This window comes from Jaculus jaculus, chromosome 19 (assembly GCF_020740685.1).
Source record: "Jaculus jaculus isolate mJacJac1 chromosome 19, mJacJac1.mat.Y.cur, whole genome shotgun sequence".
Classification (NCBI taxonomy): Eukaryota; Metazoa; Chordata; class Mammalia; order Rodentia; family Dipodidae; genus Jaculus; species Jaculus jaculus.
Genome location: NC_059120.1, coordinates 54895809 through 55016584, shown reverse-complemented (window position 1 = coordinate 55016584; position 120776 = coordinate 54895809). Strand labels below are relative to the sequence as shown.

At 46.3% G+C, this 120776-nt stretch overlaps 7 protein-coding genes and 1 non-coding gene across 10 annotated transcripts in view; 3 read left to right on the top strand and 5 right to left on the bottom strand.

Annotated features, from left to right (window-relative positions):
• The first annotated feature begins 2927 nt into the window (after window positions 1-2927).
• LOC123456191 lies at window positions 2928-3147 on the top strand. The gene has a single exon (XR_006634396.1). It is a non-coding gene; the product is annotated as a small nucleolar RNA U3 (small nucleolar RNA).
• Window positions 3148-17904: 14757 nt separating this feature from the next.
• Window positions 17905-48987, bottom strand: Gabpb2 (GA binding protein transcription factor subunit beta 2). The gene is given in 9 exon segments (XM_045138309.1): window positions 17905-18537; window positions 18540-18747; window positions 18865-18986; window positions 21993-22169; window positions 28161-28311; window positions 31196-31390; window positions 32309-32476; window positions 39046-39185; window positions 48607-48987. Coding segments are annotated over 8 exon segments (1224 nt in total). The 5' UTR covers window positions 39154-39185; window positions 48607-48987; the 3' UTR covers window positions 17905-18442.
• Window positions 48988-52355: 3368 nt separating this feature from the next.
• Window positions 52356-61099, bottom strand: Mllt11 (MLLT11 transcription factor 7 cofactor). Its single transcript, XM_045138318.1, has 2 exons — window positions 60958-61099; window positions 52356-53605 (listed from the first exon to the last, which is right to left on the bottom strand). Exon 2 carries the CDS (start codon window positions 53597-53599, stop codon window positions 53327-53329), a length of 273 nt encoding a protein of 90 aa, XP_044994253.1. The 5' UTR covers window positions 53600-53605; window positions 60958-61099; the 3' UTR covers window positions 52356-53326.
• A 256-nt stretch (window positions 61100-61355) lies between these two features.
• On the top strand, window positions 61356-73959 carry Cdc42se1 (CDC42 small effector 1). 2 transcript variants are annotated; one of them, XM_045138320.1, is made up of 5 exons: window positions 61356-61641; window positions 66081-66373; window positions 67060-67170; window positions 69905-69993; window positions 73073-73959. In XM_045138320.1, the coding sequence occupies exons 2-4, from the start codon at window positions 66320-66322 to the stop codon at window positions 69977-69979; spliced, it is 240 nt and encodes a 79-aa protein (XP_044994255.1). In that variant the 5' UTR covers window positions 61356-61641; window positions 66081-66319; the 3' UTR covers window positions 69980-69993; window positions 73073-73959. The 2 variants fall into 2 exon arrangements, with proteins under 2 accessions (XP_044994255.1, XP_044994254.1); XM_045138319.1 differs by lacking the exon at window positions 61356-61641 and adding an exon at window positions 62053-62162.
• A 2315-nt stretch (window positions 73960-76274) lies between these two features.
• Window positions 76275-82963, bottom strand: C19H1orf56 (chromosome 19 C1orf56 homolog). Its single transcript, XM_045138849.1, has 2 exons — window positions 81938-82963; window positions 76275-76401 (listed from the first exon to the last, which is right to left on the bottom strand). The coding sequence occupies exons 1-2, from the start codon at window positions 82961-82963 to the stop codon at window positions 76381-76383; spliced, it is 1047 nt and encodes a 348-aa protein (XP_044994784.1). The 3' UTR covers window positions 76275-76380.
• Window positions 82964-84440: 1477 nt separating this feature from the next.
• On the bottom strand, window positions 84441-98679 carry Bnipl (BCL2 interacting protein like). Of its 2 annotated transcripts, none has more exons than XM_045138513.1 (10): window positions 98501-98679; window positions 96857-96988; window positions 96284-96348; window positions 90214-90402; window positions 88281-88463; window positions 87255-87357; window positions 86995-87126; window positions 85815-85901; window positions 85542-85640; window positions 84441-84659 (listed from the first exon to the last, which is right to left on the bottom strand). In XM_045138513.1, exons 1-10 carry the CDS (start codon window positions 98542-98544, stop codon window positions 84623-84625), a joined length of 1071 nt encoding a protein of 356 aa, XP_044994448.1. In that variant the 5' UTR covers window positions 98545-98679; the 3' UTR covers window positions 84441-84622. The 2 variants fall into 2 exon arrangements, with proteins under 2 accessions (XP_044994448.1, XP_044994449.1); XM_045138514.1 differs by having other exon boundaries at window positions 96857-96952.
• LOC123456034 (6-pyruvoyl tetrahydrobiopterin synthase-like) lies at window positions 94037-94732 on the top strand. The gene has a single exon (XM_045138515.1). It carries the CDS (start codon window positions 94155-94157, stop codon window positions 94428-94430), a length of 276 nt encoding a protein of 91 aa, XP_044994450.1. The 5' UTR covers window positions 94037-94154; the 3' UTR covers window positions 94431-94732.
• A 2643-nt stretch (window positions 98680-101322) lies between the features above and the next one.
• Prune1 (prune exopolyphosphatase 1) overlaps window positions 101323-120776 on the bottom strand; it is a 25767-nt gene continuing 6313 nt past the window's right edge. Inside the window, exons 3-8 of the mRNA XM_045138817.1 lie at window positions 118145-118347; window positions 114352-114536; window positions 113203-113361; window positions 111249-111343; window positions 106919-107077; window positions 101323-103091 (exon numbers count right to left, since the gene is read on the bottom strand). Coding sequence (XP_044994752.1) covers window positions 102663-103091; window positions 106919-107077; window positions 111249-111343; window positions 113203-113361; window positions 114352-114536; window positions 118145-118347 — 1230 coding nt within the window. The 3' untranslated portion in view covers window positions 101323-102662. The remainder of the gene's footprint in view (window positions 103092-106918; window positions 107078-111248; window positions 111344-113202; window positions 113362-114351; window positions 114537-118144; window positions 118348-120776) is intronic.

The window sequence follows — 120776 nt, the reverse complement described above, 5'->3', positions numbered from 1 at the left end:
TTAATAAAAACCTGAGCTGGAGAGATGGCTTCGCAGTTAAGGACTAGCATACCCATTCTATTTGCCTCTTTCTCTTTGTAGCTAACAGATAAATAAAATATTAAAAAAACAAAACAAAACCTTGTAACTGCTGTGTTGCCACCTGCAAATGAGGCAGGAGGATTTTGAGTACTGGCTGGCTCTAGCTATGTAACTAGTCAAGAGATGGCAGTCAGCCGAGCGTGGTAGCGCATGCCTTTAATCCCAGCATTCGGGAGGCAGAGGTAGGAGGATCGCTGTGAGTTCAAGGCCACCCTGAGACTGCATAGTGAGTTCCAGTCAGCCTGGACTAGAGTGAGACCCTACCTGGAAAAATCAAAAAAAGATGGGAAGTCAGCTGTGCATGGTAGTGCACGTCTTTAATCCCAGCACTCAGGAGGCAGAGATAGGATCCTTGTGAGTTTGAAACCAGCCTGTAAATAGAGTGAGTTCAAGGTCAGCCTAGGCCAGAGTGAGGCCCCCCCCCCGAAAAAAATTCCAGCTTTGTAGCTCAAATGTGTAATTCTAGCAGTGGGAATGGAAAGATTAGAAGTTCAAGGTCATTCTCTACTACATAGAGTTGGAGGCCACAAAACAAAATCCCAAATACATGAATAAAGACTCAAGAGAAATACATGATGGGCATGGTGGTGCACGCCTTTAATCTCAGCACTTGGGAGGCAAAGGTAGAAGGACGGTTGAGAGTTCGAGACCACCCTGAAACTACATAGTGAATTCCAGGTCAGCCTGGGGTAGAGTGAGACCCTACCTTGGAAAAAAAAACAAATAACAACAACAAAGGTCATCGCCCTCCTGTGCTCATGTGGAGATTGCTAATACCAAAATATGTGGATTTTTAAGTCTCAACTGCATATAAAATGGCATAGTATTTGTAATTTATGCATATCATCCTCTGGTATGCTTGAAATCATGTCCAGATTACTTATACTGTTCAATACAATGTAACTGATATAGAAACAATTGTTTTGGTTTTGTTCTTTTTGTTTTTTGGCTTTTTAAGGTAGGGTCTCACTCAAGCCAAGGCTGACCTGGAATTCATTCTGTAGTCTCAGGGTGGCCTTGAACTCATGGTGATCCTACCTCTGCTTCCTGAGTGTTGAGATTAAAGGTGTGCACCACCATGCCCAGCTAGGTTGTTTTTATTTAATGAGAAAAAGCGAGGGGGCGGGGGGAGAGAATTGGCATGCCAGGGCCTCCAGCAATTGTAATGAACTCCAGACATGTGTGCCATCTTGTGTGCAACCTTATGCATGTGTCACCTTGTGCATTTGGTTTATGTGGGACCTGGGGAGTTGAGCATGGGTCCTTAGATTTTGCAGGCAAGCGCCTTAACCACTAAGCAATTTCTCTAGCCCACCTTCATTGGTCTTTTAGACTTTTTTTTTTTTTTTATCAAGGTAGGGTCTCACTCTAGCCCAGGCTGACCTGGAATTCACTATGGAGTCTCAGGGTGGCCTTGAACTCATGGCAATCCTCCTATCTCTGCCTCCCAAGTGCTGGGATTAAAGGCATGCGCCACCACGCCCAGCTTCAGACTAACTCTTAATGCTCAGGCTGGTTTTGAACTCCTCATCCTCCTGCTTCAACATTGTAAGTGACTGGAATTATAGGCTTGAACCACCACACTGTGGAAGTAACCGATTTTCTGTATTATTTAGGAAATGATAACATGAAAAAAGTTTGCACATAGTCTTCCACATATTTTCTTTATTATTTTTTTTTCAAGGTAGGGTCTTGCACAGCCCAGGCTGACCTGGAATTCACTATGTAGTCTCAGGCTGGCCTCAAACTCACAGTGAGCTACTTCTGCCTCCCAAGTGTTGGGATTAAAGGTGTCCAGCTCTTTAATTTTAAAATATATTTATTTATTTGACAGAAAGAGGGAGAGAGAATGGGCGCACCAGGGCCTCCAGCCACTGCAAATGAACTCTAGACGCATGCGGCCCCTTGTGCATCTGGCTTACATGGGTTCTGGGGAATCAAACCTGGATGCTTTGGCTTTGCAGGCAAATGCCTTAACCACTAAGCCATCCCTCCAGCCCTCTTTATTTTTAAAGATAGGGTCTCACGTTAGCCCAGGCTGACATGGAGCTCACTCTGTAGTCCCAGGCTGGCTTTGAACTCACAGCAATCATTTTACCTCTCCCTATTGAGTGCTGGGATTAAAGGTGTGCACCACCACGCCTGGCTATTCCACCCTCTGCATTTCCTAGTTGTGGCTAGGTGAGTCCGTGGATGTGGAACCCACAGGAGTATATGGAGGGACAACTGTATACATAATGGGATTTAATTTAGCAACCTTTGTCCTTTCAGTGTTGAGGATCAAACCTAGGGCCTTCACAGGCTGGGCAAGGGCTCTATCACTGAACTATATCTCAGACCCAATCTTGTAATTCTTAGCAAGAAATAGCAATTTACAGATTAAAGTCCTGATTGTAGTTTTATTGTAAAGCATGCTCAATCATTAGCACTTATGCGTGTATGGTGGGATGCTGGGCATAGTGGTGCACTCCTTTAATCCCAGCACCTGGGAATCAGAGGTAGGAGGATCACCATGAGTTCGAGGCCACCCTGAGACTACAGAGTGAATTCCAGGTCAGCATGGGCTAGAGCGAGACCCTACGTTGAAAACAACATACAAGAAAACAAAAACAAAACCAGGATGATGGGGCTGGAGTGACTGCCCAGTGGTTAAGTCACTTGTCTACAAAGTCTAAGGACCTAGGTTCGACTCCCCAGTACCCATGAAAAGCCAGATGCATATCTAACTACATAGTGAATTCCAGGTCAGCCTGGTTTAAAACTAGACCATACCTTGAAAAAACAAAACAAAACATACAACAACAAAAAATATATATACAGAATATTAAAAAAAAAAAAAGACTGGTAAGATTATATTTTCAGGATCCTTTCTATAGTTTGTCACTAGAGAAGCTTCTCTGACTGTGTGTAGTAGAGTACTGGAAACCATGAGGAGGCGGCGTGGCGCTCTCTCCTGAGCGTGAAGCCGGCTCTAGGTGTTGCTTTGCTCCAACTGCCACTCGCCATGGATGATCGTTCCTGCTGTCCTTCGGGGCAGCTGGAGGAAGAGGATGCAGTCTGAGTGGAAGGGAAAAAAAGGAATATGGTGATTTCTCTTGCCAAGGGTGCCCAGGCTGGCCTCTAAGAGCTAGTAGAAGCAATTCTGGTGTGCAGCAGCAGTCCTTGGATCCTTCCTCTTGTTTTATGAGAAATTTGCAGTTCAAGTAAAGTAAACTTTTCCAAGCCTCAATCTTCTTTCAAGGTAGGATCTCGCTGTAGCCCAGGCTGAGCTTTAATTCACTATGTAGTCTCAGGGTGGTCTGAAACTCAAGGCGATCCTCCCACCTCTGCCTCCCGAGTGCTGGGATTAAATGCGTACACCACCACAGTGGACTTCTACAATCTCTTTTGCAAGGAATGAAGAGAATATATGATAACAGGGATTTGTCAAACATAAATATACAAACTTAAATTAAGTATGTTAGCTAGATGTGTGGTAGTCCATTGCAATATGAGCTTACGGGGAGGCTGGGTCAGAAGCATGGTGGATTTGAGGCAAACTTGGGCAACATAGAAAAAAAGAGGCCGCACATGCTGGCGCATGCCTATAATCCCAGCACTCTGGAGGCAGAAGTAGGAGGATCACTATGAATTCGAGGCCACCCTGGAGTCTCAGGAAATAAATGTTTTGTGAGGCACAGCTTTTTGCCTAAAATAGATAACCACTGAGTATGCAATTCATTATTATTCATGAAGTGCCTCTTCCTGAGGGATTATAGTACTGAACAATAAATTAAGGAGATGGAGGGGTGAATGTGAAGAAATTATTGCTAACAGAGGGATAAACCTATCCTTCATTATGGAATCTGCTGTTTTATTTTTTATTTCTCCTGATCCTCCTGCCTCCACCTTCTAAGTGTGAGGATTACAGGTGTTCACCACCATTGCTAAGATTTTTTTTTTTTCCCCAAAGTCATGGTGGCACACACCTTTAATCTCAGCACTTAGGAGGCAAAGGTGGGTGGATTGTTGTGAGTTCAAGGCCACCCTGAGACTGAAAAGTGAATTTCAGGTCAGCCTAGGCTAGAAAGCAAGACCTTACCTCGAAAAACCAAAACCAACCAACCAACCAAACAAAAAACCCCTTCAAACTCTGTAATTGGAAAAAAACAAAAACAATCACCACACCACATAGACACACACAAACAGAGTAAAGCAATAGTTGTCATCCTTGGGGCTTTCTAAGCTGATTTCTCAGAGGCATCCCAGGAGAGTATAGGGAAACCAGGCTCCAGCAGGCTGAGTCCATCAGCTTGGGGAAGACTTTGGGGACCTGAAACATAGTCACAAAGTGTGAAAAGCTGTGAGGTATCTTGAGTTCTCTGGAGGCTAAGTCACAAGGGCCTGAGCTATTACTCAAATTCACTACTACTTTTTTTTTTTTTTTTTTTCCCCTCAGGTAGGGTCTTACTCTAGCCCAGGCTGACCTAGAATTCACTACGTAGTCTAAGGGTGGCCTTGAACCTCATGGCGATCCTCCTACCCCTGCCTCCCAAGTGCCACCATGCCTGGCTGGGGCAGAAATTTTATCCACTCTCTAATCATGTTCCTCCTTCCCTGTCTTTTCCATATGTAGCCAGGTAAGAAATGAAGTGAGACCAAAGAAGGTTTTATTGAGACAGGTTCTCATCCTGGCCCAGGTTAGCCTGGATTTCACTCTGTGACAAAGGCTGGTCTAGAGCTCACAGTGACCCTCTTACTTCAGGGCCTTCAGAGAGAGCTTGCTTGTATGTGTTTGAGCTTTTAAAAATATTCATTTGTAAGCAGACAGAGAGATAAAGAAGAGAGAAGAGAATGGATTTGTGCCAGGACCTCCAGCTGCTGCAAGCCAACTCCAGATGCATTTGCCACTTTGTGCATCTGGTTTTATATGGGAACTGGGGAATTAAATTTGGGTTGTTAGGCCGTGCAGGTAAGCACTTAAGCTGCTGAGCCATCTCTCCAGTGCCGGGCGTGGTGGTGCACACCTTTAATTCCAGCTCTCAGGGAGGCAGAGGTAAGAGGATCGCTGTGAGTTTGAGGCCACCCTGAGACTACATAGTGAATTCCAGGTCAGCCTGGGCTACAGGGAGACCCTATCTCAAAAAAAAAAGTAGAAAAGGGCTGTGGAGGCTGGGCGCATAGCCCAGTCGATAGGTTGTTCAGCATGTGCAAGGCCTTGGGTTCACTCCCCAGCAGCACACAAAGCTTAATGTGGTGGCACTGGTCTGTATTCACAGCATTTGGGAGTTGGGAGGTAGAGGCAAGAGGACCAGTAGTTCAAGGTCAGCCAGGGCTACTGAAAATTTGTCTCAAAAAATGAAATAGCTGGGCTTGGTGGCACATGCCTTCAATTCCAATACTCAGGAGGCAGAGGTAAGGAGGTCTGTTGTGAGTGTGAGGCTAGCCTGAGACTACCTAGTAAACTGCAAGTCGGCCTGGGCTACGCGAGACCCTACCTCATATAAAATTAGAATTAAAGAAAGCTGGCCATGATGGCACACACCTTTATTCCCAGTATTTGGGAGGGAAAAGTAGCAGGATTGCTGTGAATTTGAGGCCAGCCTGGGACTACAGAGTGAATTCCAGGTCAGCCTGGAATAGAGTGAGACTCTAACTCAAAAAAATCAAAACAGGGCACATGCCTTTAATGCTAGCACTCAGAAGAGGCAGTTAGGATTGTTGTGAGTTCAAGGCCAGCATGGGACTACAGAATGAGTTCCAAGTCACTCTGGGCTAGAATGAGACCCTACCTTGAAAAACAAAAACACATACACAAAAAAAGGAAAAAATAATTCAATTGCATCTTTATCTTAAACATCTTTATTTGAAATGTTAGTACAAAATTATATATATATATATATTATATATATATATCTTTACAGATATATACACACACATAAATGCATATACACACACAAACTGCTCATCAGAATCAAACTGTATTTTATCTTAAAGGATAAAAGGCAGAGAAGTGTATTTAAGTTTTCCTAAAGTTTTACTGCGTATAAAGCTACCAGATGACTGGAAAACCGGAGGACACGGAGGAGGGTGTGGGGCAGGAGAAAAGCCTACCGGAAGGAAAAGGGACAAGGACAAGAGCTGCTGCCTGAACCACTGACCCAGCAAGAGGCCTAAAGTGAATGAGGAAGCCCAGCTAGATAAAGGGTGTGACCCACATCAGCTCTCTGAAACAAATTCCTCAGAATGAACACAATTTGTGGTGGGGAGGGAGAGAAGAGAAACAAGAGAGAGAAGTCCCATGGACTAGAGATGACCTACTAATTAGGTTCTGGTGCCTGCGAAAGCAGCCACAGGATAACAGAAGTAGACATACTGGGGTGGGGGACAGGGAAGGAAAGGGGAGAGGGAGAGAGGAATTTACAATTTCCTGCTATTAGCAAGCCAAATTACTACTACAGAGTTCAGGAATGTCATCGTACTGCTTAATTTTATAGGAGGCTAAAAATTAAAAAAAAAAAAAGTACAGCAACAAAGGCTCAAAGCTATTTAATTCTAATTTACATCCTTCTTGGTCCTGGACTTTTGTTAAATAAACTGGCATAGGAAATAAAGTAATATTTCGGAAGGGGAGAAGAGGGTCAGAACAATTCATAGGGGAAAAAAAAAAAAAAAAAGCCAGGAGTGGTGGCGTAAGCCTCCTGTCCCAGCACTGAGTTCGAGGCCACCTTGAGGACTACACAGTGAACTCCAGGTCAGCCTGGGCTGAAGCAAGACCTACCTAAATGGCCCCACGCCCTGCAAAAAATGCATAGAGACAGCTGGTCATGGTGGTTCATATCCATAATCCTAGCACTTGAGAGGCTAAAACAGAACTGCTGCTGCGAGCTTTTTGGGCTACATAACATATTTGAACATCCACCAGCGTCCCCGTCCCCACAGCCCCAGGGGGTGTGAGTGCCTGAGTGCACGCAGGGCCTTGACCCGCTCCAAGCTCTGTGCATGAGGACAGCGCAGAGCAGCGAGCTGGTCTCCAGTACAGGACAAGCACTGACTTCTGCTCGCTGCTGACCTTTGGAGAAGAGCTCACTAGATCCCTCACATCTTGCTCTGGAGGTCCCTAATATTGGTAAGAAAAAGCTCAGGGCCGGAAATATGGTTAAGTGGTTAAGGGGCTTCTTTGCAAAGTCAAAAAGAACCCTGGTAAAATTAACCAGGACTCACATAAGCTAGATGCACAAGATGGCACGTGTGTCTGGAGTTTGTTTGCTGTGGCTGGAGCCCTGGTATGCCCACACTCACTCTCTCTCTGCCTGCCTCTTTCTTCCTCTTGCAAATAAATAAAAATAAAATATATTTTAGGGAGAGACGGCTTAGTGATTAAGGTGCTTGCCTGTAAACTGAGGTTCAATTTCCTAAAACCCAGGTAAGCCAGATGCACAAGGTAAGCCAGATGCACAAGGTGGCGCATGTGTCTGGAGTTCATTTGCTGTGGCTAGAGGCCCTGGCATGCCCAGAATCTTTCTGCATCTTTTGCTCTCTAATAAAGAAAAAAAAGTTGAAAAAAAGAAAAAGCCAAACAAACTTTCTCAAAATTAGTATCACTTTATATACATATGAACTCCAAGTGAATGAGCCACTTTGTATATGTGGCTTTATGTGGGTAGTGGGGAATCGAACCCGGCTTGTTAGGCTCTGCAGGCAAGTGCTTTAATTGCTGAGCCATGTCTCCAGCTGAAGTATCTTTTCTGAAAATGCTGAGGTTTGGAACTAGGAAAGTAGCTGTGTAGAAGGTTGGCTTCCATCTTGGCCCTTCACCTGGGATTCCTTTCCTGCTGAGAGGTGTAAGGCGTTTGTTCAGTGTCACAGCAGCTTTGAGAGGAGCCTGCCTGCAGAACAGCTCCGCTCCACACCTGACATGGTCTGACCCTCTGGGTACACGATGTCACTACCTGCTACACGGATCACAGTGAGCACGCCCTGCCCTCCCTGTGGCCCCAACCCTTGGGGTTCTCCTCCTCGTCTGCTATAGACTGATCACAATGTGCTTTTCCTTCCTTTGGGCTTAGTGAAGCCCTTTTTATGTGTTGAATGAAATAGAAAACAATTCCAGGTTATACCATGTAATTCAGAGCTAGACCTCAAACAAAGGAAAAACCCCTCTGTGTGTTTGAATGTATCCACTGACACACCCCAACCAACAAGCCTCAGAACCGCGTGCTGTACAGCCTGACTTCACCCAGCAGTGCTGGAAACAATCTCGTACACCTGTATGAAGAAGTCCCTTTGTAGGTCATAGCTTTCAGACATTACTGAGCAAACGTCTTAATAATGTTACAGTGAGGCTGAAGAACAAGTTTACAGGTGAGGAGGAGTTTTTGGGGCTCCATCCCCTCCTGCCTTCTCACAGGCAGAAAGGAGCTCTTCATACTGTCTCCTTCACTTACTGTAATAATTCTCTCTCTTTTTGGTTTCTTTGAGGTAGGTCTCACTCTCGCCCAAACTGACCTGGAATTCACTATGCAGTCTCAGGGTGGCCTTGAACTCACAGTGATCCTTCTACCTCTGCCTCCCCAGTGCTGGGAATAAAGGCACACACCACCATAACCAGCTTGTCATAAAGTCTTAAGTCTCTAAACTCAGAGAAAAAGAGGGAGGAGAGAGAATTTTTCTAAGGCACTGAGTTCAGAAGCGAAAAACCTGAAGTTCTCCCTCATTTCAATCAGGAAACCTCTGTCTGCAATGGCAGATCATGAGCCCAACGAGGAAGTGAAGGGAAAGAAATGAACATTTACATATTTATAACTAATCTCTCTGAAGTCGGACATAAGAACAGAAGTTTTAATTATTTTCCTTTTCAGGAAAGGCTGAAGACCACGACGTAAATATGGGGTTTAATCCCTGATAGGTAGCAGGCCAGGGCTGGCGCAGCTTCACTGTGAGGTGGCAGTCCCCGAGAGCACAGGTCTCCTTCAGGCCCCCACTGTGGATCATGTGGATCATGTTGAGAGTAATCTCAACAACCCAGCTCTGTTACCCGGCCACATGGAATCTCTCTCTTTCCCTCTGTTTTTTGTTTTTTTTTTTTTCAAGGTAGGGTCTCACTCTAGCCCAGGCTGACCAACAATTCACTCACTATGTAGTCTCAGGATGGCCTTGAACTCATGGGCGATCCTCCTACCTCTGCCTCCTGAGCGCTGGGAATAAAGGCGTAAGCCACCATGCCTGGCTTACATGGAATCTCTTTATCCACAAGATCTAAGCCACATTTTCCCAACCATCAAGAGGGACCTAAGGCCTGGAGAGGAGGCTCAGCAGTTAAGGCACCCACATAAGCCAGATGCACAAGAGGCTGCATGCATCTGATTTGCAGTGGCTGGAGACCCTGTTGAGCCCATTTGTCTCTCCATCTGCCTCTTTCTCCCTCAAGTGAATAAATTAAAAAAAAAATTTAATACTGACCTAGATAGGTGTGGTGGTGCATGCCTTTAATCCCAGTATTCCAGAGGCTGAAATAGGAGGCTCACCATCCATGAGTTCAAGGCGTGCCTGTGACTAATTCCAAGCCCAGCTTTTTTTTTTTTTTTTAAAACATATAGGTCTTTATTAGATGTGTAGAAAACTCAACTGTATAACACAAAAAAAACCAAAAATCAGCCATATATGAAAAGGGCTACAAAAACATTTTATTTATTTATTTATTTTTTGGTTTTTCGAAGTAGGGTCGCACTCTAGCCCAGGCTGACCTGGCATTCACTATGGAGTCTCAGGGTGGCCTTGAACTCTCACTGATCCTCCTACCTCTACCTCTGCCTCTTGAGTGCTGGGATTAAAGGCGTGCACCACCATGCCCTGCTCTAAAATGTTTTTCTAAGCTGGGCGTGGTGGCACATGCTTTTAATCCCAGCACTCGAGAGGTAGAGGTAGGAGGATCTCTGTGAGTTCAAGGCCACCCTAAGACTACATAGTGAATGCCAGGTCAGCCTGGACTATTGAGTCCCTCAAAAAACCAAAACAAACAAAAACAAACAAACAAAAAAACAACCCCACAAAACTTGACAGCAGGGTGTAGTGTGGTAGCACACACTTTTAATCTCAGCATTCGGGAGGATTGCCATGAGTTCCAGGTCACCCTGGGACTAAAGAGCAAATTCCAGGTCAACCTAGGCCACAGTGAGACACTGGCTTAAGAAATTGATTTATCGGATTTCTGGTTAAGATGGTGGCATAGGGGCTGGAGAGAAGGCTTAGTGGTTAAGTGCTTCCCTGTGAAGCCTAAGGACCCCGGTTTGAGGCTTGATTCCCCAGGACCCACGTTAGCCAGATGCACAAGGGGGCGCACGCGTCTAGAGTTTGTTTGCAGTGGCTGGAGGCCCTGGAGCGCCCATTCTCTCTCTCCCCCTCCCTCTTTCTCTCTGTCACTCTCAAATAAATAAATTAATTAATTAAAAAAAGAAGATGGTGGCATATGAACCACACCAAAGCAGCCTAGGGGAGAAAAAGAAAAAAAAAACAATAAAATACACTCTTCTACTAAAAAGTTAGGTATATACCAAATTACCAACTGCAGCAGAGAAGCAGGAGAGATCCAGAGCATTTAGAGCCCACAGAGGCAGGCAGAAGCGGCTCGGGCGGCGTCCACGGGGCTCCAAACATAGGGCTCGGCATGAGCCCCAGGAAAAGCCAGGTGAGGAGACTCTCCACTCACTGGAGCACCTCGCAAACTCAAGAAAGTGAAGGGAGGACGGAAGGGAAGAACAGAGGAGCGGCTCAGGAGTGAAATGACTGCGAGGACCAGTGGGAAAACATCAGCCACTATCCACAGCCTCCCTTCCCCCACTGCCAGTTCAAGCAAGCACCAGAGACCTGGGAAGGGAGTTACCTACACGGCACCCAACAGGCGAGCAGAGCAGCGATCCAGCGTCCCAGGGAGCCTACCTGAGCCCTCTGTGCAACAAAGAGGGACCCACGCAGGAGCGGAGCATAACTGAGACCAAAGTCATCCCTAAAGGTAACTGGGATTTCACCAGGGAAGGGTCTCACATGGTCACATCTGACTTGGAACCCTCAACAGACCAGAAATCTTAGCCTTCTAGTTGACAGGATTAAGGGTGTGGGGCAACACACATCCTAAGGGACAGTGACTTTGTTAGAGGATCTGGTTGTCATAATACCTAATCTTGCATAAATACTTTGTGCTGTTTTTCATTGAATGTGTACATTGTTTAATTAAATTTTAGAATCTGCCTATATTTTGTTCCATTCAGCCTACTTGAATACTTTCATATCAGGCAAACCCAACACCTAGGGTCACATTTGTAGTTACTCTGAGAGTCTTAAGAGCCACACCTACCACCTTAAGCTCCTACCCTGAAGATATATAACATCAGATTGAATGATACATCTAATACTACATCTAATTAGAAAATCCAAGCATTAAATTAATCCAAGATGCAAAAACATGTACATTATAACACAAGAAACACAAAAAATCAAGACAAAATAAATCCACCAAAAAGTATTAATGCATCAGAAATGACTTCCGGTGATATTGATTTAGAGGAAATGCCAAGAAAGATTTCAAAAGAATGATTATAAATATGTTCAAAGAAATCAGGGAAGAAATTAAAGGAATCAAAGAAGACATAGGAAACCAATTTATTGAAATGAGAAGGTCAATACAAAACATAAATAAGGAAATAGAAATAATAAAGAAAAACCAGTCAGAATTACTAGCAATGAAAAACACAGTCAATGAAATAAAAAACTCTGTAGAAAATCACACCAGTAGAATGGATGAAGGAGAGGACAGAATACCTAAACTAGAAGACCAGGTGGCAGATCTAATACAGTCCAACAAAGAGAAAGACAAACTAATAGGAAAGTATGAATGGGAATTTCAAGATATTCGGGACACTATGAAAAGATCAAACATAAGAATTCAGGGCAGAGTAGAAGGAAAGGCATAGTAAGTGTTTTCTACAGGATCATAGAAGAAAACTTCCCCCAAATTGGGAAAGAGGTGCCAATGGAGATACAGGAAGCCTTTAGGACACCAAACAGATAAAACCTGGAAAGAACCTCTCCTCACCACATTGTAATCAAACTACCATACACACAAACCAAAGAAAAAATATTGAAAACAGTCAGAGAAAAATCAAGTTAGCTACAAGGGCAAGCCCAACAGGATCACAGCAGATTACTCAACACAAACCTTCAAAGCCAGAAGGGTTTGGAGTGATATATTCCAAGTTCTGAAAGATAACAACTGTCAATCGAGGTTACTATATCCTGAAAAGCTATCCATTCAGATAGACGGAGAAATAAGGATATTCCACAACAAAAGCAGGTTAAAGGAATATTTGAGGACAAAATCAGCTCGACAAAAAATACTTGAAAGGATACACCATGCTGAAGAGAAAGAAAAATACACATATAAGGAACCTGGAAAAAAACAAACCATACTCAAATACTAGTTAATACAAGAAAGTAAAGGTAAAACCAGAAGAACAACAAAACAAGAAAAATGGCAAAAATAAATACACACCTTTCAATAATAACTCTTAATATCAACAGCCTCAATGCCCTAACCAAAAGACATAGGTTTGCAGACTGGGTTAAAAAGCAGGATCCTAGGCTGGAGAGATGGCTTAGCGGTTAAGCACTTGCTTGTGAAGCCTAAGGACCCTGGTTCGAGGCTCAGTTCCCCAGGTCCCACGTTAGCCAGATGCACAAGGGGGCACATGCGTCTGGAGTTCGTTTGCAGAGGCTGGAAACCCTGGCGCGCCCATTCTCTCTCTCTCTCCCTCTATCTGTCTTTCTGTGTCTGTCACTCTCAAATAAATAAATAAAAATTAAAAAGCAGGATCCTTCAATTTGTTGCCTCCCAGAAACTCACCTTTCTACAAAGGATGGGAACTATGTTAGGATGAAAGGTTGGAAGATAAGTGTTTTAAGCAAATAGGTCTAGAAAACAAGCAGGGGTTGCTATCGTAATATCTGACAAGGAGGACTTCAGTCCAACATTAGTTAGGAAAGATCAGTAAGGTCACTTTATATCGATTAAAGGCACACTCCAACAGGAGGACATTACAATCTTAAACATATATGCACCTAACATGGGGGCTCCCAACTTCAACAAACAAATGCTATTAGAACTAAGGTCACAGGTAACACCAAATACTTCAACACCCCACTCTCATCAGTTGACAGATGATCTGGCAAAAATTAAACAGAGATGTACCTGGACTAAATGAGATTATAGAACAAATGGACCTAACAGATATCTACAGGACATTTCATCCAAATGCTGCAGAATACACATTATTTTCAGCAGCACATGGAACATTCTGTAAAATAGACCGTATGTTAGGACACAAAACAAAACAAATACAGGAAAACTGACATAATTTCTTGCACTCTATCTGATCACAATGGGATCAAACTACAAATCAATAGTAAGAAAAGCTATAGAGCATACACAGAATCATGGAAACTAAACAATATACTACTAAATGATGAATGGGTCAATGAAGAAATCAAGAAGGAAATAAAAAAATTCTGAAGAGTCAAATGATAATGAGAACACAAAAACATTTTGGGATATAATGAAGTGCCTATATTAAGAAATTAGAAATGTCTTCAAAATAAAAGAGACTGATTGAGATGGGGAGGGGATATGATGGAGAATGGAATTTCAAAGGGAAAAGTGGGGGGGTATTACCATGGGATATTTTTTATAATCATGAAAAATATTAATAAAAATTGAGAAAAAAAAAAAAGGAAATTAGAAATGTTGGAAGTAAACAATTTAATGCTTCACCTTAATGCCTTGGAAAAAGAACAAGGCAAACTGAAAATCAGTAGATGGGAAAAAATAATGAAGATTAGGGTAGAAGTTAATAAAATAGGAACCAAAAAAATGAATTGATTCTTTGAAAGGCTAAACAAGATTGATAAACCTTTAGCAAATCTGACCAAAAGAACGAGAGACACAAATTGCTAAAATTAGAGATGAAAAAGTCACTATCACAACAAATACCAGAGAAATTAAAAAAAAAACATAGGAACGTATTATAAGAATATATACTAAGTTTGAAAATCTGAAGGAAATGGATGATTTCCTTGATCATATGACCTACCTAAATTAAATGAAAATGAGATTAACCACTTAAATAGACCTATAACAATTATAGAGATGAAACCAGTTATCCAAAATCTCCCAATTTTCCACAGATAAGTTGTCAGAGTTCTACAGGGCAAAGTCTGCTCTTCTGGCATTTTCCAGTGCAGAGCTCAAACCTCCCCAAAACCTTATGACTGTTGAGAATAATTATATTGATGAAATCATAATTCATGCTTGAGCTCCTGAAAAAGATATTCATTGTACATTAACTATTTAGACATCATTTAAATAATAAACTATTGTAAAGACCTGTACTCTTTTTTTTTTTTTTTTGGTTTTTCGAGGTAGGGTTTCATTCTAGCCCAGGCTGACCTGGCATTCCCTATGGAATCTCATGGCGATCCTCCTACCTCTGCTTCCCAAGTGCTGGAATTAAGCCATGTGCCACCATGCCCGGCACCCTGTACAATTTTAAAACAATAAAGATTTGAAAGTGTAAATGTGTATGCCTTTTAAAGAAGGTTACATTTTTAATATATTCGACTGATTTCTTGGAAGTGTGGAAAAATTGTTCTGTATTAAAGAGAAACATGTTTATTACAAGTGTTCTTTATATATTATGCAACAGGGTAAAAGTGTTATATAGAATAGAAATATGTAAACCAGTAGAGAAGTCATTGAGTAAAGGTATTTAAATAAGTTAGTTGACTTGGAAGAGAAATTTTCAGGTTGTTGCTAGAGAGCAGTAACAAATGATTCTTTTTCAGAAAATATTTAATTTCTTCATAAAAATAAGTTGGATATTTTTATAAATATGTAATCTAATAATATACAATGGAATAAGCATAGTATATAGAATACTGAATTTGACAACAGATTAATGAATAAATGAACAAATGATTTAAAAAAAAAAAAATCTCCCAACTAAAAAAAGCCCAGGCCCAGATGGATTCACCAGTGAATTGTACCAGACCTTCATGGAAGAACTAAGAACTAAGACCAATGCTTTCACTCTAGTCCAGGCTGACCTGGAATTCACTAGGTAGTCTACAAGCTGGTCTCAAAATCAGTGATCCTCCTACCTGTGCCTGAGTGCTGGGACCAATCTCTCTCTCTGTATCCATCCATCCATCTATCATCTATCCATCCATCTATCCACTTTCTTACTTATGAGACAGAGAACAGGCCCTACTACCAGGGCCTAATGTGGCGCTGCTGTGTACGACATTTTGTGCGTCTGACTTTACATGGATAATGGTGAACGAAATCTGGGGTCCTAGACTTTGCAAGCCATTACCTTGAACCACTGAGCCTTATCTTCAGTCCCCTAATTTCTTTTTTATTTGCAAGCAGAGAGGAGACAGACACACAGAGAATGGGCGTGCCAGGGCCTCTAGCCGCTGCAAAAAAACTCCAGACACGTGCGTCCCTTCTGCATCTGGCTTACATGGGTCCTGGGGAATCGAACCTGGGTCCTTTGGCTTTGCAGGCAAGCACCTTAACCACTAAGCCATTTCTCCAGCATCCCCCCTTTAATATCTGTATTTTTTTTTTTTTTTTTGAGAGAGAGACAAGACACACATGCACAGGAGAGGAAGTGAGGGGCAGAGAGAGAGAAAAAGAATGTGCGCACCATGGCCTACTGCCATTGCACACAGACTCCTGACGCGTGTGTCATTTTGTGTACCTGGCTGTACATGGGTGTTGGGGAATTGAAACCAGGGTTTTAGGCTTTGCAGGCAAGCACCTTTAACTGCTGAGCAAACAGGTTCTTACTATATAGCTCAAGTTTCATGCCTCCCACATGCTTGGATTATAGGCAAGCACTACCAAAGCAGGCCTAAAATTTAAATTTTTTTTTTTGATTTTTCAAGGCAGGATCTTGCTCTAGCCCTGGCTGATCTAGAATGCACTATGTAGTCTCAGGCTGGCCTCAAACTCATGGCGATCCTCCTACCTCTGCTTTCCAAGTGCTGGGATTAAAGTCATGTGCCACCATGCCAGGCAATTTATTTCTTCTTGCTGGGGGTTCAACCAAGTACCTCAGACAGTTTAGCACTGAGTTATATATCCAGATCTAGTTCACCAATTTCTTTCTTTCTAATTTTTTGTTTTGTTTTTGAGATACGGTCTTGCTGTAGCTCAGGCTGACCTAGAATTCACTATGTAGTCTTAGGGTGTCCTTGAACTCACAGCAATCCTCCTACCTCTGGCTCCAGAGTGCTGGGATTAAAGGCGTGTGCCACCATGCCCAGCTCTTTTCTTCTTTTCTGAGGTAGGAGGATCTCTTCTCTAGCTCAGGAGGACCTGGAACTCATGTGTAGCTCCAAGCTAGCCTCTACTACCTCTGCCTCTCAAGAGCTGGGATTAAAGGTGTGTGCCACCATACCCAACACCAACACCATTTTTTTTGGTAGTTTTGTGAGGTAGGGTCTCACTCTGGTCCAGGCTGACCTGGAATTCACAATGTAGTCTCAGGGTGGCCTCAAACTCACAGTGATTCTCCTACCTCTATTTCTTGAGTGCTGGGCTTAAAGGCGTGCGCCACCACATGCGGCTCACAACACCATTTTTTCCCCCTAAGATAGGGTGTCATTTAGCCCACAGTAGCCTTAACCCACCACATAGCAGAGGATCACTGTGAACTTCTGATCTTCCTGCCTCCATCTCACACCTGGGATAACAGGTGTACACCACCTGGAATTAAACCTAAGACTTTATGAATGCTAGGCAGACACTCTATCAACTGAATTATCCCTAGTCTCCGTGTCAGGCTTTTTTTCCCCTTTTCTTTTTTAAGAGAGAGACAGGGGAGAGAGAAAAATCTGGTGCAACAGGGCCTCAGCCATTGCAATCCAATGCTAGACGCGCCACCTAGTGGGCATGTGCATCTGGCTTACATGGAGTCTGGAGAGTGAACAGGGGTCCTTTAGCTTTGCAGGCAAGTGCCTTAACTGCTAAGCCATCTCTCCAGCCTGGTTTTTGTTTTTTGAGAAAGGTCTCACTAGGTAGCCAAGGCTGGCTTCAAACTTGTGGTAATCCTCCTGTGGCAGTCTCTCAAGTTCTGGTATTAGAAGCATATACCACTGTGACTGGCTTTATTTTCGTTTTAAGCTGGTATCTGAGCTATGAACATTCAGTGCACACAAATTTGTCAGGCACTTCTAAGTTTCTCATTCCTTCCCAAGACAAGGTCTCACACACGATAGCCCAGGCTCACTCTGTATCCCAGGTTAGCCTCCAATTCTTGGCAATCCTACTGCCTCAGGCTCTCTAGTGCTGGTATTACATATGGGAACCACTGTGTCTGCTCCCTCTCCTCCTGCTCTCAAGTGTAGACTGGCTTCAAAGTCATTATCCTCCTGCCTCAGCATCCCAAGTGCTAGGCTTGTAAATATGTACTACCATGCCTGATTCACAGATTCAGTGAAGTTTATCAAGAACAGCAGAATGGTTTTTTTTGTTCTAGCCCAGGCTGTCCTGTAGTTTATTACATCGTCTCAGGCTGGCCTTGAACTCACGGCGATCCTCCACCTCTGTCTCCCGAGTGCTGGGGTAATGGCGTGCGCACCCCACCCGGCGGGAACTACATTCTTTTCTTTCTTCCAAAACTTGTTTCTTACCTTTGTCCTACTCAGTTTTATAAATCTAAGGCAAATGATCAGTTTTCACTTGAAAACTTCAGGTATAATTATTAAAGGCTCTTGGTATGTATATTATAAGTATTATCTTAAAATCTTTTAATATAAAGTCAGTTATTTAGAAAAATAATAAATTCACAACATTGAGTACTCTTACCACTATGCTTAACACAATAATGTGAACTAAGATATTTGGTCTTGTTCTTCTGGTTCCTCGGTTCTCCACATATGGCTTTGAATTTTCCAGTTGCATACAGTCTTTTTGGACCCAAGCATTGTATTGTACCCTGATACACATTTTTTTTTGGGGGGGGGTAGGATCTCACTCTAGCTTAGGCTGACCTGGATTCACTATGGAGTCTCAGGGTGGCCTCAAACTCATGGCAATCCTTTAACCTCTGCCTCCTGAGTGCTGGGATTAAAGGCGTGAGCCACCAACCCCAGCTGACAGTTTTCTTAAGGACATTTTTTTGAAGAATGACTTCATTCTAACCCAGACTGGCCTCAAACTCACAGAGAACCTCTTACCTCAGATTTTCAAGTGTCCTGGAATTAAAGGTTTGTGGCACCATGCTCAGCTCTTAATTTTTACATAATGTGGGCCCTATGTCTATTCTTAAATAAAACGAATAAAGTTGTGGCCCTTGCATGTTTCTATGATAACTCCCATATGGCACTCTCGGGCCCTTCCTGTCTTTCTTCTTTCTATCTCCCCTCTGGTATCACAATGGCATCCACCTCAGCTACCTCTTCAACTGTGGTGACATCAGCTCCATTGGCCTGTTGCCGTGCCATAGCCTCCAGCTTAAGTCGGTACTGTTCTGCCTCCTGCTCTTTCTTGAGGAGCTGGCATCGGTATTCCTGGGCTCTTCGACTGGCTTCCTGAAGTCGCTGCTGTAGTAGCTGTCTTTCAGTATCTGCCTGTAAAGTAAACACGTCACCAACTGTGACTTATCCAGAAGAGCAGCACTCAGGCTGTAACAGAGTTTGCGCGTCTTTCTCCTTGCTCTGTCACTGACGCAAAGGAAGGGACGTTACCTTGCCTTCTCCCACGTCATCTGCCATCTTCTCCCTCCCTGGCTTCTTTGGCAGTGGCAGTTTCTCTATTGCTCCTCCAATGGCAGTTTCCTGTGCAACCTGACCAGCAGGCACAGTGAGAACTACAAGGCAAGTGGGGGTCATGAATACACACTTTAGCCACGAAGGTTTGCTTGATTTTAGCTAGGAAACAAAGTAAAATGCATTCTCTGACATATTATTTTTTGGCAGTAAAAGAGGTTGAGCTCAGGCTCTCCTATGTATTGGGCAAGTCCTTGATAATTGTGTTTTTGCTGTTTTAAAAAAATATATTTATATTTATTTGCAAGAAGAGAATGTGCATGCTAGGGCTCTTGCAAATGAACTCCAGGTGCATGGCTTTAGGTGGTATTGGGGAATTGAAAAAGGGCTTGTGGGCTTTGCAAGCAAGTGCTTTTAACTGCTGAGCCACCTTCTCAGCCCGTCTTTGATTTCTTTAGATTTTAGAACCAAGAATTAAGGCATTGCTCTGCAGAGACAAACAGGAAGGAGAGATGGCTTTATGGTTAAAGTACTTGCCTGTGAAGCCTAAGGATGCAGGTTTGATTCCCCAGTACCCACATAAGCCAGATGCACATGGTGGCATATGCATCTGGAGTTTGTTTTCAATGGCCAGAGCCCCTGGCACATTCATATTCATTCTCTCTCTCAAATAAACTAACTAAAAGAATAAGTGGGGCATAGTGTTGCAGGCCTTTAATCCCAGCACTTCGGAGGCAGAGGTAGGAGGATAGTCATGAGTTTGAGGCCACCCTGAGACTCCATAGTGAAGTCCAGGTCAGCCTGAGCTACAGTGAGACCCTACCTTGAAAAACAAAACAATAAATAAATAACATTTGTGTGTGTGAGTGGTTTGTATGCATGTGCACACGTACGTACGTGTGTGTGTAGGCCAGGGGTAGACAGTGGGTATCTTCTTCAATTGCTCTTCACCTTGTTTAACTTATTTACTTATTTACTTATTCATTTGTTTGCAAGCAGGGAAAGAGAATGGGACTGCCAGGGCTGCCTCCTGCCACCATAAACTCCAGATGCATGCACTACTTTGAGCATCTGGCTTTTACATGGGTACTGTGCTGTTAGTCTTTGAAAGCAAACACCTTTTTTCTTGTTTGTTTTCTGAAGTAGGGTCTCACTCCAGATCCGGCTGTCCTGGAATTCACTGTATAGTCTCAGGGTGGCATTGAACTCACAGCAATCCTCCTACCTCTGCCTCCTGAGTGCTGGGATTAAAGGTGTGCAACACCATGCCTGACCAGCTCAGTTTTTAAAATTATTTATAGTCATTAAGCAGAGAGATACCAAGAGAGGGAGAGAGACAATGAATGAAGGTGTGCGCCAGGGCCTCCTGCTACTGCAAGCTCCAGACACATACATCTACTTTGTGTATCTGGCTTTACATGGGTATTGGAAATTTGAAACCAGGCCATCAGGTTTTACAAGCAAGCACTGTTAACTGCTGAGCCAGTGCTTTAGCCCACACACCCAGATTTTACTGGGGATCCAAACTCAGGTCCTCATGCTGGCCTGTATGGCAAGCACTTGATCCACTTACCCTCGCCCATCAAAAGGTTACAAGTAACGGTGGGCATGGTGGGGCACTCCTTTAATCCCAGTACTGGGGAGGCAGAGGCAGGAGGATTACTGTGAGTTCAAGGCCAGCCTAAGACAACATAGTGAATTCTAAGTCAGCCTGGGATAGAGTGAGACTCTAGCTAAAAATAAAGGATATAACTATTAGGATTCTATTTGCCAGTTGTGGTGGCGCACGGCTTTAATCCCAGCACTCAGGAGGCAGAGGTAGGAGGATCACTGTGAGTTTGAGGCCACCCTGGGCTAGCAAGATCTTATCTCAAAGGAAAAAAAAAAAAGAAAGTAAAAAGGAGGTAGTACCAGGTATTGAGAGGTCATGGATATTCAGGCCATTTTGTGTCTGGATGAGTGCATTGTAAGCAGTCCCACTCTTCCTTTGGCTCACAATAAGGCACTTGCCTATGAAGCCTAAGGACCCAGGTTCAATTTTCCAAGGCCCACATAATGCAGATACACATGGTGGTGCATGCATCTAGAGTTTGTTCGCAGCAGCTGGAGGGCCTGGCATGTGCATGCATGCGCTCTCACTCTCTCTCTCTGTCCTTCTATCTCCAATAAATAAAAAATTTGAGAGACAGAGAAAGAGGGAGAGAGGGAGAGAGAATGGGCACACCAGGACCCATTTTATATGTATATATGTAAGCACAGAGAGAGAGAAGACAGAGACAGACAGAGAGAATAGGCACAAATGAACTTCATCCAGATATGTGTTATTTATTATTTGTTTTTATTTTACATTGTTTTGGTTTTTCAAGGTAGGGTCTCACTCAAGTCCAGGCTGACCTGGAATTCACTATGTAATCAGGGTGGCCTTGAACTCCCGAGTGGTGGGATGCATGTACCACCATGCCCAGCTTTTTTTTTTTTTTTTTTTTAATTTGAGAGCAAGAGACACACAGACAGAAATGGCATGCCAGGGCCTCTAGATACTGCAATGAACTCCAGATGCATATGCCACCTTGTGCATCTGGCTTACATGGGTTCTGGGGAATTGAACTTGGTCCTTTGGCTTTGCAGGGAAATATCTTAATTGCTAAGCCAATTTTCCAGCACGCTTATGTTACTGTGTGTCTGACTTATGTGGAACCTGGAGAGTTGAACATGAATCCTTAGAATTCACAGGCAAGTACCTTAACCAGTAAACCATGTCTCCAGTCCTAAAAATATATTTCATTTAGGTTTTCCTTTGCAAGGTAGGGTCTTACTCTAGCCCAGACTGACCTGGAAGTCTCTATAGAGTCTCAGGGTGGCCTCGAACTCATGGAGATCTTCCTACCTTTGCCTCCCCAGTACATGTATGTGTATGGGTGCGTTAAGTGCCACTTGGCACTGCACAGGAACACCAGACACCCCTCTTTGCCTTTGGTGCTGGGGATTTGAAATTCAGTAGATAAGACTTGTGGAACATGTGTTTTCAACTACTGAGTCTCCCAGGAGGTGGACTCTCCCCAGTCCCTCAAATATCTTTAAACACTTGTCTACTGGGTATAACTCACCTTGCTGTCCATCTTGCATAGTTACAAAAAATGGCTGGACAAGGCTTCCAGTAGGGATTGCAGTCTGGATATTACCCAGAGAGACTACATCAGTCACTATGGTAACGACCCTCTGGCCTCCATTCCCCACCACTTGCCGGATTGATGAGTCAACACAATTTCCCTCTTCAATTTTCTCTGAATTAGAGAAAAGAAAAGTAAATTTAAAGTGTCAGCTTAAAAAAAAAGTTAAGAGTATAGTAATTTCATCTTTGAAACAGATACTATTCAGAGAAGAAATATTGAGAAAAATAAGTTAGATTCAACAGTTCTGGGTTTTGTTCATGTTTGCTCTTAAGACAAGGTCTCACTTTGTAGCCCAGGCTGGCCTCAAACTCACAGCAATCCTGAAACCTCAGTCTCCTTAGGGCTGGGATTAAAGTCATGTGCCACAATAGCTTTTGACAAGACAGCCTCTGAGCAGGTGTGACAACACACCCTGGTAAGCACAGGACAGCGTGACTGAGATAGAGGGGTCTCCAGGACTTGGTGGGCAGCCTGAGCTACAGTGGGTTCCAAATGAAACCCCAAACCAAATAACAACAAAAGAGGAAGTTCTATGCATAAATATCTTTTAGAAATCCTAGGTTAAGTATACTAAATTGGGGCTAGAGAGGTGGCTCATCAGTTAAGGCACTTGACTTCTAAGGCTAACGAGCAAAGTTTGATGTCCCAATAACCACATAAAGCAAGATACACAAAGTGGCGCATGCATCTACAGATCATCTGCAGTGGCTGGAGGCCTTGGTGTACCCATTCTCTTTGTCTCTCTTTTCTCTTTCTGCTTGCAAGTAGATAAAATTTTTAAAAAAAGATTAAATATATATACATATCTATATATTTATCAAGGGTTGGTGATATGGTTCAGTGGTTAAGGCACTTGCCTGCAATGCCTGACCTGGGTTCAATTCCCCAGAACCCACATAAAGCCAGATGCACTAAGTGGCACATACATCTGGAGTTTGTTTGCAGTGTGTAGAGGCCCTGGTATGCTTATTCTGCCCCACTCCCCTGCTTGCAAATAAATAAATTAAAAAGAAATTTTAGTCAAAAGGGTAATATATTTGAATTTTGGAACCTTTTTTCTTTTGGTGTTTGGAGGTAGGGTTTCATTCTAGCTCAGGCTGACCTGAAATTCATTATGTACTCTCAGGGTGGCCTTGAACTCATTGTGATCCTCCTTCCTCTGATGGGATTAAAGGCATGTGCCACTACACCAGGCTTGGAACTTCTTTTTAAGGCAGCATCTTGAAAGTAAATCCATGCAATTTACATAAATAACTGAATTGCAGTAGATAATTTCTGGAAGAATATGGGGACATTTAATAGGTATTAAGGAAAAAAGAAAAAAAAAAACAGCCAGGAGTGGTGGCACACTCCTTTAATTCCAGGAGTTAGGAGGAGATGATAGGAGCACCATGAATTTAAGACTGTGCAGTGCCTATTCTTTAAGAGAACCACCACCAGACAGTAGAGTGAGAATGGGCACACCAGAGCCTCTAGCCACTGCAAACAAGCTCCAGACACATGTGCCACCTGGTGCATCTGGCTTACATGGGTACTAGGTAATCAAACCTGGGTCCTTTTAGGCTTTGTAGGCAAGTGCCTTAACCATTAAAGCCATCTCTATAGCCCATAAATAATTTTTTAAAAAGTCACAGTAGTTGAGCATGGTGGCATGCCTTTAACCCCAGCACTCAGGAAGCAGAAGCAGAAGGATCATTGTGAATTCGAGGTCAGCCTAGGACTACAATAAAGGCCAGATTTGCCCCAACTAGAGTAAGAACCTACCTCAAAACAAAAAAAGAAAAAGCCAGGTGTGGTGGCGCATGCCTTTAATCACAGCACTCGGGAGGCAGAGGAAGGAGGATCGCCGTGAGTTTGAGGCCACACTGAGACTACATAGTGAAATCCAGGTCACCGTAGGCTAGATCAAGATTCTATTACAAAACAAAACTAGGGGACTGAATAGATGGCTTAGCAATTAAGGCACTTGCCTGCAAAGCCTAAGAATCCAGGTTTTACTACCCAGTACTCATAGTAAGCCAGACGCACAAGGTGGCGCATACATCTGGAGTTCATTTACAGTGGCTAACGGCCCTGGCATACCCATTCTCTCTCTTTCTGCATCTTTCATAAACAAACAAACAAACAAACAAACAAGATCATATATAAGTATTAAATGCTGTTATTCCTAGCTCTCAGGAGGCAGAGGTAGGAGGATCACTGTGAATTCAAGGACACCTGGAGACTACACAGTGAACTTCAGGTCAGCCTGGACTAGAGTGAGACCCAACCTTGAAAAATCAAAATAAATAATTTAATTAATAAATATAAAAACTTAGGGCTAAAGTAGCCAGGTGTGGTCACACATGCCTTTAATCCCAGCTCTCTCAGGAGGCAAAGGTAGGAGGATTGCTGTGAGTTCAAGGCCACTCTGAGACTACATAGTGTGTTTCAGGTCAGTCTGATCTACAGCAAGACCCTATCTCAAAAATCCAAAAATTTAGGGCTGAAAAGATGGCTTAGCAGTTAAGGCGATTATCTGTGAAGCCTAAGGACCCAAGTTCAATTTCCCAATACCCATGTAATACAGATGCACAAAGTGGTGCATATGTCTGGAGCTTGTTTGCAGTGGCTACAGGCCCTGGTGTGCCCATTCTTACTCTTTTTCTGCATCTCTCTCAAGTAAATAAAACAACAACAACAAAAAAATCCCACAAACAAAAAAGTCACAATAGAATTGTGCAATAAGTGGAGCTGGACAACTCAATGAAAATAAAGCATTCACATCTTTTAAAAACAAGAAGTGTTGCCCGGCATGGTGGCACAAACCTTTAATCCCAGCACTTGGGAGGCAGAGGTAGGAGGATTGCCTGAGTTTGAGGCCACCCTGAGACTACATAGTGAATTCAAGGTCAGCCTGGGCTAGAGTGAGACCCTACCTCGAAAAAAAAAAAAAAAAAAAAAACAAAAAAAGAAGTGGGCTGGGTGGTGCACGCCTTTAATCCCAGCACTCAGGAGGCAGAGTTCAAGGCCAGCCTGGGTAAGAGAGGCGGAGGGTGGGAGAGATCGCTCAGTGGAAGGCACTTGTCTACAAAAGTCAAGGACTTGAGTTTGATTCCCCAGGACCCATGTAAAACCAGATGCACAAAGTGCTGCATGTGTCTGGAGTTAATTTGCAGTGGCTAGAGGCCCTGGCACACCCATTCTCTACCCACCTCTTTCTCTCTTTTAAATAGAAAAATAAGGGGCTGGAGAGATGGTCTAGCAGTTAAGGCGCCTGCCTGTGAAGCCTAAGGACCCAGTTTCGATTCCCCAGTACCCACATAAGCCAGATGCAAATGGTGGGGCATGTGTCTGGAGTTCATTTGCAGTGGCCAGAGGCCCTGGCATGCTCTCTCTCTCTTTTTTTTTTTTTAGTTTTGCGAGGTAGGGTTTCACTCTAGTCTAGGATGACCTGGAATTCACTATGAAGTCTCAGACTGGCCTTGAACTCAAGGTGATCCTCCTACCTCTGCCTTCTGAGTGCTGGGATTAAAGGCGTACACCACCAGGCCCGGCTTTTCATTCCCCCCCCCCCCCGCCTGTCTCTAATAAATAAATAAAATATAAAAAAAAAATTAACTGGGCATGATGTGCCATGTCTGTAGGCAGGAGAATCAGGAGTTCAAACTCCTTTGCCCATTGGAAACTGAAGTCCTGCCAGAGGGACATGAGATCCTAATTCAAGAACAAATAATCCACTAAGCAAACCCCGCCTCCACAAATAATTAAATGTCACCACTGAAAGGGCTCTGTTAAACTGGGTGTGGTGGCACACGCCTTTAATCCCAGCACTTGGAAGGCAGAGGTAGGAGGATTGCTGTGAGTTCAAGGCCACCGTGAGAATCCAGAGTGAATTCCAGATCAGCCTGGGCTAGAGTGAGAACCTACATTGAAAAACCAAAAACCAAAAACCAAAAAAAAAAAAAAAACCCACCCAAAAAACAAACTCCAAAAAATATATAAAAAATGAACGGAATCTGTAGCAGTGCAAAAGAAACTAAAAGACCTAGAACAGTTAAGTGGTTTGTTGTAAGCCAAAGGTCACTCAGGGACTAGGGAGATGATTTAGGTAGGCTTTGCTTACAAGCCTGCCAGGCCAAGTTCAATTCCCCAGCATGTACATAAAGCTAGACACAAAATGGGACATGCATCTGTGGTCCCAATATACCTGTGTATGTCATTGGAAGGCAGAGCCAGGAAAATATGGAATGGACATACATATGTATACACAGAAATAAAAAGAATTGGTACCCACAAATAGAAATTAAAAGATAAAATAAATAACAAAAACAAACCAAGAGAATACCAAGGATAAGGTTTTTGTTGTTTTCCTTTGAAGTTGGGTCTTGGTCTAGCCCAGGTTGACCTAGAATTCTCTATGCAGTCTCAGTCTGGCTTCTACGTTTCCTATTTTTCTGGTGACAGGGTCTCAAGTACCCCCAGTCTAGCTTCAAATGCACGATGCAGCTGAGTGTGATCTTGAACTTCTGATCCTTTTACCTCCACCTCCTAAGTGCTGGGATTACAAGTGTGTGCCAACATGCCATGTTTAGGCATGGCAAGGAATGAACTGAACTCAGGGCTTTGTGAATGCTAGACAAGCAACATGCCACCTGGGCTCCATCTTTGGCCCTTGAAGAAGGTTCACAGACTGATTTTCTTTCTATATGCCTCCCACTCACACAGACCCGAGCATGAGTCTTTCTGGTTAGGGCTGTGGCTCTATGTGAGTAGTTGAAGAGTGATGCTGCTCAGTAAGGGCTGAAAAGGTGGCCAGCCCTGAGGTGGTGGGGTTAAAAACTGCACTGTTGAGGCATGGGGTCACCGATTCCAGTTAAAAGGCAAGGGAGGCCCAGTGGAAAGCAGAGAGGCAAAGTAAAAATGGCTCATTAGGACTGGAGAGATGGCTTAGCGGTTAAGCGCTTGCCTGTGAAGCCTATGGACCCTGGTTCGAGGCTCGATTCCCCAGGACCGTTAGCCAGATGCACAAGGGGGCGCACGCGTCTGGAGTTCGTTTGCAGTGGCTGGAGGCCCTGGCGCGCCCATTCTCTCTCTCTCTCTCTCTGCCTCTTTCTCTGTCTGTGGCTCTTGAATAAATAAATAAAAACAAACAAAAAAATTTAAAAAATTTTAAAAAATGGCTCATTAAGTCAAAGCCATCTTTGCATTCTAATGTTCATAATCTTACTCTATATCTAATCCAAACTGACAGAAACCAGTTATGGTCTTACAATTCTGTTAAGGGTTAGGGCTGAGGCTGGGGGATAGCCTAGTGGATCAAGCACATGATGCAGAAGTATGGAGGTCTGAGTTCAGACTGCCAAACTCATGTAAAAACCTGGCACTGTAGTGGGCATGTATAATCCTAGTGCCTCTATGGGATAAGAGAGGTGGGACAGAAGTGTCACGAGTCTGGAGTTCATGTGCAGAGGCAACAGGGCCTGGCACACCCATTTTCTATCTCTCCTTCTCTCTCAAATAAATATTTTACAAAACCATAAATGGCCAGGCATGGTGGTACTTTCCTTTAATCCCAGCATGGCAATATTAAAAAAAAAAAAAAAAAAAAAAAAGAGGTTGGGAGCTGGACAGATGGCGCAGGGGTAAGGCAATTGCCTGGTAAGCCTAAGGACCCAGGATTGATTCCTCAATACCCATGTAAGCCACATACACGAAGTGGCCCATGCATCTTAACTACTAAGCCATCAACTACAATTATTTGCAGTGGTTGGACGTCCTGGCACACCCATTCTCTCTGTCTCTGTTTGTCTCTCTCTCTCTCCAATAAATAAAATATTTGGAAAAAAATTAAATGAAAAGAGTAATAAAAGCTGGACCTGGTGGTACACACCTTTAATCCCAGCATTCAGAAAGCTAAGGTAGGAGGGATGGCTGTAAGATCAAGGCCAGCCTAGGGCTACAGAATGAGTTCCAGGTCAGAATGGGCTAGAGTGAGACTCTTCCTCAAAAAAAAAAAAAAAAAAAGAGTGGTCATTGGACAGTGAATCTATTCATCTCTAGAAAGTTAGTGCTTGACTCAATTTTAAGTTTAAAATAAGTGTCACATTATCAGCCTATTACCTGAGGTTGTCTTGGTGTTGGCTGTAGAAACAAGGCTAGCGAGGTTAACAACCTCTCCAGAGGTGAAGATGAATGGGGCAGCCACAGTCACAGGGTTGGTCATGGGGGTGGCTCTTCCAGGGTTAGCATTCACCTGATTCTGCATTGCTTCCTACCAAGCAAAGCAGGGTATTTCCATCAGAACACTCATTGGCTTTAGTCATACAGTTACTGAACAGCATAAACCCACCCCCAACAATGCTCTATCAAGCAGAACTACGGAGTCCCGGGGAGCTCACAGTTCTCATTAACACCACTGTTTTTTTTGTTTTTTTTTTTTAAACCACAGCAATAGAGATGTTAGGTCACTTTCCCAAACTTATTTCTACTTGAGAAAAATAAAGGTATGTTCTTCGTAAGACATCTACACAGCCACTTAACCTGTCTGGATCTACTTATTTTCAACTTGGAAAAAGTAGGAATTGGTTTGGATATTCTGAAAAGTGATTTACAATACTAACACTCAACCATCAATCATCTAAAGACAATGTGCCAGCAGGAGGTCCCTGAAGAGAAAAAGTCTCTAGAGCTGGTCCAACCACTTGCTCCATTCTGCCCCTAAGGAAGCTCCTAGGAGAATACATAACAAGCAAATAAATGAGTACCAGATTTTAGATCTAGTACCATGTGGTATACTTTTGCTTCCAAGAATCTCTGTTCGATTTAGTGAAAAGAAGATGCTTATCTTTTATTTTTACTTTCAAAAGTTTTCTACAAACATACTCATTACTAAAAAAGTCCAGTGATGAAAGGGCTCTGAACAATAACTGAAAGCTAAAGAGAATAACCAGTCTTTGGAAAACCATCTGTTATGAAAAACAAACAAAAAACTGTGCACAAGTGGCTATCTTTCATGTGTAATTATCCCCCTGACTAAGAATCTCAATTGAACAGATTATTCATTCTCTTGATACAGGGTTTTTGTTTATCCCCACTCGATACTGTTCAATTCATTCTTCAATTGGCCACTTTTTTTTTTTTTTTTTTTTGAGGTGGGGTCTCACTCTAGCCCAGGCTGACCTGGAATTCACTATGCAGTCTCAAGGTGGCCTTGAACTCATGGCGATTCTCCTACCTCTGCCTCCCAAGTGCTGGGATTAAAGATGTGTGCCACCATACCCTGCCCCCAATACTTTTTGTTTGTTTGTTTTACAAGGTAGCTGACCTGGAATTCACTATTGAGTCTCAGGATGGCCTCGAACTCACAGTGATCCTCCTCCTACCTACCTCTGTCTCTTGAGTGCTGGGATTAAAGAAAGGCGTGTGCCACCATGCCCAGCCTATGATTTTTTAAAAAAAATTATTTTATTTTTATTCATTTACTAGAGAGACAAGGACAGAGGGAGAAATGGGAGAATGGGCATGCCAGGGTCTCTAGCCACTGCAAACAAATTCCAAATGCATGTGCCACCTTGTGCATCTGGCTTATGTAGGTCCTGGGGAACTGAACCTGGGTTCTTTGGCATTGCAGGCAAGCACTTTAATTGCTAAGCCATCTCTCCTGCCCTTTACATGGGTACCATGATCCTTCTACTTCTGCCTCCTAAATGCTGGGATTAAAGGAGTGTGCCACCATACCCAGCATCCTTTTTTGTTTTTCTCAGCTGACCTAGAATTCATTATGTAATTGCAGAGTGGCCTCAAACTCATAGTGAAACCCCTACCTCTGCTTCCTGAGTACTGGGATTAAAGGTATGTAACAGGGCTGGAGAGATGGTTTAGCAGTTAAGCGCTTGCCTGTGAAGCCTAAGGACCCTGGTTCAAGGCTCGATTCCCCAGGACCCACATTAGCCAGATGCACAAGGGGGCGCAGGCATCTGGAGTTTGTTTGCAGTGGCTGGAGGCCCTGGTGCGCCCATTCTCTGCTCTGTCTCTGCCTGTCTCTCTATCTGTGCCCCCCCCCTCTCTGTCACTCTCAAATAATAAAATAAAAATGAACAAAAATATTAGATAAATAAATAATAAAGGGATGCACCAACACATGTGCCACCCCCCTTTTTCTGAGACAGGGTCTCACTGATCCTCCTATCTCTGCATGTACCACCATGCCTGGCTCCTCTATTTTGTTGTTGTTGTTGTTGTTTTTCCAAGGTAGAGTCTCACTCTAGCTCAGGCTGACCTGGAATTCACTATGTAGTCTCAGGGTGGCCTTGAACTCACATTGATCCTCCTACTCTGCCTCCTAAGCGCTGGGATTAAAGACGTGAGCCAACATGCCTGGCATCCTCTTCTTTTTTTTTTTTCCTCTTTTCTTTTTTTTTTTTTGTTTGTTTTTTTGAGGTAGGGTCTCACTCTAGCTCAGGTTGACCTGATTCACTATGTAGTCTCAGGGTGGCCTCGAACTCATGGTGATCCTCCTATCTCTGCCTTCCTAGTACAGTAAAGGTTGTACTTTTTCTTTGGGTAGGGTCTCACTCTAGCCCAGGCTGACCTGGAATTCACTATGGAGTCTCAGGGTGGCCTCGAACTCACAGCAATCCTCTTTCCTCTGCCTCCCAAGTGCTGGAATTAAAGGCATGCACTACCATACCCGCTCTCTTTTTTTTTTTTTTTTTAAGGAAAGTTTAAAGTCGAGTGTAGTAGTGGTGCATACCTTTACCACTCAGCACTCTGGAGGCAGAGGTAGGAAGAACGCCATGAGTTCAAGGTCACTTGAGACCATATACTGAATTCCAGGTCAGCCTGCGCTAGCTAGCGCTAGGCCCTGCCTAAGAAAACAAGAAGAAGAGCCTGGTGCGGTGGCACACGCCTTTAGTCCCAGCACTCTGGAGGCAGAGGTAGAAGGGTAACTGTGAGTTCAAGGCCACCCTGAGACTCCATAGAGAATTCCAGGTCAGCCTCTGCCAGAGTGAGACCCTACCTCAAAGAAAAAAAAACGATGTTATCAATGGTATGACTGAGACTTGCTGTAAGAGCTGCTTTGAGAAGATAGAAGTTTAAATTTAACTCCCTCCAATCTTGCTGAAGTGCTCTCTGATAGCATAATGGGACTATACCTGAAGGATGAGCAGAATTTCTGAGTTGTTCTTCTCCATGGCTATGTCAAAGGCCGACTTGTCAAATTTGCTGAAAGCATGCACGTCGGCTCCGCACCTGACGAGTAACTCGACGACGTCGCGGTGGCGGTGCTCCGCGGCCCAGTGCAAAGCTGTCATCTTCAGCATGTCCCTGGCATTCACATCGGCACCACTCTTTAAGAAAAACAAGTTTTTAAACCAAGAGTGACTAAAAACACAGGTGTAAAATCCCATCCCCAAATATAAAGGGCTTACACAGAGGTCACACATGTATTTAAATTTAGTACTTGTTGAAGGAATTTCAAAGGGAAACCCGTTTCTCAAACTCTCCTGAATGCTGAGCAACATGCTGCTTTCATTAGTGGGACTGCTAAGGACATCACTGAGAAACAGTGGCAGATGGGAGAGGAAGGGGAAAGAACAGTTTTGTTGCATTTATCAACAGAAGAAAGCTGAGCACTTGAAAGGATAGGCATAAGCACAGGAAGCACCTACAGAAAAGAAACAGAAAATCAGGCATGGTGGTGAATGCTTTCAATCCCAGCACTGAGGAGGTTGAGGTAAAAGAACCATCATGAGTTGGAAGGTAGCCCATGCCTCAAAATACACAAACCACCCCCCCAAAAAAACAAAACAAAGGCTGGGTGTGGTAGTACACGCCTTTAATCCCAGCACTCAGGAGGCAGAGGTAGGAGGATGGTTGTGAGTTCAAGGCCACCCTGAGACTACATAGTGAATTCCAGGTCAGCCTAAACTAGTGAGAGCCTACCTAGAAAAACAAAAACAAAAAAAAGCTGGTCATGGTGGCACACACCTTTAGTCACAGTACTCAGGAGGCAAGAGTAAGTCTGAAGCCACCCTGAGACTGAGACTACACAGTGAATTCCAGGTCAGCTTGGGTTAGAGCAAGATCCTACCTAGAAAAACCAAAATAAACAAACAAACACAAAAACCCCCCTCAGCCATGAAGACTCTTCAAGATGTTCTCATCAATAAATATGCAACTCAGTGATATAAACCATCTGCACTTATTAAAGAAAACAGGAAGTGGATGCCTTTCTTCAACACAGCCCCACACTATTCATGCCTCACCCTGACGAGCAGTTCCACGACGTGTGCATGTCCGTCAGCTGCAGCCATATGCAGAGGGGTCCTGTCCACTTTGGTCCGGGCATCCCTGCTAACACCTGCTCGGAGGAGCACTTCTGCTGTGGAGTAATGACCATACTGGGCTGCAAGGTGGAGGGGGGATGTCCCAAGCTGTGGGAAAAGAATGCTCACTGAACTGTCCTGTGCCTGCACAGAACTAGACCGCTGCTGGGTAGATGCACACAAGGACAAGATGAACCCTAGGTTTTCTGTCCTTGGAGAAAGCATCTGGCCAATAGGACTAAAGAAACAGTAGAATTTATACTAATAATCAGAGAAATACTTCACCCATTAAATAAGGGTGAAGGATAATAGCTTTAAGTCAGACAGATTTATGTGGCAAGAGTCATTAAAGGGCATGATTTAAAAAAAAAAAGGAGCCAGGCGTGGTGGCACATGCCTTTAATCCAAGCACTTAGGAGGCAGAGGTAGGAGGACTGGTGTGAGGACAGTCTGAGACAAAAGAGTTTGACTGAGGTCAGCCCAGGCAAGAGCAAGACCCTACCTAAAAAAAAAAGAAAGAAAAGAAAGAATTAAGTGTTCCAGAATACTCAGCAAGTCTGTGTGTCATCTCTATGTAATCTGGTGGGTCCCCTATCACTGGACAGAGAGAGATCTAGTCTTTTCTCTCTCTCTCTTTTTTTTTTTTTTTGGCTTTTTTGAGGTAGGGTCTCACTCTGGTCCAGGCTGACCTGGAATTCACTATGGAGTCTCAGAGTGGCCTTGAACTTACAACAATTCTCCTACCTCTGCCTCCCAAGTGCTGGGATTAAATACATGTGCCACCATGCCTAGTTTAGTCTTGTCTCTTCTCAAGGAAGGGTCTCTAGGTCACTCTGTTCCCAGGCCAATCTGTAACTCTGTAGTCCCAAAATGGCCTCAAACTCACAGTGATCCTTCTACCTCTGTCTCCCAAGTGCTGAGATTAAAGAAAGACACCACCATGCCTAGCGCTATCATTATTTTATGTTATGTTTACGTTATTTTATTTTATTTTATTGCAGTAAGCCCAACAGACTGCCTTTTTAAAAAACCTGATACCATTTACTTAGCATAAGGCTTTTCAAGGTTACATTTTTGTTGTAACATGTATCAATACATTTTTTTTTGGAGGGGAGGTTCAAGGTTCAAGGTAGGGTTTTACTGTAGCCCAGGCTGACCTGGAACTTACTATGTAGTCTCAGGGTGGCCTCGACTCATGGTGATCCTCCTACCTCTGCCTCTTGAGGACTGGGATTAAAAGCGTGCATCACCATGCCTGGTTTATATCAATACATTCTTAAGACCGCCTTATTTTATGCACATAAACGTGGAAGAGAGACAGAGAGAGAGAAGTGGTGGACCAGGGCCTCTAGCCACTGACATCAAACTACAGATGCATGCGGCCCCTTGTGCGCAGGCGTAGCCTCGCACGCTTGAGTCTCTGTGCATCTGGTTAGGTGGGACTTGGAGAGTCCAGCATGAGTCCTTAGGCAAGCACCTTAACCACTAAGCCATCTCTCCAGCCCTATTTATTATTTTTTGAGATAGGGTCTCAAGTGGTTCAGGCTCAGACTAGTCTCAAACAGGATTTGTGACAAAGAATGATCCTGCTGGGCATTGTGGCGCACGCCTTTACTCCCAACAGTTGGGAGGCAGACGTAGGAGGATCACCACAAGTTCGAAGCCACCCTGAGACTATATAGTGAAATTCAAGGTCAGCCTTAGCTAGAGTGAGACCTTACCTCGAAAAACCAAAAATAGAGAAAAAAATGCTCCTCCTGCTTCCACCTCCCTAGTGCTGGGATCACAAATGTGCATTACCACACCTGGTTCCTTCATTTCATTTCTTTTCTTTTTGTTTTTCAAGTTAGGGTCTCACCCAAGCCCATATGACCTAGCACTTGGCAGTTTAAAGCCTAAGACTACATAGATAGTTCCAAGTCAGTCTGGAGCTAGAGAGAGACTGGGGTGGGGGATGCTAATCTCCTGGACTTCCTTTTCTATCAACAGTCTGGGGCTAGAGAGAGACCTGTGGGGGGGGGGGGGACAGGGAGAAGAAATACTAATCTCCTGGACTTCCTTTTCTGTTAATAAACACAGCACCCAGTTTGGATTAGATTCTGACACCTTACCTTGTTTTTTTCACAAAGCACATTTTCCTAGAATGTTACAATGAAAGCAGGCAAATGACCACGGATGCACTGTCTTACTCAAAGAAAACTAACTGTGAAGAAACACAGTTGGGGCTGGAGGATGGCTTAGTGGTCAAAGGCACTCGTCAAAGTCTGCGAGGCTGGGTTCAGTTTCTAAGCTGCCCATGTAAGCTGTACACACAAGGTGGCACAAGCACTGGAGTTCGTCTGCAAATCATGAGGCCCTGGTACATGGGTGTGTGCACAAGTATGTGCAGATAAAATTTTACACAGGTTCAATTTCCCAGTGTCCAGATGGCACATGTGTCTGGAGTTCATTTGCAGTGGCTAGAGGCCCTGGCACACCCATTCTCACTGCTCTCTGCCTCCTTATATATATATATTATATATAAAGTCGGGCATGGTGGCACAAACATTTAATCCCAGCACTTGGAAGGCAGAGGTAGGCGGATTGCCATGAGTTCAAGAACACCCTGAGACTACACAGTGAATTCCAGGTCAGCCTGGGCTAGAGACCTTACACCTCAAAAAAGGGGGGGGGGCTGGAGAGATGGCTAAGTGGTTAAGATGCTTGCCTGTGAAGCCTAGGGACACAGGTTCAATTCCCCAGTATATACACTGGCCAGATGCACATGGTGGTGCATGCACCTGGAGTTTGTTTGCAGTGGCTAGAGGCCCTGGTGTGCCCGTTCTCTCTCGAATAAACAAACATAAATTTAAAAAACAAACAAAAATATTTATATAATTTTGGAGTTAGGGAGATGGTTCAGTGGTTAAAGATGCTTGCTTGTAAAGCTTGCTGATCCGGGATAATTCTGCAGTACCCATGTAAAGACAGGCAGCCTTTAGAGACCCTGGCATGACCATATATATACATTCACATGCATGCAAAAATTAAGATAAACTATATAAAACTCTATAAAATGTACTGAGGATATGTCATTCAATACACCATTACTGTGCTTATATTTAGTAAAGTGAGCAAGCTACCATGATATTTAAGGAACACAGGAAACAGGCTGACAAAGTTTACATAATTAAGGAAAAACTCATTCTGTTGAGACTGACAAAGTAGAGTTAGACGTGTGACACAAACAAGGGCTACTCTGCGGAAACAGGAAGCTCACTGCCACTGACTGAGGTGCCTGACAACTCCAGTCGGAAGGGAAATGCCAAGGCCACCAGCCCAGGAATACTCAATGTCCTCCTTTCTCCCGGGGCTGCACATAAAGCCTCTCCTTCCAACCTGTAACTGCATCGCGGGCACTACGGGACGGCCGTCCTGACCACACCTGCCCAGAAGCAGCCTTTGGGAATGAATGTGTTAGAAGCTTTAGTGCTTTTATACACAGAATTTATTTCATCACGTTGCATCTTATTTTCATACTTTGCGAGTGTGTTCAACTGTGCCACCTGCTCCAGTCTGGGAATCAGGGGTGGCATGTCATCAACTGGGTGTTTTGTTGTCTTGTTCCTTTCACAATCCTTTTTTTTTTTTCCAAGGTAGGAACTCTCAGCTCTAGACTGATAACTGGATCTTCAACACTGACTTCTTGGGTATATTCCTCTGCTGCATGAGCCTCTTTAATATTATTCCCATTGTGAACTTTTTTTGACTCTTCATTATTAGGATTATCTACAACTGTGTGTCGCATTTCTCAAACAGGTGGAGAATGGCCATTGCATGGATTGAAGTAATATTTTTTTAGTTGTTCTTTTTCAGGCAGGGTCTCCCTCCAGCTCAACGCAACATAGAACTCTCATTGTAGCTCAAGACTGGCCTTGAACTCACAACAATCCTTCCACCTTAGCCTCCCAAACTGTTGGGATTAAATGTGTACCCAACTAAGATAACATTTCAATTTCAATAGGACTTGTAATTATTTCAATACATGGCGATCTTACTACCTCTTGCCTCCTGAGTGCTGAGATTAAAGGTATAAACCACCACACCCAGGTTTTGTTTTGTTTTTTTAAACTTATTTACTAGAGGGAGGGAGGGAGAGAGGAAGAGGCAGATAGAGAGAGAATGGGCACGCCAGGGCCTCCAGCCACTTCAATGAACTCCAGACGCATGCACCACCTTCTGTATCTGGCTTATGTTGCTACTGGGGAACTGAACCTGGGTCCTTAGACTTAGCAGGCAAGCACCTTAATCACTAAGCTATAGCTCCAATCCTGAAATGGCACATGCATCTAGAGTATGTTTGCTGTGGATAGAGGCCTTGGCATGCTTGTCCTCTCTCTTTCAATTTAAAAAAAAAAAAAAAAAAGAGGGGCCAGACAGATGACTAACGGGTTAAGGAGCATGCCTGCAAAGACTAAGGACCCACGTTTAACTCTCCAGGACCCATGTAAGCCAGATGCACGCGGTGATGCAAGCACCCAAGGCTGCACATGCAATCAAAATGGGACATGTGTCTGGAGTTCAATTGCCGTGGCTGGAGGCCCTGGTATGTCAATTCTCATTCTTTCTCTCATCATTCTTTTTTTTTTTTTTTTTAATTCAAATGTAGTCTCAGGGTGGCCTCAAACACATGGCAATCCTCCTACCTCTGCCTCCCAAGTGCTGGGATTAAAGGCATGTGCCACCATTCCCAGCTATAAATTTTTTTTGCAAAAAAAAAAAAAAAAAAAAAGGCTGAAGAGGAAAAGATTATGACATCAAAATAAAAGAGAGACTGATTGAGATGGGGAGGGAATATGATGGAGAATGGAGTTTCAAAGGGGAAAGTGGGGGGTAGGAAGGGTATTACCATGGGATTTTTTATAATCATGGAAGTTGTTAATAAAAAAAAAAAACTGAGGGCTGGAGAGATGGCTTAGTGGTTAAGCGCTTGCCTATGAAGCCTAAGGACCCCGGTTCCAGGCTCGACTCTCCAGGACCAATGTAAGCCAGATGCACAAGGGGGTGCACGTGTCTGGAGTTCATTTCCAGTGGCTGGAGTCCCTGGCGCACCCATTCTCTCTATCTGCCTCTTTCTGTCTGTCACTCTCAAATAAATAAAAATAAACAAAAATAAATAAAAAGGCTGCAGAGATGGCTTAGCAGTTAAGGCATTTGCCTGCAAGGCCTAAGGACTCAGGTTCAATTCCCCAGTACCCACATGAGCCAGATGCAGAAGGGGGTGCATGCATCTGGAGTTCATTAGTAGTGGCTAAAGACCCTGGCTTGCCCATTCTCCTCCTCTCTCTAATAAATAAATAAATAAATAAATTATATTAAAAAAACAAGGGTGACTGGACAGATGGCTTAGTAATTAAGGTGCTTGCCTGTGAAGCTTAAGGACCCAAGTTCGATTCCCCAGTACCTACATAGGTCAGATGCACAAGATGGAACATGTGTCTAAAGTTCGTTTGCATTGGTTGAAGGGCCTGGTGTGTCCATTCTCTTTCTTTTAAAATCCTATATATATTTTAACATTTAAAAAATTTATTCATTTGACAGAAAGAGAGGGAGAGAGAATGTGTGTACCACCAACTGCAAACAAACTCCAGACGCAAGCAAAAGCTTGTGCAGCTAGCTTATGTGGGTCCTGGGGAATTGAACCAAGATCCTTTGGTTTTGCAGGCAAATACCTTAACCACTAAGCCATCTCTCCAGGCCCCATTCTCTTTCTATCTGCCTCTCTCTCAAATAAATAAATTAAATGTAAAAAAAAAAAATAAGAAAATTGTAAGTATTTGACAGTGCACAATTATTACCCATATATCCACAGGAAACTAAATTGGTTAAATGACCAAGGAAAACCACATACTCAAGTGAATTAAAGAAAATAAAACTCTTGGGCTGGAGAGATGGTTTAGTGGTTAAGGCACTTGCTTGCTGAGCCTAAGGACCCTGGTTCGATTCTCCAGGCCCCACAGTAGCCAGATGCACATTGTGGTGCATGCATCTGGAGTTTATTTGCAGTGGCTAAAGGCCCTGGTGTGCACATTCTCTCCCCCCCACCCCCCGTCTCTATTAAGTAAAGTAAAATAAAATAAAATAAAATAAAATAAGAAAACTCTTGCTGGGAGTGGTGACATATGCCTTTAATCCCAGTATCTGGGAGGCACAGGTAGGAGGATCGAAATGAGTTCAAGGCCAGCCTGAGACTAAAAGTGAGACCTAGGGCAGGAGAGATGGCTTAGCGGTTAAGGCGCTTGTCTGCAAAGCCAAAACACCTCGGTTTGATTCCCCAGAACCCATGTAGCCAGATGAACAAGGGGGCACATACATCTGGAGTTCGTTTACAGGGCTAGAGTCCCTGGCCCACCCATTCATACACTCATACACACACACTCTCTCTCTCTCTTTCTCTCTTACACACACACACAAATAAAAATAAAATATTTTAAAAGTGAGACCTAGGTCAGCTTGGGCTTGAGTGAGATCCTACCATGAAAAAACTAAGAAGTAAAAAGAACATAAAACTTTTGTAGGGAAAGGACACAGAAAGAGAAGGAAGAGAATGCCATGTGTGTTTAGCCTTTAAGAAAGTGCTGTTAAAGGCTGACTTTGGCAATGACTGAGAGGCCTCCCTCCCTCTTTGCTGAGCTCACCCAGTCTGTGGTGAATGGGGCTCCACTGGCCATCAGCGTTCTCACTTCATCATCGTGGCCTTTTCTTGCAGCTTCTAACAGCCTCTTTCCTAAGTCCACTAAAGACATCTTTATGCATAGGATCAAAAGTTCTCAGGTAGCTATAATTCAAACACAAGGAAAAACAGTCTATAAAATGGTTCAGCTTTTTTGGAAGAAGTTTTGTTTAACAAAGGGATTTGCCACGCAGCCCAGGCTGGCGTGGAGCTCGTCAGGTATCCCAAGAAGGCTTCAAACTCAAAATGCTCCTGACTCCACCTCCCGATGCTGCCATGAGCCACCACACTTGAAGTAAGTTTTTTTAATTTTTCTACTATTTATTTCTTTATTTGAAAGAGAAAGAGGCAGATAGACAGAGAGAAAATGGGTGCTCCAGAATCTCCAGCCACTGCAAATTCTAAATTCATGGGTCACCATGTACATCTGGCTAACATGGGTATTGGGAAATCAAACCTGGGTCCTTAGGCTTCGCAGGCAAGCGCCTTTACAGCTAATCCATGTCTCCAGCCCTATTGTGTGTATGTGTGTGTTTTGAGGTAGGGTCTCACTCTAGCTTAGGCTGGTCTCAAATGCACAGATACTCTCCTAACTCTGCCTCTCAAATGCTGGGATTCAAGGTGTGCACCACGCCCAGCTTGCAACTAACTTAAGAATTCACCACATATCTGGGGAGGGGGGGGATGTGGTAAAGTTGCCATCAGCCATCCTAGTGCGCTGAGGTAGAGTCCCAGAAAAAATAACACTTGTCACGTTTTGGAGCACCATCAAAGAATACCTACAACTGGGCTAGAGTTAAGGCATTTGCCTGCAAAGCCAGAGGACCCAGGTTTGACTCCCCAGGACCCACGTGAGCCAGATGCACAAGGGGGCAGATGTGTCTGGAGTTTGTTTGCAGTGGCTGGAAGCCCTATTGAGTCCATTCTCTCTCTTTCTGTCTCTCCTCCCTCCCTCTTTCTCTGTTGGATAAATAAAAATATTTTTTAAAAATGAATACCTACAATTATTTATAAAAGCCTTTAAAAAGCTAGGCATGGCGTCTGTCATGGTAGAAAACAACTGTTGTCTAATTGGAGTGGAGGCCCACTCCATGGGAGGGAATACATCCCTGACACTGAAAACCTACAACAGGGGTAATCATGAGCCCTAGGGGTGTAACGTCTGCTGTTGTCTAAAATGTATATACTATGCTCACCAAAGTGCCCAGTACGCACTTTTCTTCATGTTCATACCCTTATATTAATGCTATTCTCACTTTTTTTTGTTTTTTTTAAAATATTTTTATTTATTTATTTATTTGATACAGACAGACACAGAGAAAGAGGCAGACAGATAGAGAAAGAATGGGCGTGCCAGGGCCTCCAGCCACTGCAAACGAACTCCAGACGCGTGCGCCCCCTTGTGCATCTGGCTAACGTGGGTCCTGGGGAACCGAGCCTCGAACCGGGGACCTTAGGCTTCACAGGCAAGCGCTTCACCGCTAAGCCATCTCTCCAGCCCTATTCTCACTTTTGATAGAGAATCTTCTCTTTTAAGATGGCAGTGACCTTGGGATGACTCAGAAGGCATCATGGACTGGAAAGAAGTGACAGGAGTGCTCAGTACTGTAATATTTCTATCCCACCTTCCAAGGCTCAGGGTCTACTGCAGAAGAGGTGGGAGAAAGAATGTAAGATCCAAAGGAAGGGTAGGACTCCTTATAATGTGCTTCCCCCCCCAGACACAAAATGACCTGGATATCCATGACCTCAAAGTGCCTGACACTACCTATACAAGACCATCATAATTGGAGGAAAAGATCATGACATCAAAATAAAAGAGAGACTGATTAAGAGAGGGAGGGGATATGATGGAGAATGGAGTTTCAAAGGGGAAAATTGGGGGAGGGCATTGCCATGGGATATTGTTTACAATTATGGAAGTTGTTAATATCTGCTGATGTCTGGATAAATGTATATACTATGCTTATCAAACTACCCAATAAGTACTTCGCTTAATATTCATACCCTTATATTAATGCTACTCTCACTTTGGGTAGAGAATCTTCTCTTTTCAGATGGTAGTGACCTTGGGATGACTCAGAAGGTATGATAGTGCTGGGAAGAAGTGACTGGAGTACTGATTAACATCTCGATCACACCTTCCAAGACTCAGGGTCTAATGTGGAAGAGGTGGCAGAAAGAATGTAAGAGCCAAAGGAAGGGTAGGACTCCTTACAACGTGCTCCCTCCAGACATTAAAATGGCCTGGATATCCATGACCTCATAGTGCCTGACACCACCTGCCCAAGACCATCATAAGAGGGGGAAAAGATGATGACATCAAAATAAAAGAGACTGATTGAGGTGGGGAGGGGCTATGATGGAGAATGGAATTTCAAAGGGGAAAATGGGGGGGGGAGGGTATTACCATGAGATATTTTTCATAATCATGGAAAACGTTAATAAAAATTGAGAGAAAAAAAAGCTAGGTGTGGGGTCTGGCCATGGTGGCACAAACCTTTAATCCCGGCACTTGGGAGGCAGAGATAGGATTGCTGTTAGTTGGAAGCTACTCTGAGACTATATAGTTAATTCCAGATCAGCCTGGGCTAGAGCAAATCATTACCTCCAAAAGGAAAAAAAATCTAGGCGTGGCACATGAGTCTGGATTTTGTGTGCAGTGACTGGAGGCCCTGGCATGCCCATTCTCCCCCCCCCCCATCAATCAATAATAACAATAATAAAAGCTAGGTATGGAACTGGCCAGCCAAAGAAGAGCCCAGCATTGCAATAGTGGTATGCCTACTACAGGGGTAACTAGCTGCTTTGTAATTGGATTTGAGGCCCACTCCACAGGAACCACAGAATAATTTATGTCTGGTACTGAAAACCTAGTCAAAAGCCTATGGCTTGGAAGGTAACAGGACCCAGGGGAAAGCTACTACTGTTTTTTGGCTAAATGGATATGGTGTGCCCAAACTGTTCTTTAAATATTTATGTTTATGTCCATATGTCCATATATTCGTGTTTCACTTTTGGTCAGAGAAGTTTTTTTGTTTTGTTTTTGTTTTTTTTTGCAGTTGGTAGAATCAATTTGGGAGAGACAAAACTGTGTCAAAGTGCTGAGAAAAAGTGTCTTATTTAGGGCTGAGCACTCAACTGTCCTCTCTATCCACCTGCCAAGGCTCAGCAAACACTGCAGAAAAGGTGGCAGAAAGAACTAAGTGCATGGCTCAGTAGTTTAGGCATTTGCTCGCAAGTCTCACAGCCTAGGTTCAACTACCCCGTACCCATTATGGCCAGATGCACCAAGTGGAGCCTGTGTAAGGTTTGGGAGTGACCAAGACCATGCAGACTACTCTGCAGTGAAAGCTTTTATTCAGGAAAGGCACAACTTCCAGGGTTTGCTCACAAGAAAGGAAGGAACACAGCCAACCTGACTTTCCAGACAGTGGGCCATGCAGGGAAGGTGAGGAAGCCATTCACATAGCTAGGCTGTGAGACCAGAAGTGACCAGGTGACCTGAGAGATACTGGGCTGGAAATGACTTGGGGCACTGTTAGGCAAGGAAGGGATAATGGCTGGGCAGTTTCTTGAGGAATGTGGAGAATCCAGTGGATAATCTGTTGTCATCCTGCTGTCCTTGGTGACTCCATTTTGGCAGCACGGGTCTGCAGTTTGTTTGCAGTGGCAAGAGGCAATGTCATGACATATTTTCTCTCTCCCTCTGTCTCTCTTTGCAAATGAGTAAATAAAATTTATTTTTTAAAAAAAGGAGGGCTGGAGATTGCATTAAATGTGTATATTGCTTTTGGTAAGATTGCCATTTTCACAATATTGATTCTTCCGATCCAGGAATGGGGATGTTTTTCCATTTCCTAGTGTCTTTTGCAATTTCTCGCTTGAGTGTTTTAAAGTTTTCATTGTAGAGATCCTTCACTTCCTTGGTTAGGTTTATTCCAAGGTACTTTATTTATTTATTTATTTATTTTTTTGATGCAATTATGAATGGGAGTGATTCTCTGATTTAATCCTCTGAGGCTGATTGTGATGGGGAGAATGGAGTTTCAAAGGGGAAAGTGTGGGGGGGTGTATGACCATGGGATATATTTTTCTAATCATGGAAGTTGTTAATAAAAACTTTCAAAAAGAAAGAAAAAGGAGGACTGGGCCAGGCATGGTGGCTCACACACTTGGAAGGCAGGGGTAAGAGGATCCTTGTGAGTTCAAGGCCACCCTGAGACTACATAGTTAATTCCAGGTCCGCCTGAGCTAGAGTGAGACCACACTTCGGGGGGGGAGGGGAACATACACACATACATATATATGTATATGTATGTACGCATGTATGTGTTTGTGTGTGTGTGTATATATATATATTTTTGTTTGTTTGTTTGTTTTGTTTTTCAAGATAGGGTCTCGAGACTCAGTTAAGATGGCAGCGTAGGAACCACACCAAAGCAGACTACGGGAGAAAAAGCCAAAAATAAACCCAGCAAAATACACTCCTCTACTAAAAAGTGAGGAGTAGGCCAGGCGTGGTGGCGCGCACCTTTAATCCCAGCACTCGGGAGGCAGAGGTAGGAGGATTTCCTTGATTTCCAGGACACCCTGAGACTACAGAGTGAATTCCAGGTCAGCCTGGGCCAAAGTGAGATCCTACCTCAAAAAAAAAAAAAAAAAAAAAAAAAAAGTGAGGAGTATAAGAAATTATTAACTTCAGCAGAGAAGTAGAAAAGGTCTAAAGTCCACGGAAGCAGACAGAAGCTCCAGCAACGGCAGCACCAGGTCCGCAGGGCCACAGCTGCCAAGCTCGGCCTGAGCTACAGGAAAAGCCAGGTGAGGAGATTCACCACTCACACAGCCCTGCTTGCAAACTCAAGAAGACCCAGATTTGATTCCCCAGGACCCACGTTAGCCAGATGCACAAGGCGACACACCTGTCTGGGGTTCATCTGCAGTGGCTGGAGGCCTTGGCATGCCCATTCTCTGCTCCCCCCATCCCCTCTTTCTCTGTCAAATAAATAAATAAAAGAAAGAAGCATGATGGGAGGATGGCAGGGAAGAAGGGAAGAACAGCTCCTAAGCACGAGGACCAGCAGGAGAACTTCAGCCACCATCCACAGCCTCCCCTCCCCCACCACCAGTGCAAGCACTAGCAATCACCCAAGACCTGGGGAAGGGAGCTCACCTACACAGCACCTGGCACAGGTATCAGAGCAGCGATACAGACCCAGCCAGCCTACTCGAACCCACAGCGCAGCCAAGAGTGACCCAAGCAGGAGCGCAGCATAACTGAAACCAAACCCATCCCAAAAGGTAGCTGGGATTACAGCAGGCCAGTACCCGCCAGATACGCCTGGTGCAGAGGCCTGAACCGGAAGTGCTGATGCACCTTCCATGTCAGGATCAGTTACATGTTAGATCTGATGGCCGGATTTGCCATTCTTAAATAAGCTATATTTTGGGCTTGTCATTTGTTGCTTCCTGATTTATAGTGCCTTTCTTTCCTCTTCTGTCATTCATTAGGGAAGGGTCTCACTTGGTCACATCTGACTTGGAGCCCTTAACAGACCAAAACTCTTAGCCTCCTAGCTGATAGGATTAAAGGTGTGGGGCAACTCATATCCTAAGGGACGGTGACTTTGTTAGAGGATCTGGTTGTCATAATACCTACTCTTGCATAAATACTCTGTGCTGTTTTTCATTGAATGTGTACATTGTTTAGTTAAATTTTAGAATCTGCCTATATTTTGTTCCATTCAGCCTACTTGAATACTCTCATAGTAGGCAAACCAAACACCTAGGGTCACTTTTGTAGATACTCTGAGAGTCTTAACAGCCACACCTAGCACCTTAAGCTCCTACCCTAAAGATATATAACATCAGATTGATTGATGTATCTAATAATACTGCAGATAATTAGAAAATCCAAGCATTAAATTAATCCAAGATGCAAAAATATGTACAATATGACACAAGAAACACAAAAAAATCAAGACAAAATAAATCCACCAAAAAGTATTAACACATCAGAAATGACCTCCAGTGAGACTGATTTAGAGGAAATGCCTGAGAAAGATTTCAAAAGAATGATTATAAATATGTTCAAGGAGGGGAGAGAGGGAAGGTATTACCATGGGATACTTTTTATAATCATGGAAAATGTTAATAAAAATTGAGAAAAATAACTTTAAAAAATAAAAAAAAATATGTTCAAGGAAATCAAAGAAATGAAAGAAGACACAGGAAACCAACTTAATGAGATAAAGAGGTCAAAAGAGGTCAATAGAAGACATAAATAAGGAAATAGAAATAATAAAGAAAAACCAGGGCTGGAGAAATGCCTTAGCAGTTAAGCACTTGCTTGTGAAGCCTAAGGACCCCAGTTCAAGGCTCGATTCCCCAGGACCCACATAAGTCAGATGCACAAGGTGGTGCATGCATCTGGAGTTCATTCACAGCAGCTGGAGGCCCTGTTGTGTCCATTCTCTCCTTTCCTCCCTCTCCCTCTCTCTCTTGCTCTCTCTCTCAAAACAAACCAAAAAAAAAAAAAAAAAAAAAAAAACACAAAGAGCTGGGTGTGGTAGCCCACATCTTTAATCCCAGCACTTGGGAAGCAGAGGTAGGAGGATCACTGTGAGTTCAAGGCCAGCCTGGAACTACAGAGTAAGTTCCAAGTTAGCCTGGACTAGAGTGAGACCTTACCTCAAAAAAAGAAAAAAAAAAAAAAAAAGAAAGAAAAACCAGTCAGAATTACTAGCAATGAAGAACACAGTTAATGAAATAAAAAACTCTGTAAAAATCTCACCAGCAGAATGGATGAAGGAGACCAGGTGGCAGATCTAATACAGTCCAACAAAGAGAGACAAACTAATAGAAAAGTATGAGTGGGAATTTCAAGATATTTGGGACACTATGAAAAGATCAAACATAAGAATTCAGGGTATAGTATAAGGAGAATTCCACTCCAAAGACACAGTAGACGTTTTTCAACAAATCCATAGAAGAAAACCTCCCCCAAATTGGGCAAGAGATGCCAATGCAGATACAGCAAGCCTTTAGGACACCAACCAGACAAAAACTGGAAAGAACCTCTCCCCACCATATTATAATTCAACTACCAAACATACAAACCAAAGAAAATATATTGGAAGCAGTTAGACAGAAAAATCAAGTCACATACAAAGGCAAGCCCACCAGGATCACAGCAGATTACTCAACACAAACTTTCAAAGCCAGAAGGGCTTGGAATGATGTTTTCCAAGTTCTGAAAGATAACAATGGTCAACCAAGGTTACTTTATCCTGCAAAGCTATCCATTCAGATAGATGGAGAAATAAGTACATTCCACAACAAAAGCAGGCTAAACGAGTATTTGAAGATAAAACTAGCCCTACAGAAAATACCTGAAAGGATCTTCCATGTTGAAGAGAAAGAAAAACACATATAAGAACATGGAAAAAACAAACCATACTCAAGATAGGGTCTCACTCTAGCCCAGACTGACCTAGAATTCACTCTGTATTCTCAGGGTGGCCTCGAACTCACAGCAACCCTCCTATCTCTGCCTCCTGAGTACTGGGATTAAAGGCACTATACCTGGCTTCTTTTTTCTTTTTTAATTAGTTTATTTTATTTGAGAGAGAGAGAAAGAAAGAAACAGAGAATCTGTGTGCTGCAAATGAACTCCAGATATACGAACTTCCTTCTCTGCATCTGGGTTGCGTGGGTCCTCGGGAATGAACCTAGATCCTTTGGCTTCACAGGCAAGTGTCTTAATCGCTAAGCCATCTCTCCAACTCCCCTTTTCAAAAGTATTTTTATTTATATTTGTAAGTAGAGAAAGAGAGAGAGAATGAGATGCCAGGGCCTCCAGCCACTGCAAAGAACTCCAGATGCACATGCCACACTGTTTTTCTGGCTTTATGTGGGTAGTGGAGAACTGAAACTGGGTTTTTTTAGACTTTGCAGACAAGCCCCTATACCGCTGAACCACCTCTCCAGGCCTTCTTTTTTCTTAATTTATTAGTATGTGAGAGAGAGAGAGAGAATGTGAATGAGAGTGGGCACACCAGAGCCACTGCAAACAAGCTCCACATGCAGGCACCACTTTGGGCATCTGGCTTTAAGAGGGTACTGGGTAACTGAACCAGAACAGTCAGGTTTTGCAGGCAAATGCCTTAACTGCTGAACCATCTGTTCATCTCCAGCCCTCCCCTTTATTTCTTTCCTTCTTTTTTTGGTTTTTCAAAGTAGGGTTTCACCTCTAACCCAGGCTGACCAAGAATTCACTATGTAGACTCCAACTCACAACAATCCTCCTACTTCTGCCTCCCCAGTGCTGGGCTTAAAGACCTGGGTCACCTCTGTCAACTGAGCTCACTATTTTTACTGGAGCCAAAAGATTAGAGCCCTCATTTCCTCCCGTCTCATAAATCCTACAGGGGCTGGAGAGATGGCTTCGCTGTGAAGGAAGGCCCTTGCCGGCAAAGCCAAATGATCCAGGTTCAATTCCCCAATACCCACTTAAGACCAGAAGCACAAGGTGGCAGATGTATCTGTATCTGGAGTTCATTTGCAATGGCTGCTCATTCTCTTTCCCCCTCTTAATCTATCTTCCATTTTTATTTATTTATTTATTTGACAAAGAAAGGGGGGAGGAGAATAGGAGCACCAGGGCCTCCAGCCACTGCAAACAAACTCCAGACACATACGCCACCTTGTGCAACTGGCTAACATGGGTCCTGGGGAATTGAACCTGGGTCCTTTGGCATTGCAGGCAAATGCTTTAAGTGCTAAGCCATACCTCCAGTCCTTAATTAATATTTTAATAAAATATTAAAAAGAAATAAATCCTTGCCAGGCATGGTGGCACACACCTCTAATCTCAGCACTTAGGAGGCACAGGCATAAGGATCGCCATGAGTTCGAGGCCAGCCTGAGACTACATAGTGAATTTCAGGTCAGCTAGAGCAGAATCCTACCTCATAAAACCAAAAATAGGGCTGGAGAGATTAGCGGTTAAACGCTTGCCTGTGAAGTCTAAAGACCCTAGTTCGAGGCTCAATTCCTCAGGACCCACGTTAGCCAGATGCACAAGGTGGCACACGCATCTGGAGTTCATTTGCCAGTGGCTGGAAGCCCTGGTGCACCCATTCTCTCTCTCTGTCGCTCGGAAATAAATAAGAACAACCAAAAATGGATAAATAAATCCTCCAGTTCTTCCCCATATCCTCCATCTTCCCAGAAGAACCCCCCCCCCCACGCTTGCAGACGCCCGGGCTGCAGCTCCACACCGCCCCCTGGTGGGCACCTATGGGGCGGCCTTGGCATCACCGCGTCCAGCTCGCAGTCCCGGGTCCCACACACCCCCTTCTTCACCTCCTGCAGTCCCCTCCCCTTCCTCCCGGCAGCATCCCCTTCCTCTCCCGCTAAATCCCGCCGGGGCTCGGGACCGGCAGCCCGGGACGACCCTCGTCTCGGAGCCTTCCCTGCCCGGCCGGGACCCCCGCCGCCCGCCCGCCCGCCCGCCCGCACTCACCTCCTCGTCCGGAAGGCCGTCTTCTCCGCTTCCACCGAGCCAGCCAGCTTGGTCCCGTTTCTTTCCCCCTCCTGAACACTCCGGGTCACTGGCAGGAACTTTTGTGGTGCTTTTTTTTTTTTTTTTTTTTTGCCTCACCGAGGCATATTTAGGGGGCCTTCATTCCCCCCCCAACATGGAGGCGAGAAGATGGCGGACCCGGAAGTGAGTGCGCACGGCTCCCGGCTCCCGGCGGAGGAATCTACTGAGGAGGGAGATTCGTCAAAACAAATAAAAATCTACAGGTTTCCTTCGAAAAGAGAAGCAATGCACGACTGGAGGTGACTTCTTTCAGATGAAGGCTCCTGGAGCTGCAAAAGGCGTGTCCCGCAGAACACCGCGCTCCCCGGGGCGGGACTACTTAACGTCGCGTAGGAGCGTGGTCACGTGACAGCGTGCGGCTCTAGTCCCGGCCGGGACGCGTCGTGCTGATTGGTTTCCGCGCCAGAGCCTGCGAAGCCGCCGAGAAGTTCTTCGGGGTGTGCGATCTCGCCGGGTTCTCCGCGGGCTCGGCGTTCGCCTGGGCGGGGGTCGCCCTGCACATCCGGGACCGTGATGGAGACTCCGGGGTTTGCACTTGCGCGGGGCTATGCCGCCCGCTTCCCTGCTAGTCCGAATACGAATGCTAGCGACTGGACAAGGCATGCCCCCGCCCCCCTCACGAGCCAGTGGAGGAATCGGTAACTGGCTTTTCCTGTGGGAGAAGGACTTGGAAGAGGAAAGCGTCCGCGTTTCCAAATCCCTTTATTGCCTTCTTAAGTATGATTTGAGAGATTGACAGAGAGAATGGGCGCGCCGTGGGGCCTCTTGCAACTCCAAACGAACTCCAGATGCAAGCGCCACCTCGAGCATCTGGCCTTACGTGTGTACCTGGGTGGGGGGAATCGAACCCGGGCTATCAGGCTTTGCAAGCAAGCAACATAAACCACTGAGCTATCTACTCGTAAATCCATTTAATCACTTCATTTACCAAACAGTTAACCGTTTCCATGACTATAAGAGGGACTGCGGGGCTGGACACATGGCTTAGCGGTTAAAGCATTTGCCTGATACACAAGGTTGCGCATGCATCTGGAGTTCTTTTTTGCAGTGGCTGGAGGCCTTGGTGGGCCCATTCTATCTGCCTCTTCCTCTGTCTCTCTAATAAATTAATAAGTAAATGAATATTTTTTTTAAAAAAAAGGGACTGGGAAGCCGGGCGTTGTGGTGCACGCCTTTAATCCCAGCACTCGGGAGGCAGAGGTAGGAGGATTGCCATGAGTTCAAGGCCACCCTGAAATGGCAGAGTTAATTCCAGGTCAGCCTGGACCAGAGTGAGACCCTACCTCGAAAAAACCAAAAAAAAAAAAAAAAAAAAAAAAGGCCTGGGGGCCTAGAGAGATGGCTTAGTGGTTAAGGTGCTTTCCTGATTTCCTGAAAAGCCAAAGGACCTCGGTTCAATTCCCCAGGACCCACATAAGCCAGATGCACAAGGTGGCACATGCATCTGGAGTTCCTTTGCAGTGGCTGAAAGCACTGACACACCCATTCTCCCCCTACCCCCTTTCATGCTCTCAAATAAAACTTTAAAAAGACGAACTGCAAGAAATTCTTATGGGTAAGCAGACCACAAAGGCAAGGAAGAAGGGTCTTCAAAACTCAGTAACAAAGCCGGATGTGGTGGCACACACTTTTAATCCCAGCACCTATAGGCTGAAGTAGGAGCTACGTGAGTTTGAGGATAGAGTGCCTGGACCACAGAGTGAGTTCAGGTACACCTGGGCTAGAGTGAGATCCTGCTTCAAAAGAAAGCACACAAAATTAGTAACAAAGCCGAAGCCAGAAGCACATGCCTGTAATTCCAACACTCAGGAGCCTGAGGTAGAAGAATTTGCTGGAGTTCTAGGCCTGCCTAAGCTACAATTCAAAACCCATTATCAAAATAAATAAAAATTGGGGCTAGAAAGATGGTTTAGCAGTTAAGCGCTTCCCTGTGAAGCCTAAGGATCCCCGTGTGAGGTTCGATTCCCCAGGACCCACGTAAACCAGATGCACAAGGTGGCACACGTGTCTGGAGTTCATTTGCAGTGGCTGAAGGCCCTGGCAAGCCAATTCTCTCTCTCTGCCCCTTTCTTTCTCTAGCGCTCTCAAAAATAAAACAACAAAAAAAAGGCCTGAGCCGGTCGGGCGAGGTGGTGCAGGCCTTTAATCCCAGCAGTCAGGAGGCAGAGGTAGGTGGATCGCTGCGAGTTCGAGGCCACACTGGGTTTCAGAGAGTTCCAGGTTAGCCTGGGCTAGGCTGAGACCCAGCGTCTGTGATCCAAACTCAAGTCATCATGCTTGCACAGCAAGCACTTTTCCCCACTTAGCCATCTCCCCAGCCCCGGGTCATCTTTTTATGACACACAGTCTCTCATTGCCTGGAGCTGACCAATTAGTCTAGTCTGGCCGGCAACACCAACAGTTCTATCCGCCTGTTTCCTTCCCATCTCCCCGGTGCTGGAATTACCGCTGCTGCTGCCACACCAACCATTTTTTCCACGGATTATGGGGTTTGAACTCAGGTCCTCCTGGTTGTGAGTCCAGTGGGGTTTTGTTTGTTTGTTTTGTTTTTGGCTTTTCGAGGTAGGGTCTCACTGTAGCCCAGGCTGACCTGGAATTCCCTATGGAGTCTCAGGTTGGCCTCGAACACTTGGCGATCCTCCTACCTCTGCCTCCCGAGTGCTGGGATTCAAGGCCTGTGCCACCACGCCCGGCTGCTCTTCTTTTTCTTTCTTTTTTCTTTTTTTTTTTTTTTAAATTTTTATTTATTTATTTGAGAGCGATAGACACAGAGAGAAAGACAGAGAGAGGGAGAGAGAGAGAATGGGCGCGCCAGGGCTTCCAGCCTCTGCAAACGAACTCCAGACGCGTGCGCCCCCTTGTGCATCTGGCTAACATGGGACCTGGGGAACCGAGCCTCGAACCGGGGTCCTTAGGCTTCACAGGCAAGCGCTTAACCACTAAGCCATCTCTCCAGCCCATCTTTTTTTTTTTTAAATATTTTATTTGTGTGACAGAAAGAGGCAGCCACTTCGTTCATCTGGCTGACATGGGTCCTGGGGAATCAAACTGGAGTCCTTTGGCTTTGCAGGCAAGCGCCGTAACGTCTAAGCCATCCCTCCAGCCCCCCACTACCCTTTTTTGTGTCATCTTGTCTTCTCAACCTAAGCCCACCACTATTCAAATCTTTGTTTCTGTGCTGGGTCTGGAAACCCATGGATGAGCCTTGAAGATGCCAGGTAAGCATCTCCCACTGGACGACATCCCTGGCTCAACTCATTCTTCCACAAAGTTGAGTATTTGGAACATAAAATGTACAAGTGAGCCGGGCGTGGTGGCGCACGCCTTTAATCCCAGCACTTGGGAGGCAGAGGCAGGAGGATCGCCATGAGTTCGAGGCCACCCTGAGGTCAGCCTGGGCTAGAGTGAGACCCTACCTTGAAAACCAAAAAAAAAAAAAAAAAAAGTACAAGTGGGGCCAGGCATGGTGTTGCTCACCTTTGACTCCAGCACTGGGGCCAGGGGAAGAGGTAGGAGGATCACCATGAGTTCAAGGACACCCTGAGACAATATAGTGAATTCCAGGTCAGCTTTGGCTAGAGTGAGACCTTACCTCAAAATATATGTGTGTGTGTGTGTGTGTGTGTGAATGAGACATAAAAGTAAAGAGAGAAAGTTAGAGATCAGTCTTGGGATTTAACATCTTTATTAAACAAATGAGTAAATGACAGCGCAAATCAGTGGCAATAATTTTGGAACGGGTGGGGACAGAGAGGGGCTGAATATAATTGCACATGTCATGGTTTTTAGGTAGCTGAACATTGCCCATGTCCCACTGATCTATATCTTGTAAATGCAGGAAGGCAGGACAAAAATATTAAAGACCAAACCCTCTGGGTGCTATATGACAAAATCAAAATTTTAGAAATTATCCTAATAGCACAAATTTCTTCAAATTTGAAGTCTGATTTTCCAACCCACAATTGGAAGCAAAGTGAGCAGTGGGCTAAAGGAACACTCGAGAAAGAGCTGGATTCTTCCTGAAATGACTCCAAGCTCTCCCCTATCTTCATTCTCCATGATGTGCTGTTTCCCCTCTTTAACTACTCCCATGTGCTGGGGAAAAGAACATTTGACAAGAAGGAGTAGACCATGAACTTAGCCTTTTAGAAATCCTGTTTTGTAGCAAGTCATCTCAAACATCCAGGTTTTCACCAATTCTGGAAGAAATATTTGCTCACTGGCCTGGAGCAGGAAATTCAGAAGGTTGAAATAACCACTGAAGCTGTTTAAGGTGGAATTTAAACAATAAATCAATCTTCCATTCTGCACTACTGTACTACTTTTTGGTGTCCCCCATCCCCCCCCAAAAAAAGAACCATGTTCTGGGGTTAGTTAATCTCTTGGAACAGGAGATGAACAATTCCTATACTCCAATACTCCATTGCTTGAACCCTTTTAACTTTGTGGCTTGAGGGCTTTTGAAAGCAATTCAATAAATAAATACATAAATAAATAAATACATGAAATGCATACAACTGGCAGATTGATCAGCACCACCCACACAATCGAAAGAGGGAAAGATTAAAACAGGGAGGGGACAGAAGAGAAGGGGCTTGAAAGGGAAGACAGGGCAAGGTGGTGGGGCGAAGTCTTGGCCTCAGAGCAAGTCCGATTCAAAGGAGTGGATGCTGGCAATGGGAGCTCTCCAGAAGTTAAAGGTACTGTACTCCAGGAGGATGCCACCTTCAGCACCCTTCTCCTGCCCTGCTCCGGTTTCTTGCCCACTCATGTTGCCAACACTGCTCTCCTTGATCTTGTAGGTGGACGTATCGGACAGGCCCAGGCCTTCCAGCTCCGAGAGATCCAGTTCTGGGATGGGCATCCTCCAGAAAAGAAAGGAGTTGTACTGGCTGCTCACAGGGTCCCTCATCACTTCCTGGGGGGGAAAAAAGTCACAGTCATTCTTCATGGGGCAAGGAACTCTGCTTCCGGACTTACTTAAGCTCCACCTTAAGTTCCACCGTATTCCATTTGCCTCTGCAAATAGTCTTGAGTTTCCCAAGACAAGTATCAGGAACTCTTATGACTTTACATCATTTAACTTCTCAACGTGGAATGGTGCATGTATTATTTATTGCGTCAAGTTTATCAAGGGTCTGAATTTTTTTTTTTTTCAAGGTAGGGTCTTACACTAGCCCAGGCTGACCTGGAATTCACTATGTAGTCTCAGGGTGGCCTCAAACTCACAATGATCCTCCTACCTCTGCCATCCAAGTGCTGGGATCAAAGGCGTGCGCCACCACGCCCGGCAGAACCAGCAATCACTGTTCTCAGCAATAGTCTTGCCTCTGCTAATTTTAGTTCTGCCAGTCCTTCTTGTTTGATGCTTTCCACTGTCTACCTTAACATTCTTGTCAAGTTTCAAGAATTCAAACCAGGTGAGAAATCTTTCAATCTCAATTGCTTTATTTGCAAATAGTTTTTGTTTTTGGTGCTAGGAATCAAACCTGCCCCTCCCATTTCTGTGTGGAGGTCAGAGAAACACATCAGGTGACCTCTTTATTTAGTTAGTTTTTTCGCAGTAGGGTCTCACACTGGCCCAGGCTGACCTGGAATTAACTATGTAGTCTCAGGGTGACCTCGAACTCATGGAGATCCTTCTACCTCTCCCTCCGCACCTGCCTTCTTAAATCTTTTAATGTATTTTATTTATTTATTTGACAGAGAGAGAGAGAGAATGGGCACAACAGGGCCTCCAGCCACTGCAAACAGACTCCAGATGCATGCGCCCCCTTGTGCATCTGGCTTATGTGGGTCCTGGAGAATCGAACTGGGATCCTTTGGCTTTGCAGACAAATGCATTAGTGGCTAAGCCATCTCTCCAGCCCCTCTTTTTCTCTTCTTGCTTAGGTACCTGAGACAGAGCTGCTCACTGAGTCTGGACCTCCCTGCTTTGTGGTTAGACTGGCTGACCAGGGAGCCCCCATGACCCTCCTGTCTCCATCCTCCTCAGCCGCGGAGTTACGGCCATTTCACGCTGTGTGTGTCATGCGGTGCGGTGCGTGGATGTGCACCCCATGCACTCGCTTGTGGCGCTTGCCTGCAATGGCCGCATGGGGATGAGGGATATTCTTCTCTATTGCTCTTGCCATTTCTCCAGCCTCCACCCATTCTTTTTTTTTTTTTTTAATTTATTGGACAGAGAAAGGGGGAGATAGATAGAAAATGGGCGCGCCAGGGCCTGCAGAACTCCAGATGCATGTGCCCCCTTGTGCATCTGGCTACCATGTGTCCTGGGGGATTGAACTTGGGTCCTTTGGCTTTGCAGGCAAAGGGCTTACCCGCTAAGCAATCCCTCCAGCCCATCCACCCATTCTTCTTCTTCTTTTTTTTTTTTTTTTTTTTTTTTGGTGTTTCAAGGTAGGGTCTCACTCTAGCCCAGGCTGACCTGGAATGCACTATGTAGTCTCAGGGTGGCCTCAAACTCACAGCGATCCTCCTATCTCTGACTCCAAGTGCTGGGATTAAAGGCGTGTGCCAGTGCACCACCTTGCCCGGCTCCCGACCACTATTCTTATTTGAGCTGGAGTCTGCTGGTGATCCTGAAGCTTCACTCCCGTCTTCGCTGCCCGCAGGACTGAGTTACAGGCATGTGTGACCACACCTAGCTGTTCATGTGGGTTCATCTGGCCTCCTCAGGTCCTCTTTGAGTCTTGCACAGGAAGTGTTCTTACCTGCTGATCTAGCTCCTCAGCCTCTGTGTGTGTGTGTGTGTTATGCCTATTTGTGTGAGGGGATATGGGTGTGCATGTGGAGGGTCAGAGGTCACATAGGGGGGTCTTCCTCAATAATCTTCCACATTATTATTACTATTAAATGCTTTTACAAGGTAGGGTTTTCTCTGTCTGGCCCTCTGTCAAATAAAATGGACTGGAAATGCCAGATGAGGAAGTGGCATTTAGAGTGTAAGGAAAAGGTACTTTAACTGAATCAGCTCTTTTCTTTTTTTCTTTTTTTTTTTTTTGAGAAGAGTCTCACTCTAGCGCAGGCTCGTGGGAAACTCACTGGGTAGTCCTAGGTTGGCCTCCTACCTCGGCCTCCCAAGCACCGGGATTAAAGGCGCGCACCACTGCACCCGGTGATTTTCCCACGTCCTAAAGAACAGTTCCTGCACCCTTGCTTTTCCTTCTGCTCGCGCCCAGCCTGGTATTACTCCGCGGGTCTTGCTCTCTGGGGCCTCCACCCTGTTGCTTACTAGCCAGCGGCAGGGACAAGCAGTTGACTTGTTCCCAAAGGAGCAGAAAGAACATTCCACTGCCTCCGAAAATAGAAGCCCAGAAGCCCAGGCTTCAAAAGGCCTTTCTCTAGCATATTCCACTGGCTCTGACTAGGCCTACAACTCCTAAATAGTGGTCAACAGACTCTAAAAGTGTTCCCATCTAAGATGAAATATCTAAACCAAAGTAGAGGGGGGACGGCTGAGTGATTTAAAGATGCTTGCTTGCAAGGCCTGCCAGCCTGGGTTCAAATCCTATACTGACATAATGGCACATGCATCTGGAGTTTATCTGCAGTGGCAAGAGGTACTGGTGTGCTCATTCTATTAAAAATAGGCAAAGTAGCCGGGTGTGGTGGTGCACGCCTTTAATCCCAGCCCTGGAGAGGCAGAGCTAGGAGGATCGCCATGAGTTTGCCTCGAACTCACAGCAATCCTCCTACCTCTGCCTCCTGAATGCTGGGATTAAAAAGCATGGGCCACCACCACGCCCAGCACTCAGAATTTGCTTTTTAAAAAAATATTACCAAAAACAAATTTTCTTTTAATATTTTAGGCCTGGAGAAATGGCTTAGTGGTCAAGGTGCTTGCCTGCACAGCCAAAGGACCCAGGTTCACTTCCCCAGGACCCATGTAAGCCAGATGCACAAGGGGGCACATGCATCTGGAGTTGGTTTGCAGCAGCTGGATGCCCTGGTACATCCAATCTCTTACTCTCTCTCCCTGCCTATTTCTCTCTCTCTGAAATAAATAAAGAAAAATTAAATATTTTTTTAAAATATTATTTATTTATGAGAGTATGTGGCTACTGGGCTTTGCAAGCAAGTGCCTTTAACCATTGAGCCATCTCCAGCCCCACAATTCTGGTGGCTCAAGCCTTTAATCCCAGCACTTGAGAGGTAGAGGTAGGAATATCACCATGAGTTCGAGGCCACCCTGAGACTACATAGTGAATTCCAGGTCAGCCTGGACTAGAGGCAGAACCTACCTCAAAAACCAAGCCAGCAGTGATGGTGCATGCCTTTAATCCTAGCACTTGGGAGGCAGATGTAGGAGGACCACTGTGAGTTCAAGGCCACCCTGAAACTACATAGTGAATTCCAGGTCAGTTTGGGGCTAGAGTGAGACCCTGCCTTGAAAAACCAAAAAACAAGAGAGAGAAAGAGAGGTCCTACCTCAAAATAAATAAAGTCCTGGGGTTTTAAAAGGAAACTTTTGTCTCTCTCTCTTCCTCCTTCCCTATCAAATAAATAAAAATAAAATATTAAAGGGCTGGAGAGATGGCTTAGTGGTTAAGCACTTGCCTGTGAAGCCTAAGGCTCGATTCCCCAGAACCCATGTTAGCCAGATGCACAAGGGGGTGCACGCGTCTGGAGTTGGTTTGCAGTGGCTGGAGGCCCTGGCACGCCCATTTTCTCTCTCTCTCTCTCCCTCTTTCTCTCTCTGTCTGTCGCTCTCAAATAAATAACTAAATAAAAATAAACAAAAAAATAAAATATTAAAGAAAAATTGGGGCTTAGTGGTTAAGGCATTTGCTGTTTGCCTGCAAAGCCAAAGGACCCAGGTTTGATTCCCCAGGAGCCACGTTAGCCAGATGCACAAGGAGGCGCATGTATCTGGAGTTCCTTTGCAGTGGCTGGAGGCCCTGGCATGCCCATTCTCTCTCTCCCCCTCTCTTTCTCTGTGAAATAAATAAATAAAAATATTTAAACCGGGTGGGGTGGCGCATGCCTTTAATCCCAGCACTTGGGAGGCAGAGGTAGGAGGATCATGATGAGGTCAAGGCCACCCTGAAACTCCATAGTGAATTGCAGGTCAGCCTGGGTTAGAATGAAACCCTATCTTGAAAAACCAAAAAATTAAAATGAGAACTTTTTTTTTTCTTGTTTTTTTGAGGTAGGGTCTCACTCTAACTCAGGCTGACCTAGAATTCACTATGTAGTCTCAGGGTGGCCTTGAACTCATGGCAATGCTCCTACCTCTGCCTCCTGAGTGCTGGGACTGAGAAGGCGCATTTGTATTGGATGTCACTCAGGTGCCTGTGAAGTATTCTCGCCTGTCTTACACTCAAGTGTCATACTTCTAATCATTTTTGTGTTGTACATATAGTTGCTTATAAAACAAAGTTTAAAAGAAACAATTTAGTTTTGTTGTTGTTGCTATTCAAGGTAGGGTCTTCCTTTAGCTCAGCCTGACCTGGCACTTACTATGCAGTTTCAGGCTAGTCTCGAACTCCTGGTGATCCTTCTACCTCTGCCTTCCAAGTGCTGGGACTAAGGGTATGCGCCACCAGGACCTGCTTCAATGTATTTATTTATTTTTGAGACAAGGTTTAGTCAATTCTTCTTGGCCTAGCTTCTGAATGCTGGGATTATAGACATCCGAAAGAATTTAGTAATTCTGTGGTTTATCGTACTCTGTTGACTTTTTTTTTTTTGGTTTTTCGAGGTAGCCCAGGCTGACCTGGAATTCATTCACTATGGAGTCTCAGGGTGGCCTCGAACTCATGGTGCTTCTCCTACCTCTGCCTCCCCAGTGCTGGGATTAAAAGTGTGTGCCGCCATACTCGGCTCTGTTGATTGTTTCTGTGATTTTAGGCTGAATAATTAAAATTCAAAAACAGGAGAGTTGGGTATGGTACCATGAGCCTATAATCCTAGCACACACAGGAGGTGGGCGCAGGAGGGTCAGGAGTTCAAGGCTGGCCTGGGCTTTATGAGACCCTGTCTCAAAAAAGAAAAAGAGTCAGCAGAGATTAAGTTAGAAGATGAGTCACTTTAGTTCCCGGTGGCTGGCAGAGCTAGTTTGCAATTGAATGAGAGAAAGAGTCAGACATAGGGGTATACAACTGTAATCCCAGCACCCAGGAAGCTGAAGCAGATGGAATAAGAGTGTCAGGGGCTACAGAGAACTTGTCTCAAAAAACTAAAAGACAAGCCAGGCTAGAGTGAGACCCTACCTTGAAAAAAAAAAAAAAAAAAAAAAAAACCAGCCGGGCATGGTGGCGCACACCTTTAATCCCAGCACTCGGGAGGCAGAGGTAGGAGGATCACCGTGAGTTCAAGGCCACCCTGAGACTACATGGTAAATTCCAGATCAGCCTGGGCTAGAGCCAGACCCTACCTCAAAAAAAAATTTTTTAATGTAAATTTGTGAAATATTAACTTAACAGGCTTAAAATCTCTAGCTGTGCCATTGACTCAGTATCAAATGCATTCCAGAAAGACACATGTACAAGCATATATGGCATTCAAATAAAGAACACAAAGTCAAAGCAAAGTGCCAAAGGGTATTTATAAATATAGAAATATTGGCAGTGATTTTTTTTTTTCCTTCCCGAGGTAGTGTCTCACTCTAGCCCAGGCTGACCTGGAATTCACTATGTAGTCCGAGGGTGGACTCGAACTCACAGTGATCCTCCTACCTATGCCTCCCGGGAGCTGGGATTAAAGGCGTGCACCACCGCCTTGTTTGGTAGTGAATTTTTATTTAGGTTTTTTTTTTTTTTGGCACTGAAGCTGAGTTACATCTCTAACCCCTGACATTCTTAATTTCATACAGTATGGACTTAATTTCCAAGGCTTCCAAATTTTGTAATTTAATTACATTCCTCTTCTCTTCCCCAGATGCTCTTCACTCCCACATTATCTCACCCATGGCCTCTCCTGCTTTCCTATCTTAGAGGGTTTGGAAGGTGACTTGCACCATGATTGATACATGCTCAATAAACACTTCCCGGTGCCATCCATTTTAAACTATCCAGATATTGAAGGTAAGGGAATTTCGAAATATCACTGTATCCTTAGAGATTTGTGATGAATAATTATACAAACTAAAAAGACACCCTGCCTCTGAGCCACAAAGACACACCCAAAAAACCCCTATGTCCAGACCCTTTGTGAGCCTCGGAAGGCCTTTCTACTCATGGAATCTTGCTGTGTCATGATGCCACCCCAGACAGAGGGGGAAAAGAGGAGTGGTGGGGGGTGGGACTGGAAGCATTGCATTTCACGTGTGCCTCGCTCTGATCTTGGGTGTCTCTGTTAGCCACAATCTTCCCCCATTTATTTGACTAAGAGGCTAAAAGGAAAATAAGGATCTTTCCCTGCCAGTAGCTCCCGTGGGGTGCGCTGATTCCAATACGAGACTAGGCAGTTCCAAAGTGGCTCCACCTATCCCACCTCAAGCCTGTTTGAAGCAAAAATCTGAGACAGGGAGAAGACCGTTAATGGGTAGGATCTCTCTCAATATTACCCTGCATTTAAAAAAGACTAAGAGAGCCTGGGCGTGGTGCCGCACGCCTTTTATCCCAGCACTAAGGAGGCAGAGGTAGGAGGTCTGCCTTGAGTTGAAGGCCACCCTGAGACTACATAGTGAATTCCAGGTCAGCCTGGGTCAGAGTGAAAAATGGAAAAATAAAAATAAAAATTAATTAATTAATTAATTAAAAAGAGTAAGAAACCCCTTCATTGGATAATCCCACTCCCCAAAACTCCCTGCAGCACAAACAGAAGAACCACAGGCAGAAAACATTTAAAAAATTGAAAATACAAGCAAGGAGAGGGAAGAAGGATTATATTTTAAGAATATTCACCAAATAACTGGTAGGGAAAAAAAAAAATTACGGCTTGAAAAGCAAGATGTAGACAACCAAGACTGAAGACAGTAAGTACACGGGGCAAGAAAATTACAGGAAAATGGATACCTGAGATGAGGAGGTAAGCGCTGAGAAATAATTACGTGTAAATTGTCAGAAATTGATGCCTTAGGCAGATGATAACACGGCATGGCTGGCTACGTTAGCCGACTTAGAAATCTGGCAATAACCCCCCCCCATTGTTCATAGCTGTCCCCCTCCTCTCCTCTTGAACCGTTTCCCCCCCCCACACACACTTCAGTCTCATCAGTGGTGGTGGTGTTTAGTGGGGGGGCGGGGGACTTCAATCTTAAACCTTAAGAAGTGCCCCCGGGGTCTCCGCTGCCCCCTGCCCGTCTCCCTCGGGTTGGTTTACCTGGCGTGTCAATGCACGGCTAGTGCTTTCCGAAGATGGAGGGGCTTCGCGGGTCGCCCGCGGGCCGCAGCAGAAGGCAGCTGTTGGGGACCTGGCGGCTTTGTCTCCGCGCGCGGCTCCCTCTCTGTGACAGAGGCTCCCCCTGCAATGCAGCCCCTCCTAGGACGCGCGCGAGGACCTCCCCGCCCCCTCCCGGCCGGACTCGGCTCATCCCACTGATAGGTTCGAGGACGCGGCGGGGAGGGAGGCTGCGAGCATCTCCCTGGGCTTATTGGTCCCGGGCTCCGCCCGCACCCGTCGTGCCGATTGGGGTGCAGTGAGCGAGCTCTTTTAACTGTCCTTTAATTTAGATGGATGGATTTAAATAAATACATACATACACATACATGCATACATGCATGCATGCATGCATACATAAACCTTCACTATGCGCTCATAGAAAGGAGGAGTGTCTCTTCTGCCATGTAAGGATTTAAAGGTTCCCGTTCAGGAGGATCAGCGAAGAGATCTCCCTCGCTCCCCCATCCCCGTCCCTCCTCCTCCTCCTCCTCCTCCTCCTCCTCGCCTCGGCATCCTGAATCCTTGCAGGGACTGAGCCCAGCCTTACCCCGTTCGGACAAAGACCGCCAGAGGCTGCAGGTGCTCCCGAGACCCTGGCCTCGGTTAGGCTGCTTTTTGCAAAAGGTTGTTTTATTTTTTTTGGGGGGGGTGATCGGTTGTGATCGCCCAGGAGAGAACCGGGGGACACCGGGAGGGGCGGGTGGGCTTCTCCGGAGGGCAGAAGGGACCGTTTCTAGGAACGTTTTTTTTTCTTTCGGTTTTTTTTCCCCCCCTTTCGGAGAATCCGACGTGGGGCTCGGCCGGAGGTGGACGGTCCGCTCCCCCAACTCCCGCCGCCGCCGCAGCGCCTCCCCGTTCCCCCCCCTCCCCGGCCCGGGGCGGCTCGGCGCAGGGAAGCGGGGGACGGGGAGCTGCGCGCCGGGGCCGGGCCGCCCCGCGGCTTTCGTAATCGCGTCGCCGCCGTTTCCGCCCTCGGCCGGCCCCACCCCTGCCGCCCGTCGGTCCATCCGTCGGTCGGTCCGTCCGCCCGCCCTCGGCTCTCCCCGCGGCGCCGAGAGCGAGCGAGCGAGCCGGGAACGAACGCCCCGTGGCCGGCGCCGCCGTGGCCGCCTTCGCTGCAGCCCGGTGCCCGGGCGGAGGAGCAGGTGAGGTCCGGGGCCCCCCGCGGGCGCGCACGCCGGATGCAGGCGCGGGGAGCCGGGTGCCCCGGCCGGGGTCGGCCCTGTGCAGCCGCCGGGGCGGAGTGGGAGGAAAGCGGGGGCCGGAGGGGGACCCGGGCGCTGGATCCCCGGCGGGAAGGGGAACATTGGGAGCCCACCCCGGCCTCGTCGGGGGGGGGGGTTTGCAGCATCCGAGTCACCCCCTCCCCACGACAGGGCGGCCACGCAGAGAAGATTCTCCGGGGTCCCGAGCTTAGCTCACGGTTGGGGTGCTGGGTTGGGGGGAGCAGAGAGTTTCTGGGTGGGTTGGGGACAGACATGGAGTCTGTGATGGAAACTGTTGGAGGAGGGGAAGGTTGGGACTACTTACTCTTTCCATAAGAGCACCGCCCCCCCCCCGCATCCCTCCCCAACAAGACCTTTCCTGGGGTGCTGGGCAGATGTCTTGTCACTTGGCTAAAACGGAGTTCATTCCTCTTTTCCAGAGACCCTCCCCCCCCCCGTGTCTGGTGGTGGTGGTGGGGGGGGTCTCCGTGCAGAGACCAGCTGCATCTCTGGGCTTACAGCCAGAATTTGCCCACTCCATTCTCAAGTCTCCCCCTCTCTCTCTCTCTCTCTCTCTCTCTCTCTCTCTCTCTCTCTCTCTCCAGCTGCTTCTTGTGAAGGCTTGTCAGGCAGCGGGCTTGGAGGCCTTGGGGCGGGAGGCAGTGGGACTGGGAGAACCGGTTTGGGGCTCCCACCGTCGGGGACCCGTGAACTACCTCTATACATCCTTTCCTCCTCGGCTCCCTCCCACCCCCACTTTGCTCCTGTTTGTCCCCCGACAGCCCTGGAGTTCTTAAGGCCTGCAGTATATATGACCTTGGTGGTGTGGGGCTGGGTGCCATTCTTTTTTTTTTCTAACTTAAAAAGGACGTCATCTTTGTCAGTGCCACTTGACCATCAGGATGTGACCTTATGCTGTCTATTCCCTGATCTCCGTCTCTCTGTTGTTTTTCCAGCCCCTTTCCTTTTCACTTGTGGGGTTGAAATAGTGGGCAGTGGATTCGATTCGTCACCTCTTCCTCCTTCGCTTACCAGCTCAGGGCCTGGGTTTTTTTTTTTTTTTTTTTTCCCTCAGCCCTCTAGTTGGCTGCTTCAAAGCAGAGTGACAGCCAATGCCTGGTACTTCCTTCTCTGGCTTTGTTCCCCTTCTCCCCACCCCAAGTCATCACCACACTGGCCCCGTCCCCTCTTCTTCACACTCTGACCACCACCCCCCCAATCTCCAAGTTTCACAGACCCTTCTGTCCTTGGGAATGGAATTTCCTGGTCACTTCAAATCATCATTGGTCATTTCATGCCAAGTCCCACACACACTTTAACCTCCACCCAGCTCTAGTCAGGTCCCTGGAAGAGAAACAGAAAGGTCCTTGTTCCCTCTGCTGGCTCCTTGCTTCTCCCTCCTCTCCCCTCCCAGCGCCATGCACTCTGTCCACTCAGCTCTGAGCAGGGTGGGGAGTATCGGGGAGTCCCTCGGCGGGGGCCTGTCTGGGAGTGTTGAGGGTTTCCTCCGATTCTTCATTGTTTTTCCCCCCAGACTGACCACCTGCCACCATCGTGACAGACCTTGTGACTGACTTTCTCAGACCACAGCTCCCCTCCAAGGACAGCTGGGCCTGTGACTTCCCCTGTGACTTCCGTCTTCATGGCTCCTCCCTTCCATGGGTGGGAAGGGAAGCGGGAGAAAGCCCAGACACGCTCTGGGGTTCTTTCCTACCTTAGAAGCTCTGTCTAAAGGGTAAAATCCTAAGGATGCTTTGAAACTAAAATGGAAGACAAACAAAACCTCAGGGCTGGGGTGAAGAAATGGCTTAGCGGTTAAAGGCGCTTGCCTGCAAAGCCTGAGGACCCAGGTTCAATTCCCCAGATCCTACATAAGCCAGATGCACAAGGCGACACATGCATCTGGAGTTCTTTTGCAGTGGCTACAGGCCCTGGCATGCCCATTCTCTCTCTCTGTCTCTTGCTCAAATAAATTATTTATATATATATATATATATTTATATTTATATATATTTATGTCACTGTAGTCTACATGAGCACCAGGGTTCCCAGCCTGGTTTAATATACGTGAAGCATGCAGCTACCATGATGGACTCTGAGGTTGTCTGTCCCGTAGGACAGGGAAATGTGGAGTGTAGAGGAAGCCCGGACGGGCCCTTGGCTGGCAGTAGTGAAAAGGGGAGAGAGTGTTTCCTTGGACACTCACACGACTGGAAAGTTCCTTGTCTGGTTGTTTCTGGTTCTCTGCTGAGGCCTGCCGGTGAAAGCCAGGAGGAGGGAGGAGAGAACAGGTCAGGGCATGAGGGGAGGAGGGAGGGAGGTCTGGGCCCTGCAGGGTGTGAGGTGGAGCAGCTTTGGCACGACAGGACACGTGGAAAAGGGCGGGGAGGCTGGGAAGTGACTCCTCGCGGGACAGAAAGGCACATGCACCTGAACTTGAGCTTGGCTGTAGAAGCCGCGGCGCAGGGAGCAGGGCGTGCGCAGGAGCCAGGAGCGCACCAGCTCGGGACACACATGCATAGCTTTCCCGGGAAATCCCAAGGTCAGGTATTAAAGGAATTCTAAATGGATGCTGGGAAGGTTTGGGACTCATTCGAGGGAAATGAGAGGGAACAAAGGCAGTGAGCTGAGAAGGAAGAAATTCCTCACTTCAGAAATCTTTTATTTTTTTTTTAATTTTTATTTATTTATTTAAGTGAGCGAGAGAAGGAAAGAGGCACACACACACAGAATGGGGCGCCAGGGCCTCCAGCCACTGCAAATGAACTCCAAATGCATACGCCCCCTTGTGCATCTGGCTTACGTGGGTCCTGGGGAATCAAACCGAGGTCCTTTGGCTTTGCAGGCAAACACCTTAACTGCTAAGCCATCTCTCTCCAGCCCCAGAAATCTTTTCTGATGCCCAGCCTGCTATAGTTAGTCTCCTAAAACTTAGTGTGTGTCTTCTTCATAAACAAAGGTGTTTGGGGCAGTGTAAGGAAAAAAGGAGTGATAGGGTGGAGGCCTTGTTTGTGAGAACAAAAAGAAAACCACTATTTCCTCTTCACAATCACTGAGGTGCCCCTCCCCTTCGTCCTAACCCTGGGGAGATAGGAGCTAAAGCTCGAAGCACCCCAGACTTTGTTCATTTCTGTCACTTTCCCTGGGTCCCCTCCCAACATCTTTTTTTTTGAACTCCAGACGCATGTGCCACCATGTGCTTCTGGCTTACGTGAGACCTGGAGAATCGAACCTGGGTCCTTAGGCTTCGCAGGCATGTGCCTTAACCACTAAGCCATCTCTCCAGCCCCCATGCCAACATCTTACCTCGAGACCTTCTAGCCTCCTTCCTGTCTGTCAGTGCTAACCGTCACTGCCCTTGAGCTTCCTGGTACTGTTCCTTTTGTGTGTGTGTTATTTTTTATTTTCGTTCATTTTAATTTATTTATCTGAGAAAGAGGCTGATAGAGAGAGAAGGGGCGCGCCAGGGCCTCCAGCCACTGCAAACGAACTCCAGACGTGTGCGCCCCCTTGTGCATCTGGCTAACGTGGGTCCTGGGGAATCGAGCCTCGAACAGGGATCCTTAGGCTTCACAGGCAAGCGCTTAAAACGCTAAGCCATCTCTCCAGCACCCCCCCCCCCTTTTTTTAAGATAGGACCCTAGCTTAGGCTGGCCTTGAACTCACATGGCAATCCACTGCTGGGATTAAGGTGTGCGCCATCACACCCGGCAGTTCTGTTCTTTCTGTGAGGTCCCTATGTTTGGTAAAGGATAGTATTGGGGTTCAGGTATGGGACTACCAAGAGAGAACTGGGAAGATAGGAGCTTATCAGAAGGTTTTAACTTTTTTTTTTTTTTCTTCTTTCTGCCAATGCAGGATTTTGAATCTGAGGAAGATATAACCTTACTCCTGCCTGCCTATGCCTCTGGCTGGCCCCATGAGTGGCTCTGGTTTGAGACATTGACCTTCCTTGATCGGCTTCCAGGCCCATCCAGTGGACTGAACCCAGGGCGTGGTTCTTCCTGGGTAGAGTGAGGAGTGGATAGTCAAGGCACCGGAGCAAGAGCCCACTTGGGGCTGCTGGCAGCGGAGTGAAGCTGGAACCATCAGGGAATATGAGTGAATTTTGGCACAAACTGGGCTGCTGTGTGGTAGAGAAACCCCAGCCGGTGAGTCTTCCCACCCCCGCCCCCGCACAGAGAAATTAGTCACTGTGTGCTGCGCAGTGATGAACGGTTTCTCCTGTCTTCTGTAAAGCGTACTTCCGTTCCTCCCTCTTGGCTGGGATGGTTTCTGTGAACAGGCAGGTGTACGTGTGCAATAAAGGAGACTGTGACAGAACAGGTGAATAGATTTAGCTGTCACCTGTCTCAGAGGAACTTAAGACGTGTGTCAGTTTTCCCCATTGTTTCCTCGTCAGCCAGAAATGACTTGGCTTGGTCACTTCAGTCTGCAGGCCATTGCCCTTTCTGTCTGGTGGCATTGTCTCTCTCTTTTTTTTTAAATTAATTAATTTATTTGAGAGAGAGGGAGAATGGGCATCCAGGGCCTCTAGCCACTGCAAATGAACTCTAGACACATGCACCACCTTGTGTATATGGCTAATGTGGGTCCTGGGGAATCGAACCTGGTCCTTTGGCTTTGGCAAATAAGCACCTTAACTGCTAAGCCATCTCTCCAGCCCTACTTTGAGTTTAAGTTATTCCAGCTTGTCTTTCCTACCCTAGTGATGGCCTGTGGTACCTACCACCAGATTTCCTCTTCCCACCGGGCTCTTAGCTCCTCCCCTTCGTGACTGTTCTTCCTCCTCTGTGACTGGAGACTGCAGGCTTGACTTCTTATCTTTCCCACACAGAAGAAGAAGAGAAGACGGATTGACCGGACCATGATTGGGGAACCAATGAATTTTGTGCACCTGACTCACATCGGCTCTGGGGAGATGGGGGCCGGAGATGGACTTGCCATGGTAATAAGGGAGTGGGGAAAGGTTTATATGGGGACATGGACTGTAACATATTTTGAAAGGTCCAGCAAGGAAATAGCCATACTCAACAAGAAAGCCAGAAGCTGGGATTCTAGAGCTTGGGGATCAGCAGTTATATGACTAAGTGCTGGCGTTCCGAACAGCGTTACCACTACAGACATAACCCTTCTTTCTTATTTTAATTTTGTTGTTGCTGTTGTTTTTCGAGGTAGGGTCTCACACTAGCCCAGGCTGACCTGGAACTCACTATGTAATCTCAGGGTGGCCTCGAACTCATGACAGTCCTCCTACCTCTGCCTCCCGAGTGCTGGGATTAAAAGCATGCACCACCACGCCTGGCTTTTTAAATTTTTTTTTTTAATTTTTATTAACATTTTCCATGATTATAAAATATGTCCCATGGTAATTCCCTCCCTCCCTACCCCCACACTTTCCCATTTGAAATTCCATTCTCCATCATATTGCCTCCCCATTACAATCATTGTAATTACATATATACAATATCAACCTATTAAGTATCCTCCTCCCTTCCTTTCTCTATCCTTTATGTCTCCTTTTTACCTTACTGGCCTCTGCTACTAAGTATTTTCATTCTCATGCAGAAGCCCAGTCATCTGTAGCTAGGTAAATTTATTATATATATATTTTAAAGTTTTATTTATTTGAGAGAGACACACAGAGAATGGGTATCCAGGACCTCCAGCCACTGCAAACGAACTCCAGACACATGTACTACCTTGTGCATCTGGCTTACATGAGTCCTGGACCCTTTGGCTTTGCAGGCAAATGCCTTAATCACTAAGCCATCCCTCTACTCCCATAACCCTCAGTTGGTAGAGTGATTATCTGGCAAGCATAAGGTTCTGGGTTCAGTCCCCGACATCTGCAAGTGGAGTGGTGGTGCATGCCTATTTCAGGAGCTGGAGGTGGGAATATCAGAAGCTCAGTGTTGTCCTTGGCTACATAGCCAATTTGAGGCCAGCCTGGGCTAGAGACCATATAGGGAGGGGAGGAGAAGGGAAGGAACTGGGATGAAAACCTGGCTTAGTGGTTAAAGGTGCCTGCTTGTCCAGCCTGCTGGTCTAGCTTGGATTCCCCAGTACCCATGTAAGATGAGATGCCTAAAGTGGCACATGCCTCTGGAGTTGGCTTGCAGCAGTAAGAGGCCCTGGAGTGCCCATGTTCTCGCTCTGCTCTCAAGTAAATTTTAAAAGAAAAACTTTTTTTGTGTTATTATTTACTTATTTATTTATTTGGAAGAGACAGAGGCAGAGAGAGAGAAAGAGAGAAAATGGGCATGCTAGGGCCTCCAGCTACTGCAAATGAACTCCCGAGGTGTGCGCCACCTAGGGAATTGAACCTGAATCCTCTGACTTTGCAGGCAAACACCTTAACAACTTAATGACTAAGCCATCCCTCCAGCCCAAACTTTTTTTTTTTTTTGGTTTTTCGAGGTAGAGTCTCACTCTAGTCCAGGCTGACCTGGGAATTTACTCTGTAGTCTCAGGGTAGCCTTGAACTCACATCAATCCTCCTACCTCTGCCTCCCCAGTGCTGGGATTAAAGGCATGTGCCGCCACACCCGATTTTTTTTTTTTAAGGTAGAGTCTCACTGTACCCCGGGCTGACCTGAAAGTCACTATGTAGCCTCAGGGTGGCCTCCAATTCATGGTGATCCTCCTACCTTTGCTTCCCAAGTGCTGAGATTAAAGGCATGCACCACCATACCTGGCTTAAAAAATTTTTTTATATATTTTTTTAATTGGCCCAGTGTGGTGGCACATTCCCTTAATCCCAGGATTTGTGAGGGTGAGGTAGGAGGATCACTGTGAGGCCAGCCAGAGACTACATAGTGAATTCCAGGTCAGCCTAGGTTAGAGTAAGACCCTACCTTGAGAAAAAAAACATAATTAAATATAACTATCAGGGGGCTGGAGAGATGGCTTAGCAGTTAAAGCACATGCCTGTGAAGTCTAAGGACTCAGGTTCGATTCTCCAGGTTCCACATAAGCCAGATGTTCATAGTGGCACATGCATCTGGAGTTCGTTTGCAGTGGCTAGAAGCCCTGGCATGCCCATTTTTTTTCTCTCTCTCTTTTTCCCTCTCCCTTACTGTAATAATTAAATAAAAATAAAATATTGACCAGGTGTGGTGGTGCACGCCTTTAATCCCATCACTCGGGAGGCAGAAGTAGAGGATTGCCATGAGTTCGAGGCCACCCTGAGACCACATAGTGAGTTCCAGGTCAGCCTGAGCTAGAGTGAGACACTACTTCAGAAAAGCAAAAAAAAAAAAGTAACTATCAAATCAGTTCTGCAGTAAATACTATTGTGACTAGGAAGAATGGTGGTAATGGTCAGGTTTTCTTTTGTAATTTTTATCTATTTATTTATTGATTGATTGATTAGAGAGAGAGTGAAAAATAGGTAGATAGAATGGGTGCACCAGGGCCTCTAGACATTGCAAACAAACTCCAGACACATGCACCACCTTGTGCATCTGGCTAACATGGGCCCTGGGGACTCGAACCTGATCCTTTGGCTTTGCGGGCAAGCACCTTAACCACTAAGCCATCTCTCTAGCTCTGAATTTTTTTTTTTTCCCAAATGGATGCATTGTCACAGAGAAGGCTATCCTTTTCTTTGGAGGGCATAAAAAATTCTTATTGTGGAATATGAAGACTTCATTGGTTGTCTAACTTGTGCTTTTCAACAGACAGGTGCAGTTCAGGAGCAGATGAGATCCAAGGGAAACCGGGACAGGCCATGGAGCAATTCTAGGGGCTTATAGCTTCCAAGGAAATGGTGAGTGATGAATGAAACGCATCCCACACTCCATGCCTGTGCCAATGTCTCCTGATGCTCCAACTTCAGAACTTGAACTCTCATACAAGAATGAGAAGTGGAGGCTGGGCGTGGTGGCACACACCTTTAATCCCAGTACTCAGGAGGCAGAGGTAGGAGGGTCGCCATGAGTTCGAGGCCACCCTGAGACTCCATAGTGAATTCCTGCTCAGCATGGGCTAGAGTGAGACCGTACTTTGAAAAGCCGAAAAAAAAAAAAGGAAAGAAAAGAATGGGAAGTGAGAAAGAATTAGAATAGATAATTTAAGAACATAGGATGAGAAAAAATGTAGGGCTTGGGACTGGGAAGATAGCTTAGTGGTTTAGAGGCACTTGCTTGCAAACTCTGCCAGCCCAGGTTCAATTCCCATGCCGTCATATAAGTCAGACACAGTAATGATGTGTCTGGTGTTCATTTTAGTGCAAGAGGTCCTGGTGCACCTGTGCACACACACAGGAAAATAAATGAAAATTAAAAATACAGGGCTCAGGGCTGGAGAGATGGCTTAGTGGTTAAGGCACTTACATGTGAGGTCTAAGGACTCATGTTTGACTCTCCAGGCCTCACATAAACCAGATGCACCCGGTGACGCAAGCGCACAAGATTGCACATGCGCACATGTCTGGAGTTCAATTGCAGTGGCTAGAGGCCCAGGTGCACCAATTCTCTCTCCCTCACTCACTCAAAAACAAAAGGGGGGCTGGAGAGATGGCTTAGCGGTTAAGCGCTTGCCTGTGAAGCCTAAGGACCCCGGTTCGAGGCTCGGTTCCCCAGGTCCCACGTTAGCCAGATGCACAAGGGGGCGCACGCGTCTGGAGTTCCTTTGCAGTGGCTGGAGGCCCTGGCGCGCCCATTCTCTCTCTCTCTCTCTCTCGCTCTCTCTCTCTCTGCCTCTTTCTCTCTGTCTCTTTCTCTCTGTGTCTGTTGCTCTCAAATAAATAAATAAAAATAAACAACAACAACAAAAAGCCAGATGTGGTGGCACACGCCTTTAATCCTAGCACTTGGGAGGCAGAAGTAGGAGGATCACTGTGGGTTCGAGGCCACCCTGAGACTACATAGTGAATTCCAGGCCAGCCTGAGCTAGAGTGAGACCCTATATGGCAGGATCTCCCTGAACTTTCTTTTTTTCTTTCCATGCTTTTTTCCCCTGATCTATATCTGGTCACATGGATTCCTGGGCTACACATGGCCCACATGAGCTTTTTGGCTCCACGTGGTGTACTTTATCCCCCCTTTCCTCCCAGCCTTCCCCTTTCCCCACTCCTTTGTAAAATCTGAATAAAATGTGGTATTTCATTTTTTGTTTATTTTTATTTTTCAGAGAGGTTTTTTTTTTTTGAAGGAAGGTTTCACTGACCTGGAATTCACTATGTAGTCTCCGGGTAGCCTTGAACTCACAGCAGTCCTCCTACCTCTGCCTCCCGAGTGCTGGGATTAAGATGTGTGCCACCATCCAGCAAAATGCGGTATTAAAAAAAAAAAAAAAAAAACTCAGCCAGGCGTGGTGGCGCATGCCTTTAATCCCAGCACTTAAGAAGCAGAGGTAGGAGGATTGCCATGAGTTCGAGGCCACCCTGAGATTCCATAATGAATTCCAGGTCAGCCTGGGCTGGAGTGAGACCCTACCTCAAAAAAAAAAAAAAAAAAAAAGCACCTCAGTGGGGGGTTGAAGAGATGGCTTAACTGTTAAAGTACTTGCCTGCAAAGCCAAATGACCCAGGTTCGATTCCCCAGTACCCATGTAAAGCCAGATGCACAAGGTGGCACATGTATCTGAAGTTGTTTCCAGTAGCTTGAGGCCCTGCAATGTCCCTTCTCTCTCTCAAATACATAAATATAATCTTTAAAACAATGGGGGCTGGGGAGATGGCTCAATGATTAAAGCCACTTCCTTGCAAAGCCTGGAGCCCATATCACCAGTACCCATGTAATTCCAAATGCATAAGGTGGTACATGCATCTGGAGTTTGTAGTGGCTAGGGGCCCTAGCATGCCCATTCTCTCTCTCTTTCTCTGCCTTTTCTCTTTCAAATAAAAAGAAAAATTGAGGGGCTGTGGGAATGGCTTAGTGGTTAAGGCATCTGCCTGCCAAGCCAAAGGACCCAGGTTTGATTCCCCAGGACCCATGTTAGCCAGATGCCCAAGGGGGCACACACGTCTGGAGTTCATTTGCAGTGGCTGGAGGCCCTGATGTGCCCATTCTTTCTCTGCCAAATAAAATACACACACACACACACACACACACACACACACACACACAGCCGGGCATGGTGGTGCACGCCTTTAATCCCAGCACTTGGGAGGCAGAGGTAGGAGGATTGCCATGAGTTCGAGGCCATCCTGAGACTCCATAGTGAATTCCAGGTCAGCCTGAACTAGAGTGAGACACTACCTTGAAAAAAAAAAATTATAGATAGATATATGATTTTTTAAATTTTTTTGTTAATTTTATTTATTTATTTGAGAGTGACAAACAGAGAGATAAAAAGACAGAGGAAGAGAGGGAATGGGCACGCCAGGGCCTCCAGCCATTGCAAACAAACTAAAGATGCATGCGCCCCCTTGTGCATCTGGCTAACGTGGGTCTTGGGGAGTCGAGCCTCGAACCGAGGTCCTTAGGCTTCACAGGCCAGCACCTAACCGCTAAGCCATCTCTCCAGCGATTTTTTTTGTTTTTTTAGTTGAGGAGCTAGAGAGATGGCTCAGCAGTTAAGGTGCTTGTCTGCAAAGCCTAATGACCCGAGTTCAGTTCCCAGTTCCCACATCTGGAGTCCATTTGCAGTGGGTGGAGGCCCTGGCGTGTCCATTCACTCTGCCTCTCTTCTATCTCCCTCTTACTGTAAATAAATAAGTGAAAATATAAGAAATAAATAATTTTTGTTTGCCCAGGCATGATGGCTCCTGGCTGTAATCCCAGCACTTGGGAGACCTCATGAGACAGGATAATTGCCATGAGTTTGAGGCCAACCTGGGGTACAGTGTGAGATACAGACTCAAAAAAAATTTTTTTGTTGTTGTTGTTTTTGTTTCAATTCAGGTTCTGCAGTCTTGGAGCCCCTGCTCCATGTCCAGCCCAGAAGGAATGCTGCCCCCACATCCCTCCTACAACCAGTGATCCAAGGACCCCTCTCTTTCCTGTCTGCCTAACAAGTGCCTCGAAAGGCATGGGGGGCTGGACTCCCTTCCTCCCTCTGGCCTCTGCCCCTCCTGGAGACGGGGTCAAGGCAGCAGGACTGACCAAGTGACTACTGTTGGGCCAGAGGAGCTCGGCCGAAGCTCTGCACACCCTTAGATCTGAGCGGGGAGTGCTCTGGGCACTAGGATGTACCCTTTGCTCCTGAATGATGGTCAGGGTGCCACGTGTTGCCAATCTTTTAACCATGACTCCTTCAGTGGGGCCGGTAGGTGCGATTACCAAAGCTGAAGCTGGCTTTGCTAAGACAAGTCCTACCTCCCTGCCTTCCTTTTCCTTCTGGAATGAACTAATGCAGGTAGATGCCAAGGGGCTGGGAAGGTGACCACTGCCTTTTCCCCTCTAATCTTCAGACTGTAAGTTCACAGCTCTTCATATCTCTCTGCCATTATACCAGGGTCTTTCCCCAGTCAGGCCTCCGACTCTGCTTCGGTAGCATTACAAGCTTCCCAGCAACATTCTTTTCTTCTTTTTTTCTTTTTTCTTTTTTTTAATTAAAATTTTAATTTAATTTGAGTTATTTTGCTTATCCCCATCCTGCCTGCTGCTACCTCTGCCCCTACCCTGTCTTCTTAGGAACGTGATTGTTGGTTGTTCCCTGGGAAAGAATTAAGAGCTGGGTCTTGACCACGTTCTGTCATCTCCCTCCCTGCTGACCAGTTGAAAGAACATCTGAATTTAAAAAAAAAAAAACAACAAAAAAACCCGGATGTAGCAAAATTAGGGCTGCATCAAGATGGACTCCCTGACTGTTAAGAATAGGGTAGGGTGACATAAATAAGCGTACGGCTCCTTGGATCTCCATTGCATACGAGCAGGGAGAACAAGGCTTTTTAACCAAAACACTTGACAACTGTGGCGGAATGGTTTGTGGTCAGGAGGGGGGTCTGCATCATGAAGTGGGTGACCAGCAGTCCCGGGCCCAATCTAGGGATGACAACCAAAACTCTGTCCTGAAATTGCCAAATGTCTTCTAGGGACAAAACCACCCAGATGAGAACCACAGCTCTCGAGTGGAGACAGGTTTCTCGTGGGTGATTTCCATACACGCGCCCTCATCTAGTAATTCATCCGCAGCTTCAAGGGGTGAAACCAGGAGCCTCCGCGAGCAGCGCAGCGAGGTCGCTGGGTGCATTGCTTGCGCTGCGCGGAGACGGTTTGTCCTTGTGCGTCCTCAGGGGTGCTGCAGTGTGCAGGGGGGAACAGGGTATGCTGGGACTGGAGGAGGGGAGGTGCAAGCAGCAGAGACGCTGTGGTTGTCCTCTCCAGGTTCGGTGCCCTGGTCCTTGAGGCTGATCGGGAAGTGCCAGGGATGATCAGGTCCCTCCCCCGCCCCAAAGCCGGGTGGGAGCAGAGTCTTTGAGGGCCTCGGTTTTCTCAGGTGTTTGTTCTGGCCCTTTCCTTGCAGGGTAATTAGAAAGGCAGAACAAGACAGTTGAGCTCTTGCCTTTCCCTAGACAAGACAGCGTGGGGAGAGAGCTGTCGTTCTGTCTGTGACCAGAGAAGCCTGTGTGGTGGTAATGATGGGGTCAGGATTGGGAAGGGAACCATTTGCTGATTCCACCATCCATCCAGTTTGACCACCCCCACCTATAGTGCTGAGCTTTGTAAACTTTTTTTTTTTTTTTTTTCAAATGTACTATTTCAGGGTCAAAAATTTGCCATGGAGATACATTCCCAATTCACACTCGGTTCCAGCCGGGCTAGTTGCTCTGAAAAGTCGCCAACCTTGGTGCCCCAATAGAGCTCAGTAGCTTTAGGTTAGACCTGAACTCTAAAGGGTTAACTGGGTAGGGTACAGAGATGGGTGACTCCTCATCTCCAGCCTCATCTTAAATACCTGTTTCTTGGACACGGCCTTCTCTTTGGTGCTCTCTTGCCTTTAGCTCCCTTTTCTGGTGTGTATGCTACCATCATTTATCAAGGATTGGAAGGGGGTTGAGAGTCATAATTTATATTAAAAAATGTTGGATTTTAAAATACATTTTTCAAATAAAAAATATGAAGCAAAAGAGTTGCAGGGTAATTACTACAAGGGCGTGTTGGATCGAAAGATAAATGCGACTGATGAAGGTAACTTTGAAAGTGGCTGAGATGGAAATTTTTTTAAATTTTTATTTAATTATTTGACAGAGAAAAGGGGAAGAGAGAGAACGGGTGTGTCAGGGTCTCCAGACACAGCAAACGAACTCCAGACACATGCACCCCTTGTGCATCTGGCTAACATGGGTCCTGGGGAATTGAACCTGAGTCCTCTGGCTTTGTAGGCAAATGCCTTAAACTCTAAGCCATCCCTCCAGCCCTGAGAGAATTTTTTGTTGTTTTTTTCTCTCTCTTTCTTTTAATTATTTTTATTTATTTATTTATTTATTTGAGAGCAACAGAGAAAGAGTGAGAATGGGCATGCCAGGGCCTCCAGCCACTGCAAACAAACTCCAGACGCGTGTGCCCCCTTGTGCATCTGGCTAACGTGAGTCTTGGGGAATCGAGCCTCGAACCGGGGTCCTCAGGCTTCACAGGCAAGCGCTTAACCGCTAAGCCATCTCTCCAGCCCTCTTTTTTTTTTATTGACAACTTCCATAATTAAAAACAATATCCCATGGTAATTCCCTCCCCCCACCTTCCCTTTTGAAACTCCACTCTCCATCATATCTCCTCCCCGTCTCTGAGATGGAATTGTCTACCAACATTGCCAGCTCTGAAGAGAGCCGATACTGAATAGCACCATTGACTTTCAAAGGCTTTACTCTGCTGTTACGCCCTTTTGGTGTTTGAGATTCATTTAAGTCTTTAAAACTACTTATTATAAATTTGGTAAAAAAAAAAAAAAAAAACACTTATGAGACAGTGTTTGGAATGAGGAAGATGAACAGTAGGAGACTCTCCTGGGCAGGGAGCAGGACAAGCCACAGGTGCTAAAGTCTCCCAAGTACTGCTGTGAAGCAAAGAGCATTGCTGGGGTCCTCACTCGGTGGTAAAACGCTTGCTTCCTGTTCACAGTTCTGGGTGTGACCACATAACCATCAAAAGAAAAAAGACCAAGGTCTACACATTTTTTCAGGTTTATTGTTTTTCTGTATTAAAATAGAGGATGCTGCGATTGAAAAAGGAGGAGAGGTTGAGATGCAGACACCTTGTGGGTGAAATGGCTGTTACCTTTTCGTTCTTTCTGCCTGGGTAAGGGGAAAATAGAAAGAAAGGGGAAATTACAAGCATGTCTATATTCTTATCTTTTCCTTGCTTCAGCCCCGTCGTCCACAAAATCCTCAACCACTGCTTTTCGTCTTTATGTTTCTTTTTTAATTTATTTGTTAGAGAGACAGAATGGGCCAGGACCTCCAGCCGTTGCAAATGAATTCCAGACTCATGCGCAGCTGTGTGCATCTGGCTTATGTGGGTCCTGGGGAATCGAACCTGGGTCCTTAGGCATCATAAACTAGTGCCTTAACTGCTAAGCCCATGCTCAGTTTTTTTTAATGTTTCTTTTTTGAGACAGGGTCAGGGTCAGCACTGAATTGAACTCCCTATGTAGCTAGGGTGACCTTGAACTTCTGATCCTCCTACCCACCTCAAGTTTGGGGACTGCGGGCAAGGTGCTGCCATACCAGATTTATTCAGTGCTAGGAACAGAACCCTAGGCTTTGTGTGTGCTAAGTAAGTAAGCACTCTGCCAACTGAGCTACATCCCAAGGCCCAAGGGCTTCATTTTTTCATATTATTTTTTAAAAATATATTTTATGTATTTGAGAGAGAGAGAGAAAGAGGTAGAGAGAGAGACAATGGGCACACTAGGGCCTTCTAGCCCCTGCAGACAAACTCCAAATGCACGTGCCACCTCATGCACCTGGCTTACTTGGGTACTGGGGAATCGAACCAGGGCCCTTTAGCTTTGCAGGGAAATGCCTTAACTGCTAAGCCATCTCCCACCCTCATATTTTTATTTATTTGATATACAGAGAGAGGCAGAGAGAGAATGAGTCTGCCAGGGCCTCCAGATGCTGCAAACAAACTCCAGATGCATGTGCCACCTTGTGTATCTGGCTTGCATGGGCCCTGGGGAACCAAACCTGGGCCCTTTGGCTTTGCAGGCAAGTTCCTTGACTGCTAAGCCATCCCTCCAGCCCCAAGTGCTTCATCTTTATATTCAAAATAATGTTGGATTCACAAGGAGAAAGACCAAAAAAAAAAAAAAAAAAGTGAACCAGCCAAGTTAGCAAGTATACCCTGTGTTGATTATCTCCTCCTGTCATCCTGGCAATTGAGACTGCTTTATCTGACCCGTCAGAACCTTCGGGAACACAAGGCTGTGTTATTTATGGAGAGTTCTTCAGATGCTCGGCAAAGATGATGGGAGCATGGGCACTGATGTCAAGCCTGGCTTCAATCCTGTGGCTCTGCTGTTTAGTGGTTTATTTTGTCGTTGGTTTTTCGAGGTAGGGTCTCGCGCTAGCCCAGGCTAACCTGGAATTCACTATGTAGTTTCAGCGTGGCCTTGAACTCACAGCGATCCTCTACCTGTGCCTCCCGAGTGCTGGGGTTAGAGGCATGGGCCACCACACCCGGCTATTTTTTTTTTTTTAATCAGATAGAAAGAGAATTAGCATACCAGGGCCTCCAGCCACTGCAGTCAAACTCGCGCACAAGTGTGACATTGTGTACTTGCGTCACCTTGTGTGTCTGGTTTACATGGAGAGTTGAAGATGGACTCTTAGATTTTGCAGGCAAGCACCTTAACCAATAAGCCATCTCTCCAGTCCCAACCCCCCCCTTTTTTTTTTTTGAGGTAGGGTCTTGCTGTAGTCCAGGATGACCTCAAATTCACTATATATTACCAGGGTGGCCTCAAACAGTAATCCCTCCTACCTCTGCTTCTGAGTGCTGGGATTAAAGACGTGCCCTACCATGTCCAGTTTTTCTCTTCTTCTTCTTCTTTTTTTTTTGAAGTAGGGTTTCAGGCTGATGTGGAATTCACTACTACATAGTCTCAGGGTGGCCTTGAACTCACGGCGTTCCTCCTACCTCTGCCACCTGAGTGCTGGGATTAAAGGCGTGTACCACCATGCCTGGCTTTTTTTTTTTTTTTTTTTTTCATTTTTTGGGGTAAGGTCTAACTGTAGCCCAGAAAGAGACACATGCACCACCTTGTGCATCTGGCTCACGTGGGTCCTGGGGATTGAACCAAGGTCCTTTGGGTTTGCAGGCAAGTGCCTTAGCCACTAAAGCTATCTCTCCAGCCCGATGTTCAGTTTTGGAGACAAGGTCTCAATGAACCCAGAGCTTGCTGATGTAGCTAGACTAACAAGCTGACAAGCCCTAGGGACCCTACTGTCTCCGCTTGGCTAGTGCCGGGATTCCAGGCACACACCACTTTGCCGAGCTTTTTTTTTTTTTTTAATCAATTTATTTATTAGGTATGGAGGGGCGGGGAGAGAGAGAGAGTAGGCGCACCATGGCCTCTAGCCACTGCAAACAAATTCCAGATACATGTGCCACGATGTGCATCTGGCTAACGTGGGACCTGGAGAATTGAACCGGAGTTCTTAGGTTTCTCAGGCAAGCACCTTAACCGCTAAGCCATCTCTCCAGCGCCGCTTTGCCAGGCTTTGATGTTGGTACTCGGTTCTAATGCTTGTGCCACAGAGACCTGGCTGACTGGGCCAACCCTTCAGGCCCCTTCCTAGCTTTGTATGCTTGTTTCTTCATCTGCAAAGTGGGAATAACACCTCATATGGTGAAGACTGGTCCAGATAAAGTGCCTAGAAGCAGACTTCAAATAAAGACTATACTTTCAGGGCCATTTCTTTTTTTTTTTTTTTTTTTCCAAGGTAGGGTCTCACTCTAGCCCACTATGGAGTCTCAGGGTGGCCTTGAACTCACGGCAATTCCTCCTACCTCTGCCTCCCAAGTGCTGGGATTAAAGGCATGCGCCACCACACCCAGCTTCAGGGCCATTTCTATAGTCTGTTACTAGAGAAGTTTCTCTGACTATAAAGTAGGTAAAGTTAGTGTAACAGTGATTCTTTAAACAAAAAAACAAAAAGCACAGAATTCTGCATCAATAATCTTATTAAAAAAAAAATGGGGCTGGAAAAATGACTTAGCGGTAAGGCATTTGCCTGTGAAGTCTAAGGACTATGGTTTGATTCCCCAGGACCCATGGAAACCAGATGCATAAGGGGGCGCATGCATCTAGAGTCATTTACAGTGGCTAGAGGCCCTGGCATGCCCAACTTATTTAAAAAACATGGGCCAAGCTGATGTGGTGGTGCATGTCTTTCATCCCAGCACTCCGGAGGCAGAGGTAGGGGGATTGCCGTGAGTTTGAGGCCACCCTAAGACTACATGGTGAATTCCAGATCAGTCTGACTTACAGTAGACACTACCTCGAAAACAAAAACAAAAACAAAAGGTGGGGGTGCTGAAGAGATGGCTTAGTGATTAAGGCTCTTGCCTACAAAACCAAAGGACCCAGGTTCGATTTCCAGGACCCACATAAACTAGATATGCAAGGTGGCACACATGTTTGGAGTTCAGTTGCAGTGGCCGGATGCTCTGGCATATCCATTCTCTCTGTCTCTCTACCTGCCTCTTCCCCTCCCCCTCTTTTTTTTTTTTAATATATTTTTATTTATTTATTTATTTATTTATTTGAGAGCAACAGACACAGAAAGACAGATAGAGGGAGAGAGAGAGAATGGGCACGCCAGGGCTTCCAGCCTCTGCAAAGGAACTCCAGATGCGTTCGCCCCCTTGTGCATCTGGCTAACGTGGGGCCTGGGGAACCGAGCCTCGAACCGGGGTCCTTAGGCTTCACAGGCAAGCGCTTAACCGCTAAGCCATCTCTCCAGCCCCCCCTCCCCCTCTTAAATAAATAAGTAAAAATAAAAAATATTTTTAAAAATGGCCTGGTGTAGTGGTGCACACATTTAATCCCAGCACTTGGGAGGCGGAGGTAGGAGGATTGCCCTGAGTTAAAGGCCACCCTGAGACTCCATAGTGAATTCCAGGTCAGCCTGAGCTAGAGAAAGACCCTACCTCAAAAACCAAAAATAAATAAATAAATAAAAATAAAATAAATGTGGAACACTTCAGGAATTTCCATGTCATTTTTGTGCTAATCTCTGTATTGTTCCAATTTTGGTATTGCGCTGCCTAAGCGAGCACTTCATCTGAAGTCTTAAATATTTGGTCAATAGTCATCTGATGACCAATAAGACAAGTTGCTTAACCAACCAGCAGTTGCCCAAGAAGTAACACAAGAGCCGGGCGTGGTGGCGCACGCCTTTAATCCCAGCACTCGGGAGGCAGAGGTAGGAGGATCTCCGAGAGTTCGAGGCCACCCTGAGACTACATAGTGAATTCCAGGTCAGCCTGGGCCAGAGTGAGACCCCTACCTCGAAAAACCAAAAAAAAAAAAAAAAAGTAACACAAATGAGGCGTGGTGGTGCCCGCACGCCATCCCAGCACAGGGGAGGTGGAAACAGGAGACGTGTTCAAGGTCAAGACCGGGAGGATGACAGCTCAGTGGATAAAGTGCTTGCTGTGCGAGCTGAGACTCCGAGTTCGCGTCCCCAGTGACCACGCTGTAAGAGACTGATTCGAGGGCTGGAGAGGTGGCTCAGTGGTAAGGGCGTTTGCCTGCAAAGCCAAAGGACCCTGGTTTGATTCTCCAGGACCCATGTAAGCCAGATGTAAGAGATGACAAGTGTGTCTGGAGTTCATTTGCAGTGGCTGGAGGCCCTAGTAAGCCCATTCTCTCTCTCGCTCTCATAAATAAATAAAATAAAATAATTTTTTTAAAGAGATGGCTCAGTGGCTAAAGGGCTTGCTTCCAAAGCCTGATGGCCAGTATTTGATTCCCCACTGCCCACAGAAAGCCAGATGCACAAAGTGACAGGAGGCCCTTCTGCTCCCATTCTCTTTTTTCCATTTCATAAACATTAAGAAAAAAAGTGCACACCTTTAATCCCAGCACTCTGGAGGCAGAGAAAAAAAGTATAAAAATAAAAGAATGAGAAAGGATGGGAGGGAAGGGCAGGGGAAGGGATGAAAAAAACAAACAAACAAACTAAGGACTGGAGAGATGGTTTAGTGGTTAAGGCACTTGCCTGCAAAGCCAAAGGACCCAGATTCAATTCTCCAAGACACATTGTATGCCAGATGCACAAGGTGGCACATGTGTCTGGAGTTCCTTTACAGCAGCTAAAGGCCCTGGTGTGCCCATTCTCTCTATCTGCCTTTCTTTCTCTATCTCTCTCAAGTAAATAAAGGGGGGGAAAGGAAAGAAAGTGGTAGAGTATTCCAACAACACTAGAGACTGAAAGTGGGATGTCATCTCAGCAGGAAGATGACCTTGAGTTCGAGGCCACCCTGACACTACAGAGTGAATTGCAGGTCAGCCTGGGCTAGAGTGAGACCTTACCTTGAAGAACTAAAAAAAAAAAAAAAAAAAAAAATACAGGAGGGCACTGGAGTATAGTGTTAAATAAAGCACTTTCCTAGCATGTGTGAGTTTCTGAGTTTGAACCCCAGAACACACACACACACACACACCAGGAAACGGCCAGTACAATCTATGGCCAAAACTAACCTGAATACCCAATGTTATGACTCAGTGAACCAAACAGCTAAGTCAGGAACTATTCGTGGCAAAGCAGCGCTGGCTGTCTTAGGAACAAGATTTGAGACATCAACAAACAAAACACTTACTGGCTGCATCTCTGTGAACACGGAAGAAAGGCTATTCCAGATATCCTCCAGGCCCATCCTGACCTTTTTCCAAAAAGCCAGGGCCGGGCTGGGGCTGGGAGGTGGTAGGAGAGGTCTGCGTCTGAGATGGATGGGGGGCATGGCAGAAGTGGTGGTGGTGGTGGTCGGGCTGGTGGTCTGAGAGCTGCAGCTGTCGCCGGAGCAGAGGGACGAGTCCAGGGGGCACTCCTCGCGACGCCGGTTGCAGGGACATTGGTGGTAGGTGCAAGGCCGGTGCTCGGTCCGCAGCTGGTTCAGGGCCCCGACACGCAGGCGTCCAGAGAGGCCTTGCAGCTTCCCGGCCCGGCTGCGGCTCATGGTGCCTGACTTACAGTGGCAGTGCCAAGGTCCCCAGGGCATCAACACCACCCGCAGGTCCTCTGGAGGTGGCATGGCTGGGCGCGAGGGTGTTGACCAAGGCTTTGGGGTGGACCCGGGCGTGGACCACCGGCTCAGAGTGGTGTCCGACGAGGTGAGCAGGTCCGCGGTGGACCTTGAAGTGGCCGACGGCAGACTGGTGGTCAGTCTGATCTCTCTCTCCTGGCTGTTGGCCAGCACCCTGCCCGTGCTGGGACTGGCCACGGTGCTGGCCGCGGTGCTTTTGCTGGCGTCGATCACGACCCCTTCTTCCAGGGATCCGTCTTCGTCCTGCTCCAGGGCGGGATCCGACGCGCGGCTGATGCCCGTCACCGTGGCTAGGAGCTCGGCCGCGGCGGGGCCGGCCAGGCGGTCGGCGGTGGCCAGGGCGTCGTTCTCGTCCTCCTCCACCTTCATCCTCGTCTTCTGGGGGACACTGGGCCGGGCGGGGCCGCCGGTGCCGCGGCTGCGGGCGGGGCCCCCGAAGCGTAAGCTGGCTCTGGGACTGTCGGTGGTCGGGGCCGGGGTCGGGGTCGGGGTCGGGGTGGAGGTCTGCTCTTGGGCCCCCGCCGCCCGGGGCCCCGCACTAACCAGCAGGGCCCAGAGCAGCACGCAGGCGGCGGGGACCATGGGTGTGGGAGGCTTGGGATAGACAGGCAGGCCCAGGCTCCTACCTCCTCTGCCTCCCTTTCAGGCTCTTCCAACGGCGCCAGATCCTTCGACTTCGAACCTCCCCCCACCCCAACACCCGAGGCGGGAGGGGGCACGTGCCCAGCCCCTCCCCGAAGACCAGCAGCAGATCCTCACCCCCCAGCCCAGAGGCTCAGCGGGGGGGGGGGGGGGCTAAAAGTCCCCTGGGGTCTGGCATGGTGGCGCACGCCTTTCATGCCAGCACTCGGGAGGCAGAGGTTAGGAGGATCGCCATGAGTTCGAGGCCAGCCTGAGACTCCATAGTGAATTCCAGGTCAGCCTGGGCTAGAGCGAGACCTTACCCTGAAATTTTTCTTTTTTTAGTTTTTCGAGGTAGGGTCTCGTTCTAGCTCAGGCTGACCTGGAATTCACTATGGAGTCTCAGGGTGGCCTAGAACTCATGGCGAACCTCCTACCTCTGCCTCCCCAGTGCTGGGATTAAAGGCGTGCACCACCACGCCCAGCTAAAGCACACAACGAATTTTTTTTTTTTTAAAAGAAATGGGGCTGGAGAGATGGCTTAGCGGTTAAGCGCTCGCCTGTGAAGCCTAAGGACCCCGGTTCGAGGCTGGATTCCCCAGGACCCACGTTAGCCAGATGCACAAGGGGGCTCACGCATCTGGAGTTCGTTTGCAGTGGCTGGAGGCCCTGGCGCTCTCATTCTCTCTCTCTCTCTCTGCCTCTTTCTCTCTCTGTCACTCTCAAATAAATAAAAATAAAACACACAGAGAGAATAAAAAAGAAAAGAAAAGAATAAAAGTCCCCTTGGAATCTTGGCAGCAAGAATACAGTCCCAGCCGTGGTAGCACACACCTTTAATCCCATCACTCGGAAGGCAGAGGTAGGAGGATTGCCATGAGTTTGAGGCCACCCTGAGACTCCATAGTGAATTCCAGGTCAGCCTGAGCTAGGGTGAGACCCTATCTTGAAAAACCAAAAAAATCCCAGAACCAAAAAGTGTGTTATGATGTAATGGGTCAGAGAATGAGTCATTCATTTCCTGGGAAAGAATTAAAATCTCATCATAGTTTATTAAAGGTCACAGGGCTAATGTACTAACAAGGGTGAAAATATAGGTCTTGGAAACATCCCTTCCCAGGATCACAGTCAGCAGACACAATTTACAAGGGGGGACCTTCCACATTTTGCAAGTTGACTCCTGAGGTTCCACCAGACAGGCTGGCTTGTGGTTGGGTAAACCCAAACCCTCCAGCTATCTCCCTCATACACTGCTAGGACAACCAAGAAGAAAAAGAATACAGCCGCTTTTTATTTTTAATTGTTACAGATTTTTACAGAGGAGACCCAAGGTTCTACAGATAAAACAGGATTGAATCTCAGAAGTTGGCACTTCCAATGCCACTATACTTGACATTCCCCTCAGCTGAAATGAAAGCCAAGCCACCCAGCGGTTCAGGTTCCGTACTTCAAAGCCCCGCTGAAGTCCAGTTTCGTGGAGGGAGGCAGAGGAGGAGAGCTGGTGATACCAGCTGGAAGGCGGGAGGTGGTTTCTAGAACAGCTCAGATGTCTCAGGCCAGGGTCCAGGCAGATGACCGTTATCTTTTCCTGGTCCTAAGGTCCTTTGTCCAGTCTTAGCGTTAGGTGCCTCTTGAGCCATGGAGATCCTGGTCCAACCTGTAGGGCGTTGGGGGAAAGAACTAGTTCAGGGGCAGAACGGGTTTGACTCACTGGGTTGAGCAGAGAAGCCAGGTGAGTAGGATGAGCTGTAAGACTGTGTGTTTGATTCACGTCATTGTTTCCAATCCTTTGCTTCCTCCCCCCTCTTTCCCCACTGGGTGGAATCTACTCACAGCCAAGATATCCCTTCCTAACTACCATGCCTGCGCTCAATACCCTTGAACCATTTCTGAGTAATTTCTCCCTCCCTTTCTCTGCCCTCTGGAGCTTGACCCGGGGCCTCGTGCACGACCTTCGAGAACTGTACCAGAGCTGGGCGTGGTGGCGCAGGCCTTTAATCCCAGCACTCTGGAGGCAGAGGTAGGAGGATCACCGTGAGTTCAAGGCCACCCTGAGACTCCATAGGGAGTTCCAGGTCAGCCTGGACTAGAGGGAGACTCTACCTCGGAAAACCAAAAACCAACACGAAAAGGGCTGGAGAGATTGTTTAGTGGTTAAAGTGCTGCGAAGCCTAAGGATTCATGTTCAACTCTCCAGGTCCCACATAAGGCAGATGCAGTGATGCAAGCGCGCAATTTCGCACATGCGAACAGTCTCACCTTGAAATTTTGAACCTCCTGCCTCAGCCTCCCAAACGCTGGGAATTACGCCTAGGCTTACACTACCTTGTGTGGCTCACATTACTTTTCTTTATTGATAAATGCAATCAGGTTCTAAGTTCCCTCCCTGGGTAGATGCAGTTTCCCCAGACACACCAATTACACCTGAAAGCTGGGCTCGTGCGTTTTTGTTCTTTTTGTCTCCCCACACATCACGAGACGGTACTGGCTTTGCACATTCTAACCCCAAGCTTCATGCGGAAGGAAGGGCAGGACTCACTGTCGGACGGTTTCAGGGATGTGGACTTGATCTAAGGAGATGAGCTGGGCCAGCTCCCCCAGGCTGTCCAGGAAACGGATCTTTCGTGTGAACTTGGAACTGAAGAGAGAGAACAAACCAATTGCGTCTGTACTGGGAAGACTGGTTCCCGGAGAACTCTCGTAAAGGGAGGAGTAAGCAAGTCCAGTGGTTAAGTCAGAGTGAAGCAAAGTCTCCTTAGCCTTGATACCAAAAATAAGGAAAAGGGGGGGTCCTTGTCCCCAGAGCTGGTACCTGATGAAGGGCCGAAGCAGTGCCAGAAAGGCCTTCACATACCACGTCGCGTGAACGACCACCAGGGCTCGTAAGTTTTTCCGGAGCCTGAGGGAGAAAGTGATGAGCTCGTCCATTCCCTGTTCCCTCCACACCCGAGGACCAGGTAGACTGTTGTCTATTCTGCAACCTCCTCAGCGTCTCTCATTTCTAGGTAGGTTTTTCTTTTTATTATTATTTATTTATTTATTTGAGGGTGACAGAGACAGAGAGAAAGACAGAGGGAGAGAGAGAGAATGGGCGCGCCAGGGCTTCCAGCCTCTGCAAACGAACTCCAGACGCGTGCGCCCCCTTGTGCATCTGGCTAACGTGGGACCTGGGGAACCGAGCCTCGAACCGGGGTCCTTAGGGTTCACAGGCAAGTGCTTAACCGCTAAGCCATCTCTCCAGCCCTCTTTGCTTTTCATTTGGTTTTCTTCAAGGTAGGGTCTCACTCTAGCCCAGGCTGACCTGAAATTAGTCTCAGACGGGCTTTGAACTCACAACGATCCTCCTACCTCAGCTTCCCAAATGCTGGGATTAAAGGCGGGTGTGACCACAACTGGCTCATGTCCAGATTTTTCTGGCAATCAGGCCTAATCTCCATTCCTTTAGCTCTGCCCATCTTATTTCAGCCCTCTATGTGCCTCATTTCTAGGAAATTCTCTAAGAATAGCTCCTCAGCCTGGTCTTTGCTAACCCATTTTCTTCCTGCCCTACCCTCACAGACGTTGCATATGCGAACTTCTCCACGCTATGTAGGCCAGGCTGCACATGAAAGGCAGGCGTAATTCCAGCCCTTGGGAAGTTGAAAGGGAACAGGCAGGAGGATCAGGAATTCAAGGCCAGCCCTCGTTACATAGAGATCTGAAGGCGAGCTGTGGGCTACATGAAACCCTGTTTCAAAAAAACAGACAAAAGGGCAGGAGATACGGCTTAGCAGATAGGCCACTCACCTACAAAAAGCCAAAGGACCCAGGTTCAACAAGGTTGGCGCATGTGTCTGGAGTCCGTTTGCAGTAACTGGGGGCCCTAACACACCCGTTGTCTCTATCTGCCTCTTTCTCTCTAGCCAATAACTAAATAAACATAACACATTTTTGAGAAAAGGAGAGAAAGAGATACGATGGCAGAGTTGTGGCCCCCTTGTCCCAGGTCCCACCTCCGATCCAGGGTAAGGTAACACTGGCGAATCCAGCCCAGAGGTGGAACTTGGGCCCTGCTTGTGCCTCCGCTCAAGTGAACAAGAAGATAGTTTTCAGCCACCAGCAATTCCAAGGTTCCCACGATATACCTGGGGGAGGACAAGATTGTAGGGAACGTGTTGGATGTCTCAGAGAGTCCTCAGAGATTCTTCCTGGTGGCTCTGTCGCTCATCCCTCCCTGCCCCCTCCAGGCGGCCCTCCAGGGTTCCCGCCTCACCTAAACAAATGCTCCATGACATAGGTGTAGTTGGGGACACTGCTTCGGGGTAGGTAACAGGAAGCAAAGAGAATGACAGCATTGAGGCCATCACCATGGTAACCTGTAGAGCAATAAAAGGAAAATTCACTTGGCTACAAATATGTGAACAGATAGAACATCATATATTTAGGCTGAGGGGAAGTCATGTGAAAGGTAGGCCCAGCAGCTGAATCTCCAATTTAACCATGTTAGCCGGCGGCCGTACTTTTTTACCTTTTTTTTTTTTTTTCGGTTTTTTGAGATAGGGTCTCACTCTATCTCAGGCTGTCCTAGAATTCACTATGCAGTCTCAGGGTGGCCTTAAATTCACAGTGATCCTCCTACCGCTGCCTCCCAAGTGCTGGGATTAAAGGCATGCGCCACCATGTCTGGCTGATAGTTTTGTTTTTTTTTTTTAATTTTTAAAAAATTATTTAGGCCAGGCGTGGTGGCACACACCTTTAATCCCAGTTACTCAGGAGACAGAGGTAGGAGGATCGCCGTGAGTGAGTTCAAGGCCACCCTGGGACTACAAAATGAGTTCTAGGTCAGCCTGGGCTAGAGTGAGACCCTACCTTGAAAAACAAACAAACAGCAACAACAAAAAAAAATTATTTGCATGTGCTGGTTGTGGTGGCGCAGGCCTTTAATCTCAGCACTTGGGAGGCAGCAGTAGGAGGATCATCTCGAGTTCGAGGCCACCCTGAGATTACAGAGTGAATTCCAGGTCAGCCTGGACTAGAATGAAACTTTACCTCCAAACACCAAAAAAAAAAAAAAATAAAAATTAAAAAATTGCACGTCTCTGTGTATGTGTGTGCATGCCAAGGTTTCTTGCTGTTGCAAATGAATGTCAGATGCATGTGCCACTTTTTGAGAGATGGATTTTCTTGGGGAATGGAACTTGGGCCAGCAGGCTTTGCAAGCAGGTACCTTTTAATCTCTGAGCCATCCCCCTGGTCCAGGTCATAGTTCTTAACCCTTGGCATGTGTATTAGCCATTACCTCCATGAGATAGGACTTTCTTATAGGGTTCAATGATGGTCATGTCCACTCGCTGCTCCCGCTGTCCTGTTCGGAACACTCTCCAGCGATGACCATCTTCTCCAGCTACATCCCACATACAGCCCGGGCCTAGCCTTTTGGCTGCCTCACTGGCCCCCAAGCTTTCTGCCTGGGGCAGGTCATCTGAAACAGGGGGGGCAGAAGAATCACCAAGGCAGATTTCCCACCTTCTCTTTCTAGTAAGTTTCTTTCGAACTTCTAGAAAGTTATTTTATTTTATTTTATTTTTGGTTTTTAGAGGTAGGGTCTCGCTCTAGGCCAGGCTGACCTGGAATTCACTATGTAGTCTCATGCTGCCTTTGAACTCATAGCAATTCTCCTACCTCTGCCTCACGAGTGATGGGATCAAAAGGCTTGTGCCATCACGTCTGGCTTCTCAATGTTTTTCTTTACTCTTTGGCTCCAGTTTTCCAATTAAGTCAACTCCTTGTGGTCTGTTTCTTCAGATGTTCATTTATCCTGACTGCTTCACTAGACCACTGATGACCTTGACTATGGCTCTTGCCAAAATCAGCTTTTCTTTCCTCCCTCCCTTCCTTTCCCTTCCTCCCTTGTTCTTTCCTCTTTATTTACTTATTTATTTAGTTAGTTATTTATTTGAGAGCACCAGAGAGAAAGAGGCAGATAGAGGGAGAGAGAGAATGGGTGCACCAAGGCCTTCAGCCACTGCAGCAGACCAACTCCAGACGCGTGCGCCCCCTTGTGCATCTGGCTAATGTGGGACCTGGGGAACCGAGCCTTGAACAGGGTTCTTAGGCTTCACAGCCAAGCACTTAACCACTAAGCCATCTCTCCAGCCCTTGTTCTTTCTTTTTGAGACAGGGTCTCATATAGGCCTGCCAGGCTTCAAACTACATATGTAGTTGAAGGTAATCTTGAATTTCTGATCCTCCTGCCTCTACCTCTTAAGTGATGGGATTACAGGTATATTTCACCATGTCTAGTCTACACGATATTGGGTGTTTTGTACATGCTGGCAAAGCACTCTGTCAATGGATATATATATATATATATATATATATATATATCAGCTCTTCTATTTTATTTTATTTATTTTTTGTTTGTTTTTCAAGGTTGGGTCTCGCTCTAACCCAGGTTGACCTGGAATTCCCTATGTAGTCTCAGGCTGGCATATGCAAATGCCTTGACTGCTAAGCCATCCCTCCAGCCCCTGTTTTTTATTTATTATTTTTTATTTCATTTATTTACTTGAGAGAGAGAGATAGAGAGAAGGAGAGAAAAAGAGGCAGCTAGAGAATGGACACACCAGGGCCTCCAGCCACTGCAAATGAACTCCAGATGTGTGCGCCCCCTTGTGCATCTGGTTTACACGGATCCTGGAGAATTGAACCTGGATCCTTTGGCTTTGCAAGCAAATGCCTCGGCTGCTAAGCCATCTCTCCAGCCCCTGTTTTTTTTTTCTTTTTTTAAACACTTTATTTAAGGGAGAGAGGAGGAGGCAGATAAGAGAGAATGTGCACGCCAGGGCCTCTAGCCACTGCAACTGAACTCCAGACACATGTGCCACCTACTCCATCTAGTTTATGTGCGTACTGGGGAATTGAACATGGGTCCTTAGACCTTGCAGGCCAGTGCCTTAACCGCTGAGCCATCTCTCCAGCCCCCAACTCATTATTCTTATTTATTTATTTATTTATTTGAGGTAGGGTTTCACTCTGGCCCAGGCTGACCTGGAATTCACTATATAGTCTCAGGATAGCGATCCTCCTACCTCTGCCTCCAGAGCGCTGGGATGATAGGCGTGTGCGCCGCGCCCTGATCCAACACGTTCTTTCCTGTAATCAGTGCATTCTACCCCCCCCTGAGCTGCAGTTCACGTTACAGCCTTGTCCTTGGGGGCGCGGTCTCCCACCTTCCCATTCAAATTCGTGTCCGCTGTCCAGCTGCTCCGAGTCCGAAGGTGTCTCCAGCTCGTCTATCTCCAGGTCCAGGCTGCCGCCGGAGGAGGAGGACGAGGAGAGGGTGGAGGAGGTCCCGTCTGGGGCGGAGAGGCGCTTGCGCATCGGACGCTGGCCACAAAGGGCTAAAGTGCGCGGGGTGTCTGGGGTTGGACGGAAGGAAGGAGAAATAAAATCAAGCCGAAACCATAGAAAGATGCGTAAATTGAGGCCGGGCGTGTGGGGCGCGCCTTTAATCCCAGCAGTCGGGAGGCAGAGGTAGGAGGATCGCCATGAGTTCGAGGTCACCCTGAGACTACATAGTGAATTCCAGGTCAGCCTGGGCCAGAGGGAGACCCAACCTCCAAAAAAAAAAAAGGGCTGTAGGGATGGCTTAGCGGTTAAGCGCTTGCCTGTGAAGCCTAAGGACCCCGGTTCGAGGCTTGGTTCCACATTAGCCAGATGCACAAGGGGGCGCATGCATCTGGAGTTCGTTTGCAGAGGCTGGAAGCCCTGGCGCGCCCATTCTCTCTCTCTCCCTCTATCTGTCTTTCTCTCTGCATCTGTCACTCTCAAATAAATAAATAAAAAATAAATAAATAAAAGTTACGGCTCATCTGTAATATATTTAAAAAAAAAAAAGGTGTGTAAATTGAGGTGGTGGCACATTCCTATAATCCCAGAACTCAGGAGGCAGAGACAGGAGGAGCCTCAGGAGTGTTCAGGATTATTAAATTTGAGGCCAGCCTGAGACACAGAGACCCTGTCTCAAAAACAAAACAAAACAGGGCTGGAGAGATGGCTTAGCGGTTAAGCGCTTGCCTGTGAAGCCTAAGGACCCCGGTTCGAGGCTCGGTTCCCCAGGTCCCACGTTAGCCAGATGCACAAGGGGGCACACGCGTCTGGAGTTCGTTTGCAGAGGCTGGAAGCCCTGGCGCGCCCATTCTCTCTCTCTCCCTCTATCTTCCTTTCTCTCTGTGTCTGTCGCTCTCAAATAAATAAATAAATAAATTAATTAAAAAAAAACAAAACAAAAGAAAAACAACAACAACAAAAAAAAACACCCTAACAAAAAAACCGCAAACAGCTAGACTTGGTGGCTCATAATGGAAGCTTGATGCCAAGTTGGGCAACATATGAGCTCCAGACTAGCCTGGGGTATAGAATGTCTCAAAAAAAAAAAAAAAAAAAAAAAAGAAAGAAAGAAAGAAAAAGGAAGCCAGGTGCTTTGGCACAGAGGTAGGATAATTGCCATGCATTCAAGGCCACCCTGAGAATACATAGTGAATTCCAGGTCAGCCTGGGCTAGAGTGAGAACCTATGTTGAAAAACCAAAATCATAATAATAATTAATTAATTAAAAAACAATAAATAAAGGAGCTGGATCAGCAGTTAAAGGTATTTGCTTGCAAAGCCTACCAGCCCAGGTTTGACTCCCTAGTACAAACATAAAGCCAGATGTATGAAGTGGTGTCTGCATCTGGAGTTTGTTCACAGCAGCAAGAAGCCCTGGCACACCCATAATCTCTTTCTCAAGTAAATTGGCAAAAATGAAAATAGTGATAGGATCTGTCTCAGTGGATAAAATGCTGGCTTGCAAAGCCTATTGGCCCAGGCTCAACTCCTCAGCCACCCACATAAAGCTGGACAGGCATTAGTTTACAGTGACAAGAGACCCTGGCATGCCCATATACACATGTACACACATACAGACAGATAAATTATTAGTCGTAGTACTATTGTTTTTTTCTGAGGTAAGGTCTCACTGTAGCCCAGGCTGACCTGGAATTCACTATGTAGTCTCAGGGTGGCCTTGAACTTGTGACAATCATCCTACTTCTGCCTTCTGAGTACTGGGATTAAAGGGGTGCACCACCACACTGGCTTAGGTAAATTATTATTTAATATTTAAAAAAAATGTATTATTACATATGAGTTCAGGCATTCAACCTTTTAAAAAATTATTTACTTATTTGTCAGAGAAAGAAGGAGGGAGAGAGAGAGAGGATGGGCGTGCCAGGGCCTCCAGCCACTGCAAACGAATTTGATGCATGCACCCACTGGCTAATGTCAGTCCTGCGGAATTGAACCTGGGTCTTTTGGCTATGCAGGCAAATGCCTTAACTGTTAAGCCCAGATAAATTATTTTAAAAAAACAAAACAGAAGCAAAAACAATAAAGCTGGGTGTGGTGGCACATGTCTTAATCCCAGCACTTGGGAAGCAGAGGTAAGAGGATCACTGTGAGTTTGCGGCCACCCTGAGACTACATAGTGAACTGCAGGTCAGCCTGGAGTAGAGTGAACCCTACCTTGATGGTAAGACCCTATTGCTGAGGACTCCACATACTTGGGCTACAAGGACACTGAGAAATCCTGCTGGAGCTGAGCTGAAAACCTCCTCCATGTAGACCAGCTGACAGAAAGCTGGAAGAAGCCATTCTACATGTAGTTCAATGGGAGAAAGAGATACCACCAGTGAAGATGCTCAACAGTGGACACTGCAAACCTTATATTTAGCCAGCCAGGACAAATGAGCCAGCGGGTGCAATAGTGGCATGTCTGTCGTGAGGGAAACCAACCGCCCTCTAATTGGACTGGAGGCCTGCTCCATGGGAGGGAATACATCCCTGACACTGAGAACCTACAACAGGGGTCATCATGAGCCCTTGGGGTGTAACGTCTGCTGCTGTCTGGCTAAATGTATATGCTACACACTCGCTCTGTGGTCCTCGTGGCCTCAAACTCACAATTATCCTCTTACTTCTGCTGCCTGAATGCTGGGATTAAAGGTATGCAGCACCATGCCTGACCTAATAAATACATTTTTAAAAAGCGTTGATGTAAACTCGGCGTGGTGGTGCACACCTTTAATCCCAGCACTCAGAAGGCAGAGGTAGGAGGATCACTGTGAGTTTGAGGTCACCCTGAGACTCCATAGTGAATTCCAGGTCAGCCTGGGCCAGAGTGAGACCCTACCTCAAAAAAAAAAAAAAAAAAAAAAAGTGTGGATATAGGGTGAACTCTCTCTCTCTCTCTTTTTTTTTTTTTTCCGAGGTAGGATCTCACGCTAGCCCAGGCTGACCTGGAACTTACTATGGAGTCTCAGGGTGGCCTTGAACTCACGGCGATCTTCCTATCTCTGCCGCCCAAGTGCTGGGATTAAAGGCATGTGCCACCACACCCAGCTAGGGTGAACTCTTAAAAGGAAATAAAACAGGGAGCATTTGGGCAAAGGGGAACGTGAAATGCAAAAGGGTAACACACCATAGGTCAGCCTGAGTTAGAGTAAGACTCTTCCTCAAAAAATAAAAAGACAAAACAAAAGGGTTGGGGGGATTGGAAAGATGGCTTAGTGGTTAAAATGCTTGCCTGCAAAGCCAAGGGAGCCAGGTTTGATTCCCCAGGACCGACATAAGCCAGAGGCACAAGGTGGTGCATGCATCTGGAGTTTGTTTGCTGTGGCTGGAGATCCTGGCATGCCTATTCTCTCTCTCAAATAAATAAATAAATAAAAATATTTATGAGAATAAATTAAAAAACAAAAAAGTACAGGGCTAGAAAGATGGCACAATGGTTAAAGGCACTTGCTTGCAAAGCCTGCTGACCTGGGTCCAATTCCCAAACCACCCACATATGCTGGATGCAAAAAGCAGCACAAGCATCTGGTGTTCAGTTACAGTGGCAAGAAGCTCTGGCGTGTCCATACACACACATACACATGCAAATAAAAAATATAAATAGGGAGGTCCGCTCTGCGCAGCACCCAGGCGGGAGCGCGGGCGGGGGGCCCGGGCCGCGGGCGCCGCCGGGCACTGGTGTCGCGCCTCGTGTCCTTCAGCGCGAGCCACCGGCTGCACTGCCCGTCTCTGAGTAGTGAAGAGAATGTGAAACTGTTCGGGAAGTGCAACAATCCAAATGGGCATGGGCACAATTATAAAGATTGATCCTGTTACAGGAATGGTTATGAACTTGACTGACCTCAAAAAATACATGGAGGAGGCAATCATGGAGCCCCTGGATCACAAGAACCTGGACCTGGATGTGCCGTACTTCGCAGATGTTGTAAGCACAACAGAAAACGTAGCTGTATATATCTGGGAAAACCTTCAGAAATTCCTTCCTGGGGGAGTTCTTTATAAAGTTAAAGTGTATGAAACTGAAAATAATATTGTTGTGTATAAAGGACAATAGGTTTTAGGGGTTAACATTGTGGAAAGATTAAATTTAATATTTGAAAAAGATGTTTGTTCTCTAGCATATTAAGCAGTCACCATGTAATTGTGTCTTTACATTGTGTTCTGTAGTGCCTAATCTAGTGAACTGACTGTAATACCTGCTATTGTATATTGGTACGTTTTTAAAAATCAAACTTGTATCCTGAATGTGTTTTTTTTTTGGGGGGGGAGGAGGGATCTGGGGATTGAACCCAGGATCTCACACATATAAAGCATTCTGTCTGCCACTGAATTACATTCCCAGTCCTCTAAATATAATTTGAGTCTTTTCATCTATACATTAAAAATTATTTTGTTAAAAAAATATATATATAAATAGGGCTGGAGAGATGGCTTAGTGGTTAAGCGCTTGCCTGTGAAGCCTAAGGACCCCGGTTCGAGGCTCGGTTCCCCAGGTCCCACGTTAGCCAGATGCACAAGGGGGCGCACGCGTCTGGAGTTCGTTTGCAGAGGCTGGAAGCCCTGGCGCGCCCATTCTCGCTCTCTCCCTCTATCTGTCTTTCTCTCTGTGTCTGTCACTCTCAAATAAATAAATAAATAATTTAAAAAATATATATATATATAAATAAACTACAAAAACTGGGATGGAAAGATTACTTAGTGGTTCAGGTCACTTGGCTTACAAAAGCTAAAGGCCTGGGTTCAATTTTCCAGGATCCGCATAACACCAGATGCACAAAGTGGTGCATGCGTCTAGAGTTCATTTGCACAGGCAGAAGGCCCTGGTACACCCATTTTCTCACTTTCTCTTGCTCTCTACTTCTCTGTCAAACAAATATTAAACGAACAAACAAACAAAACCAGCAAGAACAGGGGCTGGAGAGATGGCTTAAGTAGTTAAGGCATTTGCCTGTGAAGCCAAAGGACACAGGTTTGATTCACCAGGATCCATGTAAGCCAGAGGCACAAGGTGGCACATGTGTGTCTGGAGTTTCTTTGCAGCAGCTGGAGGCAAGAACAAAAACTAAGATCGGGTGGGAATGGTGGCTCATGACTTCAATCGAGCACTTGGGAGGCTGACATAGAAGGAAGGTTGAGAATTAGAGGCCATCCAGAAACCCTGCTTAACAAAACAAAAACAAATAAACAAAAAAAAAAAAAAAAAAAGAGATGGAGGGATGGAGAGATGGTTAGAGGCTAAAAGCACTTGCCTGTGAAGCCTAAGGACCTAAGGTTTGATTGCCCACACAAGCCAGATGCACAAGGTGGTGCATACATATGGAGTTCATTTGCAATGGCTAGAAGCCCTGGTGCATCCATTCTCTCATTAAATAAATAAATATAAACAAGACAAAAAAATCCCAGATGTACACTTGAGAGGCAGAGGCAGGAGGATTGCTGTGAGTTCGAGGCCACCCTGAGACTACATAGTGAATTCCAGGTCAGCCTGGGCCAGAGTGAGACCCTACCTTGAAAGACCAAAACAATGTAAAATAAAAATAAATAATAAATAACACACACCACCAGGCATAGTGGCACACCCCTTTAATCCCAGCACTGGGGAGGCCGAGGTAGGAGGATCACTGTGAGGTCAAGACCAGCCTGGGACTACAGAGTGAGTTCCAGGACAGCCTGGACTAGAGTGAGACCCTACCTCACAAACAGCCCAATGTGGTGGCACATGCCTTTAATCCCAGCACTCAAGGGACAGAGGTAGGATCGCTGTGAGTTTGAGGCCATTCTGAGACTACATAGTGAATTCCAAATCACCCTTGGCTACAGCCAGACCCTACCTTGAAAAAAAACAACAACACCCAAAACCCAGATGTATAGGACTGAAAATGTGAGTCCTGGTCCTACTTTACTTACCTTTCTGTGAAAGTCTATGAGGGTCTTCGAGATCTCTAGAAGAGCCAACCTCCTCAGGAAGCAATCTAGAGGGGAAATAGTGAAATAGGGGACAGAAGGCTGGGGAGATGGCTCAGCAGTTAAAGGGGCCTGCTTACAAAGCCTGTCGAGCCAGGCGTGGTGGTGCACGCCTTTGATCCCAGTGCCTGAGAGGCATAGATGGGAGGATCACTGCCATGAGTTTGAGGCCAGCCTGAGACTACAGAGTGAATTCTGGGTCAGCCTGGGCTAAAGTGAGACCCTACCTCGAGAAACAAAACCAAACCAGACAAAAACAAAGCCTGTTAACCCCAGTACCCACATAAAGCCAAATGTATACAGTGACACGTGTCTGGAGTTCACTTGCTGTGGTCAAGAGGCCCTGGTGTGTGCATTTTTTCTCTCTCTTTCTGCTTGCAAATAAATATCATTCTATCAGCAATCTCTTCCCACCAAGATTTTATCATCTTCTTTTCTTTCTTCTGCCTCTTTCCTAAAGTACTAATCCATCCTTCCTGCATTCCACTTGTCAGACTCCCTCATTTCTTTCCTCACCTAGGGAATTCTTCATCTTGCCATTCTTCCTTCAACTCCAGTTCTCCAAGCCTCAGGGCTGCTCCTGTTTCAGCTGCTTCGGCCTTCTCCCCGATCCTGACAGTCCCCAGAGGAACAGATGATCGTGAGGGGCTGGAGAGATGGCCTAGTGGTTCAGGTGCTTGCCGGCAAAGCCAAAGGACCCAGGTTCGATTCCTCAGGACCCGTGTAAAGCCAGATGCACAAGGTGGCACATGCGTCTGAAGTTCATCTACAGTGGCTGGAAGCCCTGGCATGCCCATTCTCTCTATCTGCCTCTCTCTCTCTCTCTCTCTTCCCCCGCCCCCCCAAGGAAGGCTGACATGGAATTTATTATTCAGTCTCTCAGGATGGCCTCAAACTCTTACCTCTGCCTTCCAACTGCTGGGATTAAAGGCGTGCGCCACCACACCTGGCTTTCTCTCTCTCTCTCTCAAATAAATAAGTATATAAAATAAAAAAGATTTTAGGGCTGGAGGGATGGCTCAGCGGTTAAGCGCTTGCCTGTGAAGCCTAAGGACCCCGGTTTGAGGCTCGGTACCCCAAGACCCACGTTAGCCAGATGCACAAGGGGGCGCACGCGTCTGCAGTTCGTTTGCAGTAGCTGGAGGCCCTGGCGCGCCCATTCTCTCCCTCTCTCTCTGCCTCCTTCTCTGTCTGTCACTCTCAACTAAATAAACAACAACAGAAAAAAATTTTAAAAAAAGATTAAAAGAAAAGATTATCATGAGACAACCTACACAGTATCCAGAAGGAACTGGACAGTAGGAAGCACACACTAAAGCCGGGCATGGTGGCACACGCCTTTCATCCCAGCACTCGGGAGGCAGAGGTAGGAGGATCGCCGTGGGTTCAAGGCCACCCTGAGACTCCATAGTAAATTCCAGGTCAGCCTGGGCTAGAGTGAGACCCTGCCTTGAAAAACAAAACAAAACAAAACAAAAAAACAAAACAAAACAAAACAAAATATATATAAATGAAAGAAAAAGGAAGCGCACACTAGAACGAAGAACATTCATTGTTACAAAGGGCGCTCACCTCTCATGACCTAAATATTTCACCTCCAGCATTTGCCAACCTGTCACCGACTGTTGAGCTGGGGAGAAGAGTTTAATTATGCAGCGAATCCTATTTGCCTTTGTGGTGGTGATGCCACTCACAATGTGGGGGTGAGATATTACTATTGGCTGGCACCCACAGAAGCTGCCTAGCTATCTCTGGGCAAAACAGTGGCATATAGTACCTAACCAGGCCTGCCTTCCCTCTCATGCTAGGGGAAGTCATGGTGGAGGAAGAAGGCAAGGAGAGGTTTACTAAGAACCTGGACTTACTTTTGTCTGGGTCAGCTTTCTGGATGGCTTTTCTAGAGGACGGGAGTTAAGAGAACAGCACAGGCCGATTTACCAGACACAACATAGAACATTTTTGTTGTTGTTGTTGTTAAAAGCCAGGGAATTATCCTCCCTCAGAATTTCATAGGTTTCCTACCTCACCCCATCTCTACAGACAAATGCTCTTCAATTGCTCCTTTCTCCGAGGAACCCCCGAGATCTAACCAGTAAGGCCTGCACGGTGGGAAACTAATCCCTTGGTTTCTAATCATGCGAGCCCCACGCTTTTACTTACCCCACATCTGCTGGCTTTTTTTCTGCCTCCTGCATGGTTCCCATCGTCCCTGGCCTTCCTGGCCCTCTTTAAACAGAGTGGCTGGGGAGATGTAGCCCCAACCCTTAACTCTTTCTCACTCTTTGTCTCTCTCTGCCCCTGTGCTCTGGCCTCTAAGAAGGCAGGAGGTGTGGAAGGGAGGTAACCTCATCTCCAAACAGGTTTTGCCACCTCCCCTCCCAAAGAGCAGGTTTGCTCAAAAGAAAAATCCTGCCTCCAGTGTGGGGGCGGGCTCTTGGGAGGAGAGTGCATTTTCTAGGGTGACAAGTCTTGGGTGAGTCCAGTCAGGCAATTTGTTCTCTTTTCCAGATTCCTTATAACCTTCTGGAAGCTTTTATCTTATTAATTTTTTAAATTTACATATTTTTTATTTACTTATTTATTTGAGAGAGAGAGAATAGGCATACCAGATCCTCTAGTTGCTGCAACCAAACTCCAGACGCATGTGCCACCTTGTGCATCTGCCTTCATGGGTCCTGGGGAATTGAACCTGGGTCCTTAGGCTTCACAGGCAAGTGCCTTAACTGCTAAGCCATTACTCCAGCCCTTATCATTATTATTTTATTTTTCTACATTTTTCTTAACATTTTTCATGATTATAAAAAATATCCCATGGTAATACCTTCCTCCTTTCCCTTTGAAATTTCATTCTCCATCATATCCCCTCCCCATCTCAACCAGTATGTTATTATTATTTTAAATTATTAAATTATTACACTTTATTCAGAAATATACAAGGGGAGCCGGGCGTGGTGGCATATGCCTTTAATCCCAGCACTTGGGAGGCAGAGGTAAGATGAGTTCAAGGCCACCCTGAGACTACATAGTAAATTCCAGGTCAGCCTGGGCCATAGTGAGACCCTACCTCAAAAACCAAAATAAATAAAATAAAAAAATAAATATACAAGGGTATTATTATTTTTAGATCGGTCTTATGTAGCTAGCCCAGGCTGACCTCAAGCATGGGAATTCTCAGCTCTTGGCAGGAGTTGCTAATTAAAATGAGTGTGTGTTTTGGGGAACCAGGTCCTGTAACCCCAGCTACTCAAAAGGCTGAAGCAGGAGGACTATAAATGAGGATTTTTAATAAAGGAGGGAGGCTGGCGAGATGGCTTAGCAGTTAAGCACTTGCCTGTGAAGCCTAAGAACCCTGGCTCAAGGCTCAACTTCCAGGACCCACGTTAGCCAGATGCAGAAGGTGGTTCATGCATCTGGAGTTCGTTTACAGTGGCTGGAGGCCCTGGTGTGCCCATTCTTTCTTTCTGTAGCTCTCAAAAAAAAAAAAAAAAAAAGCCGGGTGTAATGATGGCACACACCTTTAATCCCAGCACTTTGAAGGCTGAGGTAGGAGGATTGCTGCGAGTTCGAGGTCACTCTGAGACTCCATAGTGAATTCCAAGTCAGCCTGTGCTAGAGTGAGACCCTACCTTGAAAAAAAAAAAAAAAAAAAAAAGCATCTGGTCACGGTGGTGCATGGGAGGCAGAGGCAGGAGGATCACTGAGTTCCAGGTCAGCCTGGGCTAGAGTGAGGCCCTACCTTGAGTACATACCAGTGGTAGAGGACCTACCTTACCTAGCATACATGAGAAGCCCTAGACTGAAATCTCCAGATCTACCATCTACCAAAAACAAAAAAGTGTAACATAAGCTCTCTTGGTTGTGAGACTAGCTTGGGCTTGTTTTTCTGCATAAGCAAAACTGAGAGGACAGCAGGATGTCTCACATCTGTCACCCCAGCGCCGGGAAGGCTAAGACGCAAGGACTGCTGCGTTCAAGGCTAGCCTGCGCTACAGAGTAGCACCTTGTCTCGAAAAACAAAAAAATCCTGAGGGCTGCAGGGATGGCTTAGAGGTTAAGGCGTTTGCCTGCAAAGCCAAAGGACCCAGGTTCAGTTCCCCAGGATCCACATAAGCCAGATGTGCAAGGTGGCACATGTGTCTGGAGTTTGTTTGCAGTGGCTGGGGGCCCCTGGTGTACCCATTCTCTCTCTCTCAAATAAATAAATAAAATATATTTTAAATATCCTGAGATAACAAATATATATTATGTATTATAAGGAAGGTATTCTTTTTGTATTTAAATATATATATATATTTTTTGAGGTAGGGTCTCACTCTGGTCCAGGCTGACCTGGAATTAACCCTGTAGTCTCAGGGTGGCCTTGAACTCACGGTGATCCTCCTACCTCTGCTTCCCAAGTGCTGAGATTAAAGGCGTGTGCCACCACACCCGGCTCCTGTATTTAAATAATTTTTAATCATTATTTATTTATTATATACAGAGGGACACAGGAAGAGACAGAGAGAGAGAGAGAATGGGAATGCCAGGGCCTCTAGCCACTGCAAATGAACTCCAAATGCATGTGCCACAATGTGCATCTGGCTTATGTGGATCCTGAAGAATCGAACCTGGGTCCTTAGGCTTCAAAGGCAAGAGCCTTAAACACTAAGTCATCTCTCCAGCCCAAGGAAAGTGTTCTTAGAAAGAAGGCTGAGGATACGGAAAGACAGCTTGTTGCTTACAATTGACAGAAGTCAGGAAGGGCTCCAGAGATTACTCAGCTGTTAAGGCACATGCCTGCAAAGCCTAAGGACCCAGGTTTGATTCCCCATTACCCATGTAAAGTGGCTAGAGGCCCTGGTGTGCTCATTCTCTTTCTCTCACAAATAAATTTTAAAATCAATCAGGCAGCATAGTGGGAGGAAGGGAGATATATCTGTAGGAGGCTACAACAAATATTGGTGGGGAAGGCTTGGTTATACTTGTAAAGAGACAATGAGAACTCAAACAGGAAAAATGTATTTAATACCTTTAACAAAAATGCAAAACAAAGTACCAAAGTTACAAAACATAAAGTCCTTTGGTTCAGTGATCACACCACTACTTTTACGTTCCAAACGAATGGCTACAGACATCATACCCTTCAAAGTGACATCAGACTGTTCCCCTCACACTGGAAGATTTCAATGCCAAAACTACCGCGTACCCCACTGAAATTGTTGGCACCTTATATAGGGTGAGAATGTGGGAACAAGTTGGTCTAAAGAAAAACAGAGACTACACATGCAGAAGCAGTCTGTAGGAAGGAGCTCTCTGCTGGTCGCTCTGGTGTGAATGTCAGCCCTGTACATGCTACATAGGGTCCGGTCTCGTAGTACTGGGCGATTCACAGCCCTGAGCACTCAGACCGAACACAAAGAAACACAGAGAGGCAGAGGAGAGAAAGGATGGCAGTAAGTGGCAGATCCCAGAGTACCAGGGAATATCTAGTACCAACCCTGCTTTACAGATGGGGAAATCAAGAGTTAGAATGCCATTCTTTCTTTCAACATAAACCAAAACAGAGAGATGAACAAGAAATCGCCAGACTCGCAAAGGCAGAGGGCACATCCAGGCTCATCCCGGTCCTGTCACCTTGGCAAAAGGGCCCGTGAAGTCTTCCGGGGTGCCTCCTGAACCCTCAAGGAAGGACCAGAGGTCTCAAGTGCCCCTGAAGTCTTCAGGCTTCCTGTGGCTCTGGGACAGAAGGAGTCAAAGAAACAGGGAGCCAGGCTATCTGATCAAGACAGAAGATAGCCAGGTGTGGTCGCACGTGCCTGAAATCGCAATACTCAGGAGGATCAGGACTTCAAGGCCAGCCGCGGCCACAGAGTGCCTTTGAGGCCAGCATGGGCTGCACAAGACTCTGTAGCCAAGGAGGGATGAATTCATGGAGCCACGCAGGGAACGCTCAGCTCCATGACAGAAACCAGAAACGGACTCTGTTTATGATCTTTACTGAGGACACAGAAGGGGTCTACATTCTTACCCTCCCCCTCGGCTGGGATGGTGGGACTATCCCACTCTATCCTTGGCAAGTGAAACTGAGGAAAATCAGTGCAGATTTAAATAATTATATTAAATAATGAAACTTGTCTGAATGTACAGACTGGAGAGACGGCAGAAAGCCATTCTTACAGCAACTGCTTTCCTCCCCTTCCTCTCCTCCCAGTTTATTGAGAACAGTACACCACAACCCGAGCAATGGAGAGACAACTGCTGAAAGGGTCACACATCTCAAAACATGCACTTGAGGTGACAGAAGCCACCTGCCCCGCCCCGCCCCTCCCTCCCGGTCCAAGGGTCACTTATTGGAGGCAGAGGACTTGGTCGACTGGGACAGTGAGATCTGAGTACACTTCTCGAAGACGGCCTCCGCTGAGAGCTTGGGCAGCCCCTGATCCAGAGGACACTCGTCCACCAGGCTGTTCATGGGCGTGGGGGGCAGGGGAGGGTCCTCTTCATCTTGGATCAGTCCAGAAATCATAGAATTACCTGCCCGGTCCAATTCCTTGTCTGCCTGTTCCCTGGACACACCCACTGTCTCAGGCTGCCCTGGAGAACCCTTTGTGGAGTCAAAGTAGGATGACAGCGATTCCTGCAGGACAGGCAGAAGTTTCTTTCGGGAGACTTGGGTATTGCCTTGAAGATAGGCTTGGAGGTTAGGGATGCTGCTTGCGACAGGGCTCAGCTTCAGCGGTGGGGAATGGGAGTGTTCCAGGGCTCCACAGATCTATAAAAGGGACATGAGAACAGGAATGTCATGCGATAAGGTTAAGTCTTGCAGACTTCACTTTATTTATTTATTTATTCATTTCAGAGTGACAGACAGAAAGAGGCAGATAGAGAGAGAGTGGGCGTGCCAGGGCCTCCAGCCACTGCAGATGAACTCCAGATGCGTGCGCCCCCTTGTGCATCTGGCGAACGTGGGTCCTGGAGAATCGAGCCTTGAACTGGGGTCCTTAGGCTTCACAGGCAAGCGCTTAACCGGTAAGCCATCTCTCCAGCCCCAGACTTCACTTTTACTGTCTGTAACAGTAAAAGTCTTACTATAGCCATAGCTGTCCAGAACTCACTAAGTTGTCTGGACTGGCCTTGTACTTGCTATGATCCTCCTGCCTCAGATTCCTGTGTGCTGTGATTACAGTGTGAGTCACCAAGCCTGGTTGGAAAAATTCTCCATTGAGACCATGCATTTTGTTGTCTAAGGAGACTGGGCTGGAGAAATGGTTTAGCGGTTAAGGTGCTTGCCTACAAAGCCAAACGACCCAGGTTCAATTGCCTAGTACCTACATAAAGCCAGATGTAGAAGGTGGCACAAGTATCTGGAGTTCATCTGCAGCAGCTGAAGGCCTTGGTGAGCCCATTCTCTATCTGCCTCTTTCTCTCTCTCTCAAATAAATAAATAAAATATATTAAAAATAAGGAGAGGGGCTGGAGAGATGGCTTAGTGGTTAAGGCGCTTGCTTGCAAAGCCAAAGAACCTTGGTTCAATTCACCAGGACCCATGTAAGCCAGATGCACAAAAGTGGTACATGCATCTAAAGTTCATTTGCAGTCGCTGGAGGCCCTGATGTGCCCATTGTCTCTCTCTCTCTGCCTCTTTCATGCTCTCAAACAAATAAATAAAAATAAAATATTTTTTTAAAAAAATAAGGAGAGCTATGTGTGGTGGCGCACGCCTTTAATCGCCGCACTCGGGAGGCAGAGGTAGGAGGATCACTGTGAGTTCAAGGCTAACGCCCTGAGACTACATAGTGAATTCCAGGTCAGCCTGGGCTAGAATGAAACCCTACCTTGAAAAACCAAACCAAAAAAAAAAGAGGAGATTGTCTGGGGCAATGTAGCACGGATGATGGCGAGTCTGAGCTCGAAAGAACCCGGGGTCCCCAGCTCCTGATCTACTACTGTTCCAAGTGTGCATACACGCTCAAGGACTGGAACTCTCTTTGGCCACGATGGGATTAGCCAGGTAGAGTTCAGGGGAAGGACTAGGGTATAGAATGAACAGAGCAGCATGATGGTGGGCGAGAGCTCAAGCATGCTGCCCGGCTTGGCTGTTCACAGACATCTCATTTAATCTCCATTAGATTGGTCACTGCTGTACTCGCTTACTGGCAGGGAAACTGAGGCTTCTTTAGGTTAGGAAGCAAAACTGACACTTGAGACCAACAGTAAAGCCACTGTTCTAAATCCATGTATCACACTGTCCCGAAGACAGGAGGAAGCGAGATGCGGGGGACCCAGAAGGAACCCCATTTCCTACCACAGTGGGCGCTCAGGCGGTTCTAGTCCCATCAGACGTCCGCACTGCTTCACAACAGCGAGACAGGAGGCTAGATTCTGAAAGGTGGAAGGGCACTTCTTTTTCTTTCATTTGTTCTTTTTTTTTTTCTGTGTGTGAGGTAGGGTCTCACACTGGCCCAGGCTGACCTGGAATTCACTTTGTTGTCTCAGGGTGGCCTCGAACTCATGGCGATCCTCTTGCCTTTGTCTCCCGAGCGCTGGGATTAAAGGCGTGCACCGCCACGTGCATGCTCTGCTCATTCGTTCTTTTTTTAAAATATATTTTTTATTTATTTGCATTGTTTGTGTTCTGTATATGGATGCACCAGGGTCTCTTGCTATTCTAAGAGAATACCAGACCCATGTGCTACTTTTTGCTTCTGGATTTACATGGACACTGGGGAATTGAACCCTGGGCCCTCAGGCTTTGCAAGCAAGTGCCTTTAGCCACTAAACCATCTCCCCAGCCCAGTAGGGTACTTCTTATAGCAAAACCACCTTTCGTCCACAACCGGGTTGGTAAGAGCCACCATGTTCTTTCTCACTTTATGACCAGTAATGAACTTTACGTTATGTGAATGATGACATTAGACTAACCAGTAGGTACTATTATTACGTCATTTGCAGACTAGAAATTATTTGATTTGCTTTGCTCAAAGGGCAAGTGAGCAGCAAATTGGGGCAGTAAAAGCATGTCTACCCAATTATAAAACTTAGTTATTTCCATAGCACCAATCTTAAACACCCTTATATTGAATAAAAGAATTCACGTGCTTCCTGGAGAGAGGAGGAAGAGAAGGACCCAGGATTTCCCACTATCCATGTAAGCCAGATACACAAGGGGGCTCACGTATCTGGAGTTTGTTTGCAGTGGCTAGAGGCCTTGGCACACTCACTTTCTCTCTCTCAAATAAACAAATGAATAAATATTTATTCATATTTTTTAATTTTAAGAGACCGAGAGACTTCCAGGCGTGGTGGCGCATGCCTTTAATCCCAGCACTCAGGAGGCAGAAATAGGAGGATTGCCATGAGTGCGAGGCCACCCTGAGACTACTGAGTGAACTCCAGGTCAGTCTGGACTAGAGTGACACCCTACCTCGAAAATCCAAAAAAAAAAAGCGGGGGGGGGGGGGGGAAGGCTGGGTGTGGTGGCACATGCCTTTAATCCCAGCACTCGGGAGGCAGAAGTAGGAGGATTGCCATGAGTTTGAGGTCATCCTGAGACAACATAATGAATTCCAGGTCAGCCTGAGCTAGAGTGAGACTCTACCTCAAAAAACAAAAACAAACAACAAACACCAAAAAAAAAAAAAAAAAAAAAGGGGGGGGGGGAGAGGAGCTGGAGAGATGGATTAGTGGTTAAAGTAATTGTGTGCAAAGCCAAAGGACCTCAGTTCGATTTCCCAGGACCTACATAAGCCAGATGCACAAGGTGGAATGCATCTGGAGTTCATTTGCAGTGGCTGGTGGCCCTGGTATGACCATTCTCTCACTCTCTCTCCCTACCTCCCTCTTTCTCTCTATCAAATAAATAAATAAAAACAGCGTGGCAGCACATGCCTTTAATCCCAGCAGAGGTAGGAGGATTGCCATGAGTTTGAGGTCACCCTGAGACTACATAGTGAATTCCAGGTCAGCCTGGGCCAGAGTGAGACCCTACCTTGAAAAAACAAAACAAATAAATAAATAAATAAATAAATAAAAACAAAAATATTTAGGGCTGGGGGAAATGGATCAGTGGTTAAGGCACTTGCTTGCAAAGTCCGCTGGTCTAGATTTGGCCCAGGTTCGAAACCCCAGTACCCACATAAAGCCAGATGTACAAAGTGATACATGTATCTGGAGTTGTAAAGGCTGGAGGCCCTGGTGTGCCCATTCTCCTTCTCTTTCTTGCTCTTCTCTCTCTCCCTCGCCTTCTCTCCCTCTCTGAACAAACTGACTAAATATTAAAAATTATCATTTTAAAAAAGGGGCTGGGGGAGATAGTTTAGTGGTTAAAGACACTTGCTTGCAAAGCCTGATAGCCCAGGTTCAAGTCCCCAGTACCCTCATAAAGCCAGATATACAAAGTGGTGCGTGCATATGGAGTTTGTTGGCAGGGAAAGGCCTGATGCACTTATCCAACTCTCTATTTTAAATAAATAAATAAAACTTTAAAAAACACACCACCCTTCAGTATGAAGACATGACTCAAGGCAAGGTCTTGCAGCACACAGCTGTAGACACAGAGCTACACAAGCAAGCAGGTGGCCCGTCAGGCTGCAGACTCACTGTCTTTCGGAGCGCCACATGAGGACAGAAAACAGCCAACTGCCGCACCGGTTCATTGTGAGTGTTGAAGAAGATTGTCATGGCAACCAGGGCGTCGTAGCTGTGAGTCTGGCAGAAAGTACTGAGATCAGCAAGGAGGTTCGACCGTTGCAGAAAAGCCTACAAGGGAAGAAACGGGGTGTGATGAGGGCTACAACTTGGACCTTCCTTGTCACCACCAACAAAAAATGCTTATAAGGCTGGGAATGGGGCGCATGACTTTAATCCACACTGGTTCTTTTTTTTTGGTTTTCCAGGGTAGGGTCTCACTCTAGCTCAGGCTGATTCACTCTGCATTCTTAGGGTGGCCTCAAACTTGCGGTGATCTGATCCTCCTACCTCTGCCTCCCAAGTGCTGGGATTAAAGGTGTGCGCCACCACGGCCGGACCTAATCCACACTTTTAATTCTAGCATTGAGAAGACAGAGGTGGAAGGATTACCTGGAGTTCGAGGCCTCCCTGAGACTACATAGTGAATTCCAGGCCAGCCTGGGCTAGAGTGAGACCCTACCTTGAAAAACCAAAACCAAAACCCCAAAACAAATTCTTAGAAAGGGTTTCTCTGCATGGTAACTAGTATGCTCTTAAACAGCAAAGTCGTGTTTACTGTGTTATAAAAATGCTAGGAGGCCAGGTGATAGAATGGTGAAGAATGTGAACTTTGTTTTTTGTTTTTTTGAGGTAGGGTCTCACTGTAGCCCAGGCTGGCCTGGAATTCACTGTGTAGTCTCAGGGTGGCCTTGAACTCACAGTGATCCTCCTGCCTCTGCCTCCCGAGTGCTGGGATTACAGGTGTGTGACACCAAGCCTGGAAGAAAATGGGCTTTGGATTAAGGCAGAATTGTTTGAAAAATCAGCTGTATACATTACCCATATATGACCTAAGTTTCCTCATGAATAAAATAAATAGCCCACACTTAACCAAACAATTGTTAAGAAATAAAACATGATCTCAGCACTCAGGAGGCAAAGGTAGGAGGATCGCTGTGAGTTTGAGGCCACCCTGAGACCACATAGTGAATTCCAGGTCAGCCTGGGCTAGAGTGAGACCCTGCCTTGAAAAACAAAAACAAAAGGAGAATTAGAACATGAAGGGCTGGAAAGATCATTTGCCTGTGAAGCCTAAGGACCCATGTCTGACTCTCCAGGTCCCACATAAGCCAGACACAAGGTGGCGCAATGCACAAGGCCACACATGTGCACTAGGTGGCAAATGAATCTGGAGTTCAATTATAGTGGCTGGAGACACCAGCATACCAATTTCTCTTACACACACACACACAACACACACACACACTCACTCTCTCTGTCTCTCTCTCTCATTCTTGCTCCCTTGGATGGAAAAAAAAAAGAAAAGGCCAGTCTGTTGGGCTTGCATCCAAAAAAAAAAAAATTAAAACATAAATGGTGGGCTGGAGAGATGGCTTCTCGGTTAAGGCGCTTGCCTATTTATTAATTGCTATTATTGCTATTTATCAATAAATAAAAATAAATCAGAAAAAAAAAAAAAGAAAGGAAACGAGAGGTAATCCCAGCACTTGCGAGGAACGCAAAGCCAGGTGGAGCTATGTGAGACCTTATCAGTGGACAAAAGCACGCCTCTACCAACATGAGCACATGAGTTCGGATTCACAAAACCCACATAAAATAAAAAGATGGTTGCCATAGTTCTGCAATCTAAGAAATCAGGACAGAAGACTCCATTAAAAGCTCACAGGTGGGCTAAAGAGATGGCTCAGGTGCTTGACTGTGAAGCCTAAGGACCTAGGTTTGATTCCCCAGGACCCACTTAAGGCAGATGCACAAGGTGACACATGTGTCTGGAGTTCATTTGCAGTGGCTAGAGGCCCTAGTGTGCCCATTCGTTCATTCTCAATCTCTCTCAAATAAATAAATAATTTTTTTTTTTTTTTTTGGTTTTTCAAGGTAGGGTCTCGCTATATCCCAGGCTGACCTGGAATTCACTTTGGAGTCTCAGGGTGGCCTCGAGCTTTTGGCGATCCTCCTACCTCTGCCTCTGGAGTGCTGGGATTAAAGGTGTACAACACCATGCTCAGTTATTTTTCTTAAAGATTTTATATTTATTTATTGGAGATGGAGAGAGAGGGAGAGACAGAGTGAGAATGAACACACCAGGGCCTCTAGCCACTGAAAATGAGCTCCAGATGCATGTGACATTGTGTGCATCTGGCTTATGTGGGACCTGGAGAATTGAACCTGGGTCCTTAGGCTTTGTAGGCATGCACCTTAACTTCTAAGCCACCTCTCCAGACGCCCCCCCTTTTTTTAATCTTACAGGCCAGCTAGCCTGGTGAACGGAGTGAGAGACCCTGCCTCAAACAGGGTAAAAGGTGAGGTCTGACACCTCCTCATGGGAGCTGTGTCATGCACACGGTGGCACGTACACACACACACACACACACACACGCACACACACATACACACACACACGCATCCTGCTGTTTGAGTTGCTGATACTTGTATACTCAAGATCACAAACAAACAAGCAAGTAAGCAAGTCTGCAGCCAGGCTTGGTGCCTCAGGCCTGTGTTCCTAGTACTTGGAAGGCAGAGGCAGAAAGACTACTTGGAGTTCAAGGCTGGTCTGGCCTGGGAGTGAGATGCTCTCTCAAAAACCACGCCCATACCTGGCACAGGTCATTGGTTGGTGGGAACGTTAAAGGCAGAGAAACTAGTACCCAAGCCACTGCAGTGGCTCAGTGAGAGATGAGGGTTCACTGTGGGGGTCACAGAGGAAATAGAGACAAACAGCTACCAAGATATTTGGGATGCAGTAAGCACTTCCCTTAATATTTATACCCTTATATTAATGCTACTCTCACTTTGGGTAGAGAATCTTCTCTTTTCAGATGGCAGTGACCTTGGGATGACTCAGAACGTATCATAGTGCTGGAAAGAAGTGACTGGAGTACTAAGTAACATCTTGATCACACCTTCCAAAGCTCAGGGTCTAATGCGGAAGAGGTGGCAGAAAGAATGTAAGAGCCAAAGGAAGGGTAGAGCTCCTTACAACGTGCTCCTCCAGACATAAAATGGCCTGCATATCCATGACCTCATAGTGCCTGACACCACTTACACAAGACCATCATAAGAGGAGGAAAAGATCATGACATCAAAATAAAAGAGAGACTGATTGAGATGGGGAAGGGATATGATGGAGAATGGAATTTCAAAGGGGAAAGTGGGGGGGGGGGAAGGAGGGTATTACCATGGTTTGTTTTTTTTTTTTTTGAGGTAGGGTCTCACTCTGGCTCAGGCTGACCTGGAATTCACTATGTAGTCTCAGGGTGGCCTTGAACTCTTGGCGATCCTCCTACCTCTGCCTCCCGAGTGCTGGGATTAAAGGTGTGCGCCACCACGCCCGGCTTCCATGGGGTATTTTTTATAATCATGGAAAATGTTAATAAAAATTGAGAAAAAAAAAAACCCAAAAGATATTTGGGATGGACAATGGAAGCCTCAACTTTGGCCAGGCAGGCCAAATGACTGAACGAGTTCAATAGTGGCATGTCTGCTCTGGGGGAAACCAACTGTTCTCTAATTGGACTAAAGGCCTGCTCTGTGAGAGGGAATACATGCCTGGTACTGAAAACATTATGAGAAGCCTATGCCATGGGAGGTCATGAGCTTTAGGGGTATAAAGTATGCTCTTGACTGGATAAATGCATATGTTACTCTAACCAAATTTCCCTGAAAGCACTACACTTAATGTTCATACTCATATATTTAATGTTACTCTCACTTTTGGTTAGAGAAGCTCCTCTTTTCAGATGGTGATGACCACTGGGATGACCCAAAGGCAACACAGTGCTGAGAAGGGACAGCGGAGTGTCCAGCACAGAAACATCTCACACCCTCCAAGGCTCAGGGTCCATTGCGGAAGAGGTGGTGGAAAGAATGTAAGAGCCAAAGGAAGGGTTCCTCTCCTTACATACAACTGTGCGGACAGAAATTGGCCTCGATACCCAAGACCTCACAGTGCCTAGCAATACCTACACAAGACCCTCTTAACAGGAGAAAAAGATGATAACACCAAATTAAAAGAGAAACTAATAGGGAGGGAGGGGATATGATGGAGAGCAGAGCTATGAAGGGGAAAGCAGGGGAGGGGAGGGAAATACCATGGTTTGTTGTCTATAAGTATAGAAGTTGTCAATGAAAAATATATGTATATAAATAAATAAATATATCTGAGAGGCGAGCCAGGAATGAGGGCAAGGTTACAACTAAAGGCCCTCCCTTTCCACACTCATCCACAGCCGGATCTTACCTCCAAGTCCATGTATATTGCACTGACGGCCACCTTGGTGCCTTGTCTATAGATGGTCTTCTGATCCTTTCTCAGCATTTGCTCGGTGGTCAGTCCTAGACAGGCATCAATGGGGAACACAGCATCCCAACACCAGGAAGGTAAGGAAAAGAAAAGGAAACACAGTGTTGTTTGTTTGTTTTTTGGGAGCAAAAAATACCAAAAACTGAAGATTACAGAATGAATGAACTAATTGGGTCACAAGGCTACATGGTTACCTTTCTGGTCAGTCCTTCTCCATACACACCTTTATTTCTTCCAAACCCAGCACCAAGTGCAGTCTGGCAAGCACTCTACACTGAGCTATGTCTTCAGCCCTGAATTCCCACCCATCCCCTTATTTATTTATTTATTTTGGTTTTTCAAGGTAGGGTCTCACTCTAGCTCAGGCTGACCTGGAATTCACAATGTAATCTCAGGGTGGCCTTGAACTCACAGTGATCCTCCTACCTCTACCTCCCAGTGCTGGGATTAATTAAAGGCATGTGCCACCACACCCTGCTGATGTTTTTATTTTATTTTTAGTGTTTTATTTATTTATTTTGTCCCCTTTTTTCTAGCTCAGGCTCACCTGGAATTCACTCTGTAGTCTCAGACTGGCTTCAAACTCACAGCAATCCTCCTGCCTCTGCCTCCCGAGTGCTAGGATTAAAAGTGTGTACCACAACACCTGGCTAATTTCCCCCCTTTTTTGTATGCTTTTATCTCTGTCTTGAAACAGGGGCTCATGTATCCCAGCTTTGAATTCAATGCATAGCCAAGGATGACCTTGAATTTATGATTTTCTCGCTTCTCCCTCCGAAGGTTAGGATTGCAGGTACGCACCACCACTCATAGTTTATGTGGTGCTAGGGACTGAATCCAGGGCTTTCTGTAGGTTCAGCAAGCATCCCACCACCTGAGCTACATCCTGAGCCCTACGCTTTTTCCAGCTGGAAGATTTTGGTGGAATATAAGTTGTTTGAAATTCCTGGGTCTGTGTATGTTGTACGTGTGGTACAATGGTGTGGTATTATACCCACCCTCAGGAGTCAGGAATGAGTCATCCAGTAAAGGACTGGATCAGGACTGGTGAGATAGCTTAGCGGTTAAGGCATTTGTTTGCAAAGCCTACAGGCCCGGGTTCAATTCCCAGGCCACTTGTAACCCTGATGCAAAAAGTAACATAAGCATCAGGTGTTTTTTGCAGTGGCAAGAGGCTCTGGTGCGTGTGCACATCTGTATGCACACATAAATTTTAAAATATTTATTTGAGGGCTGGAGAGATGGCTTAGCGGTTAAGCACTTGCCTGTGAAGCCTAAGGACCCTGGTTCGAGGCTCGGTTCCCCAGGTCCCACGTTAGCCAGATGCACAAGGGGGCGCATGCGTCTGGAGTTCGTTTGCAGAGGCTGGAAGCCCTGGCGCGCCCATTCTCTCTCTCTCCCTCTATCTGTCTTTCTCTCTGTGTCTGTTGCTCTCAAATAAATAAATAAAAATTAAAAAAAAAATTTATTTGACAGAGAAAGAGGGAGAGGGAGAGAGAGAGAATGGGCCTCTAGCCACTGCAAATGAACTCCAGATGCGTGTGCCCCCTTGTGCTAATGTGGGTCCTGGGTAATCGAACCCGGGTCCTTTGGCTTTACAGGCAAACACCTTAACCGCTAAGCCATCCCATTTATATATATATATATATATATATATCTTATTATTTAGCCAAGTATGGTGGCGCACACCCTTAATTCCAGTACTTAGGAGGCAGAGGTAGGAGGATCACTGTAAGTTTGAGGCCAGCCTGAGACTACATAATGAATTCCAGGCCAGCCTAGGCTAGAGTGAGACCCTACCTGGAAAACCAAAAAACAGATATAGTTAACAAAGTTTGCCCACCTGCTTTCCCATACGGCAGGGCAGAGAATTCAGTGTTACGGTGCATACCTGAGACATCAAACTTTGCCTTTTGTAGCGAATCAAAGATGTCACTTCTCTTGGGCAGGTTTGGGAAGAGGGCCTCAAGTTTCTCCACATATTTGTTGTCTTTTGGAGTTGCCTTTCCAATCTTTGGGTCCATGTTTACACAGTCCAGGATGATGGTTCCTAGGAAGAAGGAAGACGCAGAGCTGTGATCCTGAGTGGACATTCTACTCACAACCACTAGGACACACATAACCTGCAGACGAACCAGATGGGATCCAGACACTTCAGGGCAAGCTCACTGGAAACAAAATGAGAAACAGGAACTAACTACGTCAACAGTAAAATGTAGACAGGGACACGGGGTAGAGGTAGAAAGATTTGACAGCCTCATCAGAAGGAGGACATCTCTTCAGACAGATTCTATCACACAACCTTGATGCTGGAAGAGATAGCCTAGCCTAGTGTCTGTCTGTCTGTCTCTCGTTCCACTCTCAAAATTGGAAAAAGTGAAAAGAAAGGTTAGGAGACTTGCTCAGGGACACAGAACTATTTCCTGGTAGCACTGATATCAAAATCTGCTTCCTAGACTGGCCGTGGTGGCGCACACCTTTAATCCCAGCACTCAGGAGGCAGAGATAGGAGGATCATATTGAGTGTGAGGCCACCCTGAGACTACAGAGTGAATTGCAAGTCAGCCTGGGCTGGAGTGAGACCCTACCTCAGGAAAAGAAAACAAAGAAATAAACAAACAAACAAAATCTGCTTCCTGGTTTTTTGATACTCTTCCATTAAACAATACCCTGGATTTCCTTTCCACTTCAACAAAAGACTCACAGGCAGTTAAACAAATGCCTAATTAATTATTCCCCCAAATAACCCTGCTCTTTGTTTGTTTGTTTATTTTGTTTTTTGCCAGGTGAGGGTCTCACTCTATCCCAGGCTGACGTGGAATGCACCCTGTAGTCTCAGTGTGGCCCTGAGCTCCCTGTGATCCTTCTAGAGCGCTGGGATTAAAGGTGCGCGACACCAGGCCCGGATAACCCTGCTCTTTGGTATGAGCTCAATGGCTTTGGGAATACGCAGGCTAGCAGAGTATAGATGTTTCCATGTCCCTTCTTTGGGATGGCAGTAGGGAAGCCAATCAGACCCCAGCCCCAAAGCCACCCTTACCATGCAGAAGGGCTGCAGTTTGCCTGTCCAAGATCTCTGGCGCCCCCTGCAGGATTCTCTCAGTCACCAGGGTTGCACAGGACCCAACCAGCTCAACTGAAACATGGCACGGGGGACAGCATTTCTGCTCAATGGGTCGATGGTCCAGCACCTCTACTACCGCCTCCTCCAGAGCTGCGTCACTTCTGTGAGGGGGAGGATAGCAGAGAAGAGAAAGACAGACAGATAGGGGTACTCCAGCTGCGTTTCGCCAACCCACTTTCTGCTCCCTGCCAATAAGGCGCAGGGGCAGAGCTTGGCGTGGTGGCGGACTCCTTTGGTCCCAGGTGAGCCTGGCCTAGAGTGAGACCCTGCCGGCGTGGGAGAGGAGCAGCGCAGAAGGCAGGTCTGTGGTCACCCAGCCTTCCTCATGTCCAGCCTTTTACTCCTGGCCTGGTGCTTGCGTAGTTGATGTGAATTCTGCACGCATCTGCTAGAAATGTCTCCTTTCCACATTCATTGTCCCTGGGGGTTAACTTTCAGGATCTGGAGAGATGGCTCAGGGGTTCAATGGTCACGTTTCCAACCGACTTCTTTGATATTCAACATCTCAGCCTTGAACAAGGGGGCACACGCGTCTGGAATTGGTTCACAGCGGCTGGAGGCCCTGGTGTGCCCATTCTCCCTCTCTGCCTTTCTCTCTCAAAATAAATAAAAAAATGAGTGAATGAATTCATTTTAAAAATTCATTGTGTAAGCCAGGCATGGTGGCCCATGCCTTTAATCCAGCACTTGGGAGGCTGAGGTAGGAGCATCGCCTTGAGTTTGAGGCCATCCTGAGACTCCATAGCGAATTCCAGGTCAGCCTGGGCTAGAACAAGACCTGACCCACCTTGAAAAAGAAAAAACAAATTCCCTGTGTAATAGAAACTTCCTGGATCCATTTCTCTTTGGATACCTATGTTGGTTCTATGAATCAGATGTAGTAAATACTGATGTGTGGCTGACGCGGTGCTACTTGGAATCTTTGGGCAAACACCCAGAACGGTACGGCTGAGTCAGAGGGTTGGTGTATTTTTAGCTTTCTGAGGACCCTTCACACTGATTTCCACAGTGGCGGCACCAGTTGGCATTCCTACAAGTGTGTGTGAATGTTCCCTCTTGTCTGTGGCCTCACCACCGTTTGCTGTTGTCTTTATGACAACCATTCTGCTGGGGTGAGATGGAATCTCAATATGGTGCTTTTTAAAATTTTTAGTGTATATGTGTTCAGATGTGTGTGGGAGTGCATGTGTGTGTGCATGTGCACGTGTGTGTGTGCAGCCAGAGGTCAACAATGGTGTCTTCCTTCATCACTCTGGGTTAAGGGGTCTTTCTTTTTGTTTTTTGGTTTCTCGAGGTAGGGTCTCGCTCTAGCCCAGGTTTACCTGGAATTCACTATGTTTCTTATTTTATTTATTTGTTTTTATTAGAGACAGAGAGCGAGAGAAAGAGAATGCACACACAAGGGCCTCTGGCCGCTGCGAATGACCTCCAGATACACGTGCCATCTTGTGCATCTGGCTTACATGGAAACTGGAGAATCGAACCTGGATCCTTAGGGTTCTCAGGCAAGCGCCTTAACCACTAAGCCATCTCTCCATCCCTTTATTTTCATTTATTTGAGAGAGCAAGAGAGAAAGGCAGAGAGAGAGAGAGAGAGGGAGGGAGGGAGAGAGAGAGGAAGAGAATGGGCACGCCAGGACCTCTAGTCACAGCAAACAAAGTCCAGACACATGTACCACCTGTCTATCTGGCTTATGTGGATTCTGACAAGTTAAACCTAGGTCCTTAGGCAAGCGCTTTAACTGCCAACACATCTATCCAGCCCAGAATCATTTGTGGTTTTTTGTTTGTTTGTTTGTTTTTTTGTTTTTTCGAGGTAGGGTCACACTCCAGCTCAGGCTGTCCTGGAATTCATTCTGTAGTCTCAGGGTGGTCTTGAACTCACAGAGATCCTCCTACCTCTGCCTCCTGAGTGCTGGGATTAAAGGCATGTGCCGCCATGCCTGGCCAGAATCATGTTATTTGTGTTTTTTTTTTTTGTCCTTTTTTTTTGAGATAGGGTCTCACTCTAGCCCAGGCTGACCTGAAATTCACTATGTAGTCTCACAGGGTGGCCTTAAACGAATGGTGATCCTCCTACCTCTGCCTCCCAAGTGCTAGGATTAAAGTTATGGACCACCACGGCTGGCCAGAATCATGCTTTTTAATTCAATGTCTAGCCCTTATCATTCAAAGTTATTATTCAAACATATGTATTAATTCATGACATTTTGTTTATTTTTTCTTGTTTTTTGGGGGGGTTGGTAGGATCTCACTATAGCCCAAGCTGGCCTGGAACTCACTCTGTAGTCCTAGACAGGCTTTGAAATCACAGCAATCTTCCTACCTCTGCCTCAGGAGTGCTGAGATTAAGGACATGTGCCACCACACCCACCTCATTAAACATTCTTTTCTTAAAAATACATTTTATTCATTTAGTTGAGTGACAGAAGGAGAGAGAGAGAGAGAGAGAGAGAGAGAGAGAGAGAGAGAGAGAGAGAGAGAATGGGCATGGCAGGGCCACCAGCCACTTCAAACCAACTCCTGATGCCACTTTGTGTAACTGGTTTTCATGGGTCCTGGGGAGACAAACCGGGGTCCTTTGGCTTTGCAGGCAAGCGCCATAACCGCTAAGCCATCTCTCCAGCCCTCGTTAAACATTCTTTTTTTTTTTTTTTGGTTTTTCGTTCGAGGTAGGGTCTCACTCTGGCTCAGGCTGACCTGGAATTTACTATGTAATCTCAGGGTGGCCTCGAACTCTTGGCGATCCTCCTGCCTCTGCCTCCCGAGTGCTGGGATTAAAGGCGTGCGCCACCACGCCCGGCTCGTTAAACATTCTTAAACTCGCCCTTTCATTCCCTGCTTGAGAGTTTATCTAGTCACTCACGTGGCCCTACTACTGGAACCGGATACTCTGCAGGAGGGCTGCTCTGCCTTGATTTTCACGCTTCTCCCATTACTGCGTGGATATATAGGTATCTGGGGTTATTTTGCTGATGGCATGTTGACAGCTGCATTCTTTCAGTTGAAGTACTTGCAATATTGAAGTGGGACTAGATTGTGGTAAAGTCGGGGGGCATAGTTCAAAATTTAAACCCCTGCCAGATGTGGTGGTGCACATCTTTAATCCCAGCACTCGGGAGGCAGAGGTAGGAGGATGGTGGTGAGTTCCAGGCCACCCTGAGACTATATGGTGGATTCTAGGTCAGCCTGGGCTAGAGCGAGACCCTACCTTGAAAAACAAACCAACAAAAAAGTTAACCCTCAGTCTAGGTGCTTACAACTGGCACAACCCTTATATTACTCTCACAGTAAAACATTAACTGCAGAGGCTAGGGAGATAGCTCAGAGGTTAAAGGCACTTGCTTGCAAAACCCGCTGGTCTGCCTTCAATGCCCTAGCCACTCCCGTAAAGCCAGATGGGCAGTTGTTTGCAATAGCAAGAGGCCCTGGCATACACACATGCAAAAATAAATTATTATTATTATTATTATTATTATTATTATTTTGGTTTTCCTGAGGTAGGGCCTCACTCTAGCCCAGGCTGACATGGAATTCACTATGTAGTCTCTGGGTGACCTCAAATTCATGGCAATCCTCCTACCTCTGCCTCCTGAGTGCTGGGATTAAAGGTGTGAGCCACCACACCCGGCTCTCTTCTTCGCTTGTTGACACGTTTATTAATCTAACATGATATTGAGAAGTCATCATGTAATTTCCATCTACTTACTTGGGTAAGACGTGGTGGTCCACAAGGAGAAGGGTGAGCCGGCCAGCCCTATGCAGTGCACGGAGGTCAATCTCGTCCCGAAAAACCAACAGAGACTCTGAAATATGAACCCTCTGGAGGAAGAGGACGTTGTCACCACGCAGAGGGAACTCGGAACGTTTTATATTCAAGACTGGAATAAAGATTTCCTCTGCTTCGGTTGTCTAGGTAGCAAATTGAAGAGAAAATATGGCTTAGCAGTTAAGGCACATGTCTGTGAAACCTAAGGACCCAGGTTCAATTCTCCAGGTCCCATTTAAGCCAGATGCACACGGTGGCACATGCATCTGGAGTTCGCTTGCAGTGGCCAGAGGCCCTGGTGTGCCCATCCCCCCACTGCATCTCTAAAAAAAATAAAAAATAAAAATAAAAATCTTTAAAAAAAATAAAGACCAGTTGCCAGACATGGTGGCACACACCTTTAATCCCAGCATTTGGGAGACAGAGGTAGAAGGATCACTGTGAGTTCGTGACCACCCTGAGACTACATAGTGAATTCCAGGTCAGCCTAGGCTAAAGCTAGACCCCACCTCAAAAAACCAAAGGCGGGGGGGGGGGGGGGTGGGCGTGGTGGCGCACGCCGTTAATCTCAGCACTCAGGAGGCAGAGGTAGAAGGAGTGCTGTGAGTTCGAGGCCACCCTGAGACTCCATAGTGAATTCCAGGTCAGCCTGGGCCAGAGCCAGACCCCACCTCACAACACCAAAGAAGGGAAAAAAAAAGACCAAAGCAGTTCATTCAGTCAGCGTGCTTGCTGCAAACACGAGGGCCTGAGGCCACTTCAGTTCAATTCCCCAGGTTCCACATAAACAGATGGGTATAGCAACATACGACCGGACCCCAGCGGGGAGCAGAGACCGGAGTATCCCTGGTGGTGACAAAAACAGAAGCTCCATGTTCAGAGAAAGACTCCATCCAGCTCAAGAAAAAACACAGATGAACAAGAGAAAGGACATCTGATGTCCTCCTCTGGCCTCTGCACACACACGTGTATACCACACACATAACACACCACAATACTAGACATGCAAAGTAAAAACATGATCTGAGGTAAATTACCACTTTATTTATTCTTTATTCATTTTCTCAACATCTGGCAGTAGCCCACGCTGACTTGGAATTCACTATGTAGCTCCAAGTTGGCCTGGAACTCACCAGTAATCCTCTTACCTGTGCCTCCTGATTAAAGCCAATGGGCCACCACACCCGGCTAAATTACCACTTTCTCAAAGCCGGTATAAAAATAGCCCTGTCAATCAAACCCAGGACTTTAAAAAAACTAATTTATTTTATTTTATTTATTTATTTGACAGAGAAAGGTAGAAAGAGAGAATGGGCACGCCAAGGCCTCCAGCCACTGCAAATGAACTCAACACATGCGCCCCTTTATTCATCTGGCTAATGTGGGTCCTGGGAAATCGAACCTGGGTCCTTTGGCTTTGCAGGCAAATGCCTTAACCATGAAGCCATCTCTCCAGCCCCAACCCAGGACTTTATACACGCTAAACACACTGACCCAAACCCTTAAATTCCAAGAGGATGGCTTGAGCCCTCCCATTTCTTAGCAATGATATGAAAGCCAACAAGATAACTTCTAGAATAAAAATGGTTCTATGGGGCATGGTGGAATACACCTTTAATCCAGCACTCAGGAGGTAGAGGCAGGATCAACAAAAATTCAAGCCCAGTCTGAGACTACAGGTCTCAGGGCTAGAATGAAACTCCAACTCAAAACAAACAGGGCTGGAGAAATGCCTTGATGGTTAAGGCGCTTGCCTGCAAAGTCTACGGATCCAAGTTTAATTCTCCAGGTCCCACGTAAGGCAGATGCACAGGTGGCACATGCAACTGGAGTTCATTTGCAGCGGCTGGAGGCTCTGGTGCACCCATTCTCTCCCTATCTGTATCTCTCTTTCTGTTTCTTCTCTCTCACTCTCTAAATCAATTTTTAAAAAAAGAAAAGAAAAACCAAACAAAAGACATAGTTATAGATGCACAGTGACAGAGAAGGGGCTACTGATCCTTAAGCGCTAACCTGGGCTGGGCTAAGGAGGTAGCTGTTCCTACAGAGCTTATCTAGTGTGTACAAAGCCCTGAGTTCAATTCTCAGCACAGCATAAACTGAGTGTGGTCTATTCACCTGTGGTACCAGGTAAAGAAAGGATGGTAAGAAGATCAAGGCCATCCTTGGATATACAGTGAGTTTGGGTCAGCCTTGGCTACATGAGACTCCAACTCAAAAAGGAGAGTGGGGACTGGAGAGATGACTCAGCAGTTAAGCAGCCAGTCTGCAAAGCTTGAGGGCCCACGTTTGATTCCCCAGGACCCACATAAAGCTCAGGGGCGCATGGGCGCACTGGAGTTCATTTGCAGTGGCTAGAGGCCCTGACATGCCCATTCTTTCTCTCTCTCTGCTTGCAAAATAAATAAATAAAAATAACAAAAAAAAAATTTAATGGGGGGGTTTGGTGGTTTGACTAGAATAGATGGCCCCCAATATATTCAGTTTTTTATTGTTTATAGTTTGCACCTGTAGCCACATGGCTGGAGGCAGTGTCACTGGGTGATCTTAAGGTGTGGTGGTGGGTTTCAGA

Bases quoted from the DNA above. Each gene is read 5' to 3' on its own strand.
- LOC123456034 (XM_045138515.1), top strand. From the start codon at position 94,155: ATGGGCATGGGCACAATTATAAAGATTGATCCTGTTACAGGAATGGTT.
- C19H1orf56 (XM_045138849.1), bottom strand. From the start codon at position 82,963: ATGGTCCCCGCCGCCTGCGTGCTGCTCTGGGCCCTGCTGGTTAGTGCG. The intron at 76,402-81,937 runs GTAAGTGTTTTG...CCCCTTACCCAG, and splicing joins TGTTCACAGAGATGCAGCCA to GCAGAAAGAACGAAAAGGTA.
- Cdc42se1 (XM_045138320.1), top strand. From the start codon at position 66,320: ATGAGTGAATTTTGGCACAAACTGGGCTGCTGTGTGGTAGAGAAACCC. The intron at 66,374-67,059 runs GTGAGTCTTCCC...TTTCCCACACAG, and splicing joins TGGTAGAGAAACCCCAGCCG to AAGAAGAAGAGAAGACGGAT. The intron at 67,171-69,904 runs GTAATAAGGGAG...GCTTTTCAACAG, and splicing joins CCGGAGATGGACTTGCCATG to ACAGGTGCAGTTCAGGAGCA.
- Mllt11 (XM_045138318.1), bottom strand. From the start codon at position 53,599: ATGAGGGACCCTGTGAGCAGCCAGTACAACTCCTTTCTTTTCTGGAGG.
- Bnipl (XM_045138513.1), bottom strand. From the start codon at position 98,544: ATGGGAACCATGCAGGAGGCAGAAAAAAAGCCAGCAGATGTGGG. The intron at 96,989-98,500 runs GTAAGTAAAAGC...CCATCTCTCCAG, and splicing joins AAAAAGCCAGCAGATGTGGG to CCCCTCACGATCATCTGTTC. The intron at 88,464-90,213 runs GTGGGAGACCGC...CCCCTGTTTCAG, and splicing joins ACACGAATTTGAATGGGAAG to ATGACCTGCCCCAGGCAGAA.